The following is a 144179-nucleotide window of genomic DNA, read 5'->3' on the forward strand; positions in this document are numbered from 1 at the left end:
AATAGTGGCGATGGCAACTCTTTCAGACAGGGGCGTTGTAGCAGCCTGCTGGATTGTGCAAACCATTTCGAACATCGCTACGTGCTCAGAAGAGATTCGCACCAGTTTCTTCTTTCCCTCCCCCTCCCCCCCCCCCCTATCTCGACCGAACTGCCACGACCTCTCCGATCTCTCTGGATTATCACGACCACTTTCCCCTGAAGATAAAATGGCTCTGAGCACGATGGGACTTAATATCTGAGGTCATCAGTCCCCTAGAAGTTAGAACTACTTAAACCTAACTAACCTAAGGACATCACACACATCCATGCCCGAGGCAGGATTCGAACCTGCGACCGTAGCGGTCACGCGGTTCCAGACTGAAGCGCCTAGAACCGTACGGCCACAACGGCCGGCCTCTGAAGATATCTTCAATGTCGGGCTTAAAGTTAGCTTCCAGACAAACAGCTAGTGGTCCACAACTCTGTAATGTCGCTGCTCATTCTTGTCGCCACTCGTGAGGAATTGAAACATCAACTACAGCTCACACGTTTGTTCTCGGTGTCCATAACAGTTTCAGTCATGATTATAGACATGCTGCAGAGTGCAGCTCAGTCTAGCAACAGATGGGGTAAGAATCTGCTTGTTTGGTAACTTGGTAACAATGCGTATTTCCTTTTATGTGCAAGTATTATTGTTATGGTTATCTGCAGTTAATTATCGGCGACAGCCGAAATTTTGGAAAGGCCTTTTTTCTCAGTATTACAGTTCCTGGTTCTAATATACGGATATTCTTATGATAACTTACTTCCTTATCTGTTGTAACCCTTTTCGACCACCTTAGTTTCTTAATTTGTCGGCTTACTACCAATGAAAACCCTGCAAGTTCGATTGCCTGAAGCGGTGAAGAGTCACAACGGCAGGCATAAATAATTTTTCCGCCGAGAGAGCACAAGCCCACCGTCCTCCTTTCCTCTCATTTAAATGGAGTTACTCCCTGCCGAACAAGAAGCTATCAGGCAGTTACAAAGAGAGAAATGAACGATTACAACTCGTTTCATGTCTGGTGCACCATAGATAGATGATCGAGTAAGAGATAAAGTCCAGCAACGAGAATAAAATAATAAATTAAAAAAATATAGTGATTCGAACAAATAGAGTTGTTTAGCAGACAGGTGCGATAGCTGTGTTTCCTCAGTCCTACTACAGTTCATAGTATTAACACATCTAAGGATAATATTAACAATGTACCTCATACAATTAACTGTTCAGTTACAAATAGAAATATTGTTCGTCAAAGAAAATTAGTAAATACGAACAGTATCGTGCTAGGATCACACATGAGAAATTTAGATCACTACACGAGTTACAGTATTGACAGAAAATTAGCTCCTCTGTAGCCGTTATGTTGCAGAGACCATTCGCCATTTTTAAAAAGCCTTAGACTAGGTCTGAAAAGAAAACTACATGTGCAGAATTTTAGAGTGTTTATAGATGATAAAATGGAACACTTTTTTATATGAGGCACGTGTCGCACATGTATGAGGGTCTTATCTGTACTGGCGTTCAGAGACGGTGTTCAAAGTGCTGTGGGATGGGCCCTGTTTTAGAGGTGCTGCGGGCCTCCTACGGGAGGGAGACGAGTTGTTCAGTGTACCAGACACTGGCAGACACCCCAGGTGAGGTGGTCGCCTGTTAGGCTGAGGCTGCAAACATTATTTGTGAGACACCCACTTGTGTCGAGTGTGTTAGCGCCCAGCTGGCAATTCAGTAACGTCTCTAAAACATCACACAGCCTCTGTGCATCGCTGGCGTTGAAACCTTCATGGGCCACGTGCAGGTGGAGGGTACACCTGTGACATTTGTGTCACATAAAATTTGTTTTTTTTAATCTTCTGTAAACAATTCAAAATTTTGTCTATGTAGTCTTTTTTTAGTCCCTGTATAATGAAGAAGTCAATAATACATCGAAATGAAGTAGTTAGCTTGTCATAGATCCAGACGGAGAGTTGCCGTGGAATCTAAAAACTGACTTTGGAAAGAGCACCAGAGATTATCTTGCGTGGCGTGCAAAATCACGCAAGATCTAAAACTACATATTCAGAAGGATATTTGAATCTCATTCCTCGAACAATTGAACAGTTGTCAGCGCATAACCGTGAAATGGCCGGGTCCCAGTATTAAACTTACCTACAATCTTGACGTCATCTTCGTAGAATGAATCGCTGTACTCAGGTGTAGTGGCCCAGTAGACACGATAGAAGACGTACAGTTCGCCAGCGAGGCTGAACATTTGCGACGCCTCTAGCTGCCGCTCCTTGCACAGCGCACTGAAGTCGTCGTCAAAGGAGAGGCTCCACGGCTGATAGCTCAGCAGGCGTTCACTCAACAGCGGCCGCCTGTAGCAGACAAGGTGCCAGGTTAAAAGTTAAAAACCTATAATGTATAGTTTATTCAAGAACGTACAAGTATCCATAAATGTGTGTGAAATTTTATGGGACTTAACTGCTAAGGTCATCAGTCCCTAAGCTTACACACTACTTAACCTACACTATCCTAAGAACCAACACACACACACACACACACACACACACACACACACACACACACACACACACACACACATGCCCGAGGGAGGGCTCGAACCTCCGCCGGGACCAGCCGCGCACCCCATGACTGCAGCGCCTGAGACCGCTCGGATAAATCCCGCGCGGCTAAAAGTATCCAGAACGGATTTCCACTCAGCAGTGGATTAGAAACTTCCTGGCAGATAAGTACTGTGTGCCAGACTGGGACACAAACCTGGAACTTTCTCATCCTTTAAAGGATGCATTGTAACACAGCAAACAATCGCAAATCCATTGGTCTTTTTAGCATTTTAGCGCATCGAGATTTCATCTTTAGATTTCAGAGCACTTGAGTGAGACACAGATTATAACTATTTCTTGCAGGTCATCCACTCTGTTCTGTGCTGCTATATCGTTTTCAGTGGTTTCAGACACATCAAACAGCAGAACTGCAGCGCTTGCCGCAGAATACCTCTTTTCTTTAAAGAAGAATTTTGTATGCATTGCAAGAGAGTGAACATGTGATATTTATGTTAAGGATATGAATGACTTGTTCAAATTAATTATAGATGATTTTAGACGCTGACATGTAGACATGTCTGTCATGAGCTGAAGCAAAATCTTCCACATTACCACTTGAAAATGGCTCAAAACGCCGAAACTGCAATTGTAAAACAATTTTTATAGTCAATAGCGAATATGACGTCCTTATAAAAATAGACATCGAGCTAGGCAGGCAGGAACCGAGAGCCGCCGTCACAGCCTTACTTCCGCCAGTGCCTCAGCCGCTGCCTTCCAGCCGTCACAGAAGCTCCCCTGCACGGCTGGCGGGACCAGCGCTCCCGGAAGGATGGGCACTGCAGTGACCAGAGGCCTCGGGAGTTGCTTCCTGGACGAATCCTCACTCTGCAGTGGAGAGTGCAGTCACTTGAAACGTCGGGGATCCGACACACGGCTCTGACCTGCCAGCGAGTTTCCTATTTGCATTAGGTGATGTGACATCTGCGATAATTTTCCGTAAAGACAGTATGACACAGGAAGATGAGTTCAGTGGACAAACGTGAATGTACCGCCAAGCAGGTCCACTTTTTCAGTCCCTTTCACCTAATCCAACGGCTAAGGACAGCGCGATACGATGACTTAAGCTATTTCAAATCCGTCTTTGCAAATACCAAACATCTGTTTTTATTTCACAATAGGTCTTTCATTTTACTCATTATACCCTTATCAGTTGTGGCATTTTTATAATGTTTCTGCTTACATCCGGCAGTGTGCATCCCACCATCTCACACTAGTATGCTTGACGTGCGGAAGTACATGTCTGCTGACGTAATATTGCATAAAAATGTTTGTTTACTTGGCTCTGAAGCATTCGCTTCGTCTCGCTTCGTGATTGGTTGGCGCGGGTCTCTAGTTTGGCAGTGAAAATTATCATACAGAAATTGTTGGCCGTAAAACTTTGTCCTAAGGTCAGTGTTCCGTACATCGATTCGATGCATCTGTGTCAGGTACACCTTATGATGAGAATGGAGCCCTCAGAATCGGGTATGAGACAATTTTTTTCGTGATTAATCTACGACTGCATTCCCTATAGCCCATCAACGATGAAAAGTTTCCATACTGACAGATAGAATGCAGAACAATCCGTACTCCCTGTACTCCTTGTAGTATGGTCCTTGGTTATCACTATTACTTAACAACGACGTTGCAATTAAAGCATGAAGCTGGATCATAATGAGTTCCGTGTGATGTCTGGGTCCCCAGTTTCACCGGAAAGCTGTCCCTCCCATAAGACATGTGATGCCATGATGCTAAGGCTCGCAAATCATTTCCACGCTACGTGCACCAGCTCGCTGTTCTGCTTGGAGGGACAGTACCACACCTACTCCACTGACAAGCTGGGACTCAGAATCCGTGCCGTGATAATGTTTATCGTTTGCATGCCACAGATCCAGGAAGTAGATGCATACTAACAATGATCTGAATAATCATTATACTGAGATTTTTTTGGCAAAGAATTTCGGGAAAGGGCTGTTTTTAGCGCAATGGAACCGTTCATTTCATAAGGCGACCAAAGAAAGTATTTAAGTGGAGCAAGGAGGTGAACATACGGCCGGTGTGGCCGAGCGGTTCTAGGCGCCTCAGTCTGGAACCGCGCAGCTGCTACGGTCGCAGGTTCGAATCCTGCCTCTGGCATGGATGTGTGTGATGTCCTTAGGTTAGTTAGGTTTAAGTAGTTCCTCGTATCTCGTCTTCGTGGTCCCTACCAGAAATGTATGCTGGCGTCATTAGGATCGTTCTGCAGCCAGGTTCAAGTGCCGATTCTCTAAACTTTCTCAGCTGTTTTCTTCCAAATGAGTGTCTTCTTCCCTCCAACAATTCCTTGCTGAGCTCCCGAAGCATATACGTGACACTTGCATGCTGATCGAAACTCCGGTAAGAAATCTACCTGCTCCCCCTGAATGGTTTCGATGTCTTCTTTCAATCCGACCTGGTGCAGATCCCAAACACTCGAGCAATGCTGAACAAGAAGTCGCTCTGGCGTCCTACACAGGGTCTCCCTTACATACGAACCACACTTTCACAAAACTCTCCCAATAAACCCAAGTCGACCGTTCGCCTTTCCTACCAGAATCCTCACACGTTTATCAATTTCATCTCGCTTCGCAACATTACGCCCAGATATTTCAACGAAGTGACTGTGGTAAGTAGGACACTTGGAGTGCCGTATCCGGATATTACGGGTTCGTTTTTGCCACTCATCCGCTTTCATCTACAGCAAGAGCCACCTGCCATTCATCACACCAACTAGAAATTTTGTCATCTTGTGTCAACCTGCAGTCACTCAACTTATTCCATATGCTCGTTCTTCCGTTATCACCCCGCAATGGGACACAGTGACAAATGCTTTCGAGAAATCTAGAAATATGGAATCTGCCTGTTGCCCTTCATCTATAGCTCTCAGTGCATCATGCGAGAAACGGAAAAGGTGAGCTTCACAGAAGCGATGCTTACGAAAACCGTGTTGATTTGTGCACATAAGCTCCTTAGTCTGAAGAAAGTTGATCGAACTGAGAATATGTTCAAGCATTCTGCAGCAAACAAGTGTTAGGGATATTGATTTGTAATTTTGTGGGTCTGTTCTTTTACCTTTATTATACACTAGAGTCACTTGCACATTTTTCCATTCGCTTGGTTCTTAGCGCTGATCGCAAGATTCGCGGTAAATGCAAGCATTCCACCTAGGCATTGCCACTTATTTATTTTCAACTGTTTCAGCTGTTTCTCTACGCCAGCGATACTCATTACTATGGTTTGTACCATTCTGCTGCGTGAACGATTTCTTCAAAGAGGAATTTTTAACTTCGGCCTTCCTTTTGGAATATTCTACCGCCAAAGCAGACTGGTCAACGTGTGACTGAATAGAAGCGTTAGATCCGCTTAACGATTTTGCAGAGGAGCAAAACTTTTTCCGGTTCTCCGATGGTAGCTGTGCTTCGCGCACAGATCTTTTCACAGACGCACGAATCTGTACAAATCTTGCTGTCCTCATTTGCGCGTTCTCTTTTGAACCCAGAATGTAACAGGCTTTCGTTCTTCAGCATTTTCCGAATTTTGTTATTAAAGCACGATGAGTCTTTTCCGCCCTTGATCCACTTAGTAGGCGCATACTTTTCCGGATCACGATTTACAATCTTTTTAAACTTTGGCCATAATTCCTCTATGGACATAATTCTGGAATTAAATGATTGTATTTTACTGTCTAAGTGAGACGCTGACCACTGCATATCAACTCTCCTAGCGTTCTCGACTGATTTACTGACTTTCGTATCCATAGTCGCTATGATGACATCATGATCACTAATCCCCATCTCTATGCTGACGCCATCGATAAGGTCCTGCCTGTTTGTGCTGGCTGACGAACTAGCTGCTCAACACAGTTTCGGGAAAACGTGTTCAAAAGTCCTTCACAAGACTGTCTGTCTGCACGACCTGCAGTGAATCCATAGACGTCCCGGTCTATACTCGGTAGGTTAAGGTCACCGCCAGCTAGTGTCGCGTGATCTGGATATTTATGCAATGCTGACTGTTTACCTTCTTTGAATGGCTCCACATGACTGATATGGTTTCACCTAGTCCTGTTATGTGCGACCACGTAACTTCACTATTGCACTCAAATTCAACCTCAGTGAAGACAATATTTTTTGTCAACTGCAATGAACACTTCCCCTCCTACGGCGTCGAATATGTCTTTCCGATAAACATTCCAAGACTCGCTAAATATCTCAGAGTTTTTTTATTTTGGGTCTCAATTCAAGAATAATTTGAGGCTGAGAACGTTCATGGAGCAGAGTAAATTTGGGAACTATATTACAAATACTTCGACAGTTGACTGATAAAAGTTTCAGAGTGGAACTGACTTTACTCTGAAAGCTATCTGATTTCCCTAAATGTGTACCAACTGGCGAGTGTTCATGAGAGTACTTCAAACTACTGGCTAGTCTGAAACCCCCCACGTGCACTCCACAAGTACTCTGCTATCCGATCAGCTGCTTCCTTTGTGTAGTGCAACCCTGTCTTGAAATCTACCCATCTACGATTTTCAGTTCACCTTCCCAACCACTGTTACCTTCATTCCCACTGCCCGACACAATATCGATATTTTTATCCCGTCACACTATCTGCATGTGTCCGTACACAGTCAACCAGTAACCCACTCACAGTTCTGATGACAGATGTGGAGTAGCAAATCAAAAATCCCCACACAATAAACATTGTGGAGTATCAATACCGTTCCTCAAAAACAGCTCCAGGTGGCTACAAATCATGTTCAATCATCCTGTATAATACTTTATCCTCAGTGTGTATTTTACCACCCTGACCGTGATCTGTCCTACTGCTTGTCTCTGTCATCATCCTATAGCACATAATTTCGTTCCTCACACTGACCACTGCCTCTCCACAGCTGTTTACCCACATCAATTCTCATGATGAACTTAACTGTGGATGTCGGTTGAACACCTATGTTTCAGAAGACCTAGTCCATTTCCCAGACACACTCATCCCAAAGTGACTATCCTACCGACCTCTGCAGATATAACTGCAGAACTCTTTCATCCTATTGATAGTAATCACGACTGAGTATAATTGTCCATCCTAATCCATGTTCTCCACCTCCATATCTACCTCACAATAAGCCACCTGAAAGAGTCCAACAACACCGCCACAAGACCTGTGGTGCCTGCTGGGAGCTTGCCCATTCCCACATAGGAAGCCACCTGGTCACCCTCCATAGTGCCAACATATCTCCTACACTACTCCATTCCACGGCCCCATATGTCAACCACTCGAGAGACTATTCCGCTTCCCTCCCGCTCGCAACCTCCAGTATTTACGCTCTATGCTACGGACTGATTTAAGCACACCAACCACAGGACAAAATATAAGAACGATGGCCATCCGCTTCCTGCCCTCTGCTGACGTCTTCCCATCTTCCCTCATCCCTGCTTAGATTTTTCCTCCATCTATTGAGATGAACTTGACTTGTGGCCTCTTTTCCTCACTGACTGGATGCCAGTATCTGGACTAGAGTCGCTAATACACGGTATTACCGTAATTTCTCCCGAAGTATTTTTTTTTTTTTTGTGTGTGTCCCGAATAACACGAGGACACGCTCACTTTTCGTGTCCGGTTCCACATCATTGTTTCCACAAATTATGAAAACTTCGGAAGTGTCTGTAACCATCAATACTTCCTCTAGTAAATGCAGTAACATCGTTTATTGTGTCAGTTTTCTCCGCTGGTCTGTTACGTAATACGTGGCACATTTTAAGACACAATACGAATCAAAAAATCGAAGGCTAAGCGGAGTCAAAAAACTTTGTAAATCACGAAGTTTCTGTAACCATGTCCTTCACTACTGCCTATTAGTGCTAGTTCTATACTCCATTCTGAATTAAATGATCCCTGTGTTTTCTATAACTTTAATGAATACTTTAATGGATAAAAGTGAGATAAACTGCAATAAACCATAGTGAGTACGACAGACATTTGAGTGTACCCTGGTTTATACCTGAGTATCCAGTGCCCTGGCCTGTCCTTGTCTTCTTCCACCTCGTAGTGCTCCACCTGTTTGCTGGAGAATTGCAAGTCCTGTAACCATCCGGTTAATTTCGTGCGCAGCATGTCTTTCACACGTTCCATGTCCTTAATCCAACCGTGGAGTTGCTGATAACTTGCGTGGTTACCCTGAGACACACAGAAAATAGTTCAAATTACTTTCATAACATCCACAAGCAGCAGCCTGTCTTAATATAAAGTTACATGTAGCACTATTACATGACACTGAAATTACTGCCAGCGTAGGAGTCTAGTACATTCAGTTTTGTACAGGCATAAAAACATTAATGCACAGCAGATGCCTAGTGGGGTTTTATTAAATAAATACATTTCTCAAACTGTGACATCCGATAAGAGAGGTGCAGATATTTCTTGGTATTTGACATTACAGACGTCTGAATGTATGAATGTATACTCGCTTGACGATGTATCCAACTGAAATGTTCTGGAGCTGCCAGCAGCGTCGAGTTCCTACGTGTAAAGCCACATGGCGTGGCTGGAACTCTGAGGAGATTCTATTCAAACTTTTGAACGATTTTCGAAAATAGAATGGCCACACTTGACAAATACGTCAAAATCCTACTCGTTACCTACGCTATGAGAATCCTGAAGACATGTTATGACCTTCTACAAACGCAACGATAGACATTAGCCACTCCATATCTGAAACATTATCTGAGTTAATGGTGCACACACGAAATGTCAGTTTGACTCAAAATGTTGTAGCGTTAGTCTGTTGCCTGGCTGATCGCTATTGCCGAAAATTTGCGTTTGTTGCTCGTCATCTAACACGGTGTCGTCTGTATCTGAACACGTCTCGAATATTGCACATTTGAAGGAATGTATTGACTGTCCGAGTGTTAAGATCATTTTCTCTGGACCATTTTCGGGTACGAAGTTCACATTTGTGTCACGTATTAACGTCTATGTTCCTTTGGCGTTGTACAAATTGTAGGCTTCTAAGTCACTGCAATAAAGATATGGCCATTTAAATTACATATTTTCATACTTGAAAAATCATTCACAAAAATCTATAAGGTGATTTAGAATCATGACATTTAGGAAGAAGCCAGATTTCACAGTGCAAATAAAGGAAAAAAATCTTAAAATCCGTAATTGGTAAGTATATAACTCTAGAAAATATTTTTCGTATTATTTTTTATCAGTTTGTCTATTTGTCTGTCCATCTGTTAGGAATCTTTTCCTCTGGATACGTTCTGGGTATCATGATCAAATTATGTCACATACAAAGGTATATTGACCCTTGGCGGCGTAGAAACTGTAAGCTTATAACTCACTCCAGTCAACAGATACGGACGGCCGTTTATGTCTCGTGTTTTATAATCGAAAACTCACTCATCGAAACCTATAGGGTGCCCTCCATTGACTTGGAATCACGAGATTTGGCAACAACTAAGTTTTCCGGTACAAATAAAGCAAAAAATCTGAAACTTGTTAACTTTTAATTATATCACATAAAAATGTCGTTTTCGATTTGGACATACATTGTATTCATGACCTGTTGAAAGTATAACATACGAACATTACTGCATCCAAACATAAAATGTATGTTGTATTCATGATTTAGTACGTAAACAGAAATGTGTTATTAAATCTTCTCTCCCTACATATGTAAACTAAAGTACTCTGCTTGCTTGTTTTTGTTTGTTTGGGCTGAGGAAATAAAGTAGAATTTCTGAATCGATCTTGGTATTCCTGGGGCCAGTATCTTGCCAGTAAAGTTACAAAGTGTCGATAACAGGCAAAAATCATTGGGAATCTCGATTCCCAGGATGGGGAGCTTGTACAGAACCCTTAGTGCGTGAGTCCCTCTCGCACTTGCCCATTCTGTTTTCCTTTCTTCTATCTACCCTAGCATCATACAGTATGTTGTTCTGGAAGGTGAGTGCTCATCACAGATATGGGTGCCGTCGGGAGTGTCTGAGGGAAGTGGGACGGAACTACTCTTGTCCTCTGTACGTGGGGTCCCCAATCCTTTTGGGTCACACTGAAACAGGTGACAGTGGTTCCGCAATAGATTATATTGAGGTAGGGAACCAATACTCGAAAGTGCATATTTATTGTGTTAAGGGCATACACAGCATACACCACCTAACAACAATGTAGCTCATAGCAATTCTTCAAAGCAACGACGGTCAGTCTGAATGAATGCATGTATTGCAATGATGCCTGCAGTTCTTCACACCCTTGCAAAGATCTCGGGTGTCCGTTGTGCACTCGAACAGTAGCAGCTGATAAACAGTGTACACACCTGACCACCAAACGGACCTACTGTGCACAACTAGGCTCGTAGCACTCAAGCATCGCACGGGCGCATTAACCTGTGCCGCAAGCACACCACTGACACTGCTGTCAGCTGTCCATTGCATCAGATAGCTTGTATCGTGTTCATGGTGAGGTGTGTTGCTGTGTACAGTGCACAATGAGTAATCAAAGATGAAATGTGCAAGCACTGGGACGAACGGATTTTGAGCCCTATGTCTGCTTGTGTCAATCCTGTATCGTTCACAGCGCTGTACTGTCCAACTTCATACAGTTTGTATTGTCTGTGGATGAGGCCTCATTCATCCGTGATGTTGTTTTCAAAAGCCAAACAGGCAGATCTAGAATGAGGACAACACCCACGCCACCCATATCGGAGGCCAAGAGCAAAGATTCTCAGTCAAGGTATTTTAGGGCATTATCCAAGACCATTCCACTTTGATGTTAATGTTTGCAAGCACCAAGCACCTGAAGAATACTCACGCTCATTGTAGGACTGGAAAGGGGGGTCTTCTCTGATGGCCATTCCGATCGCTGGATCTTACAACCCTCGACTTCATTCTCTGAGGTTATGTACAAAACAGCTGTACATACAGCTGAAGACCTGCTTGCCAGGGTCCAAGCTGCCTGCCTCCTGGTACAACATTGTTGCTCACGGGCGAGGCCTCCACGACGAGTGCGGCCGCTTCATGTTTAAAGATGATTAAAGGCGTGGCTGTTGTCACACGCATCGACTCAGTCTGTGCTTCGACAAGTTTCTACACAGTTGTCACTTCTGCCCAGCTGCTCAGAACAACGAAGTGTTGCATGTCTTGGAAGACAGTAGCGTGATTGGCTCGATTCCACTATCGCAGTAGCCGCCACGATACAGGAATGACCTGTGAGGATATGCTGACATCACTCCGAAACTGTGATCACAGAGAGAGCGTCATGCACGTCAAAGGTCGTGAGGTGGTGGTATGAATGTGGGATATTTTCAAGAACACTGCCATCCTGAATTTGGAATCATTTAACTGTATGTCAGTCAGACACCTTAGGCAAGTGTACGGTGGTGGAGAGAAAAACGGATTTACTTGTGTTGCAGATATGTGCAAATATTATTTTCTTAATACAATTTTTGTACCTATTTAAATACTCCCGAGCTCATTTTTTACAGTTCTTTTGTCAGCTGTGTTTATTTACCAGGTGACATCTACACTCTTTTTGGAGAACTGTCGAGATGATTTCCCAAGTTTCTGCAATGAGTCGCTCAAAACGTAGCCGATCAGCAGCTACTTGCAGCCAGCATATTCCATTTCGTGCATTTCTGTCACAGCACAATCCCACTCGTTTAATATGTGGAAGTTCTTCTTCTTACGAGAAATAAACCCGTTTGCGCTTCCTTGCGTCCACGCTTGCTAAATAATGAGAGTAGTAGCAAGTTGGGAGAGACATGTTCAAATGTGTCCCAACACGCTGGGTACTGTCGCAATGCGCTATGTGTAAGTAGTGTTAGTGGGGAGAGGAGAAGCGTGATGAATTGCGACTTGAATTGCTCATCAGCGCACGCTGCGTGGCTGAAGGGTTTTGTAAACAGGCGCCAGTGGCGACACCTACAACGTGCTGACATGAGGAAAGTTTCCAACCGATTTCTCAAACCCAAACAGCAGTTGACCGGCGTTGCCTGGTGAAACGTTGTTATGATGCCTCGTGTAAGGAGGAGAAATGCGCACCATCACGTTTCCGACTTTGATTATGGTCCGATTGTAGCCTATCGCGATTGCGGTTTATCGTATCGCGACATTGCTGCTCGCTTTGGTCGAGATCCAATGACTGTTAGCAGACTATTGAAACGTTGGGTTCAGGAAGGTACTACGGAACGCCGTGCTGGATCCCAACGGCCTCGTATCACTAGCAGTCGATATGACAGGCATCTTATCCGCATGGCTGTAATGGATCGTGCAGCCATGTCCAGATGGGGACGTTTGCAAGACAACAATCATCTGCACGAACAGTTCGATGACGTTTGCAGCAGCATGGACTATCAGCTCTGAGACCGTGGCTGCGGTTACTCTTGACGCTGCATCACAGACAGGAGCGCCTGCTATGGTGTAGTCAACGACGAACCTGGGTCCACGAATGGCAAAACGTCATTTTTTCGGATGAATCCAGGTTCTGCTTACAGCATCATGATGGTCGCATTCGTGTTTGGCGACATCGTGGTGAACGCACATTGGAAGCGCGTATTCGTCATCGCCATACTGGCGTATCACCCGGCGTGATGGTATGGGGTGCCATTGGTTACACGTCTCGGTCACCTCTTGTTCGCAATGACGGCACTTTGAACAGTGGACGTTACATTGCAGATGTCTTACGACCCGTGGCTCTACCTTCATTCGATCCCTGCGAAATCCTACATTTCAGCAGGACAATTCCTGACCGCATGTTGCAGGTCCTGGATACAGGCCTTTCTGGATACAGAAAATGTTCGACTGCTGCCCTGGCCAGCACATTCTCCAGATCTCCCACCAATCGAAAACGTCTGGTCAATGGTGGCCGAGCAACTGGCTCTTCACAATACGCCAGTCACTACTCTTGATTAACAGTCGTATATTGTTGAGGCTGCATGGGCAGCAGTACCTGTACACGCCATCAAAGCTCTGTTTGACTCAATGCCCAGAATGTATGAAGGCCGTTATTACGGTCAGAGGTGGTTGTTCTGGGTACTGATTTCTCAGGATCTACGCACCGAAATTCCATGAAAATGTAATCACTGTCAGTTCTAGAATAATATATTTGTCCAATGAATACCTGTTTATCATCTGTATTTCTTCTTGGTGTAGCAATTTTAATGGCTAGTAGTGTAAGTGATTCTTATGGGTTCCACTTCTTCTTTTCTAGGTGTGAGCAGGCGTTACTCGCTGTGGGATCTGAACCCAGCAGCTGATAATGATGATGACGATGATGATGATCTCTGGGGAACGACTTCGTTTGTTCAGAGGCAGATATCGCTTATTCTACAGTATTAAATGGTTTGTTTGTTATTTTTGAGATGCTCTAATTTGTAGATGTTCTCAATGCGAATATCGGTGTTTTGACACGACCACCAGCTACTAGTTCTTTTGCACCTGTGTTTTCGTTTGGGTTTGTCCATATTCTTTCAGACACATTCCCCTGCCGACGTCATACACCTCCTCTAGTACCCATGCTGGATATGCCCTTAATGACAAACATGCCCACTGATGATGAGTTGCTGGAAGTGTATTCCAGTAATGAACACAACAACAGTTTTGCCTGTAAGTACTCAGAATTTATTATTATTATTATTGTACGAATACGCATTTTTATTTCTCCTTCCTTAGATACTTATCAACTGCGTCTCTTTCTCCTTCTTGTGTGCAGAGTTATTAGGAGTTCGACATGTTGTTGAGGGGAAGAGCATTGTCCAAGTTAGGGGGAGAGCTGTCGTGACATCATGGGATGAGTCGATACCAGAGTGGTCATACTGAGTCACTTTTCTGAGGTGCAGGAAAGGGAGTCCCGTAAGACACTCAGCTGTATGCTCTGCCTTGATTTATGTTCATAAGATTTTGATCAACTTATTGTGGGATCCAGTTACAACTCTCTTCAAAAGTATATACTGCTAACCAAAAGCATGTCCTAATGCCCAGAATCATGCGAGAGGAATTTAAATTGTTTTCCATGGTTGCTTCTCACTAGTGATAGAAATTAACCAAAAAATATAGGGCATACAGATACACAACAAACACCAGATATACACTGACGATCTAATTTCTCGTATATGGCCGGATGTTGGAAAGCCATAAGGAGAAGACAAACATTAACACACTGTGTGGCACATCGACAAAGAAGTCAAGCGTAAATTAGGTGGTCCCTTCTTCTTGTCCATATTAGCTGAGAAACATCCAAAAAGTGTAGACCTGCTACTAATCTCTGAAGACGATAAGCAACACAGCGTTTGGATCAAATGCATGTCCCACCTAGGTTCCTCTGAAATGAAAACAGAAAAGGTGCAAGACATTTTTGCTGTGGATGTCTCGTTTACCAAGAGCGTGTATCCTGAAAGACCTGATTGACTGCTAGAGCCAGGAAACAATATGTGTGGAAATGCTTATCAAGGATAAACGGTTCTAGAAGTTTAAGAATGTCTCTCACCAACACTTCTGTCCCTTCGTTGTTTACGTCGATTTAGAGCGCCTCCTAGCTCCTGTGGTACAGTGTGAACGTGGTACCTCTGCCTCCCGTATCACTGCCACAAAATGATGATTGTGACATGTGGCTACCCATCAAGTTCTGTGCACGTATAACTCTAAAATTAAAATCTTATGTCAAGGGAATCGTGCGAGATGGTTGCTCACTGAGCTTGAAAGTCTTGTATGGGATGTTTATAACATTTATAGTGAAAACGTCCTCATGACCAATGTGAAGGAGCATGATGCACTGTACAAGCAGGCAGCTGATCGTTATATCTGGGGACTGTGACTGGACAGGGGTGAGGAAGCTCCCTGTAGAGTCTGTTGCCACGTAACGGGGAAGTCCGAGAGTGCAGCTGATAACCCATGTAACTTCAAGTACTAACTACCACAGCACACAGCCATCTTTTCCACAATTTCATTGAGCATGATGCCCACTTTCTAGTTCAGCACTTTGACGAGTCTGGGTTGTAGGATGATAAGATCAGTGTCATTGCTGACACCGTTGACAAATACATGCCGCTTCAAAGAGGATCACACCACTTCCTGGATTCACAACGCTTCATGCTCACGTCGCTTCAGAAATTTGCTGAACCAACGCGTCCTGGAGATATTCTTAGCAAAGGGAGCCACTTATCTCGATGATGTTGAGTTTCCAGAGTTTCAACTCGTGATGGAGAAGGGGTCTTTCCATACGAATATCTGGATTCTCTAGTAAACTAAGAGGCATTTTCATAATGAATGGAAAGAACGGGCACTTGGTGAATGAACAGCAGGACTTCGGCATCTCTGATTTATCAGAACATGTAAAATGATGAACACCCATGTACATCTGACCGGCAACATCTTCGAGAAGTTTTGTAGCATATGGCTGAGATTTCGTGGGATACCATGTTAAGAAAGACACAAGCCAGCAGCCACTTCTTGACCAACGTTGAGATGCATGTCTTCCTGGAACATGCGGTCCACGAGTGACTTTGCCAATGTGTGCGCAGGTATGCCAAGGCAAATAACTTGCAAATAATCGAGGGGGAGTACAGGTTGTCTGACGATTTCAGTTTCATCCTTTACCTGGATGTAAATTGTCTCTACAGGCAAACCATACAACAAAGTGTACCTTTTCAAGGGCTCTCATGGATGTGCAAAGGGGAAATCACCAGACTGAGGAAAGAGATCAAATATGTGGCTGCTGATGCCGTTGAGGGATATGGCCTAGAGGTAGAGCTGAACTATCCCACAAGTCTGCATGACAAACACGGTGATTTGCACAGCCTGAAAGACTTTCACGTTGAGGGACTTCAACAGGTGCCTCCTCTAGGGCATTGGCGCTGCGCCACAAATGCTTATCAGGAGACCTTTCGACCGAGGTTATATACTGAGGTATATACTGCAATTACAGCTGGAAGCAGGGGTGTCCTATCACGATCACAAGTGGTTCATTGGGGGGCATAGGTGTGGAAATCTGCTGCACCCAGACTATTTACTGATGTGTCTGGGTGGGTTTATTTGTTAGTAAAAAGGTAAAAAGGTGTTCCACTTGACTGCGTGTGTGAGGAATAGTTTGATGAACTGTTTGTCACAGTTCTGACTGCATGTTTGAGATTATGAATGTTTCATTGCACACTGCGTGCGTCCATGTGTGTGTGCGTGTGTGTGTGAGAGAGAGAGAGAGAGAGAAAGAGAGAGAGAGAGAGAGAGAGACATATATTTCGTGTGGAACATGTACAATATGCATCCGTGTAAAGAAAGTATTTTATATGTTTATGGTGCGTGTGTGTGTGAGTGTGTGTGTGTGTGTGTGTGTATGTGTGTGTGTATATATTGTTTTTGAGCTGCCATTGCTTTTGCTGTTCTAAGTATGTACACACTGAAAACTTCTCTCTCTCTCTATCTCTCTCTCTCTGTCTCTGTCTCTGTCTCTCTCTGAGTTACTAATAAGTGTTTAATAGACATTGGAAATTAAAAAATTACCTTATTCACAAAAGAATGTGTATATTGTAATGAATCAATTACGAAATAACAAAACTGTTACGTATATACCAAATACGAGAAAAAATGGAAATTAAAAAGCTTTCAGTTGTTTTCACAATACAGTTGTTCTTCTTTTTCATATTTTTTGAATGAAATACCTCCTTTATCAGTTTTATATTGATGGCAGGAGCCAGAGAAAAAAGAAATCCTTTTCGAATACAATATTTTTTAAATTTACATGGCCGACCGGTTCTAGGCGGGATCGCGATTTGTCGCCTCGTATTTGCGTAAGTAGAGCTTTGCGGATGTGCGCCAGGAATACTGCACGCGTTTACGTGTGTGTGTGTGTGTGTGTGTGGGACGTGCGTCACGTCCTCGCTGTGACAGCATGCAGTTAGCGGTCAGCGGGCAGCTAACATCCCGTTTGCGGTCTTAGCCGCTTCCCACTTCCGACAGCCCGGCTGTGGGCGTCACAGCAACACAGGGCGAGGGAGGCCAGACAACGACACAGGCCGAGTCCACACAGTAGGGGGTGCAGCGCACGGACAAACCCAGAATCACTGTAGTGGTGACACGTGGCTGCAGTCGGCTCTTACCCGTACGTCGATAAGCAGTATAGAAAACGAAAAATAAAATTCAGAATTTCCCTCGTTGTGCAGGAGCAGTGAATTGGAAGGTGGTGCACACTTTTGAATCGGCACCTTCCAATACGTTGAATCCGTCGTCCTTGCCATGGCGCCATTGCGCTTTCTGCCATCTAGACCTAATCTATGCCGGCTGGTGTGGCCGAGCAGTTCTAAGCGCTTCAGTCTGGAACCGCGCGACTGCTACGGTCGCAGGTTCGAATCCTGCCTCTGGCATGGATGTGTGTGATGTCCTTAGATTAGTTAGGTTTAAGTAGTTCTAAGTTCTAGGGGACTGATGACCTCAGAAGTTTAGTGCTCAGAGCCATTTGAACTATTCTGAACATACATACATACATACATATTTGTACACAGTATTATGTGAGAGCCCAGTTACCAGGGGCACAGGGTCAAAATCGTAAGCTGTGTCGTTACCTGGGCCACAGCACGCTTTGCCGTACTACTCTGCAGGGCTGTAGTGAAGAACCACGAGAGGAATTATCTCGAATACGAATACCTCAAGACTGCTGCAGCTGTCTGAAGACTTAAGTTTCATTCAGAAAGCAAAGTGTGTCTTTAAATCGGAACTATCTGTACAACATTGGTTTCACGGAATAACTTTTCGCAATTACATTTTTCCTAAGCACGTGCAGTGTATGATCAACGAAGCGTAGCTGCACCGCAAATGTAATAAAGAAGTCGTCCTTTAAACATTCTCGGAAGCTGTGAGGTACTAACTCTACAAAATATTGGATACGTATCAGGTAAATTGCCTTTGCTGCAGTGAAATGCTTGGATTATGGTAACGAAAACAAGATGCAATGACAGGACATGATACGATGTCGGCAGAAACCATTCTTAAATACGGAACCCGCTACCATCAATCGTTGAAATTACCATCCCGCAAACATCCGTAATATTTATAGAAAAAAGATTTAATCTACCCAGAACCTTCTCAGGTCACTAAAACAGGTATCCCCTAATCCTCTTCTCAAAGGATCCAAAATGAGGCTCACACGATACTTTAGGGATTGGCACGTTGCTACATACGCCACAAAAAGTTACACAAAGACACAGATCACACTGCGTCCTTTTGCTTTCCATGTATACTACTGTCACAATCCAAACAGTCATAATGCACAGTGGCCATTCTATGTGTTAAGGTTGGGTTGTTTGGGGAAGGAGACCAGACAGCGAGGTCATCGGTCTCATCGGATTAGGGAAGGATGGGGAAGGAAGTCGGCCGTGCCGTAAATCAGAATGGCCGGACACGGGATTGAACCGTTGTCCCCCCGAATGCGAGTCCAGTGTATGTGTTGAGACCACATAACTGTTATTCTCGGTAGTGGGAAAACCACTGGTGGTAGTGTTCATAAATCATAGACAGAGAATTCAGACTCGATAATGGTTCGAGTTAGGCCACGAGACACGTGCAGAAAAGATAACGACTAAGATGAATGCTCTCAGAAAGCAGCATCCGGTTACACGTTAGTCTGGCACAGATTTTCATTGGCCTTGACGCATTCACCTGATATTCCGCTTGTGACTGTAGTAGCACAGTGCCTTTAACAAAGCCACTCGCAGACGCAACACGCGCTAACTGGTGGACCCCAACTGCAGGTTTTCGTTATTGACGCGCGTCCTCTGTGGCTGCGGCGGCTGGGGCATTGCCGTGTCACACGGACAGTGCTGGCTGGCAGTGGTGAGCACAGGGGGCCGCCAATGGCGTCGAGCCATAAGTGTCAGCTGCGCTATCGTCTTGTCATGGAGTCGTGGGAAATGGTCACGTGAATTTTAAGGTGGGAAGAGTTTGAGCAGTTGTAACGAACTGTATAAATTATGTGGTACATATACGGGTTCATTACGAGATTTGAAGCTGACGAACCTCCATGTTGAGAGAAGTAATTTTATAGGCCTTCCATATGGAGTAGAGATTCTTAGAAAGAAAAGATGCTGATGGAGACTTGAAATGCCACACTGAGACTCTAGACCACTCTCCACCAAGTATGAAGCTAACATGCTTCAGCTTGTAAAACAGGATTGGATGCAAAGTTATCTGAATGTGTTAAAGAAGTAGCTAGCAAATACGAGAAAAGAAAGATACAGACGATTTTCTACGATCTCCAGCTATTCCGAGCTTAGCCTCCCTGTATCATAGCCCCACAAGGCTCACAGAAGTAGACGTTGGTTCAGAACTCTTCCAGATGGTTAGTATTAGAACTGGAGAGCCAAAGATAGCTACAGTGTGAAGAAGGTAAACTGGGAAACAGTCTCCAAGAACTGACCAGGTGGTGTGTGTCATTTTCTCACCCCCTGTACGTATAATACAGATTATAAGAGGAGGAAAAAACTCCACTTACCATACGTTCGAATGCGAGGGGAACCAACAGCTGCGAGGCGTGCGTCGCACCGAGTGAGAGCAGCTGCGCCAAGTCCCGCCAGTAGCTGGAGAGGCGTTCCCGGAAAACAGCCGCCTGGGCCTGCAGTTCTGCACAAGACGGGAGACGACGGACTGGTGAACAAGCCAGTGGATCAGACTTCTGTAGGAAGCACAGCTTTCACTTTCTGCCCCCACAGAGTGTATGCAGGTAGCATTTACCATTTGAAACTAGATCAATATGCAATGTCAGTAATCGTATCAGTTACAGCACGGACACCTTGACCGGACGTTACAAAGCTCATATTCCAGCGACAAATTTAAAGAGCACATCAAGCAAAGAGAGAGGAGTACCATCACCTAACGTAGATCCAGTAATAAAAATTAACCTAATGGTAGAAGTATCAAAACACCTGAAGAAGTGGAAATATACAACTATTTCAAAAATCACGGGCATGTCCGTAGGATTTGTAGTTAGACAAAAATCGTACGATAATTTAAAATGTTGCAGGATTTCCGAAACTCTAAGGAAAATGGGTGTAACCTCTAGGGAAAGAAGGGTTACGTGCAATTTGTACATCAAACAAGAGGATAAAGTAGGAAGACCAGTAACAAACAGATTAGATTAGGAAAGGTAAAAGACATAAATCTAATCGCCCCTACGATTCAATCTGTACATCGAAGAAGCAATGACGGAATTAAAAATGGGGTTCAGAAATGGAATTAAAATTCATGTTGAAAGGTTATCAGTGACAGGAATAGCTGATGTCATTGCTGTTCTCAATGGAAGTCAGAGGTAACAGTAGGAGATGTTGAGTAGAATGAACAATCTAATGGGTAGACTCTATGAATTAAGACTAAACCAAAGAAAGATTAAATTAATAGTGTCTAGCAGAAATCAGATCAGTGTTCAACTTGTCAGAATTGTAGACGAGGATCAAGACGAACTGAAAGAATTCTGCTACCTTGAGGACAAAGTAGCCGGCTGAAGTGGCCGTGCGGTTCTAGGCGGTGCAGTCTGGAACCGCGAGACTGCTACGGTCGCAGGTTCGAATCCTGCCTCGGGCATGTCCTTAGGTTAGTTAGGTTTAAGTAGTTCTAAGTTCTAGGACACTGATGACCTCAGAAGTTGAGTCCTGTAGTGCTCAGAGCCATTTTAACCAAGGACAAACTAACTCATAATGGAAAAATGAAAGAGAACATAAAGAGTAGAGACGAACATTCAAAGTGGATGTTCACGGCCAAACGAAGTCAACTAACATCAACTGTCAGTTTTGTAACAACGAAATCAAACAATCATTGATAAAATTATTTAATAGGATAGATAAAAGAATCGACTCACGAAGCAGCGGCAGAACACACATAGAAACTGTTGTGATTGGCAAGCTTTCGGAGCCAGTGGCTCCTTCTGCAGGTAAAAGGGTTGAAACAGAAGAAACAAGGGTTAAGGAAAAGGACTGGACAGGTCTAGGAAAAGGGGGAAAAGGGTTAGAGTTTGGGAAAGTCACCCAGAACTGCGGGTCAGAGGAGACTTACAGTACAAGGTGAGAAGGAATGTTGGGGACCGCATTCAGGGAGCTTAAAGGTGGAAGATAGGGTAATATACAAGACAGAGATTACTGCTAAAACATTGATCTCGAGTTAACAAGAGTGTGTCCTCCAATAATAGCCCTGTAACTGGCAAAACATATTCTATCAAAGGGAGAGCCAGCTGCGAAAAGATACAAGTCATATTCCAGCTACTGCGTAAACACTGTTTAGCCTTCTACATAGGCATGACTACCATCACATTATCAATTAGGATGAATGGGCATAGGCTGAGGGTATATACTGGTAACTCACAATATCCTGTTGCAGAGCATGGTCTACAACGTGACATTCGTGACACCAACGCCTGTTTCACCACCTGGATTCCTCCCCCAGACACCAATATCTCAGGACTCCGTAGGTGAGAACTAACTCTACAACGTGTCCTTGGTTCTCGCCATCCAGCTTTCTATCACTGTAACTACTCTTTGCTTCACTCCGTTTCAGTTTCCTGCATCTTTCATTGTCATTCCCATCTATTTTTCACCGCCCCATCCCACCTCTGTTATGTACAATGTGCTTACCTTTTCACTCTTAATAACTTGTGATCAATGTTTTAGCAGGAACCTCTGTCGTGCATATCACCTTGTCTTAAGCTGTTAGGTTTTCAAATCTCGTCCGATGCAGTACTTTAACAATTAGTCTTCCCTTCTCATCTCGTACAGTAAGTTTCCCCTGACCCACAGTTCTGGGTGACTTTCCCAAAATCTACCCCTTAAGTTTTGAGCACAGTATTCTGTGAAAGTGAAACATGGACAATGTCAAAACCGGGACGGAAGAGAATCGAAGCGTTTGAGATGTGGTGCTAGAGAAGAATGCCGAAAATTAGATGGACTGATAAAAGAAAAAATGAAGAGGTTCTCAGCAGAATCGGTGAAGAATGGAACATACCAAACGCTTTGGTAGGAAGATGGGACAGTATTTTGTTCTTGGTCATGCAACCATGTTGTTTCCTCTTGGTTCTTGTACGTATCACCCGTATTTCTTTGCAACTTACTCCCATTTTTCTCAATATTTCGAACATCTTGCAGAAGTTTACATTTCCGGATGCTTTTTCTAGGTCTATAGGGTCTATGAATGTGGCCATTTTATTTTCCAAGTTTTATTTCTCTTATCAGTCACAATATCAGACGTACCGCCCTCTCATGCTATTAGCCTTCTGACAGTCAAAATGATCGTCATCTATCATATCCTCTATTATCTTTTCCATTCCTCTGTATATATTAGTCCTGTCGACAAATTCCATACATGAGGTGTTATGCTAGTTGTGCGATAGGCCTGCAAGTTTCCGCTCTTATCTTCATGGTTGTGTCTAATGGTGTATCCACCATTCTCGTACATTCTAGACGCCAACTTCAATAATTCTTGGTTGACACTATCGCCAATGATTTGCTGATCAATTGCTGTGTTTTTTTCTGTTTCCCAAGGTTTCTTTTCCGTTAGCTCCTTATATCTATCTTTGTTTGTCCAATTTCTACGATGCCCTTTTCATAGGTGTCCATTTCTGTTCAAATGAACTGCCTGTGTGGTATTCATCAACGTAATATCTACAGACCAAGAGAAATTCAAATGAAGTTCGTGATTGCTTTGCACTTTAGTGTCCCACTCCTTTCCGCATTTTGTTGTTCCAGACCATTCTCTTAAACTTCAATCCACTCTTCATCGCAATTCAGTTGACATCTGAGCTTATATCTGGCCCTAGGTGTGCCACACAATCTACGAGCAGGATTTACAAAACGATAGATTTTGACTTCTAGACATAGATAATCGGACAATTCTTCCCATAAATACAGATGTACGAGTATTAACAAGAGTCTCGCCAGGACGTAACCTCAGATGGAACTTTCCTGTGCCTCGATACTTTTCGAAGCATACCTCCCGTGGGGAAGCGAGAGTTTTCGATAGCTACCGACGGTTGCGAGTTAAAACAAAGAGCGACAGAGGGAGAGAGAAAAGGACTCCCCTCTCTTTCACTCCGCTCCAAGGCCAAACCTCGTGTGCAATCACGACTGTTTGTACTGAAGCAATAATGTTATGTAATTGCAGTACGTAAAGTTTTGATATTTTTATCATTATGTAGTTTGTTAAAAGAAAGGCGAACAAACATGTAAAAGTAATGCATCCACAGTTTGAAACAGTTACACTGTTTTACATCTAAGTCAACTTAAAGATGCAGAGCTACAATTTTGTAGTATGTGTCTTCTGATATAAAGCATAACATGTGGAATTTATGAAACCCCATACTTTAATTTCTGTCATCAGTGATAATACCTGCTACAGTTGCAAAATTGTACATCAGCAGTTGATTTTATCACTGGGATGTGTATCAAAAGTTGTGCATGTCCCATCAAGAGAAACGTGTGTTCTTATGTGTCTCCATTGTTGTTGTTGTTGTTGTTATTAGCAGAAGTAGTATAGTTATCACTACCGTGTGCTGCTCGTGTACTTCGCATGTCGTAATGTTGACTCATTGAGATGTCAGGTTATATATAAGAGAGTGCACGAATGCCTTAATTTTATCAGGTGGAATAAACGCATAAAGAAGTAAATAAATGTACACAATGTGCCAAATTCCGCTACTTTTTATAACGCACTTTACACTATTTCTAAGGACACGGGCTCTGTCGTTTCTTGTGACTCTTAGTGCCTGTTCTGCTGGGGTTGGCATCGTGTAGTGGACCCCCGTACGCTCTGCAGCGTACGGCGTTAAAGGTCTAAAAATTTCGGAAAAGTTACAGTACCTTCCTGCATTGTCACATTTATCGCAATGACAATGAACAGGAGTGTTAAAACGTCACGTGTCAGAGATCTATGCTGAAGTTCAGTGAGTGAGCAGTCTAGATCGCATCACATCGCATAGTGATTTTTTAATCGGGATCTGTGCGCTACCTTCATGCTGAGTATCCTGGGGACGCTCCCAAGACAGCAGCCGTGTTCACAGACCGCGTGGACACGCTCCTGGCTGGACGACCGAACACTCAGCCGTCCTGCCGCATCCCGACATGCCCGCTAAGCCATCCGGTCTCAGCCTCACAGCGAATGTCTGGCTCCAGCGTGTCGACAGCGGCGGTCTCAACGTCCCTGCGATCTGGCGGCTCTACGGGACCTGTTGAGTGACGTCAGCTGAACACGACACAACTGGAGAGACTCGTGGACTCTCCTTGTCGGCCAACTCAGGCCCTTGTCAAGGCTAGAGGCGGTGTGCTCTACTGCTGTGTCAGCATGATCTCTCCTTACCTGACATCGAATGAAATCTGTCCTCAACCTTCATGTTTATTACTTGTAACCCTCCACATAAACATAACCAACTCGACCTTGATTTGTAAGGAGAAAAACGTACACTTGCAAGATCTCAACCCTAGATACCAAACACCCGTCCTCTCTTAAAATAAATGACCATACTTAAGATAATACTCATTTCAGACGTCTTGAATGCAGAGTTTTTAAAGTTCTGTTGGTGCAGGTTGCCTGCCACTGGCTCCGCCCGACTGCAGCTGCCTGATGCACGAGTGCAGAGTACTGTGCAGCGGGGTGACGTCCAGAGCCCTCAGACCCGCTTCATGTCGCAAGTGTGGGAAGACGTGTGTGGAGCCCGTCACGTCTGCCCCATGTGTTTCGAAACTTTGTTCTTCAAGTAGAACACACGTTATTTAACGTGAAAAACGGGTAAGCAATATGAGCAGATAGTATTTCAATGCCATGCGCATATATGGTCAACACTGTTTAGCAATATTTTAGGACATATTCTGCAGCAGTTTTTCATAAAACACACGCACACACACACACACACACACACACACACACACACACACACACACACACACACACACACACACAGATCTCTGTTACGGACAGAGGCAAGGTGAAATCTGACAATATTACCTCTTCAAAGCAAGCTTCCTAAACAGTCAGTTCGTGATTTTACGTCTCCGTCGCATTGTGCCAATGAAGTTGTTTGGCGAAAATGATCGTGGTGAAAGGGCATCGTCATCATTGTCACCACCATCGTCTCATAAAGAATAGCATAACGTCAATCAACTATTCTTCTCTCCATTTAACGGGTTTTCTGTATGACTGCCGCAACTAAATCGCAAGGTACAAATAGTAGCACACAGAAACGCTCATAGAGTTTCTTTTGCCTCGTGTAAGAGTTAGTCGAATAGCCACATATAACGACGCTTACCGGTCACAACTGTCGCGAGCTTTGACGTTTAAACGTGGCAATTTGACCGTCACTGTATACTGCTACTGGAGCTGCCACACTGTCGCTTGTCGGTTCACCGGCACTATAAACGCGAACCTCTTACTCACCTTACCGCACAGTAGTTCGATCTCCGACAATGGGCGAACGCAGCGGAGCGTGCCAGAAACAAGTGGTACACGGGCGTTAAAAAGCTATGTGTTCAGAAGGTCTTAACTGCGTACAGTCATAATCGTGGTCCAAATCTCCGCGCGACATAGACAGCTGGGGCTCACACCTTGCAAGTGTGCGTTTTGTATATCAGACCAGGTTGGTGATCTTCTCTTGTTAGATGAAATCGGTTGTGATTATACAACTGTTTCTTTTCTTCAGTGTGATTATTATTTAGTGCTTATGTTTTTATTTCTATGCACTTAAATTAGGACAGAATTTTCAAATGTGGTGCAGCTCCATCACCATGTGTTGATTTACTTCGACGAGACTTTTTATAGAAAACCTAAATGAGCACATTACGCTTTATTTAGCAATAACGAAGTTTCCAAATAATATACTCACCAGGTTTATCCCTCCACTCAAACTGAACATGACGCCACCACTCACAATTCACCCTGCTGAACGTGGCTCTTGTGATGCGCCGAACAGCATGCACTGACTGGGACAGGATATGATGCCTCAGATCATCCGTTTGCAGCGTTGTCATGTTCCATTCCATGTTGTTCAACCTTTCAAAATAAAATGGAGTCAGCTTATGTGACAGATGATATTCTGAAACTTGACTGTAGTTTGTAGACTAGAATAGTGAAAACTAAACTGAACTTGCCCCTCTCCAGATTTTACGTTTCCCATTGATAGAGGTCGCCAGCCCATTAGAGACGAAACGAGGTGTCAGACAGGAATTGTTGTGTACATTACGGCTGGTATGCGAGTCTGCTAACATATTCTGGCGAACTGATCATTTCTGATGAAATACAAGAATTCACATACAAACATGCAGCCAGAACTATGATTGGACAAGCACGGCAGACCGCCTTCAAAGGCATGGAGTGGGCGCTTCCCCACAACATGGCTCACCGTCTGCTCCTTGGCGCCATAATCACGAGCAGCACTTCCACTATAATACCACGTTTTCAAGACGCTGCCATGTCTCTCCTGTGCCGTTTGGATGAGTTTGAATCTTGGTCTTTCGTGACAAGAAAGACCATACTGCGCTACCTTACTCAGTTGGACTGAATACTTATTGCACCCTGTCTTAGGAATTAGTACCTTCGCATCCTTGATTGTGAGATTACTAGGGACAAAATCTGACAGAACATGCAACTCCTAAGTGGGAGCTGTTGTAGCAATGTCATTAATAGTCAACATGGCTCCTTAACGCTTTAGCACAATATGCGACAGCTCAATAACGAAGACAAATTGCAGCGTTGTCTTTTTGTCTGCATTTGCTCCCCAGTTTTTTGCAGGAATGTGGTGCAGTTGATTTAGAATAGAACCAAACGACTTTCACAGGTCCGTGCAGTGCTGCATAAATGACAGTGACAGGAAGAGGGAGGCACCAAGGTAATTAAGGAAGTAGCTGCAGGAAATTTTGGTCCTATCCAGGGGCACATATGACTGCATGTGTGCCTCTGTATCATGGAGGTAGAACTCTGTGGGCTCAGTTCCGCTTGTGTTTTGCTGGAGTCTCTATCTGTAAAAGTACTCCCTCAGTTTGGGATCAACTCGGAGGCTCGTCGACACAGTCGTAAGTAGCCAGTTTCACTCGATGAATGTGGTCAGTGGGCGACCACTACGAACAACAATAAAAAACTACCTGGCACCTTGGAGTGCGAAGAAATTGGCTAAGGGGACACGTGAAACGGAATCTGGATCAGTGGAGTGGGCTTGTGTTCACCGGCGAGCACAGGTTTCGAACGTCGACTGGGGATCGTCGTCAAGGCTGTGTAGGTGACCAGGCACCGGTGCAGGTCTCTATCCACGGGTTCTGCTGTGGGGCGGGACTGTCATATTTTGGGCTTCTATTATGGTAATATCAACAGTAGCACGAAACAGTATAATGGGAATAGGATTCTTTAGGAAGGTAGAGCAGCGAGTGTGTTACAGTGAACAGTTAAGTGATACAGTTACGCTTATCACAATCGACAGCAAACCAACACCCACAACGATAGTTCAGATACTACATGCCGACGTCGGAAGCTTAAGATGAAGAGAAAGAAAAAAGTATATGACGGTATTGAAAGGATAATACTGGACGTAAAGGGAGATGAAACTCCATTACTCATGGGACACTGGAATGCAGTTGTATGGGAAAACGTGGAAGAAATGGTTACTGGAGAATATGGGGTTGGGATAGGGAATAGAGAGAAGAAAGACTCAGTCCTGTAATAAATTTCGGCTAGTAATAGCGAATACTCTTACTCGCAAGAGGGGTATGTATAATTGGAAAAGGCTGGGTGATATGGGGAACTACAGTTAGATTACATCATGGTCCGACAGAGATTCCGAAAAGATATAGTGGATTGTAAGGCATACGCAGGAGCAGATATAGACTCATATCACAATGTAGTAATGATAAACAGTACGTTGAAGTTTAAGAGATAATTCAGAATGAATCGATACGCAAATGTGTCAGTTACAGAAGTACTAAGGAATGACGAGATACTCTTGAAGATCTGCAAGGCTATGGATACAGCAACAAGGAATATCCCAGTAGGCAATCCACTTGAAGAGGAATGGATATCTCTGAAAAGAAAAACATAGGTACAAAGAAAGTAACTGCGAAGAAACCATGGGAAATAAAAAAAATAACTGAAGTATTTCTTTTATTACCCATGATGAAAGAAGGAAGTTCAAAAATGTTCAGGGAAATTCAGGAATACAAAAATGCAAGTCCTGAGGCATGAAATAGACAGGATGTGTAGGAAAGGTTCAAATGGCTCTGAGCACTATGGGACTTAACATCTGTGGTCATCAGTCCCCTAGAACTTAGAACTACTTAAACCTAACTAACCTAAGTGAAGAAGAATTACGTGATGGGCTGAATGGAATGGACAGTCTAATGAGTACAAAATATGGGTTGAGTATAAATCGAAGAAAGATGTAAGGAAATGGAAGTAGCAGAAATGAGAACAGAGATAAACATAACATCAGGATTAATTGTCACGAAGTATATCAAATCAAGGAATTCTACTACCTAGGCAGCAAAATAACCAATGACAGATGGAGCAAGGAGGACATCAAAAGCAGCTTAGCACCGGTGAAAAAGCATTCCTGACCAAGCGAAGTCTATTAGTATCAAAGATAGGCCTTAATTTTAGGAAGAATTTTCTGAGAATGTACGTTTGGAGCAGAACCTTGAATGGTAGTGATACATGGACTGTGGGAAAACCGGAAAAGGAGAGAATCAAAGCATTTGAGATGATGTACTACAGACGAATGCTGAAAATTAGGTGAACTTACAAAGTAAGGAATGAGGAGGTTCTGAGCAGAATGGAAGAGGAAAGGAATATGTGGAAGGGACACGATGATAGGACATCTGCTAAGACATCAGGGAATGACTTCCATGGTACGAAATTGGAGAATACATCCAGCAAATAATTGAGGACGTAGGTCGCAAGTGCTGCTCTGAAGTGAAGAGGTTGGCATAGAAGAGGAATTTGTAGTGGACCACATCAAACGAATGAGAAGACAGATGACTCAAAAAAAAAAAAAAAATGGAAAGGTCTCTACCGTTTCGTCTCCAAATGCTGGAGACATCTTCAGAGGCTATAAAGGCTCAGGCAGCAGTTTGAAACTTCTATAAACTCTACAAGCTGAACTGTTTGTTCGGATCCCTGCCACAGTCGAGCTGTGATGTCATCAGACGGCTGCTTAAGAGCGCCGAGTCACGAGTGCGTGTGTTGTCGAGCTTCTGCTGGGGAACACTTGGCGCTGGTTTCTGTATTCAGCACTGAGGCCAGCAACTAGTCTAATTTCACTCATTCTCCTTTCCGTTAAAGTTGCTTTCGTGTTTTGGTATTTGAATGCCCTCTCTGTAAATTCAAGCACAGTAATATTGGTTCTGTATTGCAGAGACAAGTTTTTAGTTTCCCTGGTCCGAGTGGATATTCTGCAACTGCTATTTCGCAGATGACAACTGCTCTTCTGTTCCTTAAGCAAGAAATGAGTACTTCTGTTTATACTATACATGTGTGCTTGACTGTGTGTGCAAGACAATTTATATATTCCTCCTGTGGCAAGTGCTGGCCATACATTCTTTACAGTGTTCAAAACATTCACGCTCCTTCGTAATTGGTATAAACACTGCATCAATACTATGTATTCCTCGTACTCTGATCATGTGAACCATGACTGCTTTTATGAATGGGAGTAAATCTTTGTTTCTTCTTCATGAGAAGCTCCATACCTTTATGGACTTATTGCCCTATTTATCTCTTTCTCAGATTAATCATTTATTCTGAAAGTAGTGTTTAAATGGTCGGAGCGTTCCTCCAACTACTCTGGTGACACATTATTTAAGCGAAGCCCACTAATGTTCTCATTACTGCTCTTTTCAGTTAGGGACAATGACTGGAATTTTTGTGAATGTATCCACATGTGTGAGTGAGGTTTTTGCAGACCTTCTGTGCCTAACATCTGTGGATTTTCTAAGTAGCTGTAAATTTTAAAATATTTCAACTTCTTTCTCTTTTTCTATACTGGATTTTATATTATAACTAATATCATTCGGAAAGTTTAGAAATTCCGTGTTCTTTTTGTCCATGAGGCTATATAACGAAGTGTGAGTATCATCAATATAACAAAACCAACGATAGTGATTTTTCTTGCTGGGCTGATGAGCTATTCCTTCCAGTTTTACATATAGAACTCCGTTGTAACTGTGCTGAGTGTGTTTCCTGTAATGTTGTCATGAATACAGTTTCAGAAAACTGGATGATTTATTCGAGAGCCTCACAAACAGAGCGAAGTCAATAACGCTTTGGTCCGCCTCAGTTATTTGGCTTCACATCTACCGGCAGAGCTGTTGAATGTCCTCCTGAGGGACATTGTCCGAAATCATGTCCAGCTGGCATGTTATGTGATGAAAACCCTGAGATGGTTGAAGGGCCCTACCCAGTATGCCCCAAACGTTGTCAGTTGGGGAGAGGTTTGGCGCCATTCCTAGTCAAGGTATGTTTGGCGAGCAATAGAAACTATCGCTCTGAGTGTGGGCGGGCATTACCTTGCTGATATGTAAGGCCAGTATGGCTTGTCATGACGGGCAACGAAACTGGACGTGGACATATCGCTCTGCTCTGCGGGTGACTACTAAAGTGGTCCTGCTATGAAAGTGAACGGCACCCCAGACCATCACTCCCGGTTGTGGGCGACAGTCAGGTTGATACCCCCCAGTCTCCAAGGCATCTCCAGAGAAATCTTTGCTGGACATTGGTGCTCAATTAGAAGTGAGGCTCATCATAGAAGACTGTTACAGTCAATGAGATTCCTGGCCGAAGTCACGTCTAGAGATGCCCCTGATGGTCGTAGGATACCAATCTTACTGTCGTCTGCTACATTGTCTGACCACCTGGATTGATGCTCAGGGGTGTCATTTGTCTTCACAGCAGGACCTCTTTGGTTGTCATCTGTGGCACCCTTACAGCACACCAGTTCGCCTATGGTGTTCTATACCCTATTTTGCTGCCCTTCTAGGTTAGCCATCATTGGCTAACTTTTTTCCAAGATAACGCCCACTCACACATAGAGAGAGTTTCTACTATTTGTCTTTGGACTTGCCACACCCTACCTTGGCCAATAACTTTGCCAGACCTCTTCCCAATTGAGAATAATTGGAGCAAATAGCCTGGGACCTCCAACCAGGTCGAGATTCTGAGGATCTAACGCACCATTTGGACAAAATATGGCATGATGTTCCTCAGGGAGACATCCAACAACTCTGTCAATCAATGTGAAGCTGAGAAATTGCTTACATCAGGATGCATTGCTTACATAAGGACGCATTATTGACTTGCTTAATCTGTGAAGCTTCTCTCTCGAATAAGTCATCCACTTGTTTGTCTGTTCATGTACAGAACATCTATTAGTTTCTGGACCTTTCAGATAGTTCCTTTTTTTTTTCTAAGAGTGTAATTTCTATATGTGACATCGTGCTCCCTCTACGATTTTTACCCTCCTCGCTGCCCTCCAATACTAAACTGGTGATCCCTTGATGCCTCAGAATATGTCTTGCCAACCGATCCCTTCTTCTAGTAAGCAGTGATAGAATGTCTAAATAGGCCAATATGTGATGGGCTTAGCATGAAGAATTCTATTTTTTGCATAAATGAACTAAACCTTTTATATGTCTTTTCTTGCTACAGATGACTGTAGAAGACTTGCTAAGTGCTTGGCAGCCATGCTTGTCGAACAGTCCATACCGCTAACAACTGGTGTTAATGGAATGATGGGTTTGTGAATTTTTGGTGCACCACACAATCTTGATGGGACCAGATCTGATTTAAAAAGACATTTATAGTCTGTGGGAGAAATCGAGGAGGCTTTCACTAGCTGATGCATTTCCCAAAGTATTGCTGTTGGAGGATTGCTTTTCAACTCCCTGTACCTTCCTGGTTGTTATACAACGCCAGTTATACTGCAGTAGGTTCGTTATTTCATTAGCATTGTAGCATTGCCCTTATCTGCTGGAAGCTCTAGAATACATAAAAATTGAAATCTCGGACAGGTTTCTTTTCACGTTTCGTTAAGGTACTGATGTCTCAGTGCTTATTGCCTCTCGTAGTGTCTCTGGTGGTGCCTCCAGATGTAGGGGACGAAGTCTTTGGCACAGAAATACGCTATGGAACGTGGCCTAATACCCATTAATCAAAATTGACCAGTAGGTTGTATTTTAATTATTTATCAGTACGAGTACATTTGTTAGTGTTTGTAGGAATCACGAAAGAAATGAGGAGTGTAGAAATGGCAGAAATCCTTAGAGAAGGGGTGGCCAAGACATCAGCTCACGGGCCATGCCCGGGCACAAGTGCATTTGGCTCATTATATACATCTCCCCAATTAACATTTTTTAAATTTTCTCTGAAGTGCTCAATAAACACTGGGTTGAGCAACCGTACAGTTTTATTTCATGGTTTCTGAACTGTACACCTTGCTGTGTTCTCTAATTTAATCAATTGTACATCTGGGCTGATAATCCATTTATTAATGGGAAAGCATATGTTAGTTTTACACCCTCTTGCTGTACAAATACATAATCTATTAGAGCGCTACTATCTTGAGCTATACGTGTAGGGAAATTGATAGCTGATTCTATATGTAATTAATAACACTTACAGTTTTCCCATCTGAACTGGTTAGAAAGTTTACACAGAAATCATCACAGATTAATAACTTCCTGTTTTTGTCTGATAGACTGCGTAATAGGTAGTCAAAATTTTTTGGGAGTAGCTCCCAATCTTCTAAGGCTGTAGTTTATATGCATAAACTTCAAAGTGCTGATCAATGCAGAATTTGCTTACTTCTCCAGTTTTGTATTTATATCCTTGTTTTTGTAAGCGGCAACCACTCCTTTATCCATGCTATATCTGGAAGTGTAAGAGGCTAAATTATACTAATTTATACTGACACTATCCATCACCACAGTTACATGGTGTTCAGACAAAGCATATCAATCTCATTGTTATTTGTGAGGTCATCTACACATACTAACAGACCATCTACTTTCTTTTTTATTCTCCTGATATTCTGATGACGTAAGTTGATACTACCCTTAGCTTCATCCCTATTTACTGAACATGAAGCTTCTGTCATTCCATTTTTCTTGAGTGTTGCCTGTTTGGACTTTGACCTTAACATAAGAAACCTGTCTACCTCGTGCCATTAACCACAGGGGTCACCCTCGTGTGACTGAGTCTCCCCTTTACAGTGTCTGCTAATAGAGAAGCTGACGTATCTTTCCCCTTCCTATTTAGGTGCAGGCCATGCGTAGTGTGTCCTCACCTACCAGTAGTGTCAACAGGAATATCGCGTATGTGAGGTTTTGGCGGTATCTGGAACATCCCGTTCCTCCAATACTTCGGATAGCAAGCCAGAGTGTTAACACGCCTTACAGCAGTGTTTACGCAGGACCGAACATGGCGCTGAAAGACCTCCACAGACACCACATTTGTGTGGCCAGTTCATGTTCCTATTTCATCCAAGTTTCTCGCAGTAGTACAGATTGGATTCACGCCGCAGTCTGTTTCCTGCTGCCCCAACTGTAATTACCTGATCTCCCTAGCGTTTGTTTTCACAAAACGTGTGAGCTGGTACGCTGCACCTAATTCCTCCTGAAGCTCCTGGCCTTGACTGTTAACTAGAAGCAATAATCTTCTTTTCCTATTCTGATTTGATCCCTACCTGTCTTTTTTTCTTGAAGCTAATATTCTGCTTCAAAATACATTCAACTACATCTGGATGAGGCCCTTCCTCCACTACTTCTGATAGCAAGCCAAACTGATTTACTAACTGAATTTCGAAGTTTTTTCAACAGTTTCCCTTTTTGCTTCTACCTTTCCTCAGCATCCCGTCCCTGTTTCTTCCCTTGGTCTACATAATACCAAGTCCGCATTTTCTAATTCAGCCTTAAGGGCACAAATTTTTGCCTCATGTTCAGCACCTTTTCTGTCCTTTCTACATGACATACGTTGCCATGGAGGAGCGTCTGTATCTACCCAGTTTGCTCGCCGCTACATTCGCCACAATAAACCATAACCTACACAGTCTTCACACCCCCGCCTTCAGATTTCTACAGCAAACATCACATTTGCTAGATATTTTTTGACAGAAAAATTTACACAAAGGAAGAGGATAACTTGGCACAAGAGCACTGATGTTACGTAACCTGTATTAATACGCAATGGCACGACTGCTACGGTCGCAGGTTCGAATCCTGCTTCGGGCATGGATGTGTGTGATGTCCTTAGGTTAGTTAGGTTTAAGTAGTTCTAAGTTCTAGGGGACTGATGACCTTAGAAGTTAAGTCCCATTTTGCTCAGAGCCGTTTGAACCATTTGAATACGCAATGAAGCGCTAATGTAAACAAACTTTTAAAAATCTCAAAAACTTTATAAAACTACCCTTGTAATTCTTTCTAGGCCACAACGTATTCTTCAAACTCCGTATTTCCTTTAACACCAGTGATCTTAAGGAACTCGACTGTCTTTGTCAGTATGTGTCCGTTCCAGAAATGCGATTTTCTTTTTAAATGCGTCCCCATCAAATGAGGAAAAAGTTAGGTTGCAGTGCAATACTGTGGGCAGTGTGCAGTCAAGTCCAGTTAAAATGTGAAATCTGCTCTAGATTGCACATGTTTTAATTTTCGTCCCTGCATTCCTTTTTCCGTCAAAAAATTAAACGCTTGCTCCAGGTATGTCTCTCGACATAACCTACATACTTTGCAGTACGATATGAAGTCTCCATAGGAATCGTTCAGTTTCACTGAAAACCGTTGCAGCTGAAAACGGAAGATGCGTGTGACTTCAGCAATTATACTATGGTTTCTTCCAATTTCGCCATGTGCCAAAGGCCTGCAAAAATTTAGCACAAAGTGCTTTTTGATGTACAAAACAAGGAGTTTCGTCTGTCGACATTCGTGATTTTATCCTGTTTCATTGTCAAACAAATCTTTGAACTCTTTCTGCATATTCCAGAATCCGAATCTTCTCCAATTGAGTAACCTAGAGGCAGATATCCTCCGATTTGTGAGGCAACTTAAATCACTTAATAACAGCAAGTCTTCCGGTCCGTACTGTATACCAATTACGTTTCCTTCAGAGTATGCTGATGGAACAGCTCCATAGATAACAACCTTATACAACCGTCCGCTGGACGAAAGATCTGTATGAAAAGATTGGAAAGCTGCACAGGTTACACCAATATTCGAGAACGGTGGAAGGAGTAATCCAGTAAATTACAGGTCCATATTATTAACGTCGATGTCCAGTAGGATTTTGGAACATATATTGCGTGTGAGGACTATGAATTACCTCGAAGAAAACGGTCTACTGAGACACAGTAAAGACGGATTCATAAAACATCATTCTTGTGAAGCACGAAGTGTTGAGTGCTATGGACAAGGATTTCGAAAAGGCCTTTGACACTGTACCAGACAAGCGGCTTGTACTGAAATTGGGTGCTTATGGAATATCATCTAAGTTAGCTAATTGGGTTCGTGGTATCCTGTCAGAGAGGTCACAGTTCCTTATAACTGACAGTCATCAAGTGAAACAGAAGTGATTTCTGGCGTTCCCCAACGTAGTGTTATAGGCCCACTGCTGTTCCTTATCTATATAAATGATTTCATAACAATCTGAGGAACAATGCAATGTGAGATCAAAAAATGCAAAACGATTTAGAAAATATATCTGTATATTTTGGAAAGTGGCAATTGATCCTACATAATGAAGTCCTCCATATGAGTGCTAAAAGGAATCTGTCAAACTTCGGTTACGCGGTAAATGACTAAATCTAAAGCCCGCAAATTCAACTACAAGCCTAGGAATTATAATTACGAGCCACTTAAATTTGGAAGAACACAAAATGTTGAGGGGGAGGCTACCCAAAGACTGCGATTCATTAGCAGAATATTTAGAAAATGTAACAGATCTACTAAAGAGACTGCCTACGCTACGCTTGTATGCCCTCTTTTGGAGTACCGCTGCACAGTGTGGGATCCTCACCAGATAGGGTTAACGGAGTACATTGAGAAAGTTCAAAGAAGAGCTGCACGTTGTGTATTACCCCGAAATAGGGGAAACAGTGTTACTGACATGATACAGAATTTGGGGTGGACATCAAAAGGGCGTTTTTCATTGCGGCAGAATCATGTCACGAAATTTCAGTCACCAACATTCTCCTTCGAATGCGAAAATATTTTGCTAATGCAGACATACTTAGGGAGAAACGATCGTCGTAATAAAATAAAGGAAACGGGAGCTATCAGGGAAAAGTATAGACATTCGTTTTTTCCTCGCACTGTTCGATATTGGAATAATCGAGAATTGTTTTGAAGGTCATTCGATGAACCCTCCGTCAGGCACTTAAGTGTGATCTGCAGAGCATCCATGTACACGTACATCTAATGTCGTTTCACAGTAGATATGCACTACCTGTAACGTATATGAATTGGGAAACCTCTTCGCTCTCTTCTGTCACTGCCACTCATTTTAAAGAATCGCGACGGTAGACCGCTCGACTGCCTCCTTCGTGCAAACAGCCACTGGCCCAGTGAACCTCCATCGTACCGAGATCACACAGCGAAGGGTAAACAGCGCTGACAGCGCGAGTCTGCCGGACTCGAGAGACTTGTGCCGGCCGAAAGACGCCGCACCGCGACGCCGGGTGAAGCGCCGCGCTCTTCCGGGCGCCTCCGGGAAGGACCGAGCGGAGCCGAGCGGCAGGCAGGCCGGGCCAGCGCCGCCCGTGGGCCAGACACGCAGCACGCGTGACTTGTGGCACGGCGCGGCCGGCCGTGATTATGAGCCCCTACCCAGCTGCGGCGAAGTCACTCAGTCAACTCCTGAGGCTTCACCGGTGGCCACAGGTTGGATGTAAGATGTAATACTTCACATATGTTCGTTTCATATTTTCCAGGAAAAAGATGTCCATTTTTACAAGTGACAAACAGCAAGCGTGTAAAACACAACGCATCAGAATAACACATATTAAAAGCATAATATTGCCAAGTAATACAGCAGTATCAAGAGCCATCAACTAGAGATAATAACAGAGAACGCTGCAATATTTTGAGAAATGTCATTAGACCAGCTGTTAGTATCAGCTGTGTGAGTAGTATGTACATATCTGAGAATAACATCAAATTACGCTGGTATACAACGAGGACAATGCCAGGCGAGCAGCGGAAATCTTGGTTTATCTGTTTACTGAAGGTCGTAGTGTGAGGACGTTACTAACGTTAACGGGATATGCAAAAGTTTAAATAATAAAGTCTTGTACGTCGAAGAAAGTTCAAACTCCTGCGCCTCACTCACTCAAATTGCTTGTAACACCATTTTTAATGTGGGCAACTAAAGGTAAAGCTGAAGGATGCAAACTGTAAGGAAATGGAAGCAGTAATTACAGAATAAATAAGAGTGCATGTGGTTGAGATCATATATTATTTCGGACAGTATATTTTTCCATATCATGCACTACCGCTTTTGCGTCAGTCACCCAGCTCGTGAAATTTATTTTTTCCTGTGCGAAAGTAAATATTCAGTCATAAGGCTGTAAAAATAACATGCTGGTAATATCTAAATTAACTTCCACTTTCATACTCTACAAACCCCTGCGAAGTGCGTGGTAGAGGGTTTTTCCTGCAGTAGCACACACTGGACCGTCTCCCCGGCCACTTCGCTCCTGTGCGCCCTGTAATTAGTGTGACCTCGTCTTTGCCGGCCCTACGAGAGCGACAGCCAGGCGTCCGTCTTGTATCCTAAGGTTCTTCGCTTCATACAGCTTCTTGGAATGTTGTGAGTAGGTATTCATCTTGAGGTGATTTCTCGACATGAAATCTCACTTTTTTTATCTCGTCTTTGATTTAAGAACAAAAATTTGAAAAGATTCAACATTGAACAAACACGGTTTCTTCTCTTTTTACCGATACGTATTTAAGCCATATTTCATTATCACCAGCGGGTTTCCTTTATTCTTCTGCAGAGTAAAGAGTAAAATATCGTATTGGGATACGCATATTTTTGGGAATGTGTTATTTTTGCTCAGAACGTTATAACAGACATGTAAATCATAGTAGCACATGCCGTTGTTCATGTCGCTGCACGTCATCTGCAATACCGAGATACCAGCCAAACTGGAAATAGCAGACACGGACATCAGCAACAGCATGTGCCATTAACGCATACATCTTTCTGAGAGCGTTTTGAATACAAATGTACAATTCTAAAATTATACGTTTCCCATTTAACAATATATTCTTACTAGAATGAAATTTTCTCTCTACAGCGGAGTGTGCGCTGGTATTAAACTTCCTGGCAGATTAAAACAGTGTGCCGGACCGAGACTCGAACTGAAGACTTTTTTCTTTTGCGGGCAAGTGCTCTACCAACTTTTTTTATTTTCTTTTTTTATGAAGAGGAAAAGGAAAGAATTGGTTGTACGGTTAGTAGTAATGGCGTCGAGTGGTCTACATACCTCGGTACAGAGCGGGAGTCGACACAGTCGTCAGCGATCCGGCAGTCGAGCTCCTTGACGAGTTGCCAGGGTTCGCCCCACGTGAGGCGGTGAAACTGCTCCACGACGTCGACGCACCACCCTCCCTCCCCCACTCGACCTGCTCGCCGCGGCGGCAGTCCGAAGTCCCTGAGGCGCTCTGCCACGCGCTGCGCAGCTGACCACGCGGGGGCCGGGTGCTCCGGGTTGCCGCACGTTGCGAACCCCGGTGACCAATCTGCAAAACGTTCTTCAGTCACCTCGAGGTCTGCACTCGTGACTCACGAGCTTCCATGGGCTACTCATATGCACATCAGTACTAGCAGCTGCTGAAAGTGAAACACTAAGAGAGCTGCAGCCAACGATAATGGACACGGCGTGAGGTGTGCTGCACACTTTTACAAGCAAAAGGTCAACAAGTCAGCTGACTGTCAGCACGGAGGCCACTGCTGCGGCTCCCCTTGACGAGGGAGCGGGAAGAGCTGCGCCGACAGTACAACACTGGACACTGTGCCGTCATTCCGTATGAGCCGAGGTTCTGACTGCAGCATCGGTGTGGACGGTCCGTGCATCGAGGCCCTGAGCAGAGCGGAGAATGCCACGTTGCACTCTCGCCCATCTCACGGGGAGCCACTCGGTATACAATACGTAATTGGTTACACTGATCGCAGCTGTTACATTTCTGAGTCCTTGAGACAGCTCGCTTGCGATACTTTCGACATCCTTTCAACAAAATAATTTAATGTCGCATGTCAGCCATGCTGTTCTGCCCCAGCTTGACAGAGCAGATACAGTCTCACGTTGGTGTCAGAGCTGGCGGTGCGGGGCTGGAGAGGAGACTCCAGGCTGGCCGAGAGGCAGCTGGGCTGCAGGAGGCAGGGCGCTCCGGACTGGAGCGGCAGCCGGTGGGAGCCTTTCCTGGTGACTTCAGATCTCCAGTCCAGGCTGGGCCGTGAATGACGACCCCAGGCATTCTGTACTCTCATCCCCTGGAGCGCCTCACACTTAGCCTGTGTCATCACAGTCTACCTGCCAAGTACTGCGTCACAGTCAAGTAACTCCAGCCAGAAAAGCTGGAATTCCCAATGATGTAATCGGCATACCACTCTCCTCTCGCTTTAATCTCTGGGATCCGCCTCTGAGCTGTATTTTCCTCTTAGCTGTAGGAGTGTTTACCCAGGGTATCTCGTTAGGTAAGTAGCAGAGGCGCTGCCATTCGTTGTTCTGTACACTTCGGAGGCAGTAGTTGCACTTCTGTCCCTTTGTACTTGTGTGGGAACGTTCAGCGCTTACGGAGCAGGGAGAAAACAAATGTACAAATGTAATAGCTAAGTACTCATCAAATGTTGAGATCATTTTTGAAATAATCGAACTGAAATTGTCGACCGATATGCAAGTGCGGTTGACATACGGTTCCTCGCCGCAGATAAAGCAGCAATGGAGGCACTGGGTGGCAGAGAGTGGCTTTGGACTAAAATGCGCTGATCTGTTCTGACCTGCCAGAAAGTTTACGGCAGAATCTCTGGACACACAAAAGATATTCTGCCTGTTCATTCCCTCACGAGGGACTCACGTCTTTTTGAGCAAATGCGTGATAAAACCCTCAGTGAGTTCAAAATGAAGCAAAAGGAAAGACACAAGCGTAATGTCTCTGTGAAGGAACAGACGGTCAGCCCGCGCAGCTACACTCGTCAGATCCGCTTCGCTAAGGCAGCCCAGCTGAGGCTACCTCGGCGGTGAGCTGACCTCGCCGGTAAACATTCTGAAAGTTCCGTACCTGCCCTGATGACGTCACTCGCCGTCGGTGTGGCTACCGGGCTGTAAACATACAAACAGCGGCTTCTGATGGGACTGCGGGTAGCTGCCACTGTTAACCGAAAAATCGGGATGCCATTGCGGTATGCCTATTGTAATTAACCACTGCGAACGTTCGAGTAATGCACACCTGATATCAATGAACGTAATTGACTCGTACAGAGGGAAGTCCACGCTCCTGACCCAACACGGAGACCTCCGCCTCGTCGTGTCTGAGGGCCGACTGACTCACTTGGCGCTCCCCGTAACCTGCGATGTACAATTGTACGACTCGGTGTTTCTCGTATATTCTCGCTAGAGCCTGCCCCCGCCAACTGTGTAGCGATACCTGAAGCTTCCCGTACTGGAATAATGCCACAGTTACGGCCATTGCCTCAGGGACTTTCCCTGACAATTTCTGTAACGAAAGGAAACTACTCCTATTGTGATTAAGCGAAAGTGTGTTTACGGCCGACTGGCGCGCCTCCTCCACGTACTCCCCGACCTGTGTGTCTGGCTGCAGGCAGGCCGGCCTCCCCTCCCACGCAGCGGGCCACGGCCCCCACCCCCGCACTGGACGACTCGCGCCGCGGGAACTCTCCGCCGCAGCCTGGAACCTCCGTAAGTCTGGAAACTCTACAAGCCCCAGAAAAGAGCTGGTTGTGCAGATTAGAAATGAATGTAACAATCGTCCACCGTTTCTGCCTCGTATGAGACCATTTTATCTGCATTTTCAGTTTTTATCGCATGATTAAGTTGTTCAGATAGCAAGCGTATGTCTGAAAGGATTACGCGGGGACTGTTAAGGTTCACTTTGTCTTCTGAACCTCCGAGAGTAAGTTTATGGGCATTCCTACAGCAGACAGGAGTGATGGAAAACATCGCCAGTAATATACTGGCGGAAAAAAATAGCAGCGCAAAAAATATAATTAGTCTGAAGTAATGAAATTGCGGGAGTACATCTCTCTAGATGAAACACCTTAAAGCTTCGAAGGGAATTATGAAATTCAGAGGCCGCCTCCTCAGCTCGAGTTAAGGCAAGCGTAAACAAGCCGAGGTAAGGCATGCTCCAGGTGTGTTAATGTAAATGGACGTAAAAGCAACATTTGCATTTCCTGCTTCCCTCCTACCAATAACCCATTTGGTTTTCCGTGTTTGCTGTTAGCTAAGGGTAAAGGCACAAGCTGTACATGCGTTGGCATGTCAGATCTAACGTCATTCGACGCCCCACATTTTGCCTACCGTGCTAACGTAGGTGAACTGCTTAGTCGACGAGTAACTCACGATAGTGCTACAGTGCTAATGGTGTTCATACAAAGCAGAGCAATGGCAACGATAAACAAAGCAAGCATTGCGTTATATCTTCAGTAACAGTAGCCGAAGTTGAGATTCCGTCAGAAAGAATCCCAAGAAATTTCGCTGCTTGAGAAAGAAGTGGCGGATGAAGGATTAGCCTTTGTGCAAATGAGTCAGTGGAATGGGTGGTGTCGTGCGAACAATGTACAAAAGGCGTATAGTGCTGATGACACGTGCACGGCAATAGAAAGAAAGTGTTACTGAGACAGGTGTGGGGCACTGCATCGACGCTGTCGGACAGGGAGCCCCAGTTGCCGTTTCCAGTGAAACGTACTGAAGGACAGTCGCTGTCCTAGGAGTTGGTACTAAACGTAGTTTTGTATTTGGAAAATCATCCGTGGTATAGGAAAACAACAATTACGAATATACACTACTGGCCATTAAAATTGCTACACCAAGAAGAAATGCAGATGATATACGGGTATTCATTGGACAAATATGTTATTCTCCAACTGACAGTGATTACATTTTCACGGAATTTCTGTGCATAGATCCTGAGAAATGAGTACCCAGAACAACCACCTCTGGCCGTCATAACGGCCTTGATACGCCTGGGCATTGAGTCAAACAGAGCGTGGATGGCGTGTACAGGTACAGCTGCCCATGTAGCTTCAACACGATACCACAGTTCATCAAGAGTAGTGACTGGCGTATTGTGACGAGCCAGTTGCTCGGCCACCATTGACCAGACGTTTTCAATTAGAGATCAGGAGAATGTGCTGGCCTGGGCAGCAATCTAACATTTTCTGTATCCAGAAAGGCCCATATGGGACCAGAAACATACGGTCGCGCATTATCCTGCTGAAATGTATGGTTTCACAGGGATCGAATGAAGGGTAGAGCCACGGGTCGTAACACATCTGAAATGTAACGTCCACTATTCGAAGTGCCTTCAATGCGAACGAGACGTGTAACCAATGGTACCCCATACCATCACGCTGGGTGATACGCCAATAAGGCGATGACGAATGCACGCTTCCAGTGTGCGTTCACCTCGATGTCGCCAAACACGGATGCGACCATTATGATGCTGTAACAGAACCTGGATTCATCCGAAAAAATGACGTTTTGCCATTCGTGCACCCAGGTTCGTCGTCGAGTACACCATCGCAGGCGCTCCTGTCTGTGACACAGCGTCAAGGGTAACCGCAGCCGTGGACTCCGAGCTGATAGTGCATGCTGCTGCCAACGTCGTCGAACCGTTCGTGCAGGTGATTGTTGTCTTGCAAGCGTCCCCATCTGTTGACTCAGGGATCGAGACGTGGCTGCACGATCCGTTACAGCCATGCGGATAAGATGCCTGTCATCTCAACTGCTAGTGATTCGAGGCCTTTGGGATCCAGCACGGCGTTCCGTATTATCCTCCTGAACTCACCGATTCCATATTCTGCTAACAGTCATTGGACCTCTACCAACGCGAGCAACAACGTCGCGATACGATAAACCGCAATTGCGATAGGCTACAATCCGACCTTCATCAAAGTTGGGAACGTGATGGTACGCATTTCTCCTCCTTACACGAGGCATCACAACAACGTTTCACCAGGCAACGCCGGTCAACTGCTGTTTGTGTATGAAAATCGGTGGGAATCTTTCCTCATGTCAGCACGTTGTAGGTGTCGCCACCGACGCCAACCTTGTGTGAATGCTCTGAAAAGCTAATCATTTGCATATCACAGCATCTTCTTCCTGTCGGTTAAATTTCGCCTCTGTAGCACGCCATCTTCGCGGTGTAGCAATTTTAATGGCCAGTAGTGTATTTTGAAGAAGTTCGCAGACCGTTAGTGCATAAGAAAAACTACGGTTATTGAACAGATAAAACTCACGTGTCACACTAACTGATGTTTTCGCGTTTCGAGGATGCTCGATACAATTTACGGGATGTAGATGCTGGTGACCTACTACGTTATCCACATCAAACTGCGCGAGACATACATATAGTGATTTCAAGAGAAGCAGTGGATGCTTGTTTAACGTCAAAAACGTCAAACTGTGCTACAGAATTGTAGGACAATGAAATTTCAAACAAAGCTTGACGATGCACAGCATACTACGGAATCGACCCAGAAATTTGTGGGGGAGGTATTCAAACTTATCCTATTGTTGAGTAAGGAATTTGTTTTCAACTGCAACCAATCTGCATTTGAAGAGGAAACACATATGAAAGGGACCCTGGAAATTAAAGGTATCAAGAGAATTCTATCAAGATCATGGAATATCAATTCGTATACAATTAACTGACTCTTTAACCGGATGGTAAATATGCTGGAACGCTATTCATTGCTCTGCAAGAACTGAGAGTCGCTTTGCGCCCCTTGATTCTTTCTCATGTGAGTGATTTTGGCAAGGGCAGTAGGGGATATTTACATCATAGCAAGCAAGAGTGGGAGAACGGGCGTTAGATAACTGCAACTGTGGTATGAACACTGCATTTGGCTAATAGCTCGTCAAAATAAGTTGCTTTTGTTTCATTCGTAGTCTGCGTATAAAAGTCATACTCCTAAAGAACGAACTATCGCTCCTGGAAAGTGTGTGACATTGCAGTTCATACCGCCTGGAACCACCAGATGAATTCAACCTCCACATGTTTGTCTTTTCTGTGCGTATAAAACATATTATTGTACTATCTGCATCAATGCCTTAAAGGACAGCCAGTTTCACGATAAGCTCCACGACAGGCTGTTTCGCATTCGGTTGCACGCCATCACTTTCCATCAGTTCTCGTCACCCTGTTACTCCAATGTGATTTCTGTATGCATTCTTCAAGAGTGGATGCCTTGCACGCTTCGTAGCTGCCAAGGAGCTCGTCTTTGGTCTCGATGGTGCGAACCTTTGTGATCATTGAGACGCGCCATTTTTATTCGGTTTCCATGGTCCTAGTTAATGGTTTGTTTCTAACATTTCTTGGATGTCGACGATGTCAATTTTGTGAGGTGTAATACATGCATCCCATAGAAGGTTGATCTCTGCGCATCCCAGACTCTCGTATTCTGTGGACATGGTGCGTCATCACCAGTTAATATTTTTCTGGTCATAATTTTGACTTTCGAATGAGCCTTACTAAAGACTGTTCCTGCGACGTCGCACTTAACAGTTTCCTTGTAAGTCATCTAACAGAGAAGGTTAAGAAGCGTGGGGAATCTATTGGACATAAGAATGCTTTTTTAGCATTATCAGTCGTTGGAAAAACAGAAATTGTGCAACATCTTAGCTTTCAGGCAAAATACAGAAAGTCAGAACGGCGATATAATACAAACTCGCTATGTTCTGTCCAAGATAAAGGTCTGCAGTGAGTCTGAACATGCGCTACGTGTACATGATGAAACAGTAGAATCTAACAGTCCTAGAATACTTAGAGAACGGGTAACCTTCACTTCCGCGTCAGCTGCGGATGTGAAAGAGCACGTGAACAATTCTGCTGTCTTTTAGGCACCCAGTGGTATACAGAAGAATTTATAGGACTGTACGTTACATGTGTGTCTGGACGAAGATAATGCAGAACTAGCGGAGACAGTTTTTGTGTCTCTGTTAGCAGATGAAACATCTGATGTAGCTTCTAAATTTCAGTTACTGGTAGTATTTCGTTTTCTGTTATCTGCTGAAGAGCCGGTTGAAAGATTTTGCATGTTTTCAAATCAATCGCTTATCAGTGCTACCTCCTTGGCTGATTCAATTAAAGATGTACTCGCCCATGTTGTCCAAGAAACGAAAGAAAACGTAATATCTCAAATTTATGATGGCGCCAGCGTCATGCGTGACCGTCATACAGAAATCCAATCAACTGTAATATAAGGACATAATTTCGTGTATTACGTACATTGTTATGAACACTCACTGAACTTAATTTTGGCCAAGAGACAAGTCGAAACAAACAGATGAAACCGTTTTTCGGAACTACTGCAGAGGTAGCAATACTTTTCTGTCATTCACCTCGAAAAGTGGCTGTTCCAGATGCAGTTGTGAAGCAAAGAATCTCACATGTATCAGCCATTACATGGAACTTTAAATCGTGAAAAGTGCTCACAGTTAATGTGAACAGAGAGGACACTCCAGAATGTCTTAAACACATTGAAGATACCCGCAGCCAGACAACAAATGTAAATCAAACATGTCGTCTAAGGATAAAACTCTATCACACAAAAATTTCCTTTCGGTTAGGGATATCTTATAAAAATAACTTTCTGACAAACCCAGCAATGTACAGGTATTCATTTGGCAATTTTCTATGAGAAATGAAAACAAAAATTGAACTGTGTTTTTCTGTAATATCGAAAAAATTTCATTTATATGTATTCATGAAAACACTTAAAATTACGAAACGAAATATGCATAATTTCCAGAAGTGTAAGCACAGCTTATTTTCATGTCTAGACCGCGATTCTGTAAACGTCTGCATAGACTCTTCACAGCCCTACAGGTGGCTAATGTTTTCGCCTACAGCCGTTTGCGCTTCGCAGCTGAAAGATGTTGAAAGCTCTGCCAGGTATCGGGGATTTCTCTTAAGTGAACTCGACTCTGTGTGTGTCTCAGCTCTAACGAATAAATGTATTAAAAATTCATACATGACGCGGCATTTCTTCACACAGCTCATCACTCATGACGCCACATCTCCTGGTCGTTGCGTCATGCAATGACACGACTTTGCAGGTACATTCCCTGGTGTACGACGGTACTGTGTGCAGAATGTGCTGCGAACAGAGATGGTAGGGAAGAAGCAGTAAATTTAGACGTCATGCACTATGAGGCAATTTGTCGTGCATCTCACTGTTTATGACGTTGTGCGTCCTGAACTATGATAGATGAGTAGTTATTAGCCCCACAGCAATTCATTGCTGGCAGTAAGGTATGTGTGTAGCAAGTTTGGTTGAAATCGGTTCAGGAGGGGATGTGGAACATCTGCAAACCATACACATACACACGCACGCACACACACACACACACACACACACACACACACACACACACACACACACACACACACATATCCATTTTTATAACATGTATGTATGCCCTACGTGAACATCTAGTACAGCCAATTTCAAAAATATACCACTGGTTGCGTCTCAATAAAGCAAGCAGCAGCATCATTCCGAAACGAAATTTTTAAAATTGGAGACAATGTTAATGATATCACAGAAGAAACAGAGGTTTGAATTCTGCAGCCACTTGTTGCCCTCTAATTTACTCAAACACCGCTTCTTTCTTTCATTGAAAAATTAGTGTCCTGAAAATGTTCTATCTGCTGTTACGCAGTCCTATCAATTTTTTAAGTAAAGCTGAGTTAAAAACAGAGCTGCAGACCATTTATTCTCGAAATAGGTTTCAAGAAAAAAAACCGCAGGAGCCCTTATAAAGTTTGTCATTGAAAATATTCTGCAAGAACCTTTTGGCGACGTCAGGAATCTGCTGAAATTAGCGGCTGCTGTCCCATGAGAAGCTGTGAAGCCGAGACGTGTTTCCGCACGTTGTCGCGGATCAAACAGTTTCTTAGAAGTACCAGAGATGAAGATAGACTGTCTCATCTTGCCATGCTATCTATTGCAAAGAAAACGATTCACAGGTTTCCAAATTTCAACGACGGAGTCATAGATCTAGCACGAAAAAGGAAAGGAGGATGGTCTTTTTCTATACGTCTACAGGCGATTCAACACTACGAACGTTTTCAGGCTCATTGTAAGGTAATTTTAGAACTACAAAAACATTTTACTTAATTTAGGAAATTAAACTGTTCGGAAAGGTAAGTTGTACAGTGCAGTGAAGGAAGTGAACTCCGTCGCAGCCACTTCAGGCATCAGCCACCGATGTCTGTGCTGTACCGCTAAGGATACGTCCTCTGCACCGCGATGACACAACGGCGAATGTTAATTTCTGAAGCGCAGAATGCAGCCCACCATTTTCTCTTATCGCTCGGAACTTTCCACTCTTCAGTGTGCTTAGCAACGATCGAAATTTTGTACTTAGTTTGTATTTCATTCTCTTTCTTATCGATGTATCGCTGTACGTTAAGTAGTTAAGAGCCGTTTGACATGACTATATTCATTGTCAATTGTTTTTTTTATTGTAATATCAGTGTCCACGATTATGTGGAATAAAGAACTATGGAAAATTCGTAAAGGGTGCTATTATGACGAGGTACGGCAGAAATTACGCATGAAGGTGCTTTGGCTTTAAAGAATCTACTCGTTGTATTTCGCAACATCTTACTTCCATCTATTCTCACACATATGAAAAACGTTTTGGGCTCAATTCCCAAATATAGATGCTTAATTTACCGTCTTTCCAAATCGTACATTATGATATTTTTCACATGCAAAAGGTTGTTACAAAGTACATTGACCGAAAAGGAAAAGAGCATACGTAAGCCAAGGCGCCTGTGCATAACGTCCTGTCAGTCTGTACTGCACGAAAAAGCACTTACTTCCATGCACACAGTAGTCCAATTCCGCCAAATCTTCAACGTGACAGAGTACATTTTTGAAGTGGCTGCAGACGCAGTCCAGCACCGATGTCTCATTTCCTGCAAGCAGAGCTGCCACTGTGGCAATTACGCCCGCCGGCAGCATTGTCCGCTGTCGACACTGGGGAGCAAACAGAAGCAGTGCGCGTCGCAGGGAGCGCGCGCTCAATATGACGGCGGGCGCAGCGGAAGTCTGCCGCAGGACGGCCAAACCACGGGAAGCGTGGCGTGACGCCTCTCATCCGCGTCACACCAGTATTCCTGTTTGTCTGGTGAGAGTAACAAATCTAGCTGCACACCTCTCAATTGCTTCGATGTCTTTCTTTAATAGGACCTGGTGCGGATCCAAAACACTCAAACAGCACTCAAGAATGGGTTGTACTATTGTCCTATATTCTGTCTTCTACAGATTAAACCTACGTTTCCCAAAATTCTCCCACTCGAAGTCGTGCATTCACCTTCTCTGCTCCATTCTTAAATGCCCATTCCATTTCATATCGCTTTGCAACCTTACACAGAGATATTTGATCGATGTGACTGCTAATGCTGTATTCCAGTATTTCTACGTTTAGATCCAACTACCATTCATCTCACCATCCATAAATTTTGTGTAAGTCAACTTGTACCGTCCCACAGTCACTCAAGAATTACATCTCCCCGTACACCACAGCATCATCAGTTCATCCTGTCTGTCAGATTATGTTATGCAGCACGCCAAGCTCTCTCGAGTGCAATGTAAGAGGTTCTGTTATTAAGAAATTTTCCTACCACTCACATATCTAGAAGCCTATTGTATACGCTCGTCCATTAGTTAACGGACTGTACTGAGGCACCTTAGCACTTAACCACTGTGGACTGCGAGCCAAATCGCTGCCTCAGGATCTGTCAGTACTTTTCTTCCAGTGTCGTATTACAGCAGACGTGCGCTCACCCTTCCCTCCCCACCCCAATCCCCCTCCATTACCCTCCGCCACACTGCTCTCGCCCCATTAAGGATCGTTTCAGGTCTGTATACAGTAGTGAAAAGAACGTTGCCAAGTGCTATCATCAGGGATGGGCCAAAAACCAAATATATTCGATTATACCTACGTCTTTTTTCAGCAGGGTAACAAACTCCAGCTGAAATGTATCAGCAGGCCACAGACTACCTTCCAGATTTATCAGACCTGCAGTCTTTCTATTCGAAATCGTTCAAATGGCTCTGATCACTATGGGACTTAACATCTGAGGTCATCAATCCCCTAGAACTTAAAATTACTGAAACCTAACTAACCTAAGGAGGTCACACACATCCATGCCCGAGGCAGGATTCGAACCTGCGACCGTAGCGGTCACGCGATTCCAGACTGAGGCAATTATTGAAAAACAGTCTTAATCGCATTTATTATTATTATATCGCCAACCGGTTTCAAGCCGACGTATGGGTCATCTTCTGGGCATCTACACCGTGAAATTATAGATGTCCGTCAGAAAGACTCCATTATACAACAGCTGAAATTACGTAAATTTTAAACATGTTACCCATTGGTCGACTGCTGGTGGTGTCACTCCTGTCTACATAACTGAGGAAACTATGCGAGACTAACCCTTCTTATGGGCTTAAATAGCCTGTTGAGATGACGTGAATAGATGGTAACACCAACTGCATTTAATACAGTTTATTATATGTAAATACTAGTCCCTTGGTTTAACATAAATTTAAGTGACAGTAAATAACAGAAAACGGATCCATTCCATTTAAAAAGAGTTACATTTACACTGTTAATCATAAAATAATAACATATGTTCAGTAGTCAACTCGTAAAATTCGTAAAAGTATATTACATTATGTGCCATAATATAAAGTAAAACAATTTGTGACACACAGAAACTGGTGTCGTCTTGTATTATAATGTATCTATTCGTAGATGTGCGTAGAAAACATTTGAGTCAATTACTAAAACGGCCAATACGGATGGACTACAGAGCCCTCTACTCCTTGTGGTGAGGACGCCGTTGCCATGGATTACAAAGCGTATATAAGGCGCCCTCTGGTCTATGCAGCGAGGACGCCGTCGTCATGGTAGCAGCGGGTGTGCATATACAATAGTGTTATCTTCGGCCTGGTCGCGGCGTCCGTTGCCGTGGTAGAGGTATGTCATGGCTCTTCATTCACAGAGAAGTTGTCACCTATTTGAGATTATGGAAATATCGACAAACAAGGTTAACCTAAAAAATCTAAAGATAGGATAAAAGTTTATGACACGTTTGTAGTACCCATCAAAGGAATTAAATTATTGAAATAATAAAAGGAAAAGTAGCATCATTGTGTACAAATACTATTCTCGAATAGCTCGAAAATTTTTTTATCGTGACTCTATTTTTTCATTCAGCATCGCTGCCGGATTCCGTTTATTATGTATAAAAATTTCCAGGCTCTCTAGAATATCCTTCATAGGTCCTTTTTGAGTTACATGCAGTATCTTCAGATTATCCCTTATATTGATTTCTGCATGTTTTTCCATATCTAAATGCTGTCCAAAGAGTGATTAATTACGTGCTGTTCCAGTAGTATGTTCTTTAAATCTGGTATTAAAACTTCTCCCTGTTTGCCCGATGTAAATTTTGCTACAGTCTTTACAAGTCAATTTATAAATTCCTGATTTAGGATGCATCTTGTTTTTAACATCTCCTATACTATGCCTAAGACTATTAGCTAGAACCGCTCGGCCACAGCGGCCGGCAGTCTTTCTATTATTATACTCAGACATCAGAGCTTCCTCAACTCACCAAGTCTCAGTTAAGTTGTAGAAGTGTATCGCTTTTCACCAACACATATAATTTGACTGTTAGTCTATCTAAACCCGTGAATGTCGATCCAGAACCCGGCAGTGACTTTGGGATGGCTGTAGAAGTAGAAAACTTTCGAAGTGTTTTTTCCACGAAAGGACTATCTGTGTAGCATGAGGGAGTATTCAAAGAAGTAGTTGACAACAGAGTGTGGTGCATTTAAATCACCAACCGACATTTAAATGTATGGGAGGAGAGTTTCAATAGTGGATATATAATAGGAAGCTATGATTGAATTAAGTTCAGGGGATATGCGAATTTAAATAAAACATTTGGGTGTGGGGAATTTGGGTGCTTTATAATACGTGTTAGCGACTGGTACGGACGGGCTAACATGCTGGTATCTGAATGTAGGAGGAGCATGTTATAACTTCATGTACTCTCCCTGTGCCAGGAGAGCAGAATTTAGGGATGGTATATCTACTCATATATGTGCTACTTTCTGGACTGAGCACTGTACAAGCTGAATTTAACTCTAATATAAAGGAATTTCCCGGAAAACAATGCTCAACACAACGAGTATAGAATGTATAAATGTAAATAAAGAAAATACAAAATAAATTGTTCTTCCTGCCTCACTGCGTACCCATCCTCACCAGTGTACTGCACATAAACGTGCGATGAGCCAGTGCTTACTCGGAAGTCTCCAGCTCTGTGCGCGAGACACCCCTGTGGGCAGCGGCGCACGTGTCGGCCGGGCAGTGCCGTGGCGAGCTGCCGCCGCGGGCCCCACGTGGCCACTGGCTGGGTGGGGAGCCGCCAGCCCGCCTCCAGAGGAGACCTGCAGAGGCGGGGCCGCAGCCAGCAGCCAGCAGCCAGCCCCCCACCCAGCCAGCCAGCCACGGCCTCCACAGCAGTGCTGGCGCCGCAGCTGGTGAGGGCAGCCAGAGGGGTGGCACGCCACAGACAGTGGCCGGCAGCAGTCAGCACTTTGATGTTAATAATGAATTATATATAGTTACTGTAACTCAGGGGTAATGTTTTGCGAAGCTGCTGTGACTGTACATAATTTTTTTAGTTCCTATTGTTTTACCTTGAAGTTTACTTTGTGCTGATATGTAAGGTGTCTATTTTTGAAGAAAAGACACGTCTAATGCAGCACACTGTAAATAACTAGCCACATCTTACAATATTGATTTAAGGAAATCCTCCTTTTACATCATTTACATCTGGCTTGTCATTTGTAGTGATTAGGTTCTTTTCTATAAAATAACAATGATATTGTTAAGAATCTTTTTTTGTAAAAAAAATGATCGATGTCTATTTTTTGTGGCCGAGCGGTTCTGGCGCTTCAGTCTGAAACCGCGCGTCCGGTATGGTCGCTGGTTCGAGTCCTGTCTCGGGCATGGATGTGTGTGATGTCCTTAGGTTAGTTAGGTTTAGGTAGTTCTAAGTTCTAGGGGACTGACGTCCTCAGATGTTAAGTCCCATAGTGCTCAGAGCGATTTGAACCATTTATACCATTTAATCACATATATAATTTCACATTTAATTCCATATACATTTTTAAATTAATAAACTATCTGCTTTTTCCGTTTAATTATGTGCCATATTTGCATTTAATTCCATGTACAAATTGAAAACTAATAATAAGCACTCTGTTTTCCCAGTCAACCACTTTTTCGTTTCTAATTTGTTTTTGCCTGTACATAATATGCGTAGGTGAAAAAAGAACCACACATGTAGGCACTGAAGAGTAAAAGAAATTGGTTCATGTGGCACAGGCTTGACTAATGTCTGAAGTAGTGCTGGAGGGAGCTGACACCTTCAATCCTGCAGGACTGTCCATAAATCCGTAAGAGAACCAGAGGGTGGACATCTCTTCTGAACAGCACGTTGCAAGGCTTCCTAGATATGCTCAATAACGCTCACGTCTGGGGAGTTTGGTGGCTAGCGGAAGTTTTTAAATTCAGAAGAAAGTTCCTGGAGTCACTCTGCAATAATTCTGGACATGTGGGTTGCCACATTGCCCCGCTGGAATTGCCCAAATCAGTCGGACTTTACAATGGACATGAATGGATGCAGATGCTGAAATAGGATGCTTATGTACGTGTCACCTATCAGAATTGTATATAGACATATCAGGACTCCCATGTCACTGCAACTGAAAACGCTCCACACCATTCCTGAGCCCCCAGCCCCTTGAACGGTCGGTCCCCTGCTGACATGTATTCATGAGTTGTCTCCATAGTCTTAAATAGTCTTGTTTGAGGCACAGCTCAATGTCCTAACGGATTATCAGATGAAATTACATAGCTTTTGGCGCCAGAGGTAGCTCCATGTTTATGTCTCGTTTATAATCGATATCTAGAAATTGGGCATGGGAAATCGCGGAGGTAGTTATAATCAAGGAAGTCCGATAGATCTAGTTGGTTGCTGGCTGTTCTGTAAAAAGAATCTGAAAAGCTGGGTGGCGCCAGAAGTCGTCTCACCGGCTTCTGAGCGGTACAAACTACTGGCAGCTCGCTTTCCGTGCAGGGAACGCCACTAAGAATGCCGCAAATGCAGTACAGCAACTTGTCTGTGCAACCGCGTGAAAACACGTAGTTGGCGGCCGAGTGGGTGCCTCGGAGGCAGACGGCAGCTGACGGTGGCGGCCGGCGCTGTCCTCTCAGGCAGTGGGGGCTGAGCGCTCACTGCCGAGGTAGCCGCCACGGCTGCGGCATCGTGGTAAGCGTCCTGGAAAACCGGCGCGAGTGACTCCAGCAAAGGCTGCATTTTCTTTCTTTTCCGAGCCTGCATTTGCACAGCCAGGGTCCGCCATCTGATAACTTTCTGCGGACCTCAGTGCTCCACTCAGTGCACTGGGCCCCCGCCTCACCGCGGTGTCTGGCTGAGCAGCTGACGTCACGGGCAGCGCTGCCCGTGCACTGCCGCGTGGAGGTCTTTTGTCATCTTTTGTATGAGATACAGCTGTAATCACTTCTCGAAATTATAATACATCAAATTTACAAATCGAAAATTATAAAATTTTTAACTTTTGAGAAGAGAGAAAATGCAAAGTAGGAATGATTGGTAGTTGTGGCCTCAACAACGCTGGTGAGGAACGCGGTCTCAGATCGTGTCCTCGAGCCCGACCTCCCTGGTCGGCGCCTCTCACTATTAGTTTACCACATGAGATATTTCGCAAAATGTCACGAGACCAGTCATCTCTCGCATAACTGTTCTAATCTCTAAATGTAGTCCTGGGAAGATAGAAAAGACGATAGAAAGAAGCACAGAATGTGGAGAGGTATCCAGAATTACTTACTGTGCAAGGTCAGCTTGATGGTATTACTTGCAGTAATAAACATCCACCGGTTTCCCCTTTGCTCACAAGCCACATTGGAGAACGTAGTTCATGTTTACCATTTGAATTGATCACACAGCACTAAACAAACTTTGCCACATCCAACAACTCCCACTTGTTCCACAGGATGTAAACAAACCAAAGTGTGTGGTTAAGGCTAAGGTTCAAAGATGTTGCATTTGGACGGAGCTTATCTTTCGTCAACAGTAGCATTCTAGAAAACTGCACACTGATGACGCTAAAAATAAAGAGTGTGTCAAAAAGGACATTGTAGCTTTGGAAATACAGAAATATATTGACATATCTTGCAGAGTCGGTTGATGTGTTATTTTTTAGCAAAGAAGCTCAAGTTTCACCTAAAAGTGTCATTTCGTTTCGATGTGAATACCATTTATGATGTGGGACACATCCCACTGGTAGTCAATTTCCGCCTCCCACATTCACTGTGGCAAAACTGGCGAAACTTGTGCAACGGCAGCGTAGATTAAATTTTTCAGGTCGGCCGAATTGTTTGCTACGGGAGGAACATACGCACGGTCTTTAATAAAACCACCGAACAGTTATTCCAGAGTTCGTTTCATGGAACCAGAACACACAGCGGGCACGCTCCACACCAGTGAAAGCAGCCATCTTAACTGTGCACAACGCTGCCGTTCCTGCTGGTGGAATGGGGTACTGATGGACTGAGGTACATGCAGGTTGTTTGCTGCATAATCATACACCTACCGATGCTATAAGTTATCTCAACACATCTCTATATCATTCTAAAGTTACAAATTCCTTTTTGATTCGTCCTGTACATCTCTATTTGGATTACATTCATTATAATTAAAGTCACATCTATTGAATTATCTAGCACAAAGAGAGTCTTGTAGAAGACTCTCTATAGCTTTAAATGGTGAAGTGTTCTGATTCGGAAGTTTTTTTCCGAAATCGCAATTGATCCTACAGTGATGACTAGTTTCGGCAAATTTGACTGCCATTTTCTAAATATTCTTCCTTAATCCATATTAATTATAAACTAGACGTCTGAGCTTGTAACCCCACACCCTGTATGAGTTGCAAGCCCTCGCCACATCAGTAGTAGAGCTAGAACAAGCCTACAAGGCTTCCAAGGACATTTCTGTGTGAAGTTATCTATTTTAACTACAAGTTACTCGTGATTTCATGTCTATGGCGAGCGTGGACTACAGGTGGAAGATGGACGCTGATGATCTTATAGTATAGGATTATTGTCTGCAAATGTTGCGACTCATGGTTGCTAATACACTGCCAGAAAAAATATTGGAGCTTTTAGAGGATAATAGGTCACTCAAGATTTATTGTTGCAACACTGCATATGGAGTACATGAAGTGGTAACACATACAGACGAATAGCACACACGGTTGGACGAACCAGGCATCGACCCAACCTGAGACATCCATATTAGCACGTGGCGTAGCCACCACGGGTGGCAACACAGGCGCTGACTCTGTCATCGAGTCAATAGTATGGGAGGCGAATACAGCCCTCGGATATGTGATGTCACGTCGTTGTGTAAGAGTCCGCGCTTGACACGTCGCATCTGTCACTTGTCGTCCCATCATACGCCACACCTGCTGGACTGGAGAGGAGTCCAGAGATCGTGCCAGCCAAGGAAGATGCCACACGTCTTACAGGGCACATTGAGCTCGATGAGCAGTATGTGGGCGAGCATTATCCTCTTGGAACAACACACCATCTTCCTGTTACAAGAAAAGCAAAAGAGCAGGTTTAACAACATTCTGCATGTCCTCTCCAGGAACTGAACGGTAAGGCCAGTGTGTAAACTCTTTGAGGTAGCATTCACCAGCTCTTTGTCGTATGCACAAACGACCGTCACTTGGATGCAGGCAGTATCTGCTGGCGTCGCTGAAGACCAGGGCGCGCCATTCCTTCTTTCAGGTGAAGGAAGCCCAGGCGGCAGCAGTCGAGCTCTCCACGTCGATGGTGTGGTGTGTGTGTGTGTGTGTGTGTGTGTGTGTGTGTGTGTGTGTGTGTGTGTGGGAGGGGGGAGGGGAGAGGAGGTAGAAGTGTGGGTGCCCACAGTCTCACTGCTAATAGGTGGTTCGCAACTGTTTGTGTTGAGGTGTCCGGTCTCACGAGCTCTGTTACCTGTGCTGTGGTAGCTGTACGCCCTGTCGCCGCTGTCCCTGGAATGAGACGATTCTGGTGGGCGTCAGGGCTGCGTGGACGTGCAGGAGCTCGTCTGCGAGTGCGAGAGTGATCACGTGACCACTGACAGCATCACAAAGTGGCGCAGCACGTGCAGCTTATGCGGCAGTTCTGTAAAAGGACGACAATTTGACCCCTTCCAGGTGTACGAATATATGAAATAGTTATGAATATGGTCAGGGATAAATTGAGTTTTGTGATGGTTCAAATGGCTCTGAGCACTATGGGACTTAACATCTATGGTCATCAGTCCCTAGAGCTTAGAACTACTTAAACCTAACTAACCTAAGGACAGCACACAACACCCAGCCATCGCGAGGCAGAGGAAATTCCTCACCCCGTCGGGAATCGAACCCGGGAACCCGGGCATGGGGAGCGAGAACGCTACCGCACGACCACGAGATGCTGAGCTTTGTGAAAGGAATATAAGATTTTTCGTTGGTTGATATTACGAAACATCCTGGTCTGGTAAAAATAGCAAGAGATTGTCAACAAACAGTCAGGCAGAAATTATGTAGCTGACTAGTTAGATTCATGGCTCACTCTAGAGGAAGCATTTGGACTCCATAACGAAAATATCTGACCTTAATTTGTCGTATGAACATTGTAATGAAAATATTGGTTTTGATTACTTGAAGAGCATTAGTCTGACTTTTCGGTCTTTCATAGGTACTGAATTCGGTGTTGAAGTAAGTTTCATCAAGTGAACAGCGTCGATACAATATTGCAAAGTTTAAAAGACGTGGCGGAAGGGTATTTAAGTCTGACTGATACTATGTACCAAAAGGAAAGAAATGATAGTTGTTCAGATATTTAGTCTCAATAGAGGGTTTATAGGTGAAAGCAGTATTACTTTCACTGCTGCCGCTTCCCACTTCCGACAGGCAGGCTGTGGGCGTCACAACAACACAGGGCGAGGGAGGCCAGCGAGCGACACGGGCCGAGTCCACACAGCAGGGGGCCCGGCGTACGGACCGACCCAAAATCACTGTAGTGGTGACACGTGGCTGCTGACGACACTTACCGGTACCGTACGTCGATAAGCAGTACACAAAACGAAAAATAAAATCCAGAATTTCCATCGTGATGCAGGAGCAGTGATTTGAAGGTGCTGCACACTTTTGAATCGGCACTTTCCAAAACGTTGAATCCGTCGTCCTTGCCATGGCGCCACTGCGCTCTCTGCCATCTAGACCTAAATCTATAGCCGGCCGGTGTCGCCGAGCGGTTCTAGGCGCTTCAGTCTAGAACCGTACGACTGCTACGGTCACAGGTTCGAATCCTGCCTCGGGCATGGATGTGTGTGATGTCCTTAGGCTAGTTAGGTTTAAGTAGTTCTAAGTTATAGGACACTGATGACCTCAGATGTTAAGTCCCATAGTGCTCAGAGCCATTTTGAACCTAAATGTATGGCCTGACACGCTTTGTCGCTTACATGATGCGAGTCTCACCATGGGCTTCATGCCAAATCCCTACAAAGAATTTAAAATACATTTCGTGTGCTTCGAATAGCTACACCCATTGGTAACCGCTTCATTAGGTTTTAACTGTATGTCCACAGATATAAATAACTGATTTATAAATTTTATACAAGAATATAAGGAGAAGATTAAATCGATTAAGTATACATTACCTGGTGATTATCAGTGCAATGGAGAATACAGAGAATCTGTGGTAGCCTCATGTCGTTTATGTACGAAGTAAAATAATCTCTCCTCCGCTTACACTGTTTGGCGGAAAGACCCTCGCCGCCGTGGGGTGGCGTGCGTGCCTCAGTGATGCACACAGCCGTACTGCAGATCCAACAACGTGGAAGGGGCGTCTGTGCAGGAGCCAGACCAACATATGGTTCCCGTAGAGGGGCAGCAGCCTATACAGAATAATGCTGAAGGTAAGATGGGTAAATCCAGTTCTTAACGAAAAGTTACATAATCGAATGGATGAAACATATAGAAGGAATCAACTGACAGCAAAGGTCTTCAAGTATGAATGAATTGTTAGTCAGGTAACGGAACAAAGTGTGTGGTAGTACAGAAAACGTGAAGAAGCAGAACAGTGAATGGTTGGAGCTATCAGGAATTCTTTACGTCATTAGCTACAATTGAGAACATTACTTGCAGATATTAGCATCCATAGGTTTAATACTGATTCGCAGGGCAATTTGAGACACATTGCTCATGATATCCACTCCTGTACATTACGAACGACTGTGCAAAGAGTATTACTAAAATAATGGTCAAAGTTTTGCTTCGGGATAGAGATTTTCTTCGGTCAGTCCCCTACTATTCTGCCTGTGTTCTTCAGAAGTACAGTGCAATGTTCTTTCGGACATGCATGCATATATGCACGCTTGCATCTCCGAAGAAACATTGCATCGTATTTCTGAACAACACAGGCACTTCAGCATCGCATTTATCCGCCGATACCGGGCAAGCGACTGCCAGTTAACATGTCTCCGAATCAAATGGCTCTGAGCACTATGGGACTTAACTTCTAAGGTCATTAGTCCCCTAGAACGCAGATCTACTTAACTTAACTAATCTAAGGACATCACACACATCCATGCCCGAGGCAGGATTCGAATCTGCGACCGTAGCGGTCGCGCGGTTCCAGACTGTAGCGCCTAGAACCGCTCGGCCACCCCGGCCGGCAACATGTCTCCCCTGTACGGGAATATACATAACGTATGTACGAGTGCAGGGGTAGCAGACACGTGGTTGACGACATATGGAAATCAGGGTCTGGTCTTGAAGAAATGCAAGTGAATTTTCGCTAACGCGTATGAATTTATGTACCATCTCGCCACATAAGTATCCTAATGTCAATTAAGAAGGTGGTAGAACACTGGCATTTTTTCCTGGGTTTGTTGGTGAGTTAATGTTTTCATTTTTTCCATTTCTTTCCCTGAGCGACCAGCTCGTACTTCCTGTTCCAATATCTGCTGAACGTGAATATGGCGTTCCACGTTCGTTCGAAAAACTAAAGGCAGGTACACACACTCAGATGAGAACAGCAGACAGTAGAGCGCTGTTTCATCTGCAGTCCGATAGAAACAAAACACAGCGACAAAGAAATAAATAAAGAATTATTTACTCATTGCGTGATAATGTAATGACTACTGGAGCGATGAAAATTTATACATTGCCCTGGGTGAGAGCAGTAACAGGCGGTAGTGTTCTGTCTATGCCAGTGGTACAGACGCTAGTCCCTGCCCCTGTACATACACACACTCACACACACACACATAGTCAGAAGGTTAAGAGCTGCAAAGACGACAAATTTGTTCTTATTGAGGTAGTGGATAAGTTGCAGAACATAGTCGATGAAGGAGAAGTTCCAAGTGATCCCCACTCTTATTGACAAGAAGATGTACTGGTTATGGAAACATTAGGAGCAGCTGGGTTCAGACATCCTGTCCATTCCCTCCAATGTGTTGACCATCCCACATCAATCATGTGCAAACAGACACACTTTGACTCTAGCCATTCCAAGACCCACGCCATTGTATAAAACAAACAACCACTTTTCAAACTCGTAACTACAGCCTTAAGAAACCATCCTATCCAATTTACTAACTTATTAAAATACACAAGACTAGCCCTAGACTGTACACTAACGTGAAAGCTGCACATACAGACCATACAAGAAAAGTGTACAACAGAAGAATACTTCTGTAGCTATTTACTGATCAAACATGAGAATTGCATCCTTTTACTGTACTCTACAACTTCAAACCTGGAAATTTACTTGTCTCATTTTCCAGAGCCTGGAGTGTCGCTGGTATGTTCTGTGACGCCCCCTGTGGACATAAAATGAATGACTACTGTCGATTGCCTAGCGCCGTGAGACGAGGCTCCAACCCACTGCAACTACATTTTCGTGATATTGACAGAGAACAGGCGAGTAGCGAATTACTATAAAATGCATCAGACGTAAATTAACGGTTAAGACGGAGGTGAACGTTGTTGAACACGAATGCATTTTAACGAAAATGAGATCGTCGTTAGCATCAGCCAACATGTGTCTGCATATGCCCATACATAACCTAGGGTTTTGTGAATTTAGTCTCTGCACGTGCCGTAACTTTTTCAGCAAAACCATACTGAACATGCAAGTTTTCGAAGGAGACGGCTAGTTCTGCTCCCGAAGAATAGGAGGGATGTTTAAAATTTCAAGTCCTCTTAACGTCGAGACCATTCGAGTAGGGACATGGCCTCTCACTACAGAAGAATGAGGGCAGAAATCAACAGTACCCGTATTTAAGGGAAGGCCGCACTGTTTTCTGCGGTGGTTTGCCAAAACCACAAAAAACCTAAATCTGGGAAGATGGACCGTGATTTGATCGTTACCTCTGTACCGCAGCTTTTCCTGTACATTTTTGGTTTCCACTGGCGTTCCGTGTATGGTCACAGCGTGGGGATGTCAGGCACTCTAGCTGTACACATCACGTGGAACAAGCCCACAAATGCGCACAAAATGTGTATCTGTCGAATAATGTTCAGAGAAATTTGTTGCCAAAGCATTCGTCTGCAGCAGTCTATAGACAAGTTGCGTAATTAGTCACTCAAGAATTCGTGTTCCAATGCAACATAGTGTCCAGCGGGATCTGAGTTGGAAATGTGATGTCATAAGATATACACTCCTGGAAATGGAAAAAAGAACACATTGACACCGGTGTGTCAGACCCACCATACTTGCTCCGGACACTGCGAGAGGGCTGTACAAGCAATGATCACACGCACGGCACAGCGGACACACCAGGAACCGCGGTGTTGGCCGTCGAATGGCGCTAGCTGCGCAGCATTTGTGCACCGCCGCCGTCAGTGTCAGCCAGTTTGCCGTGGCATACGGAGCTCCATCGCAGTCTTTAACACTGGTAGCATGCCGCGACAGCGTGGACGTGAACCGTATGTGCAGTTGACGGACTTTGAGCGTGGGCGTATAGTGGGCATGCGGGAGGCCGGGTGGACGTACCGCCGAATTGCTCAACACGTGGGGCGTGAGGTCTCCACAGTACATCGATGTTGTCGCCAGTGGTCGGCGGAAGGTGCACGTGCCCGTCGACCTGGGACCGGACCGCAGCGACGCACGGATGCACGCCAAGACCGTAGGATCCTACGCAGTGCCGTAGGGGACCGCACCGCCACTTCCCAGCAAATTAGGGACACTGTTGCTCCTTGGGTATCGGCGAGGACCATTCGCAACCGTCTCCATGAAGCTGGGCTACGGTCCCGCACACCGTTAGGCCGTCTTCCGCTCACGCCCCAACATCGTGCAGCCCGCCTCCAGTGGTGTCGCGACAGGCGTGAATGGAGGGACGAATGGAGACGTGTCGTCTTCAACGATGAGAGTCGCTTCTGCCTTGGTGCCAATGATGGTCGTATGCGTGTTTGGCGACGTGCAGGTGAGCGCCACAATCAGGACTGCATACGACCGAGGCACACAGGGCCAACACCCAGCATCGTGGTGTGGGGAGCGATCTCCTACACTGGCCGTACACCACTGGTGATCGTCGAGGGGACACTGAATAGTGCACGGTACATCCAAACCGTCATCGAACCCATCGTTCTACCATTCCTAGACCGGCAAGGGAACTTGCTGTTCCAACAGGACCATGCACGTCCGCATGTATCCCGTGCCACCCAACGTGCTCTAGAAGGTGTAAGTCAACTACCCTGGCCAGCAAGATCTCCGGATCTGTCCCCCATTGAGCATGTTTGGGACTGGATGAAGCATCGTCTCACGCGGTCTGCACGTCCAGCACGAACGCTGGTCCAACTGAGGCGCCAGGTGGAAATGGCATGGCAAGCCGTTCCACAGGACTACATCCAGCATCTCTACGATCGTCTCCATGGAAGAATAGCAGCCTGCATTGCTGCGAAAGGTGGATATACACTGTACTAGTGCCGACATTGTGCATGCTCTGTTGCCTGTGTCTATGTGCCTGTGGTTCTGTCAGTGTGATCATGTGATGTATCTGACCCCAGGAATGTGTCAATAAAGTTTCCCCTTCCTGGGACAATGAATTCACGGTGTTCTTATTTCAATTTCCAGGAGTGTAGATTCTTCTACGATATTTCTGCAGCTGTGGTCCAGGGGTAGTTCCGCATCGCGCGCCGAGTGGGAGGGTCGCCAGTTTACTGCCTCACCACAGTACGCGCATACCTGGACAGCTTTCCCTCGGTGTTTTCGTGGCCTCGTGTGTAACACATCGTCTTGGACAAAAGAGTTTACTTTGGTCTCTTAGAGTGATGTGAGGGGTATATGATGTGAACGCTAGTCCACTCAATACCTTTCGCAGTGTTATAGTAGGATCCGTTCAGTGGAGATGGTAGTAAAATACAACTTCCGTGATTTCGAGACAACGTTGATTTAACAGTACTCGCTCCTAATGACTTATCAAGTGTCATACACTTAATATTATCAACCAAAGAAAATGAAAAGTAAGAGTTGTATCGAGTGGATGGACGGACACAACCTCATGAATCCATGGACTCTGCATATCAGCAGGGGACTGTTCAAGATGATGGATGCTCTGTAATTGTGTGCGGCATGTGCAGTTGTAGTGATATGGGACCTTCTGATACGTCGAGATACGACTCTGAGAGGTGACATGTATGTAAGCATCCTGTTTGGTCACCTGCATCCACTCATGTCCAATGTGCATTCTGACGAACTTGGGAAATTCCAGCAGGACAATGCGACACCCCATACGTCCACAATGGCTACACAGTGGCTCTAGGAACACTCTTCTGAGTTTAAACACTTCCACTCGCCCCAAACTCCCAGACATGAACATTATTGAGCATATCTGGTATGCCTTTCAACGTGTTGTTCAGAAGAGATCGCCAGCCCCTCGTACTATTACGGATTTATGGACAGCCCTGGACGATTCATGGTGTTATTTCTCCCAGAACTCATTCAGACATTAGTCGTTTTGCGGCACCTCTTCGAGCTCACGGGAACACTCCACGATATTAGGGCTGTGTACCAGTTTCTTTGGTTCTTCAGTGTATAACGTAACAATTCAGAAATTTAAAGCGGATGATACAGAAATACACGACGTTTCAATGTATAGCTATGCTGATATTGAACGACAGGGAAAACCTGAACCTGAATGTGGATGTTCAAGGAGTGTACGCCGACCTACATATGAAGAAACGATCACCATAATAAAATAAGAGAAATCAGAGGTCGCACGGAAATATATAAGCGCTGTTTTTTCCACGCGCTATACTTGATTGAAATAACAGAGAATTGTGAAGGTGGTTCCATGAACCCTCTGACAGGCACTTAAATGGGATTTGCAGAGTATCCATGTAGATGTAGATGTAGACTTCTGCTGCAGCACCTGGAGGCCTGGTCAAGTCGGCATGACAGTGGGTATGGAGCAAAATCAGGAGTGCCAGGACTGAGCATACGCAGAAGTAACAGAGGTGGTTGTGGAATTCATACCGGAGTGTTTGGCAGAAGGACGAAGTTGTTTTCGTGAAATTCTCAAAAAAATGGTTCAAGTGGCCCTCAGCACTATGGGACAACATCTGAGGTCATCAGTCCCCTAGACTGAGAACAATTTAAACCTAACTAACGTAAGGACATCACACACATCCATGCCCGAGGTAGGATTCGAACCTGCGACTGTAGCAGCACAGCGGTTCGGGACTGAAGCGGCTAGAATAGCTCGGCCACAGCGGCTGGCGTGAAATTCAATTAGGTAAATTTACAGAAAAGGAATTCGAGGCAAAATGTGCTACATTTACGTTGAAACTATTGCACGTCTCAAGTAGGAACGTCGAGAACGAAGTAAGATAGATTAATGTGCGTACAATGGTATCTATTCTGTCACACACACTCGCTAAATATGGCAAAGAAACAGTAGAAACATTCGTTAAGGTTGTTACCAAGTACCATTGACAATGCTGTATTATTCATTGATCAATCATTAGTGATTGTTTGCTTAATGGTTCCCCTAAAACATGATACTCAAAAATTAGGCTAGCATGTCATTGCCAATGGAGCTGATGGACATTAGAACAATTTGTGACACTTATCGCAGAAAGCGACGGAATGGCTGGTGTTCTTGTGGAACATCGTCTCCTACTCACCCAGCAGAGGCAGGACAACACTCTGGACACCTGCAGAGTTCAGTAATTCCTCAGACACAGGAGGATCGTTTCATGTTTAAGTTCCCCAAGCCACGCAACTGCGAGTATATCTGATTTGTCACTTCCGAGGGAACTGTGGCACGTATTGGAGAGTAGTGAAAGTGTATTAATATCTTGTCCTGTTGAAAGATCACCCCCAAAAGTAGCACAGTAGTACAGCTTGGTAGAATCCACCATAGTTTAGTGTTCCCTCACAGGACGAAATGGGTTATTTTAATTTACAGTTGGCGACAAAGGATATTTAGAAACTGATCCTTTAACCAGTAACACATGATATGAGAAACATCTGCGTTAGAGCAGCTGTGTGATTCAGAAAGTTAGTCAATAAGCGCTGTCCAGCTGAAACAACACATCCCAGTAAAGTTGTCCAAAAGGCAGCAGACCAGGCATGTTGTATCTAGCAAATTCTCGACCAAACACCACTGGTTATCTTGGCTTATGATTCTGCCCAGCATGAAACGCCAATAAATCAGCATGTCTGGGACAGGTGAGCTGAGCAACACCCTGCAGAGGAGATCCGTGTAACACAATAACTGAGTAGATGGGTGTCGTTCTGAGCAAAGGTTAAATCAGCTGGTTTTGTAGGAACGGTGTAGGAACAGGTCTGGTGTATACTGCTCTCATCAGGGTGCCGTGAACAGCCTTCAGGGGCTACTTTCGGCCACAACTGAACACGATATACAACCTGGGTTAGCTTTTAGATGTCACAACCAGGTTGGTTGAGCTACTTCAGCACGACTGGAGCTATGAGTGAGGCACATTGTCGTGCTGGTAGATACCAGTGTGGCAGTGTCAGTACGGGCTAACGCTTCTTATGTTCTCCACAGTTCAGCGTCTCCTTAACAAACACCAGGCTTCGTTTCAACCCTACGTTTCCGCACAGCATGATATATTAATCTGGTCTTGCATGTCTTCATGGTGGGACATAATGAGTATCACATCAACTGTATCACTGTAACACAGCATGGAAGGTGAGGTAATGCTGATAATGTACAAACGGCAGCAGAGCAGGCTGCACGCACCTGCTAACTTCCGTTTTACCTCCACAACCACCACATGTGATCTGCTGTAAACTCATAATATTCACTCTCACCTTTAAAGTTATCTTTCACATCAGACTCTATAACGTTTCCACATAAAACATGCTTTATAACTATGCAATTACAATTTTATTTATGTATATACAGGCACTGATTACGTCTGTGAGCTCTGAATAATAATAGAATAGAGACAATTACCATATATTTTGTATTTGTAAGGGATTAAGTAGTGGATTTGTGAAATAATATCTGTGTCGGCGAGTTCTGAAACCGCCACAGAAAAGAATTAATGAAGAAAAACTCAAAGATTTCTTGACAATCAGCCATTTTATAAACAGTAGTGTAAGAATAATATTGTCTTCTTGGGGTCAGATAGAGAGAAGGAACCTGTGACGCCATGTTTAACACGTAGGTAGCTAAGCAAAAATTATGCGCTAGTAAAAGTTATAGAAAATGGGTCGAATGACTCTGAGCACTATGGGACTTAACTTCTGAGGTCATCAGTCTTCTAGAACTTAGAACTACTTAAACCTAACTAACCTAAGGACATCACACACATCCATGCCCGAGGCAGGATTCGAACCTGCGCTCGGCCACCACGGCAGGCTAAAAGTTATAGAAAAAACATTTTCTGGTTAATAATGTTAGTCTTATGCTCTAGTGTTAGCCATGGCACTGATTAATAATTAATGCTGACGAAAAATACACTGCACGGTTTGAGGTTCTTTAAGCATTACGTACGGAAGCTTCATTATTTTTGATAACAGAAATAATTTCAGAACATTTTTACGATAATTGTAGCAGAGGTGGATACGTTGTGCATTCTACTGAGTTACAGTAACAAAACTATTCATTTAATAAGAAGCCAGTTCCAGTACAATAATAATTAATCTCATTTGTTCGCAACATACAATTAACCAAAGTAAACCAGTGTACAGAAGAAATAATTGGAGCGCGAAAACTCATGCAATGAATTTTGGCAATAATATCCCACATACTAGCAAAAGTACTGCAACTAACAAATCTGGGCCTGGGGTAGGGGGAGACACAGTAATACGGTGTGACCTCCAGAACTGGAATCTGGGGGAGAAAATCGACATAAAACTGCAGTCTCCGTATGTCCATCTCTCAGTCACTCGACCTGAATTTCCAGCTGTTCCATCTCACTTCGTCCTCGAGCGGCGAGTTAACGTCATTCCATTCCAGTCTGGGCATCAAACGTGAAATGCAAGCAACACGCAGGGGCAAATAAAAATGGCGCGGACGAATGCATACGATTGGAGGTGAATGTGACGCAGACACCACGTATGTGCCGGCCACATGATGCAGACCAGTGCAGAGCGCAGTGCCCAGCTGTGTCGGTGCGAGTGGAGCAGTGCAAAGGAGACGACGGTGCTCACAGAGGAGCAGCGGGTATCCGTTGTGGAAAGTAACGTCACAAAAAGGCATTGGAATGGTGTGGTTACTTGTTTGTCGAGAAGTCTTGTTTGTCGAGAAGTTTAATGGTCTCAAAGTGCCAGCAAGAAACGCCACGCAAAGTTCAGTCCAAAAATGGCCTCAGACAGTATCTGTTTTGAACAAGTCAAAAAACATTCCGAAACATGCCCGGAAGACAGAAAATGTGACTGGAGCTCACCAAAAAATGCTATAATGTCCTATCAAATCAATCCGACGCCTGTTGCAAAAAACTGAAATGACACGTCGATCATGCTGACGAATATAGCTGGGCCTGCACATGCATCCCTACTGAGTGTCTGTTGTTCGCGCATTAAGACCAGCAGAGTTCCCTTAGTGCCTCCAGTTTTGTGATTGGCTTCTTTATGTCTGACGAAGTCTGGTTTCACCTGAGTGGTTACGTCAACTCACAGAATCACTGGTTCTGTGCAGCGGAGAATCCATATAATTTCCACAAAACACAGCTGCATTATCGCAACGATGGGGTTTGGTGTGCAGTGTCTGCACACCACGTTATTGGCCCCATCTACTTTCATCAGAGTCTGACTTCGGGGCATTACATTGCCAACATTTTGAAATCATTTCTGGCAGCACTAACGGAGGAGGTAAACAACTACAGTTAGATTCAACAGGATGGAGCAGCTGCCCATACAGCCAGCCAAATCTAGGAGTCATGTGTGACAGAGTTGTTAGCGGAGATCAGTCTGGTCACGACCATAGCTGGCCAGCCATTTCACCTGATCTGTCACTGTGCAATCATTTTGTGTGGGGAGCCCTCAAATCTAGGGTGTGTCGCAACAACCCTCATAGCCTTCAAGGACTGCAGCAGAGCATTTGGGATGAGACTGCAGCAATCACAGCGGTCCAGCTTCGATCCACGTTCAGCAGCTGGCTGACCAGGACCCACAAGTGCCAAGAGGTGGACGGTGGTCACTCGCGACATCTGCTACAGACAGGTCAGTACTGTATTTCCTTCACTCTGCTGTGTTCCTTCGCACTCTGGAACTCTGTCCTCTGGGCCACTTTTATTTGCCCCACCATATAAACTGGCGAGGTATATTGAATGCTAAATTCATCATCAAGTCTCATCATAACCACATTTATCTTCAGATCATTAGTTTGTAACTCGACAGCATGACGTAGCTAGCAATTAAGGAGATGCAACACTGATGATGTGCCACGAAAATTCTTCTGGGCCACAAACTCCGTTACAGCATGGAACTAAGTTTCTGATGATGACGTTCTTATGTCGTATGTTCTCGAAATTCCTTCCGTGTTAAATATGAACAAAAAGTTCAAGTTCACAAGAAATATCTCCACCGTCGTAATCAAAACCAACAGATTACCACTGGGCTACCAGGCAAGGGGTCGGTGGCGGCCCCACCGTATACATTGCCGAACTATCTCGAATGCTGTTTTATCAAGTTTTGATGTAAATAATTTGGCGAATTACTTGATAGTCTCCTAGGGGTAAGATAATGACCGTCATTTTGGTGAAAGCCAATGCCCTACATTCTGATGTCTACAGCCTCTTACACAGCAGAAAAAGTAAGACATGAATGGCGTGTCGCATTTTTTATTGAACAAAACATCCATGTCCGTCTTCCGAGATTTACCTGCTCCTTTCTCGTCATTCGTATTAAATATATTTTAGTTTTCTAACATTCCGTACTTTTTTCGAGTGTTTTTCTGTGGTTTGGTAAACAGTTCCATCATACACAGTGCCGAAAACTCGTCACGGCGTAACCAGCGTCTGACAGGCATACGCAGACGTAAAAAGCACCTGCCGTAGAAAACTGCTGTGTCGCTGCACGCCTCACGCGGTTATACACGTCTGTGACGTCACGACATCAGCACTTGTGACACGCTTATTAGGAGTTAGTCTGACCCAGCACATCCAGTCTGGAGAGGTCGGCCGTACATTCCTTTTGAAACGTCCCCTTTGAACAATTTATACAGGACTGTGCTTAAACTGACACACAATATATTTAGCGCAACGCAATCTGACTTTCAAAAATCCCTACAAAAGAATGGCCCTGACTAACATTAAACTATACCTTTCACAAATCACTAAATCACTTACCTCACAATAATCTTCGTTTCTCCCACTACTGCAATACAGCAAGCGCCACTACTGCCAGCTAAATAAGAGATTCAAACTATGGAAGGCACTAACTACTGATAGGGATAGTTAGCAAATGAAAGATATTAATAGAGAACAAACAATGTATTTACCTTGATATCATCATATATAAATATAGCAGTTCACGACAAATTACAAATCTCCGCCATCTCTCTCCCCACATCCACCACTGCTGGCGGCTCACCTCCAACTGCGCAACGCTACGCGCTGTTCACAGCCAGCTGCCTAACACTACAATGGCGAGTATTACAACAATGCTAAGCGGCCACAGACTGCACACAGCACAGCCAGTGATTTTCATACAGAGGTGGCATTACCAATAAAAAACCTAAACAGCCTACTTACATAGCCCCCATGCTCCCCACAAAAATTTTTACAAAATTTTTTGGGCACTGGCCAATACATATTTGTTAAAATTTTTTTTAAAATTACAATAACAAAGAAATCAAATGCACATACTTATTGATACAACGTTGGTCAAAAGCTAAAATTTTGTCACAGTCCATAAAGACAGTCCCCATCATTCGTCACAGTAAAATTGCAGTGTTTTTCTCAAAGTCTGAGCAGTAAAGGAAAATGCACACAGAAGTAGTGTATTTCCATGCAATCTTGAAGAAGTAGTATTGTCCTTCCAACGGAAAGACAGTGCTGACTCTTGACATGCAGACAGGTAATGGGCCACAACAGAGCAAACCCACAGCAGAGTCAATCGAAGTTTTGAAGAGTATTGGTAGGTCATCACAGAGCAGACCCACTGTAGTCCTGGTAGAGATTACGATATTGGTGGGCCACCAGAGGTGCAGATCCACTGTAGTCCTTGTAGAGATAATGGTAATGGTGGGCCATCAAAGATGCAGACCCACTGTAGTCCTTGTAGAGATGGCCAGCAGCCATCTGTTGCGATTGTGCAGGTGCACATTCACCATCGAAGAGTCTTGCGGAGAGTATAGCAAGTCCGTAAACCACCACTTGTGCACTCACAAAGTTTTTGGAATTGTCCTCAGAACGAGCAATGCTGTTATCCAGCCCCTTGCTGAATTATCAACACACGTGCAAACACTAACAGTCCCTACTTCTCACATATTATCCATATACTATGACCAACAGAAACGTGTGCAGTGAAATGTAACTTACAAGTTAATAATAAGATGAACTGGTGTCAATTACAATTTTATAAATTTACAACATGAAAATACAATTACAAAGGTACAAAATACATCATTAAAGAACATAATAATACAGATAACATTTGTAGTACAGGCTTTACAAAAGAATAGAAATAAACATATACATCAGTGTTACAGGAATTATGACATAAGTAAATACATAAAAGATCAGAATAACTTTTGAAACATCAACTTTACACATGAGCATTAAAACAAATCAGAATTAATAATGTCTAACATCTTTACAAAGTAAATAACATATTATTAATGCAAATTATATTTGAGGATAACAGTATTCCTCATCATAGTGAATGTAGCTTAATATTAAAAGAAGAAAAAATTCTATGAAACTAGACAGAGACAGGAAGAAAACAAATACACAAGGGTACACAAACACATAGTGGGATAACACCAATAGGAAAGGACAGGGTTCGTTTTCAGTGTAACATGTGGTACTCCAGTCCAACCCAAAACTTCATTCCATAGATCTTTCGTCTTATTTCAACCTTTGCTTCCACCAAAAAAATTCTATCCAAGCATGCTTTCTGTATTTATATGTTCACACATTTCTTACCTCATTATTTATTTTCCATTATCTTACCTCATCACTTATTTCCAAGAAAATCCTACCTAAACCTGTGGTCCCTAAACCCTACTTTTTTGGTTCATATCCTCTTTCAAAATACCGTTTTTTCTTTGGCCAAACCATTTTCTTATAGCTTCTAAATGCATTTCTTCCAATTCATCATAGTTAGTTTCTTATATAGTCTCCTCTTAAGCTAACTTAAATCTACTGAGCTCAGATACTAAACTAAGGGACGAGGCAATGCAGCAGCACATAACAAATTAACACAAACAGCAATGCAAAAAAAATGGAAAATTGCAAAGCAAGCTACAGTAAATATAAATTACCAAGCAATGCAACATTACAACTAACATGAGCCAATGTACAGTAGCAAGAAAAATAAGTGAGTAGTAAAATTAGCTTAACAGAGTAACACAATTTAAAATTCAGTAGCACTATGCCTGGCAAACAGCAGCAGCAAATATAAAAAATATAAAACTTATATCTATACATGACGAAGCTCAAGCAGAAAAAATATTACAGTAAAAACAACAATGCAGATAAGGGAAATGTATATTCACATCTTAATATCTACGTAATTAAAGTGGTGCACCACAACAACTGATTGTAAAAAGAAATATTACCATGTACTTGAAAAGAAAATTATGTGTTACTGTTACTAGTTCCTTCTTATTGTTCTTTCCTTTCCAAGTGCTCCTTTTTTAAAGAATGTGAATCATAAAATAATTATTTAATAGATCTGTTGACAGAAAGTGTTCACATTAGCAAATGCATTTCATTTTATAAAAGCAATGCTGCAACACAGCTTGAAACCAGATATCAAATGAAATAAGCAACTATGAAAAGTAAAGCATAAAAATATCATTCAGTAGTCATGTGGCATTTCGTAAGTCAGTAGCTCTCAACTCTCATAGAAAGACACTTGTCATAATCAGGTGTGCAGATGTACGAATATTTCCCATCAATTCATAAGCATTGCAGTAATTAGCACAAAGTACGAGTAATCATATGTTTTCAGGTAATGAGCGTGTCGGATTTGCGATGCTTTCTCTAAAGGAATGACAATGGCCAGGATAATGGCCTCCCTTTTTTTTTTCCTGTGCTCTGAAAGGCACGCGCTAATGGCTTTTTCTCCAGGCGTCTGACACAGCTGGGTGCCCACGACGCATTACGTGCAGGTGGTCACTTAACTTTCTTACGGAAATATTTACGACAGCAGTTTCCGCCACAGTGACAGTCTCACATAAAAATATTTCACAGGTCAAGAATTAGCGTTGCAAATCTGTAGAAACAAAATCCTATAAATATAAGTGTCCAAAAAAAATATTCGTCAGCATTGTGATACAGTCACACATTTATGCACATTTCATAACTCTTAAAGTACGATTCTTGGTTTACAACATCCTGTTTCACAAGTCAAGAGTCCCTACCCACTATTCATTACTCCTTACCTTATTACACATATACGTATCCATCGACACTCGTCAATATTTCGTCATTATAAATATGAAGCATAATCAAATAACTCATATAGCCTCAGCCTATTAATCATAAACATACCTCAGCAGCATAATACACATCGTCGTCGTAAAAATAACATCATAACACCTCAGTCAAATCTCAAAATCGTCGTAGCTTCCTCCAATAATTAAAAAAATTCTCTGCTCATGTCAAAAGTGTCATCTGCCTCAAACGTACTTTAAAAATCATGAATCCATACCAAATACATCATTCAAAGCTCTCATAGTATCACAATGGTTCCGAAAAAATATGAGCATTTCACAAAGTACAGACAAAATACAATTTCATAAGTGTGAAGTTATCCAACTGTGTAATTATGTAAACATCTGTCACTGATATAGTAAAATAAATGTTTGTCTCTCTCAGTTAAATGATCAGATAGCTGTGTAATTTGTGTGTTAGAGAAATATGGTACCGATGTGTAAAGTTGTATAAGCAAATACCATATTAGCTAGGGTTCCTTGTGCTTGCCAAACACATGGTACACAAAGTAAGCATGTACCCCCCTGAGGATTAATGTAATTATACCCTCAGGTGTTACAGATTACACCAATGGAACGAAATCTATCACGGAAAACTTTCTTTGTAATTCAAAAAAATTTTTAAAAATAAATGTTTTAAGTACAAAATTAATCACTGAAATGCGTGTCCTGCAGCGCTAAACCGTGCGGCTTGTTGTAAGATAATCTCTGTGGAAGTGTCGTAGTTATCGTCCTCCGAAAGCTAAGTTCCGCAAAAGTCAATGTACTTACCTCATGATAAACAAAAGTGAAATGCTTTGCGTATAGATATCTTAGTTATTACGCTTATTGCCGTGATGAAGAAAGTACTGTGCTGTAACGTATTGTTGTGCTACGGAAAAGGCTGTGTCATTGTAGCTATACCACAAAAGTTACTACTAAAACGTGTTTTACTTTCCAGAATAATACAGAAAAACTGTGCAATTATGAAACAGAAACACCGCAAAAGCAACATTGTAAATTGTCACTCATTAGTAGCGTCGTGATAAAAACGTGTAGTTGTCACATAAACTAACCACTGTGTCGTCTGGTATCTCACAGAAAGTACTTTAAACCCAGAATGTATTTTCAAGTAAACCAAAATGTTGCATTAAAATCTCATTAGCAGTACCAGTATAGGTTCCAAGTATGTAAGCCTGATAGTCGTTACGTAATCGTGCAACTAACAAGCAAGAATGTTCAAATACAACACTGTGTCGTCTGTTCACTATAACAATGCATTCGTAATTTCTGTTTAAATAAGTTCTCTTGGTTCTTGACTGGATATTTCACTTCAAACATTGTTACATGTTAACAGATTCTAAATCTGACAAAGCATACTAGAAATGTGAAGTGAAAAGTTTTATGGCAAAGACAAAGTTAAAAAGCAGATTATCTTTCAATAAACGGTTTTACATGTGAAATGTGGTGTAAACCTTTACTCTTCCTAGTACGCAGAGTTTCAACTTCAACGCAATTATCATGTGGTATACGTCGGATTCTGTAAGGTCCATTGTAAACTAGAAAGAATTTGTGACTCAAATGTTTCTTCTTATGTGACAATGAATGAGCTTTAATGAGAACCTTCTGACCAATATACAATTTCTTTGCATTTGCTTTACCGTGTAGTTTTCTCCTTTTGTCTGCTGCAGATTTTATATTTTTAAGAGCCAAATCAATTAAGTCTTTGTGTCGAAGTTTACGTGTATTTGGGAAAGGTACAAGCTCTCTGATTCTGTTCGGTGGTTCTTCATTCTTTAGTACAAGAGTAGGTGGTAAAGCAGTGGAATCATGAGGCATTTCATTCAGCACATTTTGAAATAAGTGTAAATATCTGTCCCAATGCTGATGCTTTCTGTGACAATAAAGTCTGCAAAGCTTATTGATTTCTTTCAGAATACGTTCAGACGGGTTACAATGTGGTGAGTACAATGAAATAAAAACAGGTTTGATTTTATGGTTGCGAAGCATGCGTGACCAAACAGCAGATCTGAATTGCGGTCCGTTATCTGAAATGACTTTACAAACGTGTCCAACTTCACGTAAGAAATTTTTAACAAAGGCGTTGGATACAGACCGTCCAGTGGCTTTACGTAACGGTGTGAAAGAAACAAATTTTGAAGTAAGTTCAACAGCGACTAGAACGTATGAAAATCCATTAGATGTTCTGACAAGCGGTCCCAAGAGATCAACAGCAGCAAATTCTTTTAATTTAGAAGGAATGATAGGAAACAGCGGAGCACTATGGGAGATAGTAGATGGTTTCGCCTTTTGACAAAGTTTACAAATAGACAAGACTCTTCGAATTCTCTTTTCCATATTGTTAAAATAACAAGTCGTTCGAAGAATATGATAACATTTTCGTGGGCCAAAATGTGCGTAGCTGAAATGAATGTACCAAATGAGCTTATTAACAAAATCGTCTGGAATGCAAAGTACCCATAGCTTGTCATCAACAGTGCAGCATTTGAAGAGTATGTTGTTTCTAACCAGGTAATAATGCCGAATCTGAGTGTGTGTCTTTTCATGCCATTTACTTTTGATGTCTCTCCAAATCGGATCTTTATCTTGTTCATGAGCAATGTCTTTTAAAGATGTGGTGATGAAGTTTTCAAAGGCGACTTTCTGAATGTAAAGAATACTGAAATTTTTCTCGTGGTTGCCTTCTTTGTTACTTTTCTCAAGCCCAGCCGGTGCGCGTGACAGTGCGTCCGCAACAATGTTCTCCTTGCCGGGAATGTAGACTATTGTGAAGCGGAATTCTTGCAGAAACAATGCCCAACGTTTTAACCTGTCATGATTTAATTTTGAAGACATAAGAAATTGTAATGCACGATGATCACTGTATACTTTTACGTGCTTACCAGAAAGAAAGAAACGGAATTTGTTAAATGCCCAAACGATAGCTAAAGCTTCTAATTCAGTAACGGAATAATTTTTTTCAGATTTGGTTAGCACTCTGCTAGCAAAAGCAATGGTTTTCTGAACAGTAGTGTCATTTTCTGTGGCTTCTTGAAATAAATGGGCACCAAGACCGACTTTAGAAGAATCCGTGCTAAGGCAGAAATCTTGTGACAGATCTGGATGAGCTAGTATTGGCGCGTTAAGTAGCGATTCTTTCAAAGAATTGAATTCCAACTGTGCTTGTTCGTCCCAGTTCCAAATAGTATTTTTTCCAGTGAGAGAACAAAGTTTTGGTGTAACAAGAATTTGCATGTTCAGAAAACGACGGTAAAAATTTACGAGACCTAGAAAACTGCGGACTTGTCTTTTTGTGGATGGAACTGGAATGGCTCTGATTGCTTCTAACTTTTCAGGATCCAGCTGAATGCCTTCAGAAGAAATAATATGTCCCAAAAACTTCACTTTTGTCCTACCGAATTCAGACTTTTCCAAGTTAACTGTAATTCCAGATTTTGCAAAAATACGTAACAAACTGTTGAGGATGCGATTATGTTGTTCCCATGAAGCTTCTGCTATTAGAATATCGTCCACATATAAGGTGATGTGACGTTTTAAGAACTCAGGTAATATGGAATTTAGCCCGCGAATGAATGCTGATGAAGAAATGTTCAAACCAAAGGGAAGTTTCCGAAACTGATAACAAACGCCGAAACAAAGGAAAGCTGTGTATTTTCTACATTCTGGATGAAGTTCGATCTGATAAAAGCTGGACCTGAGATCAATGGAAGACAACACTTTTACACCATTAAAATTTTGAAGAAGTTCATCCAACGTTTGCGGCCTGTCTGTTTCAGGAATAATGATCGTATTGATTTGTCTCGAATCTAAGACAAGCCTGATCGATCCATTTTTCTTCTCAACAACATGTAATGGATTGTTGTATGAGCTTACTGCAGGCTCAATAATGCCCTCGTCGAGCATAGATTGTATTTCTGTTCTAACACGGTCCCTATAATGTGCTGGAATTACATATGGTCTAACACAAAATTTAGTATGCTCACGAACACGAAATTGGTATTGAAATCCCTTGATTGTTCCTGTTTTATGAGTAAAAACTGTGGAATGTGCTTGTAAAATCTCAAAAAGGTCCTGCCTATCAGTGTCATTACAATTCTCAATTGTTTGAATTTTATTCTGAATTAACTTATTAGTGTCAAATGCGCCGTCGATATCATCCCTGTCAGTACTTGCAGAGTGATTGTTAGTGTCTAGTTCCGTAGAAAATTCCGAACTGTTGTCTAACAGAAGGTAAAGCCGATTGATTTCTTCGTCATGGTTTGAGAGCCAATCTTCAAATTTCAAAGCTATTGACTTACCTTCTTTCTCTAAACTTATTTCAGCATCGTGAAAGTTTAAGATTGCTTTGTATTCATTCAAAAAGTCTACTCCCAATATAATTTCCGTCGACAATAATGGAACAATGAGAAAGTTCATAGAGAAGCTGTGGCTTTGACAAAAGAATTCTAAATTGGTTTGTTGGCGTACATATACACTTTTTCCAAAGATTGCACCTTGTAATTTAATCTTACGTAACGGAAGTGTGGGGCAATCGTTCGATTTGTTGCATTTACTAAAGGCTGTTTCACTGATTACTGAAATGGGACTGCCAGAGTCAAGTACTGCCGTAAATTTTACATCATTTACTGTGATGTGAATCACAGGATATGCAATGTTGTTATGTTTTATGTCGTGTTCCTGGAGTAAGATGTCCCTAATGTCTTCCATTTTTACGTAATTACTAGCTACGGCAGCTGCGTCGTCAGTTTCATAAGTATGTTTTGTGGCTGCCAGCGGTGTGAATCATTGCCTATTGTCTCTTTGTCGGCGCGCGTCGTTATTGGGGTTTGGAGACCTAACTTCTACAAATTCACCGTGACGAGAGGGCCCTGCTCTGTTTGAATCCCGCCAGTTCTGATGCAATTCAGGTCTGTCGTTACGATCACATCGTCTGTCGTCATGTCGGTATTTCCTGTAGTTTCTTTCTTGTCGGTTAAGTGGTGGAGAATTTCTCCCTGAATCGTAACTGCGCGCTGGACCGTTGCGTCTCAAGTTATTCTGTCTCCCGTAATAATAATTGTTTTGGTTCCCATATTGTCTGTTTCTCTGATTGTCTCTGTGATAGTCATTACCGCGGAGAGGTGATCTTTCCCTGTAATTATTACTACTCTGCCAACGGTTGTCATACGGGTGGTGTCTGTTTTGGTCACGATTTGTGTTGTGAGAATAGCCTTGTCGCGTCCAGTTATTATCGAGGAATTGTGACGGATGTGACCTGTAATTGTTGTGTTCCTGTTTCCGCATTCCGCGATTGTCAGTGTCAATTTCCAATTCTTGTAACAGTCCCTGAAAAGCTTCAATGTCGTCTTTGCAACGTCCTGCCAAAATAATGTGTCGTAAATGTTCAGGCAATTTGATTAAGCAAATGCGGATAAGTTCTGAGGGGCTGTATGGGTTTGACAGGTACTGATTCTTGTGCAACATGTCTTCAAAATATTTCATAAGACTGGAAAATTCAGATTGTTCGAAACGTTTCATCATTATGATGCTTTGTTTTACTCGGTCTTGTGTGGCCTGAGACCAATATGCTGAGAGGAAGGCATGGTAAAACTCTCCTTCACTGTGGCAATCGTGAATGACTGACCGCATTCTTACAGCTGGTTCATTCTCTAAGTAGCCACACATAAATTCTAATCTGTGCTCTAATGACCAGTTGGGAGGAAAACAATGAGAGAATTGATGGAGCCATGCTTGTGGATGAATGTCGTTGCCAGAATTCTTAAATGTTTTGAATTTACGTGTAGTAATGAACAGCTTATAGTCAAAGTCATCATGTCGGCGAGTCGCATATCGGTCATTGTTACGTCGTTTCGGCAGTTCCATTTCAAAATTCGGTGCACCTTGCCAATTTCTTTCATAACTTCCGAAGTGTCCTGTGTTATTATTTTGTGGCTGTTCCGTATTTCTAAGTCCCTCTTCCCGTATTGGAGCGCGAGTGGCCTCTGAAACACGTAATTCTTGTATTACCTGAGTCAGCTGATCTTGTACTTCCCGGATTTCTCTTTGGTGTTGCGTATTAATTTGATTCTGATTTTGTTTGAATTTCCTAATTTGTTCGCACTCTTCTGTGTCATTAAAGACTACCGGTTTTGTGTCGTTCAGATTATCATCTACCTTCGTAGATAAGTTAGTGAACTGATCCGAAAGTTCGGCTACTTTCTCCGATAGTGAACACATTTCCTCAATGTGTTTTTCTGAACCAAGTTTCAGAGTGTCCATTTGTGTTGAAATCGAATCTACTGTGTTCTTTAAGTTTTCCTGAGTTTTTGCAAGTTGCGTAACCGAATCGGTAGATGCAACTGAGTCAAATTTAGCTTGCAAGGTCTCATGATTTTCATGAACAATAATTTGCAGTTCTTTTATGGCTGCTTCGTGATTCTGTAATGCCTTTTCATGCCGCGAAAAAATAGGTTGAAAATGCTCACAAATTTGAGTTTTTACGTCATTACAGACTTTTTGACATTTCGATTCAATGTTATGTAACTCAGTAGTTAAATCTTCACGCATTTGTTCAAGAGTTTGTTCCAATGAGTCTAACTTTTGAAGCTGTTGCTGTGTTTGTCTCTGATTTTGTTCCATTGTGTCTAACTTTTGAAGATTTTGTCCCATTTGTTTCTGATTTTGTTCAAGTGTTGTGTCTAACTTTTGTAGCTTTTGTCCCATTTGTTGCATTAACTGTAATAACAATGCACTGGTGTCTGAAACATGTTCCTCAGTGCTTTTCGGCAGTGAAGTTGCACCGCCAACATTCACATTTTGACAAGTGGAAAATGTGTCTTGACTCATTTGAGAAAACGGTGGGAACCCAAAACCTGAGTCTGCAGTATTTGCAATATTGTGTTCTGTCATTCCCGATTCCTGAGGCGAGCTGTTGCCGACCAATCGATCCATAACGCTTCCCTGTTCACTACCTGTTTCACTGTCTACACCATTGTTTGCCGCCCGCTCCATTTCCCTATACACAATTACCAAATTACTACTTTGAACATCAGTTAATTCATTACTCGGTGGCGCTAACACACTGCTTTCATTTTCACTGTCATTTCTCAGTTTACTTTGGAGCCTAGTATTACGTTTTTCACACGCCATTATTGTCACAGTATTTCACACGACAACACAGAAAAACACAATTTGAAGATCAAAAATAAGAGAACACATTAACATAGCACTGAACATAATATCTAGTTAATTGCAGCTGCGAAATACTTGGTGCAAATCTACATGCATACCACAACTGTTTTACTGTACAACAATGAAAGTCTGCAACTACAAAGGAGATTTTCTCTACAATTACGCGCTAGCAATAAACAAAATCTACACTAATTACACAAACTACAACAAAAAATCAGAAGATTCCAGTGAGGTATCCTCGGCTAAGGGTCGACATATGAAACGTCCCCTTTGAACAATTTATACAGGACTGTGCTTAAACTGACACACAATATTTTTAGCGCAACGCAATCTGACTGTCAAAAATCCCTACAAAGGAATGGCCCTGACTAACATTAAACTATACCTTTCACAAATCACTAAATCACTTACCTCACAATAATCTTCGTTTCTCCCACTACTGCAATACAGCAAGCGCCACTACTGCCAGCTAAATAAAAGATTCAAACTATGGAAGGCACTAACTACTGATAGGGATAGTTAGCAAATGAAAGATATTAATAGAGAACAAACAATGTATTTACCTTGATATCATCATATATAAATATAGCAGTTCATGACAAATTACAAATCTCCGCCATCTCTCTCCCCACATCCACCACTGCTGGCAGCTCACCTCCAACTGCGCAACGCTACGCGCTGTTCACAGCCAGCTGCCTAACACTACAATGGCGAGTATTACAACAATGCAAAGCGGCCACAGACTGCACACAGCACAGCCAGTGATTTTCATACAGAGGTGGCATTACCAATAAAAAACCTAAACAGCCTACTTACACTTTCACTACATTAATGCTTTGTAAGTGTCCAGAACTATGAAGGGCAAAGTCTACATTTGTTTTTTGCTTCCTCAGCGGTATTGTGTTGCGTGGTTCTCGTATTTGTCGGTCTTCTCTGTAGAAGCAGTGGAGATAACTCAGTGCAGTCGCAGAGTGGCGCTGAGGCGGCCTGCGGCAGGGCACACACTTTCCACTCGTCGCCGCTGATTCTGCATAAAGCCTCGATGCAGCTGACATCAGTACCCCATTCCCACCCGCTTCCTTTCTTCCCCCTCCACCTCAACCTACATATAAAAATACATATTCCTCACACACTGTCAGTCGAACAACGACGAATACAATACCGAAATTTTTTTGTTTTAGTCTTCAGTAGCTGTTTATTTATTTTGCTACTGGTTACGTTCACTTCCCAAGTAGATGTAACGTGTCAAATACAAAAATCTGACACAGTTACTTCGGAAGTGAGGGTCACGAATGCGTGCCAGAGGATGGCCTTAGGATGGTAGTGTGTACCGCAACTGGTAACTGGGAGGCAAAATAAACAAACTGTGGGTATAGACTAAAACCAACATTTTCAAAACAAAAATAAGCGCTCATTTTCATCTTCTTGTAACAGTCCACCTCAACATTATTTCACCTCGGTGTGAGGGCGGTTTGGTCGACCTGTTATAAGTAGTCACGTAATCGGTTTGATAGTTTATGCTTAACGGACCTGAAAGCATCGACGTACAGTGTGTTTTCCTTAGTCACCAATGTATTTGTTTACTGTAACAGGCTTGTCCGAGTCAGCTACAACAGCCTCTCACGCACTTTGGTCCACTCTCCTACGTACTGCGCACTTGGCTGAGGTTTGGGCACTTTTTTTTTTTTTGCTTTATTGTGATTTCATTCCCCTGCCCCTGCCTGCACAGGGGAGGGCTGTGAGCGGCACAATCCGCCATTCTTCAGCCGAGCGAAATGACAACTCAAAGAAGAAGAAAATATTACATACATAAGGCTATAAAAAAGGGGAACAAAATTAGACTTACATGGAGACGTTCACAGGGGACAGTTATAAAAGTCACCAGGAAATTAAAACACACAGTTGGCGATGCTTAAAACACAGAGAAGACACTGAATGGACATGCACAGGTCAAAAGTCGGCCACAGTATTAAAAAAACTCCAGAACAACACACTTAAAACCCACTTGTAGCACACACGATGAAGAATAAAACTGCCAGGTGGGACCTGCCAGGGGAAAGGTCAGAGCGGATGGAAAAGGAGGGAGAGCAAGGGGCAGCAGGGGAAGTGGCAGGATGAAGAGAATATCGGTGTCAGCGGGTACATGAAGAGGCCAGGAGATACGTGTGGCGGAAGATGAAGAGGGAAGACAGGGCAGGAGGGAGTGCAGAGACACTGAAAGAGGGCACAAGAGAGGGAGGGAAGTAGCAGGGGGAAGCCGCTCAGGAGGAGGAAGGAGGAAGAGAGGGAGCCCTGAGGAGGAGGCAGGAAGATGGGGTTAGATTTGGTAGGAAGAGTAGATGTCAGGCCGAAGCTGATCATCTGGGAGGGGTAGATGGTGGAAGTTGAGATGGAGGGAGTGGAGATGGAGAGAGGGTGGGACACAATGGTAAAGGTGTGGCAACTGGTTGGGGGTGGAGAGGAAGGGAGACACCTGGGGGTGAGGGGGATCAAGGTGGCGGACAATACATAGTGTGCGGATGTGTTCAAGGAAAAGGAGAAGGTAGGGGAGGGGGATGAGGTAATAGAGGATGCTCGTGGGGGATGGAAGGCGGATGTGGAAGGCGAGGCGGAGCGCAAGGCATTCGAGGATTTGGAGGGCTTTATAGAACCGGGGAGGGGCGGAAATCCAAGCTACACTGGCATAACAGGGGATGGGGTGGATCAAGGATTTGTAGGTGTGAAGGATGGTGGAAGGATGCAGACCCCACGTCCGGCCGGACAGGAGTTTCAGGATGCAGAGGCGGTTGTGAGGTTTGTTTTGGATGGTAAGCAGATGGGGAGTCCAGGTGAGGTGGCGGTCGATTGTGAGGCCAAGGTATTTGAGGGTAGGAGTGAGGTGGATAGGACGGCCATAAATGGTGAGGTAGAAATCATGGAGGCGGAAGGAGTAGGTGGTGCGGCCTATTATCATCACCTGGGTCATGGAGGGATTGATACGGAGGAACCACTGGTTGCACCAAGTGGTGAATTGGTCAAGGTGGGTATGGAGGGTATGTTGGGACTATTGAAGGGTAGGATAAAGGGCTAGGAAGGCGGTGTCATCAGCAAACTGGAGAAGATGAACAGGTGGGGAAGGTTTGGGCATATCAGCAGTGTACAGGAGATAGCGAGGGGAAAGGACAGAACGTTGGGGCACATCGGCAGAGGGATAGAAAGTACTGGAGTTGGAACTGTGGATAGTCACATAGGAGGGACGATGGGAGAGGAAGGAAGCAACGAGATGGATGAAGTTGATGGGGAGAGCATACATCTGAAGAGGAGCCCGGGATGCCAGACACGGTCATAGGCGTTCTGGAGATCAACGGAAACAAAGATAGCAGAGCAACGGAGTTAATTTGGAGGGACAGAAGATTGGTAAGGTTAAGGTCCTGGTCGTTGACGGAGAAGTAAGGCCGGAAACCACATTGGGTATGGGGAAGGAGGTGGTATTGGTTAAGGTGGCGGTGAATACGGTGAGAGAGGATGGCCTCAAAGACCTTACTGAACATGGAGGTGAGGCAGATGGGACGATAGGAAGAGGTATCAGAGGGGGGTTTGTTAGGATTAGGGAACAGCAGGACATGGGAAGTCTTCCACAGGTCGGGGTAAAATCAAGTGGAGAAGAGGACATTGTAGAAGGTAGCAAGGACAGACAGGAAGGATGTGGGGGATTCCTTGAGGTGGCGGTAGATGACGCCATCATGACCAGGGGCGGTGTTGCCTTTGGAGCAGTCCCGGCGTTTTTTTGTTGTAAAGAGTTTCCAGATGTATCGCTGTAATTGCCGGTGGCGGGTGAGAGTATCCCGGTCACGGGTGCAGAGGAAGGAGCGGTAGAGCTGTGCGGGTGGCCAAATCATCCGCTCTAACTGTCCAGATTGTTCTTCAAATCCGTAGCGAACAATTGTGTCCTGGTGACATGACGCATTGTTGTTTGGGAAGATAAAGTCAATGAATGGCTGCAAATGTTCACCAAATACCCGAGCATAACCATCTCTAGCCAACGATTGATTCAGCTGGGCCAGAGGACTCAGTCTATTCCATGGAAGACAGCCCACACCAAGATGGAGCCACCATTTCTATTGGTGGACGGCCGAAATGCCACTCAGCTGCTCTATGTTCTTCTGTATACGCTATTACTTTCAGTTTATAGCCCACATCATATGAATACTTTTTATTTTTTCCATTAAGAAACTATGTGAACACCTGACTGCAAATGATTCACAAGTTCGTGGCACCCTGCATCGGTAATGCTGGAATTCAATATGGTATTAGCCCTTCCTTAGCCTTGATGACACCTCTCGCAGGCATACGTTCAATCAGGTTCTGGAAAGTTTCTTGGGGAATGGCAGCCCATTCTTCACGGAGTGCTGCACTGAGGAGAGGTATCGATGTTGGTCGGTGAGGCCTGGCACGGGCTCCAAAACATCCCAAAGGTGTTCTATATGAGTTAGGTCAGGAATCTGTGCAGGCCTGTCCGCTACAGGGATGATTTTTTAGTCCAACCACTCCGCCAAAGACCGTGCATTATGGTGTTCGATCGTGTTGAAAGATGCGATCACCATCCCCGAATTGCTCTTCAACATTGGGAAGCAAGAAGGTGCTTAAAAGATTAATGTAGGCCTGTGCTATGATAGTACCAGGCAGAAGAAGAAGACGTGCAAGCCCCATTCATGGAAAACACGACCGCACCATAACACTACTGCCTCCTAATTTTACTGTTGGCTCTACACACGCCGGTCTATGACGTTCACCGGGCATACGCCATACCCACACCCTGCCATCGGATCGCCACATTCTGTACCGTGATACGTCACTCCATACAGCGTGTTTCCACTGTTCAATCATCCAATGTTTACTTGACAGGATTCGTGGCAGAACAGTCTTCTTTTGATTGTAGTAAATCAGCTGAAGGACGTAGTCGAGAATTGTTTCCCTGATTCTATGATTTCAGATGCTACTCAACTGCGTTGAACTGAATGTTTCCAGATCGTAAACAATGTGATAGGAGAGAGCCACAACAACGCAAAACGAAGTTCCAAGAAAACTGAGACACACTGAATTGAGTGTTCTCACTGATGAGTCAACAGACGTAGAATATGTTAAAACCTCGTGTTTCTCGTTTGATATTTTGATAAGGACACAAATAAAACGGGAAGTTATTTTGGAACCTTTGTGAAATTTGAAAACATGGTAAATATTATAAGGTGCAACAAGTAAAAATCTTTATAATAATATAAAGCTTCCATTTTCGGAGTACAACGTTTCTCAGAACAATGTTACAAAATTTACTTCTGCTGATTGCGATTATATGATACGATCAAGAAACACCGTTGCTACTTGCTTAACTGAACAATGTCTTGGACTAATTGTACTCAAATGCATATTTCACATTTTTACATATGTGTCAGTGAAGCTGGTAAATGACTTTCCAAACCTAGCTAGGAATATTCATAACAATTTTAAAGCTGGTGTTAAGTTTTAGGATGTGCTACACACAGGCCTCCATACAGTATAGACGGACTTGCCTTTTAAAGACATGTTTATCCTTTAGTGGGAAGCCACTGACGCAGGAACGCATATTTGCATAACGACATCACTGCGGATGTGCGCCAGGAATACTCCAGCTTCTTACGTGCGTGTGTGTGGGAAGAGCAGGCAAGAGTGCTGGCGTCATATCCCAGCTGTGATCGCAGGCGGCTAGCGGTTTGCGGTCAGCTGAAATCCTGTTTGTGCTCCAAACTGAGTCCCGGTTGCGACAGCGCGGCTGTGGGCGTTATAATGCTGGGCGTGGGAGGCCAGCGACACGCACCGAGACCGTACAGTTTGGGGCCCACCGTACGGGCCAACCCAAAATCACTACAGCAGTGACACATGACTGCAGCTAACACGTACCAGTACATTGATAAGCATTACAGAGAATGTAAAACTAACTTCAGAATTTCCATCGTTATGCAAGAGTGGCGAATCGGAAGCCGCTGGACACTTTAGAATCAGCACCTCCCAAAACGTTGAATCCGTCGTCCTTGCCATGACGGCACTGCGTTCCCTGCCCGCTAGAGTTCTGACCCTGACACCAACTCATTTCTTTTCCAGGGGTTATGTGAAATACCTATGTCTAAAACCATTACACAACACAAATAGCTCATTTCTGATGCGACAATTCATCCACAGACGCATCTAAATGTATGATACGAAATGTTCTCGCTTACTTACTGCCTGTGTCGACAAGGGCTTCATACAAAACACCTATAAAGAATCAAAAATAAATCTGCTCCGTACGGAATATGTACAGCCACTGGTAATCGCTTCATTCTGTTTTATCTGTATACCTTGAGATACAAATACGTAATTTATAAATTTTACGTAAGAATATGAAGAAAGACTCAGAAGACTAAAAGGATTCAGTAGACGTATAGACAATCTTACCCGGCGATTATCAGTGCAAGGGACAATATACAGAGCCTGTGATACCTTCATGTCATTTATGAACCAAGGAAAATATTGGACAGCGTAGGCTACAATAGTCTAGTCCCACCTCTACCTCCACTGTTTAGCAGCAAGGCTATGCAGGAGTGGGGTGGCCTGCGTGCCTCAGTGATGCAGACAGCCATACTACAGATGCAACAACGTGGAAGGGGCGTCTATACAGCAGCCAGACCAACATATGGTTCCCGAAGAGGAGGGCAGCCTGTTCTTTAGTTACAGGGGACCAGTCCAGATGAGTATCAGAAGGTCTGGCCCTGCAACATTAGCCCACACGCCCTCCATACGTTGGTGTTATGGGCGGATGATGGCAAGCAGAAAATACAACTGTCATGCTCCCATCGTAGCAGAATCGGAAATGCGATACACAATAATTCTGAAGATAAGGTGGCGAAATAGTGAAGAGATACAGGATCGAACTGATAGGAAACAATAGAGGCACTGTCCGACTAATAGAAGGAATCGATTGACAGGATACATCCTCAGATATCAAGGAATCGTTAAGTAGGTAACCGAAGGAAGTGTGAGGTGGTGCAAAAAAATCGGAAAAGCAAGCAATGAATGGTTGGAGGTATCAGAAATTCCTTACGTCACTAGGTACACCTGAAAGCATTACATACAGATATTAGCATCCATACGTTACATCCTGGTGCGCAAGTCAATTTGCGACACATTGTTCATAATTTCCGGCCCTGCTGATGACAAAGAACTATACAGACTTTCCCTCAGACCACAACTCAAACATGTCCTACGGACGTAAACAAATTAAAGAGTGTGATTAAATATTGGTCAATATTTTTGTTTCGCACGAGAGCTTTTCGTGGGCCAGTATTATACTGCTCTACCTGTGTTCTTCAGCAGTACACTGTAATGTCCTTTCGGACATGCATGCAAATACGGACGCATGCATGTCCGAGCAAACATTCAATCGTATTTATGAACAACACAGGAACTGCAGTATTGCATTTATCCGCCAATACCGGGCAATCGATTGTCAATTAACATGTCTCACCTGTAGGGGAATATTTTTAGTCTAAGTACGAGTGCAAGGGGTTGCAGACATATGGTTGACGACATATGGAAATCACGGTCTGGTCTTGAAGAAAAGCAAATATTGCTGATTTGCAAATACGACGTCATAGGGTATAGATTCTTCTATGATATTTCTGCAGCCGTGCTCCAAGGGTAGTTCCGCATCGAGCACCAGGTGGGAGGGTCGCCAGTTTACTGCCTCACCACAGAATGTGCATACCTGGACAGCTTTCCCTCAGCGTTTTAGTGTCCTCGTGTGTAACAACAGTTTACTTTGGTCTCTGAGAGTGATGTGAGGCGTATACGATGTGAACGCTAGTCCACTCAATATCCTTCACAGAGTTACAGAGGGATCCGTTCAGTGGAGATGGTAGTGAAGAACAACACTCCTTCCCATCTACAGTTTTGTGAGAACCGCATTCATACAACATATAATGAGGAAGTAGCGACGTTCTTTCTCATCACCTAAAGTGGCCACCTCTGATCTAATTGCTGGTGGAGGATATTTGTGTTGAAGTCCTCCTTGGAACAGTGTCTAAATTGGCGTTAGCTGATCTCGTTTCTACTGCCCACGAGATTGTTGCCATGTCTTCGCCAGGTGCAATGGAGCAACAGATAAATGCACATCTACCTGCTCCTGACTTTTCAGTTTGAACTTCGTTGCAGGGTCGTGAAACTGTTGTTAGCAGACTGGCCGTGTCTGCAGTGCAACACAAGAGATGTCGTATACAGGATAGAGAGCAGTTGGGTACATCTACTCCTCACACAGCGCTCCCTGAAGTGAGTCTGTTGGTTGTTATATACTGTAGTGCTGACTCCTGCTCTACTGGTGGGATCGATGGTGCGAAAAAGGAAGCTGAGATAGCTGGTGTGTGTCCTAGCATCTTCCAGAAACATACAGGAGTGGGGAAGTCGTTGGGATTTCTGGTGTAATGATTAACAAAAGAAAACACTGAGATGCCTCTAAATTTGTCTGTTCCATTTAAGTCACCCTTTCCGATGACCTCTTAACGACCTTCTCCTGTTACTGCCATTAAGCCGATTGGTGGCCAGGATGTCCTACCTCTTTATCCAGATGTGATACCTGATTCCTCTCATGCGTGCCGATCAGAATCGCCTCTGGTTCTAACTGTTTTTCGGATAATCTGGCTAACGTTCAAGAACAACCTATGTACCTGACAACAGTCGCTCTACTGCCTCATAGTCGCTATAAGCAACGCATCTATCCTGAGCGGGTGGCAACTCGTAAAAGGAAGATAATGGGTCCTGGCTCCAAACTAGCTATCAAGTGAATAAAAAAGTGAAATATCCCACATTGTCTGGTTTTTCGTTGTACTGATATTTTGTTTCAGTCAGTATGTTGCTAAAAACGTCCTTAATTTAAGTCTTTTTGTTAGGGTACTACAGGAAGCCGAAGAATACCTCGCATCTAATGACTTAACTAGCGTCATAAACTTAGTATTATCAACCAAAGAAAATGAAAGGTAAGAGTTGTATCGCGTGGATGGATGTGTACGGGTATAGAGGAAACCTCATGAATCCGAGGACTCTGCATGTCAGCAGGGATTGTTCATGCTGGTGGAGGCTCTGTAATGGTGTTGGGTGTGTGCCGTTTTTGGCATATATGGGACCCCTGATACGTCTAGATTCGACTCTGACGGGTGACACGTACATAAGAATCCTGTCTGATCACCTCATTCATGTCCATTGTGCATTCCGACGGATTTGGACAACTCCAGCAGGACAATGCGACACGCTACACGTCCACAATTGCTACAGAGTGGCTCCAGGAACACTCTTCTCAGTTTAAACACCTCCACTGGCCCCAAACTCTCAGACATGAACATTATTGAGCATTTGTGGTGTGCCTTGCAACGTGCTGTTCAGAAGAGATCTCCAGCCCCTCGTACTCTTACGGATTTATGGACAGGCCTGCGGGATTCATGGTGTCATTTCCCCCCATAACTAATTCAGACATTAGTCGCGTTGCGGCACTTCTGCGAGCTCGCCAGAGGCCTACATGATATTAGGCCGGTGTAGCAGTTTCTTTGGCTCTTCAGTGTATAATGTAACAATTCAGAAATTTAATAGGGATGATAAAGAAATACATGAGGTTTCAATGTATCGATATGCTGATTTTGAACGACAGGAGGACCTGAACTTGAAAAGGGATGTTCAAGCAGTATACGCCGACATAATATGAAGAAACGATCACCATTATAAAATAAGGGAAACCAGAGCGCGCACGGAAGTATATAGGTGTTTGTTTCTTCCATGCCCTGTACAAGATTGGAATAACAGACAATTGTGAATGGGGTTCGATGAACCCTCTGACAGGCACTTAAATGTTATTTGCAGTCTATCCATGCAGATGCAGATCTAGACTTCTGCTGCAGAAGCTGGAGACCTGGTCAAGACGACTTGACTGCGGGCATGGAGCAAAATCAGAAGGACTGAGCACACGCAAAAGTAACAGCGGTTGTTGTGGAATTCAAACGGGAGTGTTCAGAGGGACGAAGTTGTTTCCGTGAAATTCCATTCGCTAAATTTACAGAAACGGAATTCGAGGCACGGTGTGCTACATTTATGTTGAAACTATTGCATGTCTCAAGCAGGACCATCGACGACGAAGTAAGAGAGATTAATGTGCGTACAATGGTATCTAATCAGTCACATACAGCCGGTAAATATGGCAAAGAAATATCGTTGTTGCAAGTGTCATTGACCATGCTTTATTATTCATTGATTGTTTCCTTAATGGTTCCCCTAAAACATGAGAGTGAAAAGTGAGCTTGTATGTCACTTCCAGAGGAACTGATGAACCTCAGAACAACTTGTGCCACTTACCACAGAATGGGACTGAAAGGGCGGTGTTCTTGTGGAACACCGTCTCCTACTCACCCAGCAGAGGCAGGACAACACTCTGGACACCGGCAGAGTTCAGTAATTCCTCAGACACAGGAGGATCGTTTCATGTTTAAGTTCCCCAAGCCACGAGACTGAGAGTGTATCTGATTTATCACTTCCGAGGGAACTGTGGTACGTATTGGAGAGTGACCCTGTGGTAAAAGTGAATAAATGTCTTGTGCTGTTGAAAGGTCACGCGCAAAGCAGCACAGTACTACAGACTGGAGGAATCCAGCACAGTTTAGTTTTCCCTCACCGAACAGCATGGGTTATTTTAAGTTGCAGTTGGCCACAAAGGATATTTAGAAACTGACCCTTTAACCAGTAACACAGGATGTGAGGAACGTGTGTCTTCAGGAAGTTAGTCAGTAAGCGCTGTCCTGTTGAAACAACACATCCCAGTATAGTTGTCCAAAAGGCAGCAGACCTGGCTTGTTGTATCTAGCAAATTCTGCGATTCCCGACCAAAGACCACTGGTTATTTTGGCTTATGATTCTGTCCAGCATGAAACGCCAATATATCAGTATGTCTGGGTCAGGTGAACTCCGTGGAGAGCAGATCTGTGTAACAAAATAAGTGAGCAGGTGGGTGTCGCCCTGTTCAAAGTCTAAGTCAGCTGGTTTTGTAGGAATGTAGTTGGAACAGGTCTGGTGTATTCTGCTCTCTTCTGGGTGCCATGAACAAGCCGCATGGGTTACCTGTGGCTACAACTGAACAAGACACGCTACCTGAATTAGCTCTTAAATGTCACAACCAGGTTTGCTGTGATACTTCAGCACAACTGGACCTGTGAGTAGGGCACATTGTCGTACTCGTAGATACCAGTGTGGCAGGGTCTGTACAGGCTAACGCTTCTTATGTTCTCCACAATTCAGCGTCTCCTTAATAAACACCAAGCTTCGTTTGACCTTACGTTTCCGCACATTAAAGTGGTCTTGCATGTCTCCATGGTGTGGCACAATAAGCATTACGTCGGCGGTATCACTGCAACAGAGTATGGGAGATGAGGTAAAGCTGATAATGTACCAACGGCCACAGGGCAGGCTGGATGCTCCTGCTAACTTCCGTTTTACCTCAACAACCACGATATGTGACTGTCGGTTACAGATACTCTCAGTAAGTTTCCTGCCATCTCATCAACAATCAGTACGTATACATTTTATGTTAAGAGGTGCTGACTATTTGATTCCAAAGACTGATCTTTTATCTCTGTGCCATAAAATCTTAGGAATTTGTGGGAGGGAGAATCAGTTTTACACAGTATGTTAGTAAAAGCGCGTTGTCTTGCTGAAAGTAAACTTGTTGCAGAATCTTCAGCGGAACCGACAGGATGTATACAGCACACTACTGTATTATTTCAACATTACCCTGGTGCAATTTTAGGTTGTGATTTCGCACAGCACGGTACTCAGTCTTGGTCGGGTATGTCACCGCCAGCCGAAGTAATGAACACTTGTGAGAGGAGAGCGTGGAAAGCAGTGGGTACAGTCGCGGTGTCTTGCTGGAAGCACACGTTCCAGCGACGTAGTGGAGGAGCAAACAGAATGGGCTTTGTTTCATCCTGCACCATAAGGATCCCTCAACAGACGGTAAGGCTTGTTTTGGGTTACGTTTGCTTGTGGTGTCCCCTCTATGTTTTGTACATTGTCCGGAAACTGAATAACCAGCGGAAGGTTGGAGCTGTGTGACGTGTTCAGTGAGTGATCGAGCGTTGTGCTGCTGGAAGAACACGTGCCACTTGTGACGCAGCACCACAGTATGTAACACAATAATACAGCATTACAAGTGAAATACTTAATTTTGTTCTTTCTTGCCAATGTGATTTTTTTTGTTATATATAATCAGTAGCATCTGAAGTTATATACATGTGCGTGTTCTATAAATGTTTGCATTTTTCGCCACTTGGGTACTGCATGGATATAGTGGGTCGATTATTTTTTGATATAATAGAATGAATTTGTAATGCATATTACTTCATTTTTATGGTTTCAGAGTATATATTACAATAACAAACATCGTAACAGCTTTTCGTGACGTTTTGGTTTGATGATTTGTGCCGAAATTGCCTAAATTGAATAATTTCGCTAGTTTTATTACAACCTGTAAACTTCACACTTGGCTCCAGCACCACAGTTCTGCACAGTGGGTGTCAGTAGAAATTAATATCCCAGGGGATTATAACTGACGTGCGTCTGCTCATGGAGGCGAGTACTGGCTGTAATTATTCCATGGCAGCGATATTTGGCAGATATGCTAATGCATTAGTGCGGAAACCACTCTTATCATGCAAGATGGGACAACAACTCAAGTCGTTGAACCCATGAAAGATCTGCTTAACGCTGCCTCCGGAATTCCGATTTTGCCCACCCGGTGCAAATCAGCTTTACATTGTTTGTATGAGGCTAATATATCAGCGTAAGAGTGGAAATGTCAAACCACTGTCATCTCTATTAACATTTTATTTTAACATGTTGACATCATTTATTACCTTATTAAAACAGTTGCAGTTACAACAGTTCACTAACGTGGACGTCACGTCAATCTAGACGTACTTGAAAATGCGACAGAGCCGAAACAGTCTATCGTAAATAAAGATTACTGATGTTTAGCAGCTATTCGGTGCATCTGCTCTAATAATCATGCCGTTATGAGACATTCATTATGCTGCTGGCCCTAAAGAAAATAAAAGAAAAACTTCTATACTTCTTTCTAGCATTCACAGCACCAGAGCTGCACCTGATGGCCAAAACTGGAACTACTTTTGTTTTGCCAGTGTAAATTATTTCTGTGTTAAGGCATTCGAATGTCCACCAACTTTGGTGACCATACGGTAATTACAGCCCACACTGGACCTCTACGAGTAATTGCACTGTAATTATAACCACGCTTTACGTTCGTACAGACTATCAGACCAACTGTGTGTCTGGAGTGAAGAGTTTCTAGCAAACACAACACAACATGACACTGTAAACCCAGAGAAATCGTCTGACATTAAAGTAATTTCGAGTATGGTCCAAAAGAGTGCTAAATAACTTATTTTTTATCACATAAATGACCTAGTAGATAACGTCAGAATTTCCATGAGATTTCCAAGGGTGATGCTGTTGTATACAGAGAAGTCGCAAATTCAAACAATTACTGTGAAATGCTGGAAGACCTGGAGAGGATCGACGTCTGGTGCAGGGAGTGGCAGCTGACGCTCAACATAAACGAATGTAGTGTACTGGCAATACGTAAACAGAAAGACTCTTTATCGTATGACGACATGAGCGCGAAACAATCACCGGAAGCAGTTATTTCCGTAATATATTTAGGAGCTATGTTTATGGAGTGATTTGAAGTCGAACAGCACACAAAGCAGTTTTCGGGTGAGGGAGACGCCAGAGTGTGACTCGCTGGAAGCCAACGTACTGTTTCCTCCTACATACATCTCGCGAAAAGACCACGAAGATAAAAGTAGAGAGATCTTAGCACAGAAGGAGGGTAACTAGTGGTCGCTCTTCCTGCGAATCATACGCGGCTGGAACAGAAATGGGGGAGGTGACAGCGTTGCGCAAAGTACCCTCCGCCACACAGTGCAAGCCGGCTTCTGCAGTATAGATGTAGATGTAGTTGTAGATGTCACCGCATGTCGCTAGCCTTACTTATTTTTCCTGAATCCGCAAATCAATTATATCTAAGACTTAAGGTGTAATTACTACTTTAAAATACACCATGGCCAGTTTCTTGATAGTTAAATAAATAACGCGATAACTCGCGCTATTACCTTAAGGGGCTCCGGAACGCCCTATACTTGCAATGTTAAAATGACGCTTATAAATTACATCTTTCCTCACAAAGTATTTGAGGTAGGAAGTTGAACTTTTTACAGATTACTTATTGGAATATGGGCTACAACTTAACACAGGGATTTTACAAAATTTTCGTTCAGTTATTAAAGATGATTTTTTTTCAATTGTAATGAAAATTCACAACATTTTTTTTGCAATTTTTTATTTATATATTCAAAAATATACAGTTTTTTGGAAAAAGGCTGTGTTAAATTATGCAGAAGGTACTGTGTAACATTTACGGAAAGTTTGAAACAAATATGTGTGGAAGATTCTTAGAAAACATGTAATTAGTATGAGAAAATAAAAGTTTTGGGAATCGAGCGACAAAGATTGGATTAACTTTTCAGTGCATTCCAAGTCCATAGGATGGATTATCTTCATCCTCTGCAAACTCCTCCTCCAGCTTCCTCTTGTTCCTCCTCCTGTTTACTCTTGCTTGTATTTCTAGACTCTTTACAGCCCTGTCTGCAGCCCGAAGGCGTTCCTTGTCTAAAGCAAGCATCGCTCGTACCATGTTAGAACCTATCTTCATTCCCATATTTCTAAATACCTTGCACCTTACAATGTTGCCATCATTGAAAGTCGCCACAGCATCATACACACCAAAGTGAAGTGTTTCTATTCCAACAAATACAGTCTTGGGGATTCTCGACCATATAACACTATTTACACTTTCATTGGGGTTTTGAGTTTTTCCGTGAATACACTTTTTCAACAGTTCAGGTGCTGCTAAGTCTCTGAAAATAGGTTTTATCACCTCCATTATTGCATGAGGCAGACTATGCTTATGAGTGTACACTTCACCAGTTAGCAATCCTTTGTTATATTTACACCAACTGTCTTCTTCTTTGGGACACAAGCTATGTTGGGGATTTTCATCGGTTGAAGAAGTATGAAAAAAAAGAGCCCAAACAGCCTTCTTCATTTCGTCGACACTTTGTGTATTTTGCCTAATAGCCATTCCATAATAGTTCTGTATTTTGTCAATTACACTGTCAGTTAACCTTCCCTTCCCATCCAACCCTTTACCATCACTGAGTTTTTGTTTTTTGTACGAAGCTTTCAGTCGCCGAAGTCTTGTTCCCATTCGCCTCTGTACTTGGCCAATACACTCAAATTTCTGCACTACAACATCATCACCATAGGGCTTCAGTCCTTGAACATGTTTGAAACTTTTAGAATCACCGTCACCAAGGTAATTAACATATCGCACTTTATCACACGCCTCAGAACGCTGGAATATACTGGCAACACCAGCCACTTCCATTCCTCCACTACTGCCACTATAGTTAGCTTTGCAATTATTTTCATGTGTCCCTTTATATTTTTTGTGGACATCTACAATACTTTGATATTACTGCTACATCTAAAACTTTCCCTGTATACATACTGGTGGCAGATACTACACCATGAAGAGATCTGTGTCCCCGTTTATGCCAGGTACCATCGAACGCTGCAGTCAAATCTCTGTTACCATTATTTTCCATTACTGCCTCTTCCACAGCGTTCTTCATAGATTCTATACAGACATCTTCTACTGTAGATCCTATTAATTTATTATAGGTCGTAAACTAGGTTGGGGGATTTGGAAGATTCATGATGCCACAGAAAATTGCACCTGCAGTAGCACCCTTACCAACTGAACGCAAGGAATAAACAAATCTAATGTTGTGTTCGTAGATTTTGCTACCATTTTCTTCAGTTGCAGTTACTGCAACACTGTTCCAAAAGGTGTATGTATGAACACTTATCACATTTCAGTTGTATTTCACTAGCAAGTCCTACGTGCTTTATTATGGAGAGTTCCAGACCAACTTCACTACAATGAATACATCTTACACAGTTTGAAAAAATTCCTTTGAGAACCGACATATCAAATATTTCATTCACATCCGATTCGCCCATAAAACATTCATAGTTTTCACTCATTGAACCAAGCTTCTTCTGTGAAGTATTTTCTTTCCCACTTTGACTGCTATGGGCAGGTGTACTTGAGAGGTTAGGTTCACTCACTTGGTAATCGTCTTTATTGTTTACAGTAATAACACATACCTTTGGCTTTCCAACATTTCTCCTTTTCTTAAAAGCCTTCAGAGGATTTCTAATAACTTTACTTTTACTCATTATTATACTTCAACAAAACTGAGACTCAAGAAACAGAATTAATTACGAATATTTTCGAGATAACGACAGAGTAAATAAACATGAAACAATCGACAATCACACCAGCTATATATATTGAACCATCACAGGTTAGCCACAACACATACTTTATCTCACATCACTAAAATGTACCTGATGAACACGGACGTTAATAATAACACCATTTGACAGCAGTTTAACAGCGCCACAGTGGGTCACGCCCATGTAGAACACATTTAAAAAAAAATTTAAAAATAGTTGTAGTCTTCGGAATTGAATAAATTATATATCTATTAAGAGGTAATAGTCTGCAGATTCAGAAAACGCAAAAAAGTAAAAATTGAACTTTTCATGATTTTGAGCCTTTCCGGAGCCCCTTAATCTCTGGGATCCGCCTCTGAGCTGTATTTTCCTCTTAGCTGTAGCAGTGTTTACCCAGGGTATCTCGTTAGGTAAGTAGCAGAGGCGCTGCCATTCGTTGTGCTGTACACTTCCGAGGCAGTAGTTGCACTTCTGTCCCTTTGTACTTGTGTGGGAACGTTCAGCGCTTACGGAGCAGGGAGAAAACAAATGTAATAGCTAAGCACTCATCAAATGTTGAGATCATTTTAGAAATAATCGAACTTAAATTGTCGACCGATATGCAAGTGCGGTTGACATACGGTTCCTCGCCGCAGATAAAGCAGCAATGAAGGCACTGAGTGGCAGAGAGTGGCTTTGCATTAAAAGGTGCTGATCTCACGTGCCAGAAAGTTTATGGCAGAGTGTCTGGACACACAAAAGATATTCTGCCTGCTCATTCCCTCACGAGGGACTCACGTCTTTTTGAGCAAATGCGTGATAAAACCCGCAGTGAGTTAGACTGCAAAATGAAGCAAAAGGAAAGAAGGAAGCGTAATGTCTCTGTGAAGGAACAGACGGTTAGCCCGCGCAGCTTCACTCGTCAGATCCGCTTCCCTAAGGCAGCCCAGCTGAGGCTACCTCGGCGGTGAGCTGACCTCGCCGGTAAACATTCTGAAAGTTTCGTACCTGCCCGGTGAGACTGCTAATTCTGAAGACGTCTCTCGCCGTCGGTGTGGCTACCGGGCTATAAACATACAAACAGTTGCTTCTGATGGGACTGCGGGCAGCTACTACTGTTAACCGAAAAATCGGGATGCCATTGCTGTATGCCTATTGTAATTAACCACTGCAAACGTTCGAGTAATACACACCTGGTATCAATGAACGTAATTGACTCGTACAGAGGGAAGTCCACGCTCCTGACCCAACACGGAGTCGTGTCTGAGGGCCGACTGACTCACTTGGCGCTCTCCATAACCTGCGATGTACAATTGTACGACTCGGTGTTTCTCGTATATTCTCGCGAGAGCTTGTCCCCGCCAACTGTGTACCGATACCTGAAGCTTCCCGTACTGGAATAAGGCCACAGTTACGGCCAATGCCTAAGGGACTTTCCCTGACAATTTCTGTAACGAAAGGAAACTACTCCTATTGTGATTAAGCGAAAGTGTGTTTACGGTCGACTGGCGCGCCTCCTCCACTTACTTCCCGACCTGTGTGTCTGGCTGCAGGCAGGCCGGCCTCCCACGCATCGGGCCACGGGCCCCACCCCCGCATTGGGCGACTCGCGCCGCGGGAACACACTCCACCACAGCCTGAAACCTCCCTAAGTCTGGAAACTCTACAAGCCCCAGAAAAGAGCTGGTTGTGCAGATTACAAATGAATGTAACAATCGTCCACCGTTTCTGCCTCGTATGAGACCATTTTATCTGCATTTTCAGTTTTTATCGTATGATAAACTTTAAGTTGTTCAGATAGCAAGCGTATATCTGAAAGCATTACGCGGGGACTGCTAAGGTTCACTTTGACTTCTGAACCTCCGAGAGTAAGTTTATGGGCATTCCTACAGCAGGCAGGAGTGGTTGGAAACATCGCCAGTAATATACTGGCGGAAGAAAAGAGCAGCGCAAAAAATATAATTAGTCTGAAGTAATGAAATTGCGGGAGTACATCTCTCTAGATGAAACACCTTAAAGCTTCGAAGGGAATTATGCAATTCAGAGGCCGCCGCCTCACCTCGAGTTAAGGCAACCGTAAACAAGCCGAGGTAAGGCATCCTCCAGGTGTGTTAATGTAAATGGACGTAAAAGCAACATTTGCATTTCCTGCTTCACTCCTACCAATAACCCATTTTGTTTTCCGTGTTTGCTGTTAACTAAGGGTAAAGGCACAAGCTGTACATGCGTTGGCATGTCAGATCCAACGTCATTCGACGCCCCACATTTTGCCTACCGTGCTAACACAACACTGGCTGCAGATGCCAACAGGGGGAGGGACTGAAGGTATCAAATGCTGTCGACAGCACGAGGCTACGGAGCGTAGCTGAACTGCTTAGTCGACGAGTAACTCACGATAGTGATACAGTGCTAATGGTGTTGATACAAAGCAGAGCAATGGAAACGATAAACAAAGAAAGCATTGCGTTATATCTTCAGTAACAGTAGCCGAAGTTGAGATTCCGTCAGAAAGAAACCCAAGAGATTTCACTGAGTGAGAAAGAAGTGGCGGATGAAGGATTAGCCTTTGTGCAAATGAGTCAGTGGAATGGGTGGTGTCGTGCGAACAATGTACAAAAGGCGTATAGTGCTGATGACACGTGCACGGCAATAGAAAGAAAGTGTTACTGAGACAGGTGTGGGGCACTGCATCGACGCTGTCGGACAGGGAACCCCAGTTGCCGTTTCCAGTGAAACGTACTGAAGGGCAGTCGCTGTCCTAGGAGTTGGTACTAAACGTAATTTTGTATTTGGAAAATCATCCGTGGCATAGGAAAACAACAATTACGAATATACACTACTGGCCATTAAAATTGCTACACCAAGAAGAAATGCAGATGATAAACGGGTATTCATTGGACAAATAGATTGTACTAGAACTGGTCTCCGAGCTGATAGTTCGTGCTGCTGCAAACGTCGTCGAATCGTTTGTGCAAATGGTGGTTGTCTTGCAAGCGTCCCCATCTGTTGACTCAGGGATCGAGACGTGGCTGCACGATCCGTTACAGCCATGCGGATAAGATGCCTGTCATCTCAACTGCTAGTGATTCGAGGCCTTTGGGATCCAGCACGGCGTTCCGTATTACCCTCCTGAACCCACCAATTCCATATTCTGCTAACAGTCATTGGACCTCTACCAACGCGAACAACAATGTCGCGATACGATAAATCGCAATTGCGATAGGCTACAATCCGACCTTTATCAAAGTTGGAAACGTGATGGTACGCATTTCTCCTCCTTACACGAGGCATCACAACAACGTTTCACCAGGCAACGCCGGTCAACTGCTGTTTGTGTATGAAAATCGGTTGGAATCTTTCCTCATGTCAGCACGTTGTAGGTGTCGCCACCGGCGTCAACCTTGTGTGAATGCTCTGAAAAGCTAATCATTTGCATATCACAGCATCTTCTTCCTGTCGGTTAAATTTCGCCTCTGTAGCACGCCATCTTCGCGGTGTTGCAATTTTAATGGCCAGTAATGTATTTTGAAGAAGTTCGCAGAAATATGACCGTTAGTGCATCAGAAGAACTACGGTTATTGAACAGACAAGACGCACTTGTCACAAAAACTGATGTTTTCGCGTTTCAAGGATGCTCGATACAATTTACGGGATGTAGATGCTGGTGACCTACTACGTTATCCACATCAAACTGCGCGCGACATACATATAGTGATTTCAAGAGAAGCAGTGGATGCTTGCTTAACGTCAAACTGTGTTACGGAATTGTATGACAATGAAATTTCAAACGAAGCTTGTCGATGCACAGCATACTACGAAATCGGCCCAGAAATTTGTGGGGGAGGTATTCAAACTTACCCTATCGTTGAGTAAGGAATTTGTTTTCAACTGCAACCAATCTGCATTTGAAGAGGAAACACATATGAAAGGAACCCTGGAAATTAAAGGTATCAAGAGAATTCTATCAAGATCATGGAATATCAATTCGTATACAATTAACTGACTCTTTAACCGGATGGTAAATATGCTGGAACGCTATTCATTGCTCTGCAAGAACTAAGAGTTGCTTTGCGCCCCTTGATTCTTTCTCATGTGAGTTACTTTGGCAAGGGCAGTAGGGGATATTTACATCATAGCAAGCAAGAGTGGGAGAACGGGCGTTAGATAACTGCAACTATGGTATGAACACTGCATTTCGCTAATAGCTCGTCAAAATAGGTTGCTTTTGTTTCATTCGTAGTCTGCGTATAAAAGTCATACTCCTAAAGAACATGCATTCGGGAGGCCGACGGTTCAATCCCGCGTCCGGCCATCCTGATTTAGGTTTTCCGTGATTTCCCTAAATCACTCCAGGCAAATGCCGGGATGGTTCCTCTGACAGGGCACGGCCGACTTCCTTCCCCATCCTTCCCTAATCCGATGAGACCGATGACCACGCTGTCTGGTCTCCTTCCCCAAACTAACCAACCAACCTAAAGAACAAACTATCGCTCCTGGAAAGTGTGTGACATTGCAGTTCATACCACCTGGAACCACCAGATGAATTCAACCTCCACATGTTTGTCTTTTCTGTGCGTATAGAACATATTATTGCACTATCTGCATCAACGCCTTAAAGGACAGCCAGTTTCACGATAAGCTCCACGACAGGCTGTTTTGCATTCGGTTGCACGCCATCACATTCCGTCAGTTCTCGTCACCCTGTTACTCCAATGTGATTTCTGTATGCATTCTTCAAGACTGGATGCCTTGCACGCTTCGTAGCTGCCAAGGAGCTGGTCTTTGATGTCGATGGTGCGAACCTTTGTGATCATTGAGACGCGCCATTTTTATTCGGTTTCCATGGTCCAAGTTAATGGTTTGTTTCTAACATTTATTGGATGTCGACGATGTCCATTTTGTGAGGTGTAATACATGCACCCCATAGAAGGTTGATCTCTGCGCATGCCAGACTCTCGTTTTCTGTGGACATGGTGCGTCATCACCAATTAATATTTTTCTGGTCATAATTTTCACTTTCGAATAAGCCTTACTAAAGACTGTTCCTGCGACGTCTCACTTAACAGTTTCCTTATAAGTCATCTAACAGAGAAAGTTAAGAAGTGTGGGGAATCTATTGGACATTGCTTTTTTAGCTTTGTCAGTCCTTGGAAAAACAGAAATTATGCAACATCTTAGCTTTCAGGCAAAACACAGGAAGACAGAACGGCGATATAAGACAAACTCGCTATGTTCTTTCCGAGATAAAGTTCTGCAGTGAGTCTGAACTTGCGCTACGTGTACATGATGAAACAGTAGAATCTAACAGACCTAGAATACTTAGGGAACGGGTAAATTTCACTTCCGCGTCAGCTGCGGATGTGAAAGAGCACGTGAACAATTCTGCTATCTTTTAGGTGCACCCAGTGGTATACAGAAGAATTTATTGGACTGTACGTTACATGTGTGTCAGGACGAAGATAATGCAGAACTAGCGGAGACTGTTTTTGTGTCTCTGTTAGCAGATGAAACATCTGATGTAGCTTCTAAATTTCAGTTACTGGTAGTATTTCGTTTTCTGTTATCTGCTGAAGAGCCGGTTGAAAGATTTTGCATGTTTTCAAATCAATCTCTTATCAGTGCTACCTCCTTGGCTGATTCAATTAAAGATGTACTCGCCGATGTTGTCCAAGAAACGAAAGAAAACGTAATATCTCAAATTTATGATGGCGCCAGCGTTATGCGTTACCATCATACAGAAATCCAATCAACTGTAATATAAGGGCATAATTTCGTATATTACGTACATTGTTATGAACACTCACTGAACTTAATTTTTGCCCAAGCGACAAGTCGAAACAAACAAATCAAACCGTTTTTCAGAACTACTGTGGAGGTAGCAATACTTTTCTGTCATTCACATCGAAAAGTGGCTGTTCCAGATGCAGTTGTGAAACAAAGAATCCCACACGGATCGGCCATTACATGGAACTTTAAATCGTGAAAAGTGCTCACAGTTAATGTGAACAGACAGGACACTCCAGAATGTCTTAAACACATTGAAGATACCAGCAGCCAGACAACAAATGTAAATCAAACATGTGGTCTAAGGATAAAACTCTATCACACAAAAATTTCCTTTCGGTTAGGGATATCTTATAAAAATAACTTGCTGACAAACCCAGCAATGTACAGGTATTCATTTGGCAATTTTCTATGAGAAATGAAAACAAAAATTGAACTGTGTTTTTCTGTAATATCGAAAAAATTTCATTTATTATTATTATTATTAGCGAATGTCCCCATGGGAGAACGATAAGCAGGTGATTAACATTTCTTAATGTTCTTCTTATTTCCCCAGTATTTCTTCATTGCCTCCCCAAAGGCCTTCTTCCTTTCTTCGGTCCACTTTGGTCGGAAAGGTTTAGATTCCGTCTCTGGAGTAAACTTCCACTTGTCGATTTTTCTTCTGAATGTATCCCGGTCTGATGTGTTTGTTATGTCAATTTTTGCCTTTTTCAAATCCTTCTTAACTTCAGTTACCCAGGGTATTGTTGCCTTAAGTGATGTCATATAGTCCAATAGACGTTTAGTCAACCTGTTTCCAGGTAATCTGTCTATATGTCCATAAAACTTCATCCGCCTCTTCCTGATATCTGCCTCGATGTTTGATATTTTTTCGATTGTCTCGGTAGTCTGCAGCCTGTATCCATCTTGTGTGTATCGTGGTCCTAGGATTTTTCTAATAATTTTTCTCTCTACTTTCTTAATTTCGTGTAAATCTACTTTTCTATTCAGGGAGAGTGTTTCACTTGCATATGTGACTGTTGGTTTGATGACTGTGTTGTAGTGTCTGATTTTAGTGCCTTTTGATAGACATTTCTTGTTATATATATTTTGAATAAGTCCGAATACTTTCTTGATTTTCTGTAATCGGTTTTTTTGTGCTATTTTCTCAAGTCCTGTTGGTTCAATAACTTCACCGAGATACTTAAAGTGCTTGACTCTAGTTATTTCACCATACTTTTTTTTTAGTTTCGAAATATCTAATTTTGAGCAGATGAATTCTGTCTTCTCAAAGGAGATTTGCAGGCCAACCTTCATTATTCATGAAAACACTTAAAATTACGAAACGAAATATGCATAATTTCCAGAAGTGTAAGCACAGCTTATTTTCATGTCTAGACCGCGATTCTGTAAACGTCTGCATAGACTCTTCACAGCCCTACAGGTGGCTAACGTTTTCGCCTACAGCCGTTTGCGCTTCGCAGCTGAAAGACGTTGAAAGCTCTGCCAGGTATCGGGGATTTCTCTTAAGTGAACTCGACTCTGTGTGTGTCTCAGCTCTAACGAATAAATGTATTAAAAATTCATACATGACGCGGCATTTCTTCACACAGCTCATCACTCATGACGCCACATCTCCTGGTCGTTGCGTCATGCAATGACACGACTTTGCAGGTACATTCCCTGGTGTACGACGGTACTGTGTGCAGAATGTGCTGCGAACAGAGGTGGTACGGAAGAAGCAGTAAATTTAGACGTCATGCACTATGAGGCAATTTGTCGTGCATCTCACTGTTTATGACGTTGTGCGTCCTGAACTATGATAGATGAGTAGTTATTACCCCCACAGCAATTCATTGCTGGCAGTAAGGTATGTGTGTAGCAAGTTTGGTTGAAATCGGTTCAGGAGGGGATGTGGAACATCTGCAAACCATACACATACACACGCACACACACACACACACACACACACACACACACACACACACACACACACATACACACATATATCCATTTTTATAATATGTATGTATGCCCTACGTGAACATCTAGTACAGCCAATTTCAAAAATATACCACTGGTTGCGTCTCAATAAAGCAAGCAGCAGCATCATTCCGAAACGAAATTTTTAAAATTGGAGACAATGTTAATGATATCACAGAAGAAACAGAGGTTTGAATTCTGCAGCCACTTGTTGCCCTCTAATTTACTCAAACATCGCTTCTTTCTTTCATTGAAAAGTTAGTGTCCTGAAAATGTTCTATCTGCTGTTACGCAGTCCTATCAATTTTTTAAGTAAAGCTGAGTTAAAAACAGAGCTACAGACCATTTATTCTCGAAATAGGTTTCAAGAAAAAAAACCGCAGGAGCCCTTATAAAGTTTGTCATTGAAAATATTCTGCAAGAACCTTTTGGCGACGTCAGGAATCTGCTGAAATTAGCAGCTGCTGTCCCATGAGAAGCTGTGAAGCCGAGACGTGTTTCCGCACGTTGTCGCGGATCAAACAGTTTCTTAGAAGTACCAGAGATGAAGATAGACTGTCTCATCTTGCCATGCTATCTATTGCAAAGAAAACGATTCACAGGTTTCCAAATTTCAACGACGGAGTCATAGATCCATCACGAAAAAGGAAAGGAGGATGGTCTTTTTCTATACGTCTACAGGCGATTCAACACTACGAACGTTTTCAGGCTCATTGTAAGGTAATTTTAGAACTACAAAAACATTTTACTTAACTTAGGAAATTAAACTGTTCGGAAAGGTAAGTTGTACAGTGCAGTGAAGGAAGTGAACTCCGTCGCAGCCACTTCAGGCATCAGCCACCGATGTCTGTGCTGTACCGCTAAGGATACGTCCTCTGCACCGCGATGACACAACGGCGAATGTTAATTTCTGAAGCGCAGAATGCAGCCCACCATTTTCTCTTATCGCTCGGAACTTTCCACTCTTCATTGTGCTTAGCAACGATCGAAATTTTGTACTTAGTTTGTATTTCATTCTCTTTCTTATCGATGTATCGCTGTACGTTAAGTAGTTAAGAGCCGTTTGACATGACTATATTCATTGTCAATTGTTTTTTTATCGTAATATCAGTGTCCACGATTATGTGGAATAAAGAACTATGGAAAATACGTAAAGGGTGCTATTATGACGAGGTACGGCAGAAATTACGCATGAAGGTGCTTTGGTTTTAAAGAACCTACTCGTTGTGTTTCGCAACATCTTACTTCCATCTATTCTCACACATATGAAAAACGTTTTGGGCCCAATTCCCAAATATAGATGCTTAACTTACCGTCTTTCCAAATCGTACATTATGATATTTTTCACATGCAAAAGGTTGTTACAAAGTACATTGACCGAAAAGGAAAAGAGCATACGTAAGCCAAGGCGCCTGTGCATAACGTCCTGTCAGTCTGTACTGCACGAAAAAGCACTTACTTCCATGCACACAGTAGTCCAATTCCGCCAAATCTTCAACGTGACAGAGTACATTTTTGAAGTGGCTGCAGACGCAGTCCAGCACCGATGTCTCATTTCCTGCAAGCAGAGCTGCCACTGTGGCAATTACGCCCGCCGGCAGCATTGTCCGCTGTCGACACTGGGGAGCAAACAGAAGCAGTGCGCGTCGCAGGGAGCGCGCGCTCAATATGACGGCGGGCGCAGCGGAAGTCTGCCGCAGGACGGCCAAACCACGGGAAGCGTGGCGTGACGCCTCTCATCCGGATGACCGCCGTATTCCTGTCTGCCTGGTGAGAGTTCGGAAAAGTCGTCGAGTAAAACAAAGGTGGTAGGTAGCTGCCCCTCCCAAACGAAGTGTTGTAGGCATTGTGCTGTTCCTAATCTATAAAAACGATTTAGGAGGCAATCTGAGCAGCCATTGTTTGCAGATGATGCTCTCTTTTACCATCTAGTAAAGTCATCAGAAGATCAAAGCAATAGCAAAATGATTTAGAGAATTTATCGGTGCGGTACGCAAAGAGGCAATTGAACATTAATTTTTTTCAATTAAATTTGTGGTAAGAGCTTATGCGATGAGTCACACAAATTCAAAGGGAGCCATTTCAGTTAATGCCAAGGGATTAGAATTTGGCCCAACTTAAATAGGAACGATCAAACAGAAAATCTTGAGTGGAAGATGTAACAAGTCCACTAAAGAGACTGTCAGCTAGGGGTGCTACAAGCACGCTCCGTCACACACCGCTTGCTGGCATGCTGAGCATTGTTGTAGATGTACATGAACATCTCCCTATACTCGCAATAAGTCACAATATGGTGCATGGCGGAAGCTGCCTTCCACCACTACTAGTCATTTCCTCTCCTGTTACGCTCTTAAATACGGCAAGGGAAAAACGACTGTATATTTGCCCCCACGGACACCCTAATTTCTCTGTATTAGTGCTTCTTGCGCCAAATGGACGTTGATGCCCCTGAAATCATTCTGCAGTCAGCTACGAATATCGGTTCTCTAAATTTTTTCTGCAGTGTTCCTCGAAAATAACATTGTCTTCCTTACAGGGGTCCCTATTTGGGTTCACAAACCATCTCTACAACATGTGAGTGTTGTTCGAATCTACAGGTAACAAATCTAGCTGCACACCTCTCAATTGCTTCGATGTCTTTCTTTAATAGGACCTGGTGCGGATCCAAAACACTCAAACAGCACTCAAGAATGGGTTGTACTATTGTCCTATATTCTGTCTTCTACAGATTAAACCTACGTTTCCTAAAATTCTCCCACTCGAAGTCGTGCATTCACCTTCTCTGCTCCATTCTTAAATACCCATTCCATTTCATATCGCTTTGCAACCTTACACAGAGATATGTGATCGATGTGACTGCTAATGCTGTATTCCAGTATTTCTACGTTTAGATCCAACTACCATTCATCTCACCATCCATAAATTTTGTGTAAGTCAACTTGTACCGTCCCACAGTCACTCAAGAATTACATCTCCCCGTACACCACAACATCATCAGTTCATCCTGTCTGTCAGATTATGTTCTGCAGCACGCCAAGCTCTCTCGAGTGCAATGTAAGAGGTTCTGTTATTAAGAAATTTTTCTACCACTCACATATCTAGAAGCCTATTGTATACGCTCGTCCATTCGTTAACGGACTGTACTGAGGCACCTTAGCACTTAATCACTGTGGACTGCGAGCCAAATCGCTGCCTCAGGATCTGTCAGTACTTTTCTTCCAGTGTCGTATTACAGCAGACGTGCGCTCACCCTTCCCTCCCCACCCCAATCCCCCTCCATTCCCCTCCGCCACACCGCTCTCGCCCCATTAAGGATCGTTTCAAGTCTGTATACAGTTTTGAAAAGAACGTTTCCAAGTGCTATCATCAGGGATGGGCCAAAAACCAAATATATTCGATTATACCTACGTCTTTTTTCAGCAGGGTAACAAACTCCAGCTGAAATGTATCAGCAGGCCACAGACTACCTTCCAGATTTATCAGACCTGCAGTCTTTCTATTCAAAATCGTTCAAATGGCTCTGAGCACTATGGGACTTAACATCTGAGGTCATCAATCCCCTAGAACTTAAAATTACTGAAACCTAACTAACCTAAGGAGATCACACACATCCATGCCCGAGGCAGGATTCGAACCTGCGACCGTAGCGGTCGCGCGATTCCAGACTGAGGCAATTATTGAAAAACAGTCTTAATCGCATTTATTATTATTATATCGCCAACCGGTTTCAAGCCGACGTATGGGTCATCTTCTGGGCATCTACACCGTGAAATTATAGATGTCCGTCAGAAAGACTCCATTATACAACAGCTGAAATTACGTAAATTTTAAACATGTTACCCATTGGTCGACTGCTGGTGGTGTCACTCCTGTCTACATAACTGAGGAAACTATGCGAGACTAACCCTTCTTATGGGCTTAAATAGCGTGCTGAGATGACGTGAATAGATGGTAACACCAACTGCATTTTATACAGTTTATTATATGTAAATACTAGTCCCTTGGTTTAAAATAAATTTAAGTGACAGTAAATAACAGAAAACGGATCCATTCCATTTAAAAAGAGTTACATTTACACTGTTAATCATAAAATAATAACATATGTTCAGTAGTCAACTCGTAAAATTCGTAAAAGTATATTACATTATGTGCCATAATATAAAGTAAAACAATTTGTGACACACAGAAACTGGTGTCGTCTTGTATTATAATGTATCTATTCGTAGATGTGCGTAGAAAACATTTGAGTCAATTACTAAAATGGCCAATACGGATGGACTACAGAGCCCTCTACTCCTTGTGGTGAGGACGCCGTTGCCATGGATTACAAAGCGTATATAAGGCGCCCTCTGGTCTATGCAGCGAGGACGCCGTCGTCATGGTAGCAGCGGGTGTGCATATACAATAGTGTTATCTTCGGCTTGGTCGCGGCGTCCGTTGCCGTGGTAGAGGTATGTCATGGCTCTTCATTCACAGAGAAGTTGTCACCTATTTGAGATTATGGAAATATCGACAAACAAGGTTAACCTAAAAAATCTAAAGATAGGATAAAAGTTTATGACACGTTTGTAGTACCCATCAAAGGAATTAAATTATTGAAATAATAAAAGGAAAAGTAGCATCATTGTGTACAAATACTATTCTCGAATAGCTCGAAAAATTTTTTATCGTGACTCTATTTTTTCATTCAGCATCGCTGCCGGATTCCGTTTATTATGTATAAAAATTTCCAGGCTCTCTAGAATATCCTTCATAGGTCCTTTTTGAGTTACATGCAGTACCTTCAGATTATCCCTTATATTGATTTCTGCATGTTTTTCCATATCTAAATGCTGTCCAAAGAGTGATTTATTACGTGCTGTTCCAGTAGTATGTTCTTTAAATCTGGTATTAAAACTTCTCCCTGTTTGCCCGATGTAAATTTTGCTACAGTCTTTACAAGTCAATTTATAAATTCCTGAATTAGGATGCATCTTGTTTTTAACATCTCCTATACTATGCCTAAGACTATTAGCTAGAACCGCTCGGCCACAGCGGCCGGCAGTCTTTCTATTATTGTACTCAGACATCAGAGCTTCCTCAACTCACCAAGTCTCGGTTAAGTTGTAGAAGTGTATCGCTTTTCACCAACACATATAATTTGAGTGTTAGTCTATCTAAACCCGTGAATGTAGATCCAGAACCCGGCAGTGACTTTGGGATGGCTGTAGAAGTAGAAAACTTTCGAAGTGTTTTTGGCACGAAAGAACTATCTGTGTAGCATGAGGGAGTATTCAAAGAAGTAGTTGACAACAGAGTGTGGTGCATTTAAATCACCAACCGACATTGAAATGTATGGGAGGAGAGTTTCAATAGTGGATATATAATAGGAAGCTATGATTGAATTAAGTTCAGGGGATATGCGAATTTAAATAAAACATTTGGGTGTGGGGAATTTGGGTGCTTTATAATACGTGTTAGCGACTGGTACGGACGGGCTAACATGCTGGTATCTGAATGTAGGAGGAGCATGTTATAACTTCATGTACTCTCCCTGTGCCAGGAGAGCAGAATTTAGGGATGGTATATCTACTCATATATGTGCTACTTTCTGGACTGAGCACTGTACAAGCTGAATTTAACTCTAATATAAAGGAATTTCCCGGAAAACAATGCTCAACACAACGAGTATAGAATGTATAAATGTAAATAAAGAAAATACAAAATAAATTGTTCTTCCTGCCTCACTGCGTACCCATCCTCACCAGTGTACTGCACATAAACGTGCGATGAGCCAGTGCTTACTCGGAAGTCTCCAGCTCTGTGCGCGAGACACCTCTGTGGGGCAGCGGCGCACGTGTCGGCCGGGCAGTGCCGTGGCGAGCTGCCGCCGCGGGCCCCACGTGGCCACTGGCTGGGTGGGGAGCCGCCAGCCCGCCTCCAGAGGAGACCTGCAGAGGCGGGGCCACAGCCAGCAGCCAGCAGCCAGCCCCCCACCCAGCCAGCCAGCCACGGCCTCCACAGCAGTGCTGGCGCCGCAGCTGGTGAGGGCAGCCAGAGGGGTGGCACGCCACAGACAGTGGCCGGCAGCAGTCAGCACTTTGATGTTAATCATGAATTATAAATAGTTACTGTAACTCAGGGGTAATGTTTTGCGAAGCTGCTGTGACTGTACATAATTTTTTTAGTTCCTATTGTTTTACCTTGAAGTTTACTTTGTGCTGATATGTAAGGTGTCTATTTTTGAAGAAAAGACATGTCTAATGCAGCACACTGTAAGTAACTAGCCACATCTTACAATACTGATTTAAGGAAATCCTCCTTTTACATCATTTACATCTGGCTAGTCATTTGTAGTGATTAGGTTCTTTTCTATAAAATAACAATGATATTGTTAAGAATCTTTTTTTGTAAAAAAAAGATCGATGTCTATTTTTTAATATATTCATTTTCTATACCGTTTAAGCCAGCCGGTGTGGCAGAGCGGTTCTGGCGCTTCAGTCTGAAACCGCGCGACCCGTATGGTCGCTGGTTCGAGTCCTGTCTCGGGCATGGATGTGTGTGATGTCCTTAGGTTAGTTAGGTTTAGGTAGTTCTAAGTTCTAGGGGACTGACGTCCTCAGATGTTAAGTCCCATAGTGCTCAGAGCGATTTGAATCATTTATACCATTTAATCACATATATAATTTCACATTTAATTCCATATACATTTTTAAATTAATAAACTATCTGCTTTTTCCGTTTAATTATGTGCCATATTTGCATTTAATTCCATGTACAAATTGAAAACTAATAATAAGCACTCTGTTTTCCCAGTCAACCACTTTTTCGTTTCTAATTTGTTTTTGCCTGTACATAATATGCGTAGGTGAAAAAAGAACCACATATGTAGGCACTGAAGAGTAAAAGAAATTGGTTCATGTGGCACAGGCTTGACTAATGTCTGAAGTAGTGCTGGAGGGAGCTGACACCTTCAATCCTGAAGGACTGTCCGTAAATCCGTAAGAGAACCAGAGGGTGGACATCTCTTGTGAACAGCACGTTGCAAGGCTTCCTAGATATGCTCAATAACGCTCACGTCTGGGGAGTTTGGTGGCTAGCGGAAGTTTTTAAATTCAGAAGAAAGTTCCTGGAGTCACTCTGCAATAATTCTGGACATGTGGGTTGCCGCATTGCCCCACTGGAATTGCCCAAATCAGTCGGACTTTACAATGGACATGAATGGATGCAGATGCTGAAATAGGATGCTTATGTACGTGTCACCTATCAGAATTGTATATAGACATATCAGGACTCCCATGTCACTGCAACTGAAAACGCTCCACACCATTCCAGAGCCCCCAGCCCCTTGAACGGTCGGTCCCCTGCTGACATGTATTCATGAGTTGTCTCCATAGTCTTAAATAGTCTTGTTTGAGGCACAGCTCAATGTCCTAACGGATTATCAGATGAAATTACATAGCTTTTGGCGCCAGAGCTGGCTCCATGTTTATGTCTCGTTTATAATCGATATCTAGAAATTGGGCATGGAAAATCGCCGAGGTAGTTATAATCAAGGAAGTCCGATAGATCTAGTTGGTTGCTGGCTGTTCTGTAAAAAGAATCTGAAAAGCTGGGTGGCGCCAGAAGTCGACTCACCGGCTTCTGAGCGGTACAAACTACTGGCAGCTCGCTTTCCGTGCAGGGAAGGCCACTAAGAATGCCGCAAGTGCAGTACAGCAACTTGTCTGTGCAGCCGCGTGAAAACACGTAGTAGGCGGCAAAGTGGGTGCCTCGGAGGCTGACGGCAGCTGACGACGGTGGCGGCCGGCGCTGTCGTCTCAGGCAGAGGGGGCTGAGCGCTCACTGCCGAGGTAGCCGCCATGGCTGCGGCATCGTGCTAAGCATCCTGGAAAACCGGCGCGAGTTAACCGAGCTATCAGTGACTCCAGCAAAGGCTGCATTTTCTTTCTTTTCCGAACCTGCATTTGCACAGCCAGGGTCCGCCGTCTGATAACTTTCTGCGGACCTCGGTGCTCCACTGAGTGCACTCGGCCCCCGCCTCACCTCGGTGTCTGGCTGCGCAGCTTACGTCACGGGCAGCGCTGCCCGTGCACTGCCGCCTGGAGGTCTTTTGTCATCTTTTGTATAAGATACAGCTGTAATCACTTCTCGAAATTATAATACATCGAATTTACAAATCGAAAATTATAAAATTTTTAACTTTTGAGAAGAGAGAAAATGCAAAGTAGGAATGATTGGTAGTTGTGGCCTCAACAACGCTGCTGAGGAACGCGGTCTCAGATCGTGTCCTCGAGCCCGACCTCCCTGGGCGGCGCCTCCCATTATTAGTTTACCACATGAGATATTTCGCAAAATGTCACGAGACCAGTCATCTCTCGCATAACTGTTCTAATCTCTAAATGTAGTCCTGGGAAGATAGAAAAGACGATAGAAAGAAGCACAGAATGTGGAGAGGTATCCAGAATTACTTAGTGTGCAAGGTCAGCTTGATGGTATTACTTGCAGTAATAAACATCCACCAGTTTACCCATTGCTCACAAGCCACATTGGAGAACGTAGTTCATGCTTACCATTTGAATTGATCACACAGCACTAAACAAACTGTGCCACATCCAACAACTCCCACTTGTTCCACAGGATGTAAACAAACCAAAGTGTGTGGTTAAGGCTAAGGTTCAAAGATGTTGCTTTTGGACGGAGCTTATCTTTCGTCAACAGTAGCATTCTAGAAAACTGCACACTGTTGACGCTAAAAATAAAGAGTGTGTCAAAAAGGACATTGTAGCTTTGGAAATACAGAAATATATTGACATATCTTGCAGAGTCGGTTGATGTGTTATTTTTTAGCAAAGAAGCTCAAGTTTCACCTAAAAGTGTCATTTCGTTTCGATGTGAATACCATTTATGATGTGGGACACATCCCACTGGTAGTCAATTTCCGCCTCCCACATTCACTGTGGCAAAACTGGCGAAACTTGTGCAACGGCAGCGTAGATTAAATTTTTCAGGTCGGCCGAATTGTTTGCTACGGGAGGAACATACGCACGGTCTTTAATGAAACCACCGAACAGTTATTCCAGAGTTCGTTTCATGGAACCAGAACACACAGCGGGCACGCTCCACACCAGTGAAAGCAGCCATCTTAACTGTGCACAACGCTGCCGTTCCTGCTGGTGGAATGGGGTACTGATGGACTGAAGTACATGGAGGTTGTTTGCTGCATAATCATACACCTACCGATTCTATAAGTTACCTCAACACATCTCTATATCATTCTAAAGTTACAAATTCCTTTTTGATTCGTCCTGTACATCTCTATTTGGATTACATTCATTATAATTAAAGTCACATCTATTGGATTACCTAGCATAAAGAGAGTCTTGTAGAAGACTCTCTATAGCTTTAAATGGTGAAGTGTTCTGATTCGGAAATTTTTTTCCGATATCGCAATTGATCCTACAGTGATGACTAGTTTCGGCAAATTTGAACTGCCATTTTCTAAATATTCTTCCTTAATCCATATTAATTATAAACTAGACGTCTGAGCTTGTAACCCCACACCCTGTATGAGTTGCAAGCCCTCGCCACATCAGTAGTAGAGCTGGAACAAGCTTCCAAGGACATTTCTGTGTGAAGTTATCTATTTTAACTACAAGTTACTCGTGATTTCATGTCTATGGCGAGCGTGGACTACAGGTGGAAGATGGACGCTGATGATCTCATAGTATAGGATTATTGTCTGCAAATGTTGCGACTCATGGTTGCTAATACACTGCCAGAAAAAATATTGGAGCTTTTAGAGGATAATAGGTCACTCAAGATTTATTGTTGCAACACTGCATATGGAGTACATGAAGTGGTAACACATACAGACGAATAGCACACACGGTTGGACGAACCAGGCATCGACCCAACCTGAGACATCCATATTAGCACGTGGCGTAGCCAGCACGGGTGGGAACACAGGCGCTGACTCTGTCATCGAGTCAATAGTATGGGTGGCGAATACAGCCCTCGGATATGTGATGTCACGTCGTCGTGTAAGAGTCCGCGCTTGACACGTCGCATCTGTCACTTGTCGTCCCATCATACGCCACACCTGCTGGACTGGAGAGGAGTCCAGAGATCGTGCCAGCCAAGGAAGATGCCACACGTCTTTCAGGGCACATTGAGCTCGATGAGCAGTATGTGGGCGAGCATTATCCTCTTGGAACAACACACCATCTTCCTGTTACAAGAAAAGCAAAAGAGCAGGTTTAACAACATTCTGCATGTCCTCTCCAGGAACTGAACGGTAAGGCCAGTGTGTAAACTCTTTGAGGTAGCATTCACCAGCTCTTTGTCGTATGCACAAACGACCGTCACTTGGATGCAGGCAGTATCTGCTGGCGTCGCTGAAGACCAGGGCGCGCCATTCCTTCTTCCAGGTGAACGAAGCCCTGGCGGCAGCAGTCGAGCTCTCCACGTCGATGGTGTGGTGTGTGTGTGTGTGTGTGTGTGTTGGAGGGGGGGGGGAGGGGAGAGGAGCTAGAAGTGTGGGTGCCCACAGTCTCACTGCTAATAGGTGGTTCGCAACTGTTTGTGTTGAGGTGTCCGGTCTCACGAGCTCTGTTACCTGTGCTGTGGTAGCTGTACGCCCTGTCGCCGCTGTCCCTGGAATGAGACGATTCTGGTGGGCGTCAGGGCTGCGTGGACGTGCAGGAGCTCGTCTGCGAGTGCGAGAGTGATCACGTGACCACTGACAGCATCACGACTGGCGCAGCACGTCCAATTTATAAAGCTGATCTGTGAAAGAACTACAGTTTGACCTCTTCCAGATATACGAATATATGAAATAGTTATGAAGAATGATCGGGGATAATTTGAGTTTTGAGAAAAGAATATAAGATTTTTGGTTGGTTAATATTACGAAACATCCTGGTCTGGTAAAAAAGCAAGAGATTGTCAACAGACAGTCAGGCAGAAATTATGTAGCTGACTAGTTAGATTCATGGCTCTCTCTAGAGGAAGCATTTGGACTCCATAACGAAAATATCTGACCTTAATTTGTCGTATGAACATTGTAATGAAAATATTGGTTTTGATTACTTGAAGAGCATTAGTCTGACTTTTCGGTCTTTCATAGGTACTGAATTCGGTGTTGAAGTAAGTTTCATCAAGTGAACAGCGTCGATACAATATTGCAAAGTTTAAAAGACGTGGCGGAAGGGTATTTAAGTCTGACTGATACTATGTTCCAAAAGGAAAGAAATGATAGTTGTTCAGATATTTAGTCTCAATAGAGGGTTTATAGGTGAAAGCAGTATCACTTTCACTGCTGCCGCTTCCCACTTCCGACAGGCAGGCTGTGGGCGTCACAACAACACAGGGCGAGGGAGGCCAGCGAGCGACACGGGCCGAGTCCACACAGCAGGGGGCCCGGCGTACGGACCGACCCAAAATCACTGTAGTGGTGACACGTGGCTGCTGACGACACTTACCGGTACCGTACGTCGATAAGCAGTACACAAAACGAAAAATAAAATCCAGAATTTCCATCGTGATGCAGGAGCAGTGATTTGAAGGTGCTGCACACTTTTGAATCGGCACTTTCCAAAACGTTGAATCCGTCGTCCTTGCCATGGCGCCACTGCGCTCTCTGCCATCTAGACCTAAATCTATAGCCGGCCGGTGTCGCCGAGCGGTTCTAGGCGCTTCAGTCTAGAACCGTACGACTGCTACGGTCACAGGTTCGAATCCTGCCTCGGGCATGGATGTGTGTGATGTCCTTAGGTTAGTTAGGTTTAAGTAGTTCTAAGTTATAGGACACTGATGACCTCAGATGTTAAGTCCCATAGTGCTCAGAGCCATTTTGAACCTAAATGTATGGCCTGACACGCTTTGTCGCTTACATGATGCGAGTCTCACCATGGGCTTCATGCCAAATCCCTACAAAGAATTTAAAATAAATTTCGTCTGCTTCGAATAGCTACACCCATTGGTAACCGCTTCATTAGGTTTTAACTGTATATCCACAGATATAAATAACTGATTTATAAATTTTATACAAGAATATAAGGAAAAGATTAAATCGATTAAGTATACATTACCTGGTGATTATCAGTGCAACGGAGAATACAGAGAATCTGTGGTAGCCTCATGTCGTTTATGTACGAAGTAAAATAATCCCTCCTCCGCTTACACTGTTTGACGGAAAGACCCTCGCCGCCGTGGGGTGGCGTGCGTGCCTCAGTGATGCACACAGCCGTACTGCAGATCCAACAACGTTGAAGGGCGTCTGTGCAGGAGCCAGACCAACATATGGTTCCCGTAGAGGGGCAGCAGCCTATACAGAATAATGCTGAAGGTAAGATGGGTAAATCCAGTTCTTAACGAAAAGTTACATAATCGAATGGATGAAACATATAGAAGGAATCAACTGACAGCAAAGGTCTTCAAGTATGAAGGAATTGTTAGTCAGGTAACGGAACAAAGTGTGTGGTAGTACAGAAAACGTGAAGAAGCAGAACAGTGAATGGTTGGAGCTATCAGGAATTCTTTACGTCATTAGCTACAATTGAGAACATTACTTGCAGATATTAGCATCCATAGGTTTAATACTGATTCGCAGGGCAATTTGAGACACATTGCTCATGATATCCACTCCTGTACATTACGAACGACTGTGCAAAGAGTATTACTAAAATAATGGTCAAAGTTTTGCTTCGGGATAGAGATTTTCTTCGGTCAGTCCCCTACTATTCTGCCTGCGTTCTTCAGAAGTACAGTGCAATGTTCTTTCGGGCATGCATGCATATATGCACGCTTGCATGTCCGAAGAAACATTGCATCGTATTTCTGAACAACACAGGCACTTCAGCATCGCATTTATCCGCCGATACCGGGCAAGCGACTGCCAGTTAACATGTCTCCGAATCAAATGGCTCTGAGCACTATGGGACTTAACTTCTAAGGTCATTAGTCCCCTAGAACGCAGATCTACTTAACTTAACTAACCTAAGGACATCACACACATCCATGCCCGAGGCAGGATTCGAATCTGCGACCGTAGCGGTCGCGCGGTTCCAGACTGTAGCGCCTAGAACCGCTCGGCCACCCCGGCCGGCAACATGTCTCCCCTGTACGGGAATATACATAACGTATGTACGAGTGCAGGGGTAGCAGACACGTGGTTGACGACATATGGAAATCAGGGTCTGGTCTTGAAGAAATACAAGTGAATTTTCGCTAACGCGTATGAATTTATGGACCATCTCGCCACATAAGTATCCTAATGTCAATTAAGAAGGTGGTAGAACACTGGCATTTTTGCCTGGGTTTGTTGGTGAGTTAATGTTTTCATTTTTTCCATTTCTTTCCCTGAGCGACCAGCTCGTACTTCCTGTTCCAATATCTGCTGAACGTGAATGTGGCGTTCCACGTTCGTTCGAAAAACTAAAGGCAGGTACACACTCTCAGATGAGAAGAGCAGACAGTAGAGCGCTGTATCATCCGCAGTTCTATAGAAACAAAACACAGCGACAAAGAAAGAAATAAAGAATTTTTTACCAATTGCGGGATAATGTAATGACTACTGGAGCGATGAAAATTTATACATTGCCCTGGGTGAGAGCAGTAACAGGCGGTAGTGTTCTGTCTGTGCCAGTGGTACAGACGCTAGTCCCTGCCCCTGTACATACACACTCACACACACACACACACACACACACACACACACACATAGTCAGAAGGTTAAGAGCTGCAAAGATGACAAATTTGTTCTTATTGAGGTGTGGATAAGTTGCAGAACCTAGTCGATGAAGGAGAAGTTCCAAGTGAACCCCATTCTTATTGACAAGAAGATGGACTGGTTATGGAAACATTAGGAGCTGTCAGGTTCAGACATCCTGTCCATTCCCTCCAATGTGTTGACCATCCCACATCAATCATGTGCAAACAGACACACTTTGACTCTAGCCATTCCAAGACCCACGCCATTGTATAAAACAAACAACCACTTTTCAAACTCGTAACTACAGCCTTAAGAAACCATCCTATCCAATTTACTAACTTATTAAAATACACAAGACTAGCCCTAGACTGTACACTAACGTGAAAGCTGCACATACAGACCATACAAGAAAAGTGTACAACAGAAGAATACTTCTGTAGCTACTTACTGATCAAACATGAGAATTGCATCCTTTTACTGTACTCTACAACTTCAAACCTGGAAATTTACTTGTCTCATTTTCCAGAGCCTGGAGTGTCGCTGGTATGTTCTGTGACGCCCCCTGTGGACATAAAATGAATGACTACTGTCGATTGCCTAGCGCCGTGAGACGAGGCTCCAACCCACTGCAACTACATTTTCGTGATATTGACAGAGAACAGGCGAGTAGCGAATTACTATAAAATGCATCAGACGTAAATTAACGGTTAAGACGGAGGTGAACGTTGTTGAACACGAATGCATTTTAACGAAAATGAGATCGTCGTTAGCATCAGCCAACATGTGTCTGCATATGCCCATACATAACCTAGGGTTTTGTGAATTTAGTCTCTGCACGTGCCCTAACTGCTATACGGATCACTGTCTGTTGCTTTTTCAGCAAAACCATACTGAACATGCAAGTTTTCGAAGGAGACGGCTAGTTCTGCTCCCGAAGAATAGGAGGGATGTTTAAAATTTCAAGTCCTCTTAACGTCGAGACCATTCGAGTAGGGACATGGCCTCTCACTACAGAAGAATGAGGGCAGAAATCAACAGTACCCGTATTTAAGGGAAGGCCGCACTGTTTTCTGCGGTGGTTTGGCAAAACCACAAAAAACCTAAATCTGGGGAGATGATGGACCTTGATTTGATCGTAACCTCTGTACCGCAGCTTTTCCTGTACATTTTTGGTTTCCACTGGCGTTCCGTGTATGGTCACAGCGTGGGGATGTCAGGCACTCTAGCTGTACACATCACGTGGAACAAGCCCACAAATGCGCACAAAATGTGTACCTGTCGAATAATGTTCAGAGAAATTTGTTGCCAAAGCATTCGTCTGCAGCAGTCTATAGACAAGTTGCGTAATTAGTCACTCAGGAATTCGTGTTCCAATGCAACATAGTGTCCAGCGGGATCTGAGTTGGAAATGTGATGTCATAAGATATAGATTCTTCTACGATATTTCTGCAGCTGTGGTCCAGGGGTAGTTCTGCATCGATCGCCGAGTGGGAGGGTCGCCAGTTTACTGCCTCGCCACAGTACGCGCATACCTGGACAGCTTTCCCTCGGTGTTTTCGTGGCCTCCTGTGTAACACATCGTCTTGGCCAGAAGAGTTTACTTTGGTCTCTTAGAGTGATGTGAGGGGTATATGATGTGAACGCTAGTTCACTCAATACCTTTCGCAGTGTTATAGTAGGATCCGTTCAGTGGAGATGGTAGTAAAATACAACTTCCGTTATTTCGAGACAACGTTGATTTAACAGTACTCGCTCCTAATGACTTATCATGTGTCATACACTTAATATTATCAACCAAAGAAAATGAAAAGTAAGAGTTGTATCGAGTGGATGGACGGACACAACCTCATGAATCCATGGACTCTGCATATCAGCAGGAGACTGTTCAAGATGATGGATGCTCTGTAATTGTGTGCAGCATGTGCAGTTGTAGTGATATGGGACCTTCTGATACGTCGAGATACGACTCTGAGAGACGACATGTATGTAAGCATCCTGTTTGGTCACCTGCATCCACTCATGTCCATTGTGCATTCTGACAAACTTGGGAAATTCCAGCAGGACAATGCGACACTCCACACGTCCACAATGGCTACACAGTGGCTCTAGGAACACTCTTCTGAGTGTAAACACTTCCACTCGCCCCAAACTCCCAGACATGAACATTATTGAGCATATCTGGTATGCCTTTCAACGTGTTGTTCAGAAGAGATCGCCAGCCCCTCGTACTATTACGGATTTATGGACAGCCCTGGACGATTCATGGTGTTATTTCTCCCAGAACTCATTCAGACATTAGTCGTTTTGCGGCACCTCTTCGAGCTCACGGGAACACTCCACGATATTAGGGCTGTGTACCAGTTTCTTTGGTTCTTCAGTGTATAACGTAACAATTCAGAAATTTAAAGCGGATGATACAGAAATACACGACGTTTCAATGTATAGCTATGCTGATATTGAACGACAGGACAAACCTGAACCTGAATGTGGATGTTCAAGGAGTGTACGCCGACCTACATATGAAGAAACGATCACCATAATAAAATAAGGGAAATCAGAGGTCGCACGGAAATATATAAGCGCTGTTTTTTCCACGCGCTATACTTGATTGAAATAACAGAGAATTGTGAAGGTGGTTCCATGAACCCTCTGACAGGCACTTAAATGGGATTTGCAGAGTATCCATGTAGATGTAGATGTAGACTTCTGCTGCAGCACCTGGAGACCTGGTCAAGTCGGCATGACAGTGGGTATGGAGCAAAATCAGGAGTGCCAGGACTGAGCATACGCAGATGTAACAGAGGTGGTTGTGGAATTCATACCGGAGTGTTTGGCAGAAGAACGAAGTTGTTTTCGTGAAATTCTCAAAAAAATGGTTCAAGTGGCCCTCAGCACTATGGGACAACATCTGAGGTCATCAGTCCCCTAGACTGAGAACAATTTAAACCTAACTAACGTAAGGACATCACACACATCCATGCCTGAGGTAGGATTCGAACCTGCGACTGTAGCAGCACAGCGGTTCGGGACTGAAGCGGCTAGAATAGCTCGGCCACAGCGGCTGGCGTGAAATTCAATTAGGTAAATTTACAGAAAAGGAATTCGAGGCAAAATGTGCTACATTTACGTTGAAACTATTGCGCGTCTCAAGTAGGAACCTCGAGAACGAAGTAAGAGAGATTAATGTGCGTACAATGGTATCTATTCTGTCACACACACTCGCTAAATATGGCAAAGAAACAGTAGAGACATTCGTTAAAGTTGTTACCAAGTACCATTGACAATGCTGTATTATTCATTGATCAATCATTAGTGATTGTTTGCTTAATGGTTCCTCTAAAACATGATACTCAAAAATTAGGCTTGCATGCCAGTGGAGCTGATGGACATTAGAACAATTTGTGACACTTATCGCAGAAAGCGACGGAATGGCTGGTGTTCTAGTGGAACATCGTCTCCTACTCACCCAGCAGAGGCAGGACAACACTCTGGACACCTGCAGAGTTCAGTAACTCCTCAGACACAGGAGGATCGTTTCATGTTTAAGTTCCCCAAGCCACGAGACTGAGAGTGTATCTGATTTGTTACTTCCGAGGGACTGTGGTATGTGATGGAGAGTAGTGAATGTGTATAAATGTCTTGTCCTGTTGAAAGATCACCCCCAAAAGTAGCACAGTAGTACAGCTTGGTAGAATCCACCATAGTTTAGTGTTCCCTCACAGGACGAAATGGGTTATTTTAAGTTACAGTTGACGACAAAGGTTATTTAGAAACTGATCCTTTAACCAGTAACACATGATATGAGAAACATCTGCGTTAGAGCAGCTGTGTGATTCAGAAAGTTAGTCAATAAGCGCTGTCCAGCTGAAACAACACATCCCAGTAAAGTTGTCCAAAAGGCAGCAGACCAGGCTTGTTGTATCTAGCAAATTCTCGACCAAACACCACTGGTTATCTTGGCTTATGATTCTGTCCAGCATGAAACGCCAATAAATCAGCATGTCTGGGACAGGTGAGCTGAGCAACACCCTGCAGAGGAGATCCGTGTAACACAATAACTGAGTAGATGGGTGTCGTTCTGAGCAAAGGTTAAATCAGCTGGTTTTGTTGGAACGGTGTAGGAGCAGGTCTGGTGTATACTGCTCTCATCAGGGTGCCGTGAACAGGCCTCAGGTGCTACTTTCGGCCACAACTGAACACGATATACAACCTGGGTTAGCTTTTAGATGTCACAACCAGGTTGGTTGAGCTACTTCAGCACGACTGGAGCTATGAGTGAGGCGCATTGTCGTGCTGGTAGATACCAGTGTGGCAGTGTCAGTACGGGCTAACGCTTCTTATGTTCTCCACAGTTCAGCGTCTCCTTAACAAACACCAGGCTTCGTTTCAACCCTACGTTTCCGCACAGCATGATATATTAATCTGGTCTTGCATGTCTTCATGGTGGGACATAATGAGTATCACATCAACTGTATCACTGTAACACAGCATGGAAGGTGAGGTAATGCTGATAATGTACGAACGGCAGCAGAGCAGGCTGCACGCACCTGCTAACTTCCGTTTTACCTCCACAACCACCACATGTGATCTGCTGTAAACTCATAATATTCACTCTCACCTTTAAAGTTATCTTTCACATCAGACTCTATAACGTTTCCACATAAAACATGCTTTATAACTATGCAATTACAATTTTATTTATGTATATACAGGCACTGATTACGTCTGTGAGCTCTGAATAATAATGGAATAGAGACAATTACGATATATTTTGTATTTGTAAGGGATTAAGTAGTGGATTTGTGAAATAATATCTGTGTCGGCGAGTTCTGAAACCGCCACAGAAAAGAATTAATGAAGAAAAACTCAAAGATTTCTTGACAATCAGCCATTTTATAAATAGTAGTGTAAGAATAATATTGTCTTCTTGGGGTCAGATAGAGAGAAGGAATCTGTGACGCCATGTTTAACACGTAAATAGCTAAGCAAAAATTATGCGCTAGTAAAAGTTATAGAAAATGGGTCGAATGACTCTGAGCACTATGGGACTTAACTTCTGAGGTCATCAGTCTTCTAGAACTTAGAACTACTTAAACCTAACTAACCTAAGGACATCACACACATCCATGCCCGAGGCAGGATTCGAACCTGCGCTCGGCCACCACGGCAGGCTAAAAGTTATAGAAAAAACATTTTCTGGTTAATAATGTTAGTCTTATGCTCTAGTGTTAGCCATGGCACTGATTAATAATTAATGTTGACGAAAAATACACTGCAAGGTTTGAGGTTCTTTAAGCATTACGTACGGAAGCTTCATTATTTTTGATAACAGAAATAATTTCAGAACATTTTTACGATAATTGTAGCAGAGGTGGATACGTTGTGCATTCTACTGAGTTACAGTAACAAAACTATTCATTTAATAAGAAGCCAGTTCCAGTACAATAATAATTAATCTCATTTGTTCGCAACATACAATTAACCAAAGTAAACCAGTGTACAGAAAAAATAATTGGAGCGCGAGAACTCATGCAATGAATTTTGGCAATAATATCCCACATACTAACAAAAGTACTGCAACTAACAAATCTGGGCCTGGGGTAGGGGGAGACACAGTAATACGGTGTGACCTACAGAACTCGAACCTGGGGGAGGAAATCGACATAAAACTGCAGTCTCCGTATGTCCATCTCTCAGTCACTCGACCTGAATTTCCAGCTGTTCCATCTCACTTCATCCTCGAGCCGCGAGTTAACGTCATTCCACTCCAGTCTGGGCAAAATACGTGAAATGCAAGCAAACCCTGTAATATGCAGGCAGGGGTAAATAAAAATAGCTTGGACGAATCGATACGATTGGACTTGAATGTGTGCACATAACAACACCCTGTGACGTATGTGCCGGCCACGTGATCCAGACCAGTGCAGAGCGCAGGGCCAGCTGTGTCAGTGCGAGTGGAGCAGTGCAAACGAGACGACGGTACTCACAGGAGCAGCTGGTGTCCGTTGTGGAAATTAACGTCACAAAAAGGCATTGGAATGGTGTGGTTAGTTGTTTGTCGAGATGTTGAATGGTCTCAAAGTGCCAGCAAGAAACGCCACGCAACGTTCAGTCCAAAAATGGCCTCAGACAGTATCTGTTTTGAACAATTCAAAAAACATTCCGAAACATGCCCGGACGACAGAAAATGTGACTGGAGCTCACCAGAAAATGCTATAATGTCCTATCAAATCAATCCGACGCCTGTTGCAAAAAACTGGAATGATACGTCGATCATGCTGACGAATATAGCTGGGCCTGCACATGCATCCCTACTGAGTGTCTGTTGTCCGCGCATTAAAACCAGCAGAGTTCCCTTAGTGTCTCCAGTTTTGTGATTGGCTTCTTTATGTCTGACGAAGTCTGGTTTCACCTGAGTGGTTACGTCAACTCACAGAATCACAAGTACTGTGCAGCGGAGAATCCATATAATTTCCACAAAACAGAGCTGCATTATCACAACAGTGGGGTTAGGTGTGCAGTGTCTGCACACCACGTTATTGGCCCCATCTGCTTTCATCAGAGTCTGACTTCGGGGCGTTACATTGCCAACATTTTGAAATCATTTCTGGCAGCACTAACAGAGGAGGTAAACACCTACAGTTAGTTTCAACAGGATGGAGCAGCTGCCCATACAGCCAGCCAAATCTAGGAGTTGTTAGCGGAGATCAGTCTGGTCACGACCGTAGCTGCCCAGCCATTTCGCCTGATCTGTCACTGTGCAGTCATTTTGTGTGGGGAGACCTCATAGTCTTCAAGGACTGCAGCAGAGCATTTGGGATGAGACTGCAGCAATCCCAGCAGTCCAGCTTCGATCCACGTTCAGCAGCTGGCTGACTAGGACCCACAAGTGCCAAGAGGTGGACGGTGGTCACTCGCGACATCTGCTACAGACAGGTCAGTACTGTATTTCCTTCACCCTGCTGTGTTACTTCGTACCCTGGAACTCTGTCCTCTGGGCCACTTTTATTTGCCCCACCATATAAACTGGCGAGCTATATTGAAGGCTAAATTCATCATCAAGTTTCATCATAACCACATTTATCCTCAGATCTTTATTTGGAACTCGACAGCATGACATAGCTAGCAATTAAGGAGATGCAACACTGATGATGTGCCACGAAAATTGCTCTGGGCCACAAACTCCGTTACAGCATGGAACTAAGTTTCTGATGATGACGCTCTTATGTCGTATGTTCTCGAAATTCCTTCCGTGTTAAATATGAACAAAAAGTTCAAGTTCACAAGAAATATCTCCATCGTCGTTATAAAAAACAACAGGTTATCACTGGGCCACCAGACAAGGGGTCGGTGGCGGCCCCACCGTATACATTGCCGAATGCTGTTTTCTCAAGTTTTGATGTAAATAATTTGGCGAAATACTTGATAGTCTCCTAGGGGTAAGATAATAACCGTCATTTTGGTGAAAACCAATGCCCTACATTCTGATGTCTACAGCCTCTTACACAGCAGAAAATGTAAGACATGAATGGCGTGTCGCATTTTTTATTGAACAAAACATCTACGTCCGTCTTCCAAGAATTACCTGCTCCTTTCTCTTCATTCGTATTAAATATATTTTAGTTTTCTAACATTCTGTTCTTTTTTCGAGTGTTTTTCTGTGGTTTGGTAAACAGTTCCATAATACACAGTTCCGAAAACTCGTCACGGCGTAACCAGCGTCTGACAGGCATACGCAGACGTATACCTGCCGTAGAAAACTTCCGTGTCGCGGCACGCCTCAAGCGGTTATACACGTCTGTGATGTCACGACATCAGCACTTGTGACACGCTTATTAGAAGTTAGTCTGACCCAGCACATCCAGTCTGGAGGGGTCGGCCGTACATTCCTTTCACTACATTAATGCTTTGTAAGTGTCCAGAATAATGAAGGACAAATTCTACATTTGTTTTTTGCCTCCTCAGCGGTATTGTGTTGCGTGGTACTCGTATTTGTCTGTCTTCTCTGTAGAGGCAGTGGAGATAACTCAGTCCAGTCGCAGAGTGGCGTTGTGGCGGCCTGCGGCAGGGCACACACATTCCACTGATTCTGCATAAAGCCTCGATGCAGCTGACATCAATACCCCATTCCCACCCGCTTCCTTTCTTCCCCCTCCACCTCAATTTACATATAAAAATACATATTCCTCACACACTCTCAGTCGAACAACGACGAATACAATACTGAAATTTTTTTGTTTTAGTCTTCAGTAGCAGTTTATTTATTTTGCTACTGGTAATGTTTAATTCCCAAGTAGATGTAACGTGTCAAATACAAAAATCTGACACAGTTACTTCGGAAGTGAGGGTCACGAATGCGTGCCAGAGGATGGCCTGAGGATGGTAGTGTGTACCGCAACTGGTAGTTGGGAGGGAAAATAAACAAACTGTGGCTATAGACTAACACCAACATTTTCAAAACAAAAATAAGCACTCATTTTCACCTTCTTGTATCAGTCCACCTCAACATTATTTCACCTCAGTTTGAGGGCGGTTTGGTCGACCCGTTATAAGTAGTCACATAATCGGTTTGATAGTTTATACTTAACGGACCTGAAAGCATCGATGTACAGTGAGTTTTCCTTAGTCACCAATGTATTTGTTTACTGTAAGAGACTTGTCCGAGTTGGCTACACCAGCCTCTCGCGCACTTTGGTCCACCCTCCTACGTACTGCGCACTCGGCTGGGGTTTGGGCACCTTTTTTTTTTTTTTTTTTGCTTTATTGTGATTTCATTCCCCTGCCCCACATGGGCAGGGGAGGGCTGTCAGCGGCACAATCCGCCGTTCTTCAGCCGAGCGACATGACAACTAAATTTAAGAAGAAAATGTTACATACATAAGGCGATAAAAAAGGAGAACATAAAACAGAGTAAATGGAGAAAATGGAGGTAAAATTAGACTGACATGGAGATGTTCACAGGGGACAGTTAAAAAAGTCACCAGGAAGTTAAAAAACACAGTTGGCGATGCTTAAAACACAGAGAAGACACTGAATGGACATGCACAGGTTAAAAGTCGGCCACGGTATTAAAAAAACTCGAGAACAACACACTTAAAACCCACTTGTAGCACACACGACGAAGAATAAAACTGCCAGGTGGGACCTGCCGAGGGAAAGGTCAGGGCGGATGGAAAAGGAGGGAGAGCAAGGGGCAGCAGGGGAAGAGGCGGGGTGAAGAGAATAGGGGTGTCTGCAGGTGCATGAACAGGCCGGGAGATACATGTGGCAGGAGATGAAGAGGGAAGACAGGGCAGGAGGGAGTGCAGAGACACTGAAAGAGGGCACAAGAGAGGGAGGGAAGTAGGAGGGGGAAGCCGCTCAGGAGGAGGAAGGGGGAGGAGAGGGAGCCCTGAGGGGAAGGCAGGAAGATTGGGTTAGATTTGGTAGGAAGGGTAGATGTCAGGGCGAAGCTCATCATCTGGGAGGCGTAGATGGTATAAGTTGAGATGGAGGGTGTGGAGATGGAGAGAGGGTGGGACATAATGGTAAAGGCGCGGCGACTGATTGGGGGTGGAGAGGAAGGGAGACACCTGAGGGTGAGGGGGATCAAGGTGGTGGACAATACATAGTGTGTGGATGTGTTCAAGGAAAAGGAGAAGGTGGGGGAGGGGGTTAGGTGATAGAGGATGCTCATGGGGGATGGAAGGCGGATGTGGAAGGCGAGGTGGAGCGCAAGGCGTTCGAGGATTTGGAGGGCTTTATAGAACTGGGGAGGGGCGGAAATCCAAGCTACACTGGCATAACAGAGGATGGGGCAGATCAAAGATTTGTAGGTGTGAAGGATGGTGGAAGGATACAGACCCCACATCCGGCCTCTGCAGGAGGCGGAGGCAGTTGTGAGGTTTGTTTTGGATGGTAAGGAGATGGGGAGTCCAGGTGAGGTGGCGGTCGATTGTGAGGCCAAGGTAATTGAGGGTAGGAGTGAGGTGGATAGGACGGCCATAAATGGTGATGTAGAAATCATGGAGGCGGAAGGAGCAGGTGGTGTGGCATATGATCATCGCCTGGGTCATGGAGGGATTGATACGGAGGAGCCACTGGTTGCACCAAGTGGTGAATTGGTCAAGGTGGGTTTGGAGGGTATGTTGGGACTATTGAAGGGTAGGATAAAGGGCGAGGAAGGCGGTGCCATCAGCAAACTGGAGAAGATGAACAGGTGGGGAAGGTTTGCGCATATCAGCAGTGTACAGGAGATAGAGAGGGGAAAGGACAGAACCTTGGGACACACCGGCAGAGGGATAGAAGGTACTGGAGTTGGAACTGTGGATAGTCACATAGGAGGGACGATGGGAGAGGAAGGAAGGAACGATATGGATGAAGTTGATGGGGAGAGCATATGTCTGGAGTTTGAAGAGGAGCCAGGGATGCCAGACACGGTCATGGGAATTCTGGAGATCAAGGGAAACAAAGATAGCAGAGCAACGGGAGTTAATTTGGAGGGAAAGAAGATTGGTAAAGATAAGGACCTGGTCGTCGGCAGAGAAGGAAGGCCGGAAGCCACATTGGGTAAGGGGAAGGAAGTGGTGTTGGTCAAGGTGGCGGTGAATACAGTGAGAGAGGATGGCCTCGAAGACCTTACTGAACATGGAGGTGAGGCAGATGGGACGATAGGTAGAGGTATCAGAAGGGGGTTTGTTAGGTTTAGGGAACAGCAGGAAATGGGAAGTCTTCCACAGGTCGGGGTAAAATCCAGTGGCGAGGAGGACATCGTAGAAGGTAGCAGGGACAGACAGGAAGGATGTGGGGGATTCCTTGAGGTGGCATTAGATGATGCCATCATGACCAGGGGCGGTGTTGCGTTGAAGCGGAGGACGATGGTGGTGATGGTGCAGTGATGGGAGTGTTGATGTCTGAGGGGGGTAACCTATCCAAGTACAGGAAGCTAGGGGCGAGTGGGGGGACAGAGGTGACCATGCGGTCAAGGACAGTGGGGAAGAGGGAGTAATCAAAATGGGGATCGCCAGGAATGGAGAAGACCTCGGATAGATGGGAGGCAAAATGGCTAGCCTTACTGAGGTTATCAGGAAAGTGTCGATCGTCATAGAGTATGGGGTAATGCGGGGTGGGATGGCTACCAGTAAGGCGGCCGAAGACTTCCGGCATAAGAAGTCAGCCTCATTCTGCCAACGGCGTTGTCAAAGAGGGCAGAGGAGTGGATAGAGGTTCAGGGCACTCTCTTGTCCTAGGGGTGGGAAATTGCCCCTAAATGCGGAAGAATCAGCAATCTGAGGATGCAGAAGGCAATGGAAACCACTGCATTAAAGACACGTAACGTGTATCCACAGGACATGTGGCCTGTAATTGAAGAAGTGTCATGATGATCTCTCCATTGGCAAAAGATTCCGGAATAGTCCCCCATTCGGATCTCTGGGAGGGGACTGCCAAGGGGGAGGTTACCATGAGAAAAAGATTGAATAATATACGAAAGGATAACGTTCTACGAGTCGGGGCGTGGAATGTCAGAAGCTCGAACGTGGTAGGGAAACTAGAAAATCCGAAAAGGGAAATGCAAAGGCTCAATCTAGATATAGTAGGGGTCAGTGAAGTGAAGTGGAAGGAAGACAAGGATTTCTGGTCAGATGAGTATCGGGTAATATCAACAGCAGCATAAAATGGTATAACAGGTGTAGGACTCGTTATGAATAGGAAGGTAGGGCAGAGGGTGTGTTACTGTGAACAGTTCAGTGACCGGGTTGTTCTAATCAGAATCGACAGCAGACCAACACCGACAACGATTGTTCAGGTATACATGCCGACGTCGCAAGCTGAAGATGAACAGATGGAGAAAGTGTATGAGGATATTGAAAGGGTAATGCAGTATGTAAAGGGGGACGAAAATCTAATAGTCATGGGCGACTGGAATGCAGTTGTAGGGGAAGGAGTAGAAGAAAAGGTTACAGGATGGTTCAAATGGCTCTGAGCACTATGGGACTTAACATCTATGGTCATCAGGCCCCTACAGCATAGAACTACTTAAACCTAACTAACCTAAGGACATCACACAACACCCAGCCATCACGAGGCAGAGAAAATTCCTGACCCCGCCGGGAATCGAACCCGGGAACCCGGGCGTGGGAAGCGAGAACGCTACCACACGACCACGAGCTGCGGGCCAAAAAGGTTACAGGGGAATATGGGCTTGGGACAAGGAATGAAAGAGGAGAGAGACTAATTGAGTTCTGTAACAAGTTTCAGCTAGTAATAGCGAAAACTCTGTTCAAGAATCCCAAGAGGAGGAGGCATTCTTGGAAAAGGCTGGGAGATACGGGAAGATTTCAATTTGATTACATCATGGTCACACAGAGGTTCCGAAATCAGATACTGGACTGTAAGGCGTACCCAGGAGCAGATATAGACTCAGATCACAATATAGTAGTGATGAAGAGTAGGCTGAAATTCGAGACATTAGTCATGAAGAATCAATACGCAAAGAAGTGGGATATGGAAGTACTAAGGAATGACGAGATACGTTTGAAGTTCTCTGACACTATAGATACAGCAATAAGGAATAGCGCAGTAGGCAGTACAGTTGAAGAGGAATGGACATCTATAAAAAGGGCCATCACAGAAGTTGGGAAGGAAAACATAGTTGCAAAGAAGGTAACTGCGAAGAAACCATGGGTAACAGAAGAAATACTTCAGTTGATTGATGAAAGGAGGAAGTACAAACATGTTCCGGGAAAATCAGGAATACAGAAATACAAGTCGCTGAGGAATGAAATAAATAGGAAGTGCAGGGAAGCTAAGACGAAATGGCTGCAGGAAAAATGTGAAGACACCGAAAAAGATATTGTCGGAAGGACAGACTCAGCATACAGGAAAGTCAAAACAACCTTTGGTGACATTAAAAGCAACGGTGGTAACATTAAGAGTGCAACGGGAATTCCACTGTTAAATGCAGAGGAGAGAGCAGATAGGTGGAAAGAATACATTGAAAGCCTCTATGAGGGTGAAGATTTGTCTGATGTGATAGAAGAAAAAACAGTAGTCGATTTAGAAGAGATAGGGGATCCAGTATTAGAATCAGAATTTAAAAGAGCTTTGGAGGACCTACGGTCAAATAAGGCAGAAGGGATAGTTAACAGTCCATCAGAATTTCTAAAATCATTGGGGGAAGTGGCAACAAAACGACTATTCAAGTTGGTGTGTAGAATATATGAGTCTGGCGATATACCATCTGACTTTCGGAAAAGCATCATCCACACAATTCCGAAGACGGCAAGAGCTGACAAGTGCGAGAATTATCGCACAATCAGCTTAACAGCTCATGCATCGAAGCTGCTCACAAGAATAATATACAGAAGAATGGAAAAGAAAATTGAGAATGCGCTAGGTGACGATCAGTTTGGCTTTAGGAAAAGTAAAGGGAAGAGAGAGGCAATTCAGACTTTACGGCTAATAATGGAAGCAAGGCTAAAGAAAAATCAAGACACTCTCATAGGATTTGTCGACCTGATAAAAGCGTTCGACAATATAAAATGGTGCAAGCTGTTCGAGATTCTGAAAAAAGTAGGGGTAAGCAATAGGGAGACAGGTCATATACAATATGTACAACAACCAAGAGGGAATAATATGAGTGGACGATCAAGAACGAAGTGCTCATATTAAGAAGGGTGTAAGATAAGGCTGTAGCCTTTCGCCCCTACTCTTCAATCTCTACATCGAGGAAGCAATGATGGAAATAAAAGAAAGGTTCAGGAGTGGAATTAAAATACAAGGTGAAAGGATATCAATGATACGATTTGCTGATGACATTGCTATCCTGAGTGAAAGTGAAGAAGAATTAAATGATCTGCTGAACGGAATGAACAGTCTAATGAGTACACAGTATGGTTTGAGAGTAAATCGGAGAAAGACGAAGGTAATGAGAAGTAGCAGAAATGAGAACAGCGAGAAACTTAACATCAGGATTGATGGTCACGAAGTCAATGAAGTTAAGGAATTCTGCTACCTAGGCAGTAAAATAACCAATGGCGGGCGGAGCAAGGAGGACATCAAAAGCAGACTCGCTATGGCAAAAAAGGCATTTCTGGCCAAGAGAAGTCTACTAATATCAAATACAGGCCTTAATTTGGGGAAGAAATTTCTGAGGATGTACGTCTGGAGTACAGAATTGTATGATAGTGAAACATGGACTGTGGGAAAACCGGATCAGAAGAGAATCGAAGCATTTGAGATGTGGTGCTACAGACGAATGTTGAAAATTAGGTGGACTGATAAGGTAAGGAATGAGGAGGTTCTATGCAGAATCGGAGAGGAAAGGAATATGTGGAAAACACTGATAAGGAGAAGGGACAGGATGATAGGACATCTGCTAAGATATGAGGGAATGACTTCCATGGTACTAGAGGGAGATGTAGAGGGCAAAAACTGTAGAGGAAGACAGAGATTGGAATACGTCAAGCAAATAATTGAGGAAGTAGGTTGCAAGTGCTACTCTGAGATGCAGAGGTTAGCACAGGAAAGGAATTCGTGGCGAGCTGCATCAAACCAGTCAGTAGACTGATGACCAAAAAAAAAAAAAAAAAAGGCGGTGGAAGGCTGACCAGTACTTGGAGGAGTTGACAGGGAGGGTGGAGTTGAGGTGTGTGCATGTCTGGCGTCAGTCCCGGCGTTTTTTTTGTTGTAAGGAGTTTCCAGATATGTCGCTATAATTGCCGGTGGCGGATGAGAGTATCCCGGTCACGCGTGCGGAGGAAGGAGCGGTAGAGCCTGCAGGATTCACGCAGAAGAAGGACTGCCTGTGGAGGAAGCATTGGGCGGTGAGAGTGGATGAGTTTGGAAGGGACATGAGCTTCCACAGCGTCAGTTATGGTCTTCTGGAGGAAGGAAGAGGCATGAGTGATGTCATCAGGGTGGCGAAAGGTGAAGGGGTGGCTTTCGACCTGTAAGGCAATGGATTCCTGTTAGGCATCCCTATTGGCTCAGTGGTAGTCATGGACAGGCTTTGGAGGGGCAGCTGTGTGGGTGGCTGCAGGGGCGGGACGGGTAGAGGACATGGTAAGAAGGACAGGGAGATGGTCACTACCAATGGGATCGAGGACATAAACGGCAATGCGACTAAGGAGGTTGGGGGAAACGAGGATAACATCGGGGGTGGAGCCACTTTCAGGATGGGTGTGCTGTGGGAGAGGAACAAGGTCACCATGGAGGGTGGCAAGGAACTGATGCCACCGCCAAAGGGTGGCAGGGTCACAGCTGTGGATGTTGAGGTCAGTGGCGACCACATAGGTGCAGGAGGTATGGTCAACATGGGAATTGAAGTCAAAGAGGAGAGGAGCTGCATAGCAGATATACACTCCTGGAAATTGAAATAAGAACACCGTGAATTCATTGTCACAGGAAGGGGAAACTTTATTGACACATTCCTGGGGTCAGATACATCACATGATCACACTGACAGAACCACAGGCACATAGACACAGGCAACAGAGCATGCACAATGTCGGCACTAGTACAGTGTATATCCACCTTTCGCAGCAATGCAGGCTACTATTCTCCCATGGAGACGATCGTAGAGATGCTGGATGTAGTCCTGTGGAACGGCTTGCCATGCCATTTCCACCTGGCACCTCAGTTGGACCAGCGTTCGTGCTGGACGTGCAGACCGCGTGAGACGACGCTTCATCCAGTCCCAAACATGCTCAATGGGGAACAGATCCGGAGATCTTGCTGGCCAGGGTAGTTGACTTACACCTTCTAGAGCACGTTGGGTGGCACGGGATACATGCGGACGTGCATTGTCCTGTTGGAACAGCAAGTTCCCTTGCCGGTCTAGGAATGGTAGAACGATGGGTTCGATGACGGTTTGGATGTACCGTGCACTATTCAGTGTCCCCTCGACGATCACCAGTGGTGTACGGCCAGTGTAGGAGATCGCTCCCCACACCATGATGCCGGGTGTTGGCCCTGTGTGCCTCGGTCGTATGCAGTCCTGATTGTGGCGCTCACCTGCACGGCGCCAAACACGCATACGACCATCATTGGCACCAAGGCAGAAGCGACTCTCATCGCTGAAGACGACACGTCTCCATTCGTCCCTCCATTCACGCCTGTCGCGACACCACTGGAGGCGGGCTGCACGATGTTGGGGCGTGAGCGGAAGACGGCCTAACGGTGTGCGGGACCGTAGCCCAGCTTCATGGAGACGGTTGCGAATGGTCCTCGCCGATACCCCAGGAGCAACAGTGTCCCTAATTTGCTGGGAAGTGGCGGTGCGGTCCCCTACGGCACTGCGTAGGATCCTACGGTCTTGGCGTGCATCCGTGCGTCGCTGCGGTCCGGTCCCAGGTCGACGGGCACGTGCACCTTCCGCCGACCACTGGCGACAACATCGATGTACTGTGGAGACCTCACGCCCCACGTGTTGAGCAATTCGGCGGTACGTCCACCCGGCCTCCCGCATGCCCACTATACGCCCTCGCTCAAAGTCCGTCAACTGCATATACGGTTCACGTCCACGCTGTCACGGCATGCTACCAGTGTTAAAGACTGCGATGGAGCTCCGTATGCCACGGCAAACTGGCTGACACTGACGGCGGCGGTGCACAAATGCTGCGCAGCTAGCGCCATTCGACGGCCAACACCGCGGTTCCTGGTGTGTCCGCTGTGCCGTGCGTGTGATCATTGCTTGTACAGTCGTCTCGCAGTGTCCGGAGCAAGTATGGTGGGTCTGACACACCGGTGTCAATGTGTTCTTTTTTCCATTTCCAGGAGTGTAGATAGTGGCACAGGTGATGGTGAGGGAGGGAAAAAATAGGCTGAGGAGTTCGGACAGGTCATTGAGGACGGGTTGTGGCTGGACAGGGAAAAGCTTCAGGTGGCCTATAGTGACCCCGCCTTCGGCTAGGGGTAGGGGATTGTCAGTGCAGTGAAGGAAATAGGGGGAGGTGTGGACAACAGGGTGGGGTTGGAGGAAGGTTTCATTAAGGATGAAGGAGTCAACCTGGTGCTGGGAGAGTGTATGTATGAAGAGGTATTTGTTTGCAGGGAGGGAGCAAATGTTGAGACGATACTGCTGATGCGCCAGGAGGTTGGAGGTGGGAAGGATGCAGGTAGGGGAGACAGGGGCCTAGACGAGGGTGTCAATGCAGGTGAAGGTAAAGTGGGCCTGGTTGTGGGAGTAGGTGGTTTAGATGTTTAAGTGGAAAACAGAGCGGGCAGCACGCGAAATCTGCTGGAGTGTGTGGGGGCGCTGGAAGCGGTGGATGTTCTGCAGGAATATGGTGAAGAGGTGGATGATGTCTTCTGATGTAGGGGGAGGATGGAGGGAACTGTGAGGGTGGATGGTTGAGTAGATGGGGCGAACGGGGACAGTGAGTTCAGGCTTGGTGGGAGGGGGTTTGGCTTTGCATTTGGAGGAGTAGGTGAGGTGAGCTTCATTGCAGGTGTTGCAGGAAAGGGGGAGGCGAGGTTGGGACACTGTTTAAGGAAGTGGGAGGCTTCACAATGGGGGCAGGTGGGTGGGTTCTTGCAGTTTTGGGTGAGGTGGTCGTTGTACAGGAGACAGCACTGGCACTGGTAGGACTGAGGAGGGGAATGGGACAGGTCAACAGGGTGGCAGCGGTTGAAAAATAGGGCTCCCTGCGTGAGGAGGTGGTCGATGGAGGAGGTGGTAAATATATGCATGATGAAAGTAGGGCCAGAGGAGTTGTGAACACGGTGGGCCAAGCGGACTTCCAGGGCAAGGTGGGCGTTCAGTTCCGCCAACACCTCAGCCTCCATGACCATAGCGCTGAGTTTTGTGATGATAGCAGTGAGGGTCGGTGGACAACGAGGTGGTTGGGGCTGATGAGGATGTAAGGAAGGGGGTGAGGGATGCATGGTGCCCGAAGGTGATGGAGGGAAGACGCTGGAGGAGATCAGTAAGGAAAGAGGGAGAGGGAGACTTGAGAACAAAGTGTCTGCGAGGGATAAGATGGGTGATGGGTGCTGTGGGGATGTAATTTTGGATTTCAAGGGTGAGGGTGCGAGCATCCAGGAATTTCGGATCAGGGTTGGCTAGGATGAAGGTATACAGGGAGGGGGCTGGAGAGGACGGAGGTGGGGTGGTATCCATGGTGGGGTCAGAGGGAGGTGGGGAGGGCAGTGGCTTTTTGGAAGATTTTTGTGCAGGTGTTGCCTGGGAAGAGGGATGAGGGACTGGATGGATGGGGAGGTGGTGGAAGGCAGGGCCCTCCTTTTAGGCAGTAGCACTGGGTGAGAGGGTAGGGCACTCTGTGGTGGCGACTGTGGCGCAGTGGGTGCTGACTCGGGCCAGGGAAGCAGTGGTAGTTGCAGGGAAGAGAGGGGGAAAGTCGTCTCGGTGGGCGACAGGAGCGGAAGGGGGGCGGGAGCAGGGGCAGGGGCAGGAGCAGCAGCAGGTGTAGGAGCAGAGGTAGGAGCAGGAGTGACATAGAGGTGGGGGTACAGTGACGAGGCGGAGATAGATGGGGAGAAGACTGTGAGTAGAGGAGGTGGATGAGACAGGTTAATCCCAGAGGAAGCACTCCATGATGTTACAGTGGGAGCAGGTGAAGGGGAGATGATGGTGGTAGTTGGGGTGTCCATGATTGCAGGCAGTCCCCAAGGGCAACAGGAGACGCCGAAGTACAAAAGGAACTAAAATGGGGGGTGGCGACGAGCACTGGGCGGCGGCGAGCACAGGGAGACGGCGGCAGCAGCGGCGGCGGCGGCAGCAGCAGCAGCAGTAGCAGCGAGCACCGAGAGACGGCGACCAGGCGGCGGCGTTGGCGGCGGCGGCGGCGGCGGCGGCGACCGGACGGTGGGTAGCAGTGACAGCGTGCTGACGGGCAACAACACGACAGGCACGGTTGGTGCTCTTCCACGACGAAAATACACCCTGAGTGTAGCCCAGGCTGTGTGAGTCCTCGGTCAGGAGGTGAGGGAACCAACCCTCGAATCCGTCCGGGCACCTGTGCTCCAGGCTTATAGCACAGCAGCGGGCGCTGATAGGCTGCCGTGTGGGGTGTGGCCAGCACACAGGGGCGCTGCTGCCGCCCAGGTATGTGCGTTCTGGCAGGCTTCCGAAGTCGACGTGTCGCGATACCAGAGTTTGGAACTTTACTTGCTACTTAATACACATGAGGGAATAGTCACACTTGATATGTCGAAGTATGCTATGATTGTGTTTACCATTCGCAATAAACGTAATTTAAATTCTACGTGGCTAATATCGGTTGCTGGTACACTCCCTGGACTTACCTAAAAAGATCATCTGACATGTGGCTATTTGGTGGTTTCACGTTAGAAACTACAGGGAGGGAGGACATTCCTTGACCTCGCTACCTACCCGCTTTCACAGGTAGCGTTTTGTGCACATGTGAGTAAGTGTAGCGTATGATTTTCTCAGAAGCGCTCTCTATCAGAAATGTTGCTCCAAGGCTTTGATAGAAACAGGAGCCACAATTCATTTGTTTGCAGCTATGGCTTTTAATTTCTGGTAAGTGTTATGAATCATGTTGCTAGTGACTGTGAAACATCCAAATGTTCAAATGTGTGTGAAATCTTATGGGACTTAACTGCTAAGGTCATCAGTCCCTAAGCTTACACACTACTTAACCTAAATTATCCTAAGGACAAACACACACACCCATGCCCGAGAGAGGACTCGAACCTCCGCCGGTACCAGTGATACAGTCCAGCCTTAGACCGCTCGGCTAATCCCACGCGGCTGTGAAACATCCCCTTAGAAAATTATGTATTACTGTGGCGATAAACCTCTTACGTTATTTGATTTTCAAACAGCTGAGCAAAACTGAACGTACTCAGACATTTATCTCTTTACTTATTCTTATCATCCCTATACTGACTCACAATTTTTTTAAGCGCAACGCAATCTGACTTTCAATGAGCTCTACAAAAGTCCGCCCCCAGTAGCAGAGTGGTCAGCGTGACAGATTCTCGATCCTAAGGTCCCGGGTTCGATTCCCTGCTGAGTCGGAGATTTTCTCCGCTCACGGACTGGGTGTTGTGTTGTCCTAACCATCGTCATTTCATCCCCATCGACGCGCAAGTCACCGAAGTGGCGTCAAATCGAAAGACTTGCACCAGTCGAGCGGTCTACCCGACAGGAGGCACTCGTCACATGACATTTGTTTTATCCCTACAAAAGAATGGCCCTGACTAACAGTAGCCTATACCTTTCATGAAGTTAACTCACAAAAATCCTCGTTACTTAAACTACTGCATTACAGCGTGCACCAATACTGCCAGCTAAATAAAAGATTCTAACTACTGAAGGCACCAACTACTGATAGACATAGTTAACAAATGAAAGATTTTGATAGAGAACAAACAATGTATATACCTTAATAATGTTGAAAAGTCATCATATATATATATATATATATATATATATATATATATGTGTGTGTGTGTGTGTGTGTGTGTGTGTGTGTGTATATATATATCAGTTCATGATATGCAGTATTAGAAATTTACTCTTTCTGATGGGCACACGTCCAGATTGTCCGCTCTCAAAATTCTGCCATCTCTCTCCCCACATCCACCACTGCTGGCGGCTCACCTCCAACTGCGCGACGCTACGTGCGGTTCACATCCAACTGCCCAACACTACAATAGGAAATATACCAACAATGCAAACCAGCCACAAACTGCACACAGCACAGTCAGTGATTTTCATACAGAGCGCTACGTGGCGTTACCAACATAGAAACCTAAACAGCCTACATACAACTGTAACTCGTGACATAAGAATAGTCGTAAAAATATCCAGAGACGAGTAGCACGGATTGTCAATGACAATAATTTTCACATCTGACATGAAATTCCCCCGTCAGAGAACTGAGGTCCATCTCAACCAGTTCCCAAGTGTAGATTTCGTTGGGAGCTATGTGCAGTGTAGGTGCGGAGTTGAATACCTCTAAGAGTGTCACAGCTGACATCGGCACATAATACTGCACGCCTCCAGTGGGCCAAACAGCACAGGAACCGGACAGTAGGTGACTGGGTGTGTGTGTGGTGTTGGCTGAAGGGTCGCCATTTCCCCAAACTAAGCGAGGCGTCGGGGGTACCGGTGGTCCAGTGAGCTGTGTGGAGGAAGTTACCATCAATATAAACAAGGAAGCTTACTTCAACGTATTCATGAAGAGTGTGCTATGGACAATCACGTTTCCCACAAGGGATTGTACATATTCACAAGACACATTCCTGGTTTCGCGGTCATTCACGCACCCTGTCACCTCTCAAGTGGGCCACTAAGAAACCAGGTGTTAAACAGCGGCGCTGTTGATTACTACTTTTCATCTGGTATAGTCCAGTCGTTACCTGTAATGTCTGGACTATAGCAGATGAAACTTAGCAATCAACAGCACCACTGTTTTGTTAATCTGAGGGATCTGACCATCAACAATGGGCTCTTACTGGATACGACACATCTGAAGGAACTCGTGGATCTTCTCCGTAGATGAACTAAGGCTATTATCTAGGCTAAAGTCGGCGTTACAAGATGTCACGGTCATGTCCTCTAGGAACGAAAGATTTTTTTGTTCGTGGTGCTTATAATTGGCGGCCTGGCGTTGTTTGCGCTCGTTTCAACATATGGGTTGTGTGGCCTTTAATGGCATTCGCTTGGCTCCACGGAGAACATAAGGCGACAGTTTTTCTGCTAACTAAAATGGTGTCCTTTTATTCCGAGATCTTCATTGAAATCTGACCATCATTATTTATTAGTGGTAAATGGAGATTGAACGGTTCTGATTTATTTGATCGGACTATGATGAAGCTTCCGCGCTATTGCTTCACACCAGGCGATAGTTCAGTACAGATAGTAGAATACTCACATACCTTGAAGCTTTAAACACAGCAGTGTTACGTATGTGGTTTCACAGTTTACAGCGGTTATAGATTCAGAGGTAGCTTTTGACAATACTGACTGTAACAACATCTTTTCAATTATCTACAGTTCACACATAAACCAGAAACAGTACTGACGTTTCAAGAGTCGAATGAGATGAAGAGAATGAAGCAGAGTTGTAGCCTACCCGCATGCTATTCCGTTTGTACATCCAGAGAAACGTAAAGGAGTAGGAAGAGGAGATTAGTGAGGATATGAAAGTTCAGCGACCAGTAGTAAAATCTTGATGATTTGTATATGACACTGTAATTCCGCCAGAGACGCCAAAAGTCATGGGACAGCAGTTGAACGGTGTAGAGCGGTGTACTGCAAGGAAGCAAGTGTTGAGTGTTAATTAAGTAAATAAATTAGTGAAATCAAAGTGAACTAGAAATTAGAATATAAATGAAAAACTTGGTTTAGTTTAGAGAGTTACATACTGGCATTCAGCGTGCAGAACAGCAGAACAGAAGAGACAATGACCGTGAAGTCAGCAGTTCCACAAAAGCGGGCGCTGTCGATTCAGCCGTCAGGGCATCGCCCGACCGGCTCACGTGTTTCTCAGTTGTCGCATGTGAGCAAAGGCCCTCGCCTACATTCCAAGAGCCAATGACCGAGGTCAAGAAGATTCTTCGAGAAGCTTTTCAACGTGACAGAAGAGGCAATGGCCGTGAAGTCGTTCACCTCCAGTGAACTGAAGTGAATAAATACGCGAGACGCGGTGGGCCCGACAGATGAAGACAGATGAAGACAGACGGAGACGAAGACGAGAGACGAAGGAAGAAAAGAAGAGTAGCAGTAGTTTTCAGTCAGTTTCGGTGCTGAAGACCGTCATGCAAGAAGAGACTGCATCATGCACAGACGCACCAAGTCCGCCGCTGTAATGGAATAGCAAGCAGCAGCCGCGGCGCCAGAAGACAGAAGTTAAAAGGTATTTGAAGTCTGATTCTTACGTACCCGGGTGACTCGTGAGGACGGGAAGGAGACGGCCTCACCTCAGCAGTCACCTGTGAGCTGGGATAAAGACCTGACAGCCGAAGACTGGCAAGCGGGAGTCCGTCGTTCGAGTTCGGGACACTGGCCTTGCCCCGCCGCGCCGCTCCGCTGGTCGACGCACAACACACGCGGCCGCTTAGAGAAGAGAAACACTGGGACGCCACACCCAAGGTATCATCCGATGCCCGACTTCGCTCGCAATAGTTAAACCGGCCACCTCGCGCTGCGCGTCTCCCGTCAGCTGGGCGAGACGGCGACACGAGATTCACACCGCTACGCGTAATCAGACGCCGCCGCCGCCGCCGCCGCCGCCGCCGCAGCTGCCGCAGCAGAAGACTTCACAAACGACACAGCTGCCGCTCTCCGAACCAGAACATCCCGTAAGATACAGTTGTACAAATCTTCAATAAAAGTTATCTTATGTAAAAATGATGTTTCATTCGACCTCATACCCGAGCCAAGGAAGAACCCACCCTGCCCACATGTTATTAAGAGAGAAAAGTTAATTTATTTAATATTTTCACCCTGACAGAATGCTTTAGAATGCTCATCCTGACAATTGACAGCATCAAAAGAGAAAACCCAGTTACATTTAATGTCAGAAGCTGTTTTAGTTGTTACATTTGGTGTCAGAAAAAAAAACCTTGGCTCAGTATGAGGTGTGAATGACAGTCACTAAAGGTCCCCAGTTAGTATTTTTTAATGTGTGAAGGGATAGAGGTTTGCATAGCAGTCGTAATATTTTCTTTATTTAGAAGTGTATTTTCTCTCATGATTTTAAGAGTTTGTCGGAAATATTTAAACATCTTTTAAATTCAGTATAGGAAGATTGTGTAACTAATAGTTTGTAAAATGATGACACGAAATCGTACAAAGTCAGAGTCAGCACCACAAGCGGTTTCTACTGATGAAGCTATTCAGAGCTTAGTTAATCAAATAGCACAGCTTAAAAATGATAATAATGCATTATTTAAGCAGTTGTGTGAGGTTGGGCAAACCAGTTCAATCCCTCCCACCCTAGATTCCTCAGCAGCAGCCTTAGTAACTCCTTTTTCAGGTAAATCTGGCGAGGACATAACAGCCTTTTTTGATGATTTAGTAGCAGCTGCAAAGTTAGGATCATGGTCAGATGAACAGCTCTTACAAATGACAAAGTTAAGATTGACAGGAGAGGCTAAAGCACACGTCTTATACCATGAAGAATTACGGAATGCTCCAACATTTGAGGAATTGAAGAAAGGATTGCTTAAACGTTTTCAAAAACAGAACAGCTGTAGATTTTATAGGGAAAAATTAAACACTATCACTCAGAGGCAAAACGAGTCGTTAGAAAGCTTTGTAGATAGGATTAGAAAAGTTAATATTAACACCTATCAGTTGACAACTAGTGATGAAGCAAATAAGGTTATTTTACAAGAGGCAGAAGATAGAGCTCTGGATACATTTTTACGTGGGTTACCTCCTGAAACGTCCCGTCGTGTCAGGGCAGAGTTTCCTAAAAATTTAGCAGAAGCTGTATCTGTGGCGACAGCTTTTGAAGAAATTGACATTGCCACCAGATACAAGTAGAAGCGAAATATATTTTCAGCAGGAGTACGATGTTTTAGGTGCGATCGACATGGACATATAGCAAAAAACTGCAGACAACCTCAATGCACTAATTGTCAAAGAATAGGTCACACATTCAAGGAATGCAGGTCTAAGAAAGTTTTTGGAAATAGAAATCAGTTAAACTCAAACGGGAATGTCGGAGCCGCCGCCAGGCGTTCCCAATAAAATTTCATACCATTAAGGCGAATGTGAAGGCGGAATGCTGGTTATCTGCTACCATACAGGATAAAGAGGCAAGGATACTGGTGGATACAGGCGCAAACGTATCAATAGTAAGTAATGAATGCATTGGAGAAAAGAAATATGACCCTCCAAGGTATAGATTGAGTGGAGTAGGAGGAGGTACAGTGAAGTCATTAGGATGTACATCACTGATTTTCTATATTCACGGTGTACAATTTCAAGAAGATGTAGAAGTGGTAACAAAGGTAACTGACGGGTACGACGCGATCCTAGGGTTGGATTTCCTGAATAAACATCACGCTAAAATCGACCTCAGAAAGCAAACTGTAGAACTTAGCGGAATAGTGTTTCAGCTAGGTGACACCGCTGCAAAGTGCCCTCTGCCGCAAGATTTCCCTAACCGGAAGGCGAAATCAACTATACTGCGTGCAACGTCCTTGAAGGTTGATTCCCGGGATCAGATACCATCTGGCTCAGGAAAACTTCTCTGGATGACCGTTGACCACGAAGTACCTACAGTGTGTCTAATAGAGCCTTTAGAGGAAAATGAGGAATTAGATGTATCACATTGTTTTGTACGTAGGAGTGTTGTATGGGTTCAAGACGTTGAGGGAGAAAGAAAAGTACCGGTACATATTGATAATTTCGGAGTGGAGGACAAAGAGTTACATAAGGGAATATTAGTGGCTACAGTCAGTACTTTTGAAGAAGAAGATTTCATTTGGTCAGATATTAATGATACTTTTCAACAATCGATTTACGTAGCGGATATCATCAATTGGAAGTTACTCCTGAAGATAGGCATAAAACTGCATTTTCTACCCCTGGAGGCCACTGGCAATTTAAAAGAATGTCTTTCGGTTTGAAAAATGCACCAGCAACTTTTCAAAGACTACTCGATGGAGTATTGCGAGGACTCAAAACTCAGCAATGTTGTGTATATCTAGACGATATTATTGTATTCTCCAGAGACATTAATGAACATGCTGTGCGTCTGCGTAATGTTTTTCAGAGACTTAGAAAAGCTAAATTAACATTAAATATGGAAAAATGTACTTTTGCATTGACAGAGGTTACATACCTAGGGCATGTCATTAGTGAAAAAGGAATTAAAACAGATCCTCGATTAATTTCGGCAGTTAAGGACTTCCCAACACCACAACGCGTAAAGGAGGTACAAAGTTTCATTGGTCTCGCATCGTATTACCGAAAATATGTTCAAAATTTTGCTGAAATTGCCCGACCCTTAACCCAATTATTGAAAAAGGGTGCAAAATTTCATTGGTCTGAAGATTGTGAATCTGCATTTCAAACCCTAATCCTAAGGACAAACATACACATCCATGCCCGAAGGAGTACTCG

The sequence above is a fragment of the Schistocerca serialis genome, chromosome 11 (genome assembly GCF_023864345.2).
Source record: "Schistocerca serialis cubense isolate TAMUIC-IGC-003099 chromosome 11, iqSchSeri2.2, whole genome shotgun sequence".
Classification (NCBI taxonomy): domain Eukaryota; kingdom Metazoa; phylum Arthropoda; class Insecta; order Orthoptera; family Acrididae; genus Schistocerca; species Schistocerca serialis.